We start from the raw sequence: 144179 nt of genomic DNA, 5'->3' as shown, positions 1-144179 counted from the left end.
AACCCAAAAATGGGTAACAGAAATTTCCTGACTACTGAACACAAACTGAAAATTCACGTTTAGAGGACCATTGTATCAACAATTTCATGATTCACACAAAAAATTAGTTTTATGTTTGGAGATAAAAATTAATGGGCGAGCACTAAAATACTGAACACTGAACAATATATTGCCTTTCAAAACCATTAAGAATATTCAAGAACACAAGTAGTACCATTCATTATCACCTCAATAGCCATGTTTCACGTTGAAAGTCAACGTACGGGACTCAAGCATTACTAGGACTTGCTAATACAGCACCAGAGTAAAGGAAGGAGGAAGGACTCCTTAGGACCTCAAAGCCTGGATCTGAGGAAAATGTTCCAGCAGGGTTGATGCATTTTTTTTTTTTTCTGTCTGTGTGAGGACTTCAGGTTTAACCCAATACTGGGGAGGAGAGTTTCCCAGAGAGTTTCTCTCTCATCATTGTAAAAAGAGTGCTGGTGAGGAAGGAACATATTTGTCAAAGGATTATCAGTAACTGGTTTTTCCTATATTCTTTCAGTACGAAATAGCGATACATCCCAGCAGAAATCAAATTCCTGATGCAGAACCAAATAGGAACTTGTGCACATTTGTGATTAAGCTAGTTTTTCCTCACTGATGCAGAATTTACCTTTTCCCATTGCTAACATTTTTTTCCTTCAACTGGAAATACTTCCCTGAAAACTATAATTTGCAAATTAGACCATAATATCATCATGATCATATGGAGTCTGAGAAGGTCTATTGAAAAGAATGGGGAAAGGGCTTCTCGAATGGTAGAGGAGCAGATCCTGAGGGCTTTAGTAGTTCAAAGCTGATCTTTGTTCAGCTCTAACATGTAATTCTCAAATTACATGAGATACAGGAAGCAGTCCTTTGCCCTATTCTGTCCTGGCAAGCTCCCACCTGGATACCATAGCCAGGATTGGGTGTCACCTTCATGAAGTCTGTGAAGAAATGCAGTGGAAAGCAGTGAACAACAAGAGAGATCCAGAAAGCATGACATACAAGGAAGACTTGCATGGGGTAAAATCCTCTAGCTGTATACAAAAAGCTACTGAAAAGAGAAGTAATAAGATCTTCCTCCCATCATGGATGGGAGGAAGATGTAAAGACCTTCATTTGCAGTTAGGAGAATTCAGGTTGGATGCTAGCAAAAAGCATTTTAGCAGTACAGGTAGCGATATTGGAATAAGGTGCCTGAGAGGCTGTGGACTCTCTACCATCAGAGGTCTTTAAGGACAAACTTAGTAAACATACAGGTATAATTACTCTGGCCTGAAGCAGAAGAAAAGCCTAGACAAGTTCATGAGGTTCTTCAAGCCCTATTGCTCCATGAGCCTCTGATATTAAAATTCTAGCCTAGAAAAAATGAGCTTCCTTCCAACTGCAAACACAGAATCAAATTACAAGTACAGCCTGATTTCACACACACTAGTGTAAATCAGGAGGTAGTAAGCTAAGGCTGGTGGAATTATGCTGCTGTAAAGCCCCAAAAGATGGGATTCAGGATGATTAAGCTAATTGATTTTAACATAACACAAAGCAATTTCAAGATTTTTTTGTACCCACACTAGTTTCTTTGTTCTGTTCTATTCTGCATTTTATAGCAATAATGATATTGTCACCTCATTACCCTGGCACCTGAGTAGGGTGACAAAAAATATTAGCCAGAAGAAAAATAAGCTGATCTGATGCCCCTGCACCATGTTTGAAACCCACTGATGGAAGGTTTGGAGATCAGTACATTCTTTATATAACTCCACTTAATAAACCAATTTCTCTGACTTTGTAGCTAACAGTTTCACACAACTTTCTTTTAACTGGCTAATTTTGTACATGGTAAGTATTAATTAAAAAATGGAACCAAAGGGCCTAGCTAAATCTTTGATCTTCTCTGTGCTCCACTTTCCTCTGTCTGTAACACAGAGATCATATTTTTCTCACCCCAGACATCTGCTGGATGATTAGTTCATTAAGATTTGTAGGGTGATTTGCATATTCCCAAGTTATTAAATTAGATCATAGCAGATATTCCAACAACCATTTTAGAAATTAATTTCCATTTACTGGACTTTTGATGGAATTCAGAAAATGACTGGAAGACCTGTTTTTTCTTCCAAGACACACACTGTCAGCCAGCGTGACTGCCCTTGCCGAGATCACTTAACAAGTCTTCCAGCAGGCTCATTGGGAATGGGATCAGCTCACACTGACTTTCTCACTTTGTCTCCAGGATGCCTCATTCCTACTGACACAACCAGCACCCTCCAACAGGTACCTTTACTTCTGCATCTGCATCCTGTCCCAGGGGAAATCCCTTACCCATCTGTCCTGGTTTCGGCTAAGTAGTGGTTAGACTAAGTCAAGGATTTTTCAGCTTCTAATGTCCAGCCAGCGAGAAAGCTGGAGGGGCACAAGAAGTCTGGAGGGGACACAGCCAGGACAGCTGACCCAAACTGGCCAAAGGGGTATTCCATACCATGTGCTGTCATGCCCAGTACATAAAGTGGAGGGAGTTGGCCTGGGGGGATCGCTGCTCAGGAACTAACTGGGCATCGGCTGGCGAGTGGTGAGCAACTGCATCGTGCATCACTTGTTTTGTATATTCCAATCCTTTTATTATTATTGTAATTTTTTAATTGTTATTATTATCATTATTAGTTTCTTCCTTTCTGTTCTATTAAACTGCTCTTATCTCAACCCATGAGTTTTACGTTTTTTCCGATTCTCTCCCCCACCCCACTGGGTGGGGAAGCGAGTGAGCGGCTGAGTGGTGCTTAGTTACTGGCTGAGGTTAAACCACGACACCACCACCTCCCAAAAAGCTGGGCTGCCTCTTTGCTTTCATTGCATACAAGAGCATTTAAATGTCCCTTCTATTTAGCGTGAAGGGCAAGGTAGTGAGTACAACATTGGTTTTAAGGCAATTTACTTATTAACAAGGACCAGACTAATATCATCTACTGCTGGGTAGAAATCAGGTCTGTTCGGGGGTAAAGGGGATGCACAGTCTGCCTAGCTGCACGAATGCCACAGAGCATCACATGTAGTAGTGATTATATTTAACTCTCCACTTGTGGACACTCTTATCCTAGGAGTAACAAGAGCATTTTCCTGTTTAACCCACTTCAGAAGATAAATGTTGAATGTGAGTAAACTAAGCAGGAAGACAGCACTCATATGCCAGGAGCTAATAAAGGAAAGTTTATCAGGCTCAGCATGAAGACAAAGCCAAGACAAAGTGACACACATCTGAAGCTATGGATACCAAAAGCCCAGGCTCAAGGCATGAACGCATCACCTTAAAACATTTCACCACACATGAGTAGCCTGCATACTAGGAAACTAGGTATTTGGAAGTGTGAGGCAATGGTCACTAATTCACCAAGGGTATCTGGGACATAGTTTCATCACTTTCAACTGTCAATGTCTTTGACTCAGGACATCTTGACCTATCATGGGTGAAGCTATTCACATGTCCATAGCCGAGAGGGTACCAAGCAAGGACAACTTCCACTGAACACTACAGTAATGCTCTTGCTGAAATAGTGCAATAACTTTGCTATTTCTCATATCATTTGGCAATTGTGTGCTATGTTTCTTTTCTAGAAAAGCTCCTTATTTTCCACTGTTTCTAAATATAATATAATTCTGAAATAAGCAAGCATTAACTTCAGGTTATTAACTTTGAATGCCAGATTATGGTTTCCATTGTTTATTGCCACAACAGACTATTAAAAAGGCAGCTCCGCTCAGCTAAATTTAAGATTTTGTCTTCAGGCATAATAATATCTCTGAGAGTTGCTCGACTCTAATAAGATATTTAAGCATATACTTAAATTTAAGCATGCAAGTTGTCCTGTGAGGTCAGTCAGAATTTTGTTTAAAAATAAATCTGTGGTTAACTCAGTGTACAGATTTTTTTTTCCCCAATACAATATAGCTGCTATAGCAACAATCAGTAGCATAGCACTTATGGTGAAAGGCAGTGTGTTTTGATTATTAAATGAAGATTCAAACCTTCAGAATTAAATTGTTCTACTAGCAGCTAATGTCCCTTCTGTTGGCTCAACAGTCTGCAATGAGTCTTTATTAGCTCTGATAAGCAGCACGAAGACGATTGTATAGCATGCTCTGAAAGACTGCTTAGTATTGCAGAATAAACAAGGCATTGACTCCCTCTACAACAGCCCAAAGATGACACTATAGAATAGATATTTAATCTACAAGTAAACGACCTTTGCCTTGATAAGGAAATATTTTCATTCACCTCCTCGAAAATTAACACCTAATGGATTCTATTATGCAAATGCTAATCATGATCGAAGCAGGTATAAGAAGAGATATCCAATCCATGATCATAAGTCTATAGTTTTATTGTGTGTGCACAATATGCATTCAATTTCTATCAGAACCTTATAGAGCAAAGAACAAATATAGTATCAGCTTGTCCACTGAAAGGAGAGGAAAATCCCCAACTAGGCAGAAGAAAAATAGATATGTGGGAAAGAATAAATAAAAATATCAGTGAAGACAGAATAGGAAGTGAGAAGTTACTATTTGGCCTGAAGGTCACTCACAAGTTCGTACAAATTTCTGAAACTATTTTCTGTGCTGAAAAAAGTCAGACCTAAATTGCCTGCTTTGGGGAGATGCTCCCAAGGCTGGTCCTGAACTACCTTTTGGGAATTTTAGGAGGAAAACTGAGTTCCCAACAGTGTCCCCATGACTCAGCTGAAGCACAGTTGGGCTTTTGCAGCTTCCAGCTAACCCCTCTGCCCTTTCAGTGGCCATGGCTGGTAGAAAAATGTCAGATGTCTTTCCTTAACATCACTCTAGGATATTCAAGGACCCAGCGTCTTGCTATCACCTGCCACAAAGGCATACAGGATTTATATGCAATCTGAATACAGACTGCTACAAAAGACAATGTCAACAGAAACAGTGAGGTCCCAAGGGTGTCTTGGGGATTTGGCATGCTCTGATGCTTTTCTTCAGAAGTAAAGCACAGACAACATCCTTGAAATTCAGTTCAAATACATCTCCAATAGCAAGGGGCATACACTAAGTCTCCAAGAGTATAGCCAAAAAAAAATGGTAGGTACTTTCCATAGCATATTTGTAAAGGAATCTGTATTTATGCTGACAGTTTTCATATAAAAGAACAGTCACTTGTTAATAAAAGAAAATAAATAAGTAAAAAGACTGAACAGTGTTTGTAAGTGCTACCTCACAGTGGATCCAAAAAGTCACTTTAACTCTGCTTAACTAAGCTGGCTGTGAAATGGGAACACATGGGTGTAAAGTTCTTTTGGCTCTGCTACCTGTTTTTGGACTTGTCAAAAATAGTTTCTCATAAAATCAATCATATCACCTAGATTTTTCCTGTTTTCAGCTGAAAAAACATTTATTGCTTTTCCCACATACTTCTTTCATACCGCTATGCTGCTTCACACACAGGAACCAAGCTTGCCTTACCTCAGCCAAACTGTGTTTTGTAAAGCCTGAGGTCTATGGTCCAATTCATAATGTTAGAGTCAGGTCTTATACAACTGTAAATATCATATACTCTTCCACTTAAAAGACACTAGTTTAAGTGTCAGCATTGCCAGCAGAAGCTGAAAAAAAGAACATAATAGAATTATAATCTGCCACTAGAGGTGCCTGAACATTTTGACGGGCACAGGTTTACATCAGTTTCAGGCAAATTTCCAAAGATTTGATGTTTCAAAGTATATCACATCTGGAGCTGGTCTAATACCAATCTAAAACCTTAGGGACAAGGGTCCCTCACAGGAGCAACTTTCCTGCTAGCTTTTCAATGCTTTGTCCTTTTGCTGTTAGGTATTTCAAACTTGCAGAGGCAAAGGTAAAGCAGACAGGAATAACATCATGGTAAAAAGCTGAGAACAAAGGTTTTGAATATCAGAACTAATACCTGTTTCACAAAGTTGGTGAGCTTCAGGTAACTACTTCTTTTACATTCTTATTTATGTTTTTAAAACATTTTTAAAGTCTTTCGCTGTCTTTAACACCGGACATAGACCCCTGTGATAAAGATCAGTAGGCTCTGAGGTGGAAACCAGTATCTCCTCCTTGTCCAGAGGAATGCTAGAGAATTACTTGCTGGAAAACCATCTTTGACAGGCACACAGGAAAGCCTCAGGAGAACGTTTGTTACAAACCCTGGGTCTCCTGCTCAGAACTAGGGAGGCCCTCCTCCCATACACCTTCCACACTTTTAAATGGTTATATGGGACCCAGTATGTGAACTTGATGTTCCTTTTTGTTTTGACATTAATCAGCTTTTGCAGAAGTAGCAGAACTGTTTCATCCATTCTCTTTTTAATTTATATAAACATTACATTTATAAATATGTAACCAATCATTTTGCACTTCTAAAACTTAAATGACACAAGACTGAAATATAACTTCATACAAGACTGAAAAAAAACCTTATCAAAAGAAGGGGGGAAAGAACTGAGAGAACTTTCCTCTCCTAATATAAATTATCAGTCAGATAAGTTTTCTATAGCTATCAATAGATTTGGTTCACGAAGATTTCGCTTTGCAGTTCAACTAAAACACCCCATAAACTTAGTCCTCTTTGCCATATATTGCCACAGAGGCTTATAACTATCAGAATATATGCTTGCTTTAGCAAAAATCATGCACACACAAAACACTGCAAATTATTTTATTGGTAAAATTCTTTGTGGTGCTTGAGAGAAGAGATATGAAACAGTCTTAATTCTGCAGACTAAGTCAAACTGTTCCTCAGATAAACAGCAACCAGGCAGAAATGCAAATTCATCGCTTGGCTCAGAAGTCTGTGAATGCTGAGAAGGAGAGAAGACCTCTGCGGGCAGGGGGAGTTCCTCAGCCTCCTCCCATCCCATCCAAATCAATCAGCACTACAGCTCTACACACCCTTCAGGGCTGGTTTATATTTAGAACTTAATAAAGAATAAAAAATAGCAAATCATACACCCACTCTGCTTTGGGGAAACAAATGTGCTAGTCAACGGAAGATATAAATAATCACACGATGACACAATGAAACGCCTCATCCGGTGGCTGCAGTGCAAACTGCTGTCCACCAGCCAGCAGAGCTGCTGGATGTACTCCATTAATCTCTTTTCCAAAGTGATGGATTCTTTTTTGGGGAACTAGCCCAGTTCACCGAGGAGTCATTTTTTCCCCCATCAGCTGAGATCAGTCACCAGTAACTCATCACTTTTGATCCAGCTCTGTTCTTCACTTGTAACTGAGACTTTCCAGCAACGATACTGCAGCTGGCCTGCAGGAAACACCTCCGAACTCCCTATTCATAGTCTGGGCAGGGCAGAGGAAGGAGAGAGCAGGCAATCAGATACAGTGATAGGAAAAGTGTGACCTTCCTTTCCCTCAATAATGACACCATTTTTCTCCCATCAGCTTTAACCTTTCAAAAACATTCAAGAAGCCACGTGAAAACCCACAGCCCCATGCAATCCAGGCATAGTAACTACGAATTTTTAGATGCAAAGCAAAATCCATAGTGCTGGGCATGGATAAAGAGGCCAGAGAACGTGAACGTGACTTCTCGGCTCCAGGGAAGAGCCAGTCTGGGTTCCTACTCCAACGACTGCAGGCATTTCTACTAAAAACTGCTTTTATGCTCCATTAGATAAACTGGACAGGCTGTTCTGGAAGCAAGAAAACAAGAGTTTTGTGTACCTAACTCTCCCACTCTGTCACAATTTACTTTTAGGAAATCTATGAAAAATAGAGCTTTATCAGGGACTTTCATGCTCCCTCCCACCCAGCTGCTAGTGAGGTTGGAGTGAGGTTGGCACAAGGCAGAAGTAGTGATGCTTCTAGACACACACGTGAAAGGATTGAGAAACCTGGAACATTTTGATGCTAAGTGCAGAGAGGATGGCAGGTTTAGGTGGTGGCTAAGCAGGGGCTTGGGAAATTGCAACATGAGAAGTCATTGTCTAAATAAGGCTAAAAGCCTTGCCTTGTCTGTCTAAAGTCTTTGGTGAATCTGGCTCTGTAAGTCTACTCAGCTTCACAAGTGCTCGCAGACACAAGTGACTGTGCAAGGGCATTAAAACAGACTGCGGTGTATTTTTGTCCCGGTAGAATCCTTTCTGAACTACCCCAAGGAACAGGGTCAAACTGGTAACCAGTGCAAACCAATGAAGCTCTGCCCAAATGTACCACCTGTGGATCAAACCCTTATTACCACAAAAGTGACTGCAGGTGTTACAAGGATAGAATAGTAAAAAATGCAATGGGTTTATAGGGAAGGAACTGGGGTATTTACTGCTTTCCAGCTGGCTTGCAAGAAAAGAGTGCTCGTATGGTAGGCTTGTGCTCTCAGGGAGCTCCTCAGTGGGGTGGAAAAAATTTGGGGAGTTTATTTACATGCTCAGTTGCTCTCTCTGACCTCTAATAGGCGCAAAAGCAGCATGAAATAAGGTCCAGGCTACTGTGGAGAATTGCCAGATAGTGGGATTTAAGGAAGAGTACGTGTGTTTATACACACCCCTCAGTGGTTAACCACCATGTCAAGCAAAAGATATGCTGCCACTTCAGGGGCTAAAGCAGATTCATTAACAGAAGGGAGACTACAAAGACCCTAGTGCAATCCTGTGCAGGACAGAGCGGGGGGTTGTGCGTGAGTGTGTACACACACCCGCTTCTCCTCGCAGTGACATTTGTGTTGCACTTTCCCAGATATGTCAGAGCCGGTCATAAACTGCAGGGCCTTTTGTTAGCTGGGCTGTTGGTTCAGTCCTGAATCAAATTAGTGCTGTAGCTCAAAAGCTGGTGCTGCCCAATGCTTTTTTGACGAGCAGCGCAAAATGAATGAGTTCGATCCAACCCCGGCAATAACACGGCTGCCAGCACCTTTGCTGGCAGTTTCTGTGCACACAGAGAATGAATTTCTTCTTTTCAGTCCTAGCAGGGCAGAGTCGAGGCCCTACTGCAGAAGGTAGTGCCTGATCTGCCTCCATTTGTGAAGGAGAAATTTACGTCTCTTGGGCTGTTAATTTTCTACCAGCATTTCTTCATAACTTCCTTACGGTTTCCTCAGAATTAGGGGTGGTGAAGGAAACAAGTCTGAATAACTGCAATGCAAACATTTTACAGCAGAAAGCAAGCACCACCCTAAAAATAGCACAGAGCCATCATTTTAAATTACACAGAGCAAGTGCAATGCCCCTTTGGAAACTGTAATTTGAAGGTAATGAGGGTGTTTGTTGAGGAAAGAGTGCGTGACCCTGCCCATATTTCTTCTCCACTCCAGAATAGGTGGGGATGTGTCACGAATAGTTGTTCCCAACTGGAGCCACCCCTCATTCCCGCACGGCACACTCTGCCTTGCCACCAAGGGACAAAGCGCAGCCGCCGCCGTGGCCGCTCTGCACGAGCAGCTCATAGCCCGTTTATCACTGTGAACCTGCAGCAGGGAGCCGGCGGTGCCAAGAGGCAGAAAGAGCAGCACGCCTTTTTATCACCCCAAGCAGAGCGTGTTTCATGCCGCACAATGGTGGTGCCAAAAGGTTCGTGGATAGGGTGGGGAGATTCCCCTCACCTTTTCACAGGGCTCGTCACTTAGTCTTGACATTTACAAGAAGCATAGGGAAAGGTTTCTCGCTTCCGTGTGTGGCAACGTGACCCTCACCTCTATAAAGACCACGTCCTGAACTGAAAGATTAGACTGCACGGGACACATCCTGAGGAAAGGGTGCAGTGCCGCTCTGCATCACCGCTGTCTAAGAACATGAACTGTATTAACCTTCTGGGGGGCTTGTGGAGGGAAAGTGGGGAAAATGAGACAGCTGCTGATCCGGGATATATGGTCACCTTTAAACAATACCTTAGTCACACAGTCTAATGACTGTCTCTTTACCTTTGCCCCCATCCCACTCCGGTGGAGAATTGTAGCTCTAAGTGGAAAGTTAAGAGCTGGAGCTGCAGATTTAAACTGTGCTCGGCCAAGCTTCCTATTGCGATGACCCGAAGCAAAGTGACGAGAACGGGCCGAGTCCTCCCAGCTCCGCAGGGCTGGTCTGAGCTCCACAGCCATGCTCCCCCGTCCAGAGCAGGGCTGCCACTGGTGGTAGAGAGACATCCATTTATGTTGGAAGAACAAAATGCTGCATTCAAAGTCCTCCCTAGAACCAGAGACCACTTTCCTCATTCACATTTTTCCATTAACAAAGTATGGACCAGTCTCCCCTACAGAGAAACAGAGCTACTCCCATTCCTGCTGTTTCAGATGTCAAGTGTTTTGCGTGGGGATCTGCAGGCTCAGAAATTAGACCTGTAGCTGTGCAAAGCATGGCAAATTGTTCAGGGCCACACAGAAAAAGAAAACAGGTTTCACATAAGGTTTGTGAAACCCCGGACAACTTCCAGTTTAGATAAGACAGCACAACCCTGATTTGACATGGCTAATGCTCCTGCTGCTCTGACCATGCAGGGCTTAGTCCATGCATGATCATTGCTTTGAGTGATCGCATTTCTTAAATTTAACTCAGAGAATAGCTAAGTAGTCTGCACACAGAAGGAGAAATAATGCTGTGAATTAGTCACAAAAGTCATCTGACATAGCTTCAAGGAACAGAGCTCTTTCAAGAGCTGTCAAAATCTGACAGCATCCCATGGCAGCTCCATGTAGTGCAAGTCCAGCCCTTTGCTTCCTTAAACCAAAATAAGTTAAGCTCCTGCACTACTTCATGGCAGTGAAATCCAAATGAAAATTTAGTATTGCTCGTTATATTGCTGTAGATTTGTGATTTTCCCATACCGAGCATGGATGAGAGTCAGCAGTTACTTTTTCTTTGTGTACATGATTTGAGTGCTCTCAAAGGCAAAAGCCAACACCACCTGTAAAACCTTTTTTCTTTTTTTTCTTTTCTGAGCTTCACCTGAGTCTAGTTCTCGCTTATATTCTGGCTTCTTTACATCTATGAATTCCTGTGTGGTATAAATACCATCTGATGTTACTTTAAGGTTTCTTTATGATTTAGAGGTATATAAATGGATTTACAAGTGTCACCTACAGTAAAATAAGAACTGCCCAAACAGACTGCCTGAATTAACGCAGTCTGACCTCCCATCTTTCATTCCTACTTTTCTAAGCTTTCATTCTTACTTTTTTTACCTCAGCTCTGCTCCAACTTATCCCTACCAGATACCCAGCAGCCAGACTACACACCAGCCTACACCTTCTTCCTTGAGTTCCAGCAGTGAGCGTTTTCCAGGATGCTTGGAGACCACATAAACCACATTACAACCAAAGAAAGGAAAAGCAAGAAAATTTCAGCCAGGAACCTTCTGCCTCTCCCCTCCAAAGTGACTTTATTCTCTGGCAAGGTTATTCAAGCCCTGCAGGATATGACTGCACCAGCTAAAAAACACCCTCAACTCCCTTTGAAGAAAATATCTTGCAGGTATTAGAGTATATTCTGTCCATAAATTGCCTCAGCAGCAAAATGAAAAATGCTTCACACTTTCAGATGTAAGATGTGCGAAGAGGTTTAATTAGCTAAAGTTCATATACTGCTTTGAAGATGGGAAGACCTCTGAATGAAGTGCTAAGAACAGATAACTAGAATCCATCTTTTCTGGTATATAAACATAAAAAGCAGATTGATGTTGCACAGAAAATGTATGCCAGAAAAATTGTCCAATCATAGGATTATTCATCAAAGTTTTACTTGGAGCCTCAGGGATTGTTTAGAAACTGGTATTTCCAAGCTGTATCTCAGTCGGAGATGTGATTTCACTACCTATTTTTGACAGGCAACTCAAAAGGGACATTAGAGTAAATATTTCTAGAACACTATGACATTTTCTTCAACATTCAGGGCTTACAGTTTTGATGTTTAAAATACAGGAGATTTGACAGCTTCCTCAAAAAGTGATCTTTTTTGTGTCTATCCAAGTACATAGCAGCCCAGCTAAAAATGCTGTTTCTGAAGCACATTAAATAATTCATATCACTGACTAACACTAGTGAGAAATGTTATTTAGGAGCAAAACAACGAGTAAATCTGAGTGCATGAAAGTTCATTTCCAAATATTAATGAGGAAGGAAAGAAAGATGAAGCATATTTAAAAATCAGACAGAAACGCACCCCTTGCTGAATTTTGTCCTTGGAAAGAACATTATCGTCTTCACGTCCACACTCCATAAACTGCAATAACCTAGCCAAACCTCAGGAAGAATGACTGAAGGAATGACTTTCCTCCCCCAGCAGCGAAAAGCCACATCTCTCAGGCAAAGAAGCACAAGGTGCTTTGGTAAACAATGTTCTAACCCCACTGGGGAAAAGTGGTATGGATCAGAGCCTGGGAGGAAAGGAAAAGCAAGTCCTAGGCAGGATGACAGCAAAACCAGGACCAAATCATCAGCTGATGACGAAAAGTAGATATTGGTTTGTATCAGCTGAGAAGAATGTGACCTCCCTTGGACCCTTGTTCTTAAAATAAGGGAACTTTATTATTTAGATGAGTCTATGGTGTTAAGCACTACAAATACAGAGCAGGTTGTGCTATAAAGAGCTCAGGAATCTGAAAAACTGTTTTTCTTTTAGGCTGCTCATGGAAAGAAACTGAGCAGGAAGGTAAGGTCTCAGATCAGAGTGAGATTTTCTTTGGAAGCACATGGAACAACAGCTCAGCTTGCCCTTCTTACTGGAGCACCACGCTATGGAAACTACATATCTGAATAGTTTTGCACATACACACATACATGTATTTTTTAAACACAAAGCAAAGGTTTCAAAATATATCACCAACAGAGAAAGCAGTCTGAAGCTCCTAGCAGGGGCCAACTGATCTAGAAGAATCTCACAGCACTGTAACAGCAAATTTCTCCTCAAATCTCCAACAAACTCTTGTGCACATGGCTGTTGCAGGATGCTGCTTTTCACCCCTGTCCCATATGACTCAAACCCACAAAGTCCAGAGACACATTTGATGATCAAAAAAACCCTCCACATGGTGCATTTGAAGAGGCAAAACTGACAGCTCTGAAAAAAAAAAAAATTATTAACTGTAGGAATATAATTGTAGGCTACAAAGTATCACTTCCATCCTCAAAAAGCTTAGTGCAGGTCTGGGAGCAAAACAGCACAGGAAGGAGGTAATTTCCTAATCAAACTTCTAATGTCCTCTACATGGAAAACTGGCTCCAGTGTCTTCTTGGAAAAGGGTAAATGAAATACAGCCATTAAGCGGGACTGAATTTACCTATTTTCAGCTAACAAGTACTCATGTGAAAACATGGATATTTTAGCACAAGAATCCCAAACAGAATCCCAGACATTCTATTTCCACCAACAAACACTTTGGCATTCCTCCTGAGGACAAAAGCTTGCATTTTCAGCAGGTAAACACAGTTAATTCACTCAAGCCAAGTAAGTGTAAACAAATTTTTAAAAATTAAGGCAAGATTAGGAAATGTTCCTTTTATTTCCTTTTTTTTTTTTTTAATCAACCCTTGAAAATGTTATTTTACAGCTACAGAAAATGTGACTTTTGCCTGACTTTTGTATTGGGTCAGCCAAACTTGAAGAAAAACAAGAAATCTCTCTGTAACCGAGGGTAAACCCTCACTCTAATATGCACTGTTCCCAAAGGAGGAGAAAATTCAATTGCTAAAATGGTAGCATAATCTTTTCATTATTATTTCAGGAGCTCAGAGTTAATTGGACAAGTTTAGCACCCTGTGAATGACTGTGCATCCTTACTTCTCCACAATAAATGATCTGTAATGACTTCCATTTCTCTGAAACCAGGAGATAGCTCTCATTAGCATTACTCTAAAAGAAGCCTTTTGCTCTTTTGGGGACTTAGAGAGGCCCCATCACTATCATATCTGAGCAGCCCACAACACCTCTCATACACAGGGAAATGTTCTTATTTCATCTTACACATAACTGCGCAAAGGCCCCACATGCCTACAGTGAGGTTACCCCAGTACTTATGCTCAGGCTTGACTACAGCTTAGCATCTGTCTTTCACCTACTCACATCCCAGCAGGCTCCTTGGACCAGGCATCCCTGCCCTCACCTGAGCCAAGCTGCGAGGTCCAGCACATCTTCTCGAAGCCCAGGACAAAGACTGAGTGGTCGCAACCAGGTGAGACACCTTGGCCTGATCCACCTGGCAGGTCATGACTCCGCATCTTCCCCTTTATGGAAAGGGCACGCCTTAAACCTCAGGCCATACCCCATTCACAGGACACTTGTGCTCCCTTCTGCAGGAGTATTTGCATTTTCTAGGAAATGATTAAGGACACCTGGTGCCAGAAGGAAACACCATAAGCCAGGTTGTGCCATGGTTAACTCATCACTGAACAGAGGGGACATCTGTCAGGTGTGCTCCACCACCTCCTGTGTTTTAGAAGACAAAACTTGCTCTTTGAAATACCAGCCCAGTAGTGTGCATCTGCCCCTCCGCACTCATCACCGACCCCTGTAATTGCTTCCCTGCATCTGAACACACACACACCAGTTGTCTTAGTAAAGCAGGTGTTTCTGAAGCCAAAGGATCTTGCAACACATGGTCCAAGGTCTAAGTCCCATACCAGAAGGACTTTTTTCAAAATTGGGAATAATTTTCCTCCTTCCACATCCTTTAAAAGAGATCAGAAATAGATGCACAACACCACAGTAAAACTATATACAAAGGTAAAGATTATTTGCAGTTTCAGCACACTTCTGCTTGTCTTCAGGATCACGCTGGCTCCCCTGTTAATTGCAATGATGTAGCATAGCTCATGCTGAGTTCTACTTTGTTGGGCTGGTTTGGCTGAGCTGGTATTCTCATGCTGATTGTGCTTTCCCTCACAATCCCCAAATCCTCTTCAACTGCTTCTTTTCAGAGGGCAGCACCATACACATACAGTTTCTGGATGCATAACTAGCTTTCAGCTGCATTAAAATGCATCCAGTTTACGCAGTTATAAAACTGCGGGACTTCCCACTTTTCCTCGTTATACACCACTCTTCACCTAGAATATAAGTGTTACAAATATGGATTTTTATATATTCTAGAACAACAAAGCCAGTGCGTTGAGGCCCCCTAAGTACAAGCATCACCCTCCAGGTGCAAAAACAAAAGCTCGGAAAGGAGGGGACCAGAATTCAATGAAGAAAATGGCCCAGTCACCAGGATTTCCTGCAACTGTTCTGGGTCTCCTCTATTCATTACATTTAGCTTTCTACAGCACACTTTACTAACTAGGGTGGAGAGTGGGACCCAAGTCCAGGCTAGGAAAATTTCATTCAATTTTCATTTTTCACTCTCGCACCGCACAGAAAATCCATAGGCTTAATAAGAAGCTTGAATTCAAGTACTTGGACACTTCAGATGGCATCCCTTCTAGAGCTGAGACAGGTGTTGAGCAAACATCCTTCCAGACTGAACAAAAACTTATACCTCAACCCTGAGGACAAGCCTGACAGGAAAGTCCTCACAGTTCCCTCAGGATCCCACCACCCTTTTTCTTCTTCTTCTTCTTTTGTTGTTGTTGTTGTTGTTATTGTTTGTTGTTGTAAGAGGAAGATCTTAGGGATAAGAGATCAGCCTCTACCTGTGAAGCTGAATCTTAAGGTATAGCTTTCTGAAGCTTGGAAATTCAAAGCTAAGGTTCTAAAACTAGCCTAGCTTACATTCTAGTTCTGCACATTTAAGTTAAATTCGGCATGAAACTTTTTTGACCCAAAAAGTCAAGTCTGTTTTCATCCCTGGGAGTTTTACAAATACTTCTTGTTTTGCTTAAGTTACAAACACTGTGGGAACAGGGATGTAGCTTGATTTGAATACAAACATTAGAACTGATGTGTCCCCTCTCTGAAGTATGCCCAGAATCTCCCTAAGCAAAGATGCTTTCAAGCATTATACAATAGCTGGATACAGATATAAACATGCTAAGAAAAGATCTGAAATAAAACAAAAATAACCCTATGGTAATTGAGAGCTGTAAAGTATGGCAAGTATATTACTACCTACCCATGTAAAGTAATCATCTCACACCAGTGAGATAATCTTCTGGTGTTAAACAGAACTGTACTCACTCCATCTGTAAGAATTAACAGATGGAGCAACTCTTCGGGGTTTACGTAACAGTAATTAAACAAATCCTCACAATGGCCACATGATTTCATGCACAAGCCAGGGCAGTCTACAAAAAAAAAAAAAAAGCTTTGCTGCCAGGTTGGAAAATTCCAGGTCGCGTAGGCCGGAGAGCTCCATGAAAGCCATCAGCCTGATGCCTTGGATCAGCCTGCCTCATCCTCCAGGATATCCTCTTTGCTGGGACCAAGAACAGAAAATCCAGAAACAAAGCAGCTGCAACAGACACCATCATCTGCAGGAAGAAGTTCTTGGACTACTTCATCTGTAAGATGGGAGACACCTATCCACACACCTCGCTATACTAGAAGTCAGTCTGAATAAAGAAAATATGGGAAAGTTCATAGCATTTGGGATGTAGGAGAATTCAGTGTCCCCACCGACAGCCCGTGGTACAAGCAGGTAACCTCTCTCATGTCACCCACTTCACAGCCACGAGCACCAGCAGGTCTCTTGTGGGCTAGCGAGGCTGGAGGTGGGTGTGTGAAATGCAAGAGTTACCCATTAGTACAGGCAGGAAAAGAAACCTCCCCACCAGGTAACACCCACCTAGCTACCCATGTGCATATATACATATGTGAATCTCTACTTATCTAAAAGGGCAAGAAATAGCAGAATAAGCAAGGCACTTCAACTGCACCTTAACTGTAGAAGGAAAGACTCCATTACAGGTGGGAAATGCAGAGAGGGACAATATTTTGTATCTTCACATGGGCTCTCCCTCCTGCCCAAAAGTAAGCATCACCATTAGCACCAGCGGACCTCCCTTACCTCTCTGAGGTGCCTAGACACAGGGGTGACTGAATGGGGCACCCCAGGAGTTCACCTCTGAGAAAGCCTCAGAGCCATGCTGGACATGGACCCGCCACCTCCATACCTCTCACCTGGGGGTCCTGCAGGGCTCTGTCCCCTCCCCACCTACTACTTCACCTCTCTACAAAATACTTCAGATATCTTGGACCAGAAACACACAGATGACGCACAGGCCTTTATCTCCTGTACATGAAATATATACAGAAATCTCCCATCACATCTAACAGCAAGCGAAAATCAACACCTGAAAGAAAATTCAGCTCATTGAAACTGAACCTAGACCAGATCCAGGTGGGGGAAAGAACCCATCCAAATCTACTAACTGTGTAATATCCCATCTGCTGTTGCTGAAAATGCCTGCCCCCCCGAACTAATGAAGCCTTTCACACCTTTCGGATTCTTTTGCTCTTCCAAACAGGATTTGTAAAAAAAAAAAAAAAAGAAAAAAAAAAATAGTTGGCAGAATAAAACCTGCACTGAGGTAGCTGTTCATTCCCCTCCCAGCAAAACGAGTGACTGGGGGATAAATAAAACAAGGCAGGTGTTCTGCTGCCACCACATGGTCACCAATAGACCTAGACAGTTTTAAAATAAAATGTTTGTGCTTCTTCAGAATACATCAATTCACTAAGCCTATCATTTTTATGTATTTCCTTAACTCATCTCCAGTTAGGGTTACCTGTTGCAAATCCATCAGATGACCACGTTCCCAGCCTGCCTGGTAGGTCTGCCCTGCAACCACGTTTGATCCAGAGATTTCAAGGTTCATCACACACTCAGGCCTTAGCTCTGGGGAGCAAGTTATTTTCAGTAAGTTTTCTGAAAGAGAAAATCAGCTTTGTAGCCAACTCAGGACACACGTATCAAATGTTCCTGGTTAGCGACTCACTCTGGAGTGACATCTGGAAGGGGGGGAGGTGGGATCCATCCCCCTACTCTTAAGACCTCTAGAGCAGTCCCTGGCATGACTCACGCAAGACAAGGACACCACCACCACTATTTATTCCAGTGACTCCTCTCACCAAAAAGCACTTAAAGAGAGAGAAAAGACTGCCTTTCTGCAGCCATAATTTAAAACACCCTGTTGGCATTTTTATTTTTACTAAGAAAAGTGCAAATCCCAGCATTAGCTTGGCCAAACTCTGGAAAGAAAAAATAAATCCTCTTTGGAAAATATGCTCTTGAAAGTTACACTATGCCAAAAACCTGTCTTAATCAGAAATATCAAAATAAAGGTATGGATTGGTATTCAAGGCCTAGAGACTCCTCTAGACTCTCTACACCAGTTTTACAAGATATTACAGCCCTGCATATGATAGCTGCACACCTCAAAATGTTATAAACTGTACAAAAAATAAAATTGCATTTTCTATCAACCCCAAATCTGTGTGTTTTCTTTTCAGCGTGCAGAGGAGCAATTTGCTACTCCATTCTTTCACATCTCATCAGTAATAATTTTTCCATCAGTTTTTTTGTATTTTAGAGGTGCTCTTTTCCCCCAACAGCCCTGAAAAAATATCCCAGTGACTCATTAGCTCTTCTCAGAATACAGGCATTCATGAAATTCCATGCAGCTTTGCTTACTGTGGAATTCAGCTCAAAGCTTGAAAAACAAATCATGAAGGACTGCTGTAAAAATTCAGTAGCAACATAGCCATCTCAGAGGGGAAGAAATGTGTATCCAACTTTATTTCTCTTTTTGTGGAATGTGAACAAGTTTGTGAGATACCCAATTAAAAAAAAAAAAAAAAAAAAAGCTCTGTAAATGAATGAGGGAAAGTTACCAGTGGTATAACATTTTGGTGACAAGGATTTTTGGTGACAAGGATTTCCAACAGTTAGTTCTCTTAGGAGTCACTTCCAGTCTTTATTAATGAAGAATGACACTGTCTGTGATGTAGCCAAATCTTTGTGCAGGCATGTGAAAAACACCATCACTGAGGCCTAGAAGTGACAAAAGGCTGTAATTTCAAAATAGTTAGAGAACAAGTGTTAGGATGATTCAGCTGCATACCATAAAACAGGTTATAACTAAAACATTTATTGTCTCTGTGTATCATGAGAATTTCATGACCATACGGTTTAATACCACTTAATAGACTAAAGGTACCGCTTTAGGTGTTTAGTGTGCTGTAGCACTAGTCCTTGTCTGATATCAGTGAAGTGCAATACAGATTGGTACGTGGAACGTACTGCTTGTAGTGGAAACAGGCTGATTCCCATTACAGTATCAGCCTGAAAACGTGCTTGCCACTTTGTCCCTCAAGGTAATCCACCAGCCACAGGTACAGTCATACATCATCCTTTCCACAATCTGCCTTGGAGGGACAGATTTTTGAGACGGGAATACTCAAAAAGCTTTAGGATCCATAAGATAAGCAGGTCATCTGGCTTGGGCTGGGATGGTTGTGGAGTCCACACTGATCTTCTCATTTAACATGAAAGGCTAAATTCAACATTAGCATTTGGGATGACTATTTTCAGCTGCCATTGATATTACTTGACCAAAGTTCAAGAAAAAGACGGCCACAATAGCAGCCTGTGTTCCAGGAAGCCATTTACGGTAACACAAATTACTGTCATTTATTTTACCCTAAAATACTTCTGTTGACATATGTCAGTGCTTTATTGTGATAGTTTTGACTTCAGTGAAGAACTCATAGGAATCCTTTGCTCCCTCTCTTCCTATGCCTGAGGCTTTCATCCCACCAAATGGCAAGTTCAGATCTCTAACAAGCCAGCAGTTGGTCCACACCAATCCAGCCTGTAGTCTTTGTGCCACCCGATGAACGCGTCCCACATTGCTGGACCACACGGTGGCTGCCAGGCCGTATTTCACACTGTTGGCTCTTTCGATCACTTCTTCTTCTGTATCAAATGCTACCACACATGTCACAGGACCAAAGATCTCTTCTTGCATGCAACAAGATTCGTCCTTGACTTTGGCAATAACTGTGGGCAACATGAAATAGCCTTTCTGGTTGCCAGTTGGGAGAGCCAAGGAATCCACTCCCTCTCCGCAGAGGACTCTGGCTCCTTCAGCTTGGGCTTTCTTCACGTAGCTCCTTACCTGGGGAAGCAGCAGGAAAACATCACTGCTAAAGGACACCAAAACCTGAGGGTCCACCTCTCCGGTCTGGGCACATCAACAGGAGCCCCTGAATATCTCCAACTGGATCACACTGCCTTTACTTCCCTCCCAACAACAGAGGTCATTCCCTAGCTTTTGTTGTTATGTTTCTGTAAAAGTAAGGCTGGGTATTTCTTGCTGTAAAACAATCTTTCTCTCTCTCCAGGCAACACCAGTCGCCCTTCTCACTAACTATTCTCAAAAGGGTAGGGCCCCTGGTGAAAACACAAGTGGTTCCAGAGCCTCCCTGTCTTCTTCCAGGACCTTGGGCAGTTTGCCACATATTCCATGCCACGGTTCACTCATTTACTTGAAGGGATCAGTAATATTTTCCTACCTCACAGGCAGGCTTGTTAAATGTTTACATGCCACTAGGATGACAAAGCCATGAATGCTGCAGAAAATCTCATCAATAAATAATTAAAGCTGTTTCCATGGCTGCTGCTATCGTATGCTACCTTGAACACATAGGACATGCTATAGATCTACTTCTGCTCTTCTGAAATCATTGCCTGGTTTCTCTCCCTGTAGAAACACCACAGAGATACCACCGGGCCTTCTTTCTCTTTTTCTTCTTTTAACCATCTTGGTAGGTTAGACTCGGAAGTCCTCTGTGTTGCCACAGACCTCGGACCTCGGGAAGTGGGTGTTTCTGCCGCTCTACTTCTGAACAGGCCTGGAGAAACTGCTGAGGCATCAGGGAGCATGACAAAGGTTTGGCTTTCTCTCTCACTCTGTGGTTTTCGGTTTGCTTCTTGCTTATGCTGATTGTGTCAGATAGTTTTGGGACATGAGCATCTGCTCTCCTGAACTCTGACACCACAAAAATTCATTTCATATAAGCCACTAAAGCAGACTATGTTTAACTGTGCACCATCTCAGCTTCCCTCTGCATATACCCAATTCAAATTACTGCAAGCAGTCCTAGCAAACCGGTCTTGTACTCCCCAGAATTTGCCCAAGAGTGATATAAAAATAAAACTTTTACCTTGTTAACCTTGCCTTATTAGGCCAATAAGTGATCTCAGCAAATGCAATATTAAAAATCCATGAAAATATTGCTGAACTCTAGGATTGCTTAGTATAAATTCAGGATTTAGATTTACACATTTTGAATTATTTCACTTCAAATGGGAAAAAAATATTGTTTGTCATTTGAAGTTATTTTCCCCATAGAGTTGATTTTTCTGGAGTAATCACGTGATCCCAGGCCACAGAAACCGTATCAAAAAGATACCTCATAATAATGGCTTTGAATCATCATTCCTCAGAGCTAATCTTGGAGAGGACATGGTCCTTTCCATACACTTCTGAAATCACCTTTCATAGCCCTCTAAAAGATGAGATGAGACCATGTAAACTCCACATAACATCACCTTTTCTAGATGCTCTTTACTTATTAGTGCTCCCATGTCGACTGTAGGATCTGAGGGGTTCCCAACCTTCCACTTCTTAGCTTCTGCCACAAACCTCTTCAAAAACTCACTGTATATGCCCCTCTGAACAAAGATCCTGGAGGTGCAGAGACAGATCTCACCCTACCAAAAAGAAACAAACAAGAAAAACAACAGTATTAGTTCAGATTACATTGTACTATTGATGAGTATTAATAAGAGTCACATCCCAGAACGAGGCTTGTGTCCCTGCATCCTCAGGACTGCAAACTACATTCACCAACACTACAAAGTAGGATTTTTCCCAGATTAAAAAGGAAAAAGAAGAAAAAGACAAAACAGCAATAACAGGATGGGACAGTCACTTACTAATGCAAATAAATTTGATTTTTCATTAATTGCATGTTGTCTTCTCCAACATTTTTCATAGGAAAAGTGATTTCCAATTCTGAATGATCTCTGTCTTCATTTCCTGATAAGCCCTTTCTGATACCAAGCTATTTTTCTGAACATTTGCCCTGATACACTTTCACGGCTTTGGTGATCTCTCCTAAGGGTGGTGATGAGGGAAGAGGAACATTGATAGAATTCTTGGGGGAGTCTCCTAATTTAATTCCAGAAAATCAGCAAGCTTCCCACTTATTTGCAGGGTTGGATTTAAAACCGCTGCTTTCTGGAAGGATAAGCAATATAACTATTTTGAAAGGGATAATGACACCTTGTTATTTTCTGATGGAGAGTACTAGGAAGACCCCTTTATAATTTTGTTTCCCTGCTTGTGGAATAATGAAATTTTTTTCATATTTTTCTATTTGCAGTTTGCCTACAACAGAGAATCTTGAAACAGACCTTGACAATTTAGGATTTGCATCCAAAGGTATGTGCACGTACACACACACACACTCGCAGACACATAACAGGGTTTATATGCTACAGAGGTGGGAGGCACCTGGTTGGCAAAGCTGGACCTCAGGGTCGTGGGGATGCACTGCATCAAGTCGGCATCATCGAAGATGATTGCGGGGTTTTTGCCTCCCAGTTCCAGTGAAAGCCGTTTGCAGTGCGGAGCACTTTTCTCCGTGATCCGCTGGGCTGTCAGCGTGCTTCCCGTGAAGGAGATCAGAGGCACGTCGGGATGGCAGACGAGGGCTTCTCCGGCCTTGGTGCCTGTTCCAAACACGATGTTCACCACCCCGTGGGGTACTCCTGATGGGAAGAAAGGCACGCAGTCATCGTACACTTTCCCTTGCTCTGCCAGTTTCACTTCACTGTGTTTTGTCTCAAGTTAGAAAATTACCCGTAGCTCTAGCGTGACAGAGACCAACCCTTAACTTAAGTACTAGCTGAAACGCATGAAGTTTAATAACTCTGGGTGTCATGGGTTAAGAGATAAAACCAATTCCACTGATCAGTCAAGCTTGCCTGAGACCCATCATCAGAGACTCAGTGTTCAGTCATTGAGGGAAAAAGCAGTTTTTCTTAATAGTGCACCAAATACAGCCACGACACAGCAACTGAGAGCTGATTCTCACTCTCTTATGCCCTCATGGTTCCTCTGCTGGCACCACAGACTTACATCACCTCTAAGTGGAGCGCAGGAGAGGGAAAGGAGGCACAGGAAGAATTTTCATGAGGAGATAGTGGGGAAAAAAAAAAAGGGCAATAGCTGGGGTGGGGAGACGGGATATTATGAGGACAGGGAGAGCTTTTTGTTCTCCAGTGCAACATTCAGCTACAGCAAACAGTCTTTCCCAAATTCTTTGAGCACTTTCTGATTTCTGCAACAAAAAATATGGTGCACAGGAAAGCATTCCCATCCCATTCTCCCTCCTTAGCATACTACGGGACTTACCTGCTTTCTCCAAGAGTTTGCACATCATCCAAGCTGTGACAGATGTCATCTCACTTGGCTTGGCAACCACAGTATTTCCACATGCGATAGCAGGAGCTATTTTCCAGGTCAACAAATATAGTGGCAAATTCCAGGGACTGATTAAACCAGCTACAAAGCAAAACCACAAAAGACAGGAGTTCAGTCTGCTGGGAGACAATCTCAAGCAGTTATACACCAATTCAGATTTATGAAGGGAATTTGGCTATGGCTTTTATTTCCAGACAATTGTACAATAAATTTGCAGCTAGAAACATTTCTCAGAGGCAGATGATTTTAAAAGATTTGCACAAATGATCCTAAAGGTGATCAGCTGAACTCTCTGAATAAGTTTTGCTGCTTCTTCAGGGCAGAAGCTTATATTCACAGCAGCTTTTCAGTGTTTTCTAGGAACAATGACACAAGGTTAGCCATAAAAACTATGTACATCAACTGGTCTGTGGTAACATGCTGTGTTAGTCAACAGCAAATTAATGTGTGTTAGCTCAGATCACTCTTGCTTTCTTTTGCTCTTTCCAACTTTTTTTTTCCCCAATTTTAATACAAAAAAGAGCGTGCATAACATACAGCGCATATTTTCCCAATACATTTTAGCCTAACTTATGAGTGCCAAATTTATCAGTGTAAGAACTGATGCTTCCATGAATTGCTGAAAGACCAGAATTTTTTCAGTAATTGCCTTTAGGAATACTTTCACCTTACATATTTAGAGGAAATAGTCAAAAACAATCTGTAATTGTTAGCTACGATTGCTCACAGAAGTCACAGGATTTCTCGCTGTTTGATGGAGCAGATGCAAGGAGTGCCTTTTCCTTATGAGAGTGATTTTACCAGCAATACTTATGTTCTCCACTGCTCACAAAAACTTTTAAATAGGTCCTCTAGGTTAGCAAATTTTATTTTTTAAATAATTCAAGTGTGAATGTGGAACATTCATACATACTGAGATAATAATGGAATCATCACGACTCCATTACTCCTCAAGTCAGCACAGCCACTTTATTTCTGAAGCACCAGCAGCATCTAGTGGCTGAGTTCAGCAATTCCCCAGCTAAAAGCGCTTTAGCCACCCGTGTGCATTCCAGTCACAGGCTGAAATGTCACGTTGCAAGCTACTACTGCTTCTCCAAAGGCGAGGAAGATCCAGCTCTCCCTGGAGCTGCAGGAGCAGCAGCTGCATGCTTCCAAACGCCTCCCTGACCCACAGCAGTAATACTTATTTACCCACACAGACATGCACATATGAAACACGAGAGGTTTTGAGGGTGAGAGCCACCAGGTTAAAACAGAGGCTTTTTAAGGCATATAAACATTCTTTTTACCATGAAGTAGCATAACTGATTTTACATAAAGTAACATAACCGATTTTACATAAAGTTGCTCATGCTTAAGCAGACTAGTCATGTTTAGCACGTGATCCAGAGACGACAAATGCTTTTGAAAAATCCTCTTCTTTGTTGAGCCACTACTGAGGCAGACACTCTGCCAAGCTTTTCAGCATTTCAGGAGCATCATACCAACTCCTACAGGTGCCCTCGAGGTGTAGTGCACGCAGCCCATGGTTGCCATCTCGGTGCACTCTGTTGTGTGATGAAGGATGGAAGAGGCAAAGAATCGGAAGTTGTACACGGCCCGAGGGATGTCCACTGTTCTAGCAAATGTAATAGTTTTTCCTGAAACAAAAACAAGCACACTGCTGTGTTATCTTGGGCAGAAACAGTGCTTTAAACTCTGCTCTGAAAGCTGATTTGCATGTTTTTGGGGAAATGCGTTTTGTCCTGCGCCCAGGTAATCCACGGCACAGTGCAACCATAATCGATAACAACAGCTCCCCTGTAGTATTGCATTCCAAATATCTAACAACCGAAGTCAAAGTCAGCAATTCTGAAAAGCAATAATGCCGCAGGAATCCAAAATCAGCAACTTGTGCAAAGTTCAAGCACATCAAGGTTTCAATATTCAGCAAGACACTCTATATTTGAGATGAACAGTTCCAGTTTTTACCCTGATCCTTTGACTCTGCTTGTGCAAATGCTTCCAGGTCACGTTCAATCAGGTCTGCCAATTTATTCAGGATCTGAGATCTTTCCAATGGACTTTTTGAGGACCAAATTGGGAAGGCAGCTTTGGCAGATTTGACAGCAGCTTCCACCTAAAAAAAGCAAAAAAGGGATGGTGAATATTAATGGAAGGCCTTAGAAAGAATATCAAACAATCAGCAGATTAACTCATATTTGAGAGGCTAATAATCCAGATCACATCATTGGGAAGACTTCACTTCTGAAGAGCTGTGACTATTGACAGCCTCTCCATTTTCGTGTTCTCAAGACACCATCTCATAACTCAAGGCAGTTTCTTTTCTTCATACCCTATTCCACTTTAACTCTTGCTTTTCTCTACATTCCACAACTTGTGGGCAACCCTCCAGGCCTGGAGGAAATGCCAGACCAGCCAACTGGCGCCAGCAAGTGCCACTGGCCCAACCCATGCAGAATCTTGTTTCTCATGGGGGAAAGTACAAGCAAATTTGCAGAGCACATGCAGCCTCAGTCTAAATGTCCACAGTCCTTGCAGCATGGGACTTCAGCCACACCAGGAAATGATGAAAGTAAGGGGTTGGGGAAGGAACAGACTGTATGCCCTGCTAGCCTTCGATTTCCTCTTCCCTTTCCCTCAGCTGGTTCAAGCAAGGACTAAGAATACATTTACAGAATAGACACTCAGAGAAAATTTTTAATCTTATCTGATCATGGCTAGAAACTCATTAACGCCCTCACATTAAAAAAAAAAAAAAATAGCTCCTTTCTAAGACTCGGGGGGTTTAGTCAGTTCTCTCATAAGGTACCTAACAAAGTCTACAGATATGAAAGATCATTATATGCATTTCATATAGGTGCATACCAGTCTTGCCAGTATTTTGCCTGAGATGCGCATAACTACTGCATGGTCCTTCAGCCTGACCTTTCTGAATAGTGGCAGAATACCAGCACTTTTCTGAAGCAGAGTAGGCTTCAAAGGATTAAGATTCCTCAAAACATGCTCTCTTCCATCAGTCATTTCCTCTGGGCTCTTAAATGAAAGCTACCTGCATCTATTGATTTATAAGCAGTTCCTTCTCAATGTTGTTTACCAGTCTAAAGAAGTTTACCAACATCCTTCCATATTTTAATTTTCTGCCCTATTTCCGAATTTTTGCTTCCTATGTATCACTTCTTAATTGCTTCCAATGTCTAACATACACATCAAGGTGGGCGTTTAGCCAAAGCTGTCTTAGTTTCCCATCATTTTTGCTCACAAATTTCTTCAGCTTTTGGAAATCTGCCCAAGTCAATAACTAGGAGGATGCTGATGTAAGATTAATCAGATTATTCTGACCTCTCCTAATGTTGCCACATTGCTGGTTCCCATGCAGTCACTGAAGACTCCTTCCCATCAATTCCACAAAACTGAGTTCCAGATCTGTTCCTTCAGATTGTGATGGGGTTTATAAAAACCATCACAAAATAATTTACAGGCACTCCAATGATGTTTTACTAACGAGGGCACAAAAGTTCAAGCGGGCGGAAATCCTTCCCCCTCCATGCACATCAAAATTTATAGTCTCCCTACAAATAAGGACCAGAGTTTGAGGGCGGGAATGATACTTGTACGGAGGCCAGGGTGGGAATAAACCAAGTCACACAAGGTCACATGGATCACTGGCCAAGCTCAGACTTTCGACTGTAGTGCGACAACCTACTGCTCAGGTGCCAACAGCAGCAGGCTGTCGGCCACCAAACAGCTGGAGCAGGGCCAAAGGAGGCCTGGGAAAGGGGAACTGCAGCTTCTTGAGTGAGTCAGGTGTGGATGGCATGCTGCCCTGAAAAGGCTCACCCTCTGTGAAACCATACCACCCTTACTAATTAACTTGTTCTTCCACCCTCCTGTCATTAGGTGCCATTGTGGTGCTGCTTCTCATCTGTCCTCTCCTCTGCAGTGCTTTCCACAAGGCCCATGTACTTCAAGAGAGGGAGGGCTGGTGTGAAGTTAAGGCTATCTGCATTTTTAACCCTCCAGCGGGTTTAGAGGGAGGAAGATGTTGCATTTTCACAGGCAGCAAAAGAGAAAATCAGCAAAGGAAGGAATGAAGTGGCAGTAGATTGATCTAAAAAAAAGCAAGAGGAAAAAAAGGAGAGAGATTTGTACAGAAGTAAGAGAGCGTACAAAGGTTAAACAGTTACTTAGTTTGACTAGCAATAAGCAGCAAAGAAAGCCGAGCCACAAAGAAAACACGGATAAGAATTCAACTATGAACTCCTGTGTCTGAAACACTTCTTTCTGCTTTCCTCTTCTGCACAAGACAGGCACAGAGAAAGAACACACGATCCAGATGTATCGTAAAAGGTTGGTATCAAAATACCCAAAACTGCCCTCAGGACATGATATTAACTTTCCCAGGGGATGATGCGCAGGAGCAATGTTCTTTGAAGAGAGATTTTTTTTAAGCAGGTATTTCCAGGACTTACTAGCTCTTACCAGCCTGTCTTTCGGAGATACACGGCATCTGTTCAGCTTGCTTTGGTGCTGCTACTTGGAATTTAAGACATCTAGCTGGGGGGACAAATTAACCCCTGAAAAAAACCATTCGGTGTTTTTAGCAGAAACTGGCTCAAATGGCCACTGCAGCTGACCTGATGTTAAATTCCAGGGTCAGCAACAGATTTGCTGTCTGCCTCTGTTCTGCCTTCTAACCTCTCACTAAAATTAACCAAGAAAAAATCCAGCTGGACATTGAGCCTTGCTAGAAACCAGCATCCCAAGTTCTTTGTTGGACCTGGGTCTAGATGCTTATTTTGATATGTCTAGATGAGCCCAACCTTCTTGTATAGTTGTCTGAAGGCAGAAGTAAAGCATTCGCCAACTTCACAGGTGTTTAAACTGGGTTCCCACTGCTATGCACAACCACTAACTCAGAAGCTGAACGAGAAAACCCATCGCTCTTTAGAATACTCGAACTATATCTCCAGAATGGCCAGCAGCCTACTTTTGTTAGGCTGTTCTGGCATTCTCACATCTCTCTTGTCTTAATGATTTTGCAAATGAATGAACGGGAAGATTTGCACCTGCGCATCAAAGAGAAGTCTTTCCAGGCATAATGAGGGTTGGAATGAACTTACACAGATGTATTCTAGCAAACCCAAACTGTTACTCTTTAACCCTCGGTCATCAGCATCCAGCAAATATTTACCCAGTTGAAATTACAGTGCAAAGGTTTCTGCTGAGAGAAGCAAAGAGAAAAGACATCAATGGGACTGAAATACAAGTGAAGAGCCACACACAGTAGCAGTTTCTTTTAAAAAATGTTTTGAAAATACCGTACAGTACTTGTCAATATTTGCCAAGCCCTTTGCATTATCCAAGCTTTTCCAGTCGTTTTTCTCTTCAGTAAATCTGAAACACTATGTTGGATGCACACATGTAGGTCCCTTATAAAGTAGCATCAATGAAACTGCAGCTCCCCAGATGAATGTCACATTGCCTATCCATACCTGAACATTTATAAGGTACCAGGAAACATTCATCCCACTAGAAAGAACAGGACTAGGAAACATTACATTGATGCAGAGGACAGGCTACGTTATAAGGAAGCATAAACTCATCGCAACCACTTCATCCTCTCCTCTTAACTGCTAATACCAAAACAAGGTCTGGAAGCTTTTTACCATCTTCAGGGAAGAGTAAGCAAGCCAAAAATCCTTTTAAATGACAACTGCAAATCATCAAAACACTAAGGGAGAAATTTAGTTGTATACAGTGCCTCTAAGTTTATTTACAAAAGAGATCAATAAACCCTTTTCCCTCTTACAGATTGTTTATACTTAGAGCCAGTCTGAGCATTATTGTTAACTTATGTACAAGACATCTCCCACGTGAGCTGAAGGAGCTCCACTGAAGTTACTGAAGCTTTGTTGATTTACACCAGCCTAGGATCCAGCCTGTAACTTTCTAATAGCAAAATGTAAAAAAATAACAGCATTCGCTGACACAGCAATAGATTACACAGTGCTACAATACAACAAAGAACTTATTCATTTAAGCATTGTCTTCATTGTTTTTCTGTTCTCTCACCTTCAGCCTCTCCCACTCAAAATATTAGTGTTATGTGCACTTCCCGTTTTCACTTCTTTATACATTTGGGTAGTACTCACCTCTTCTTTGCCACTGTCTGGCACCCTGCAATAGACATCTCCAGTGGATGGATTATAGGAGTCTATGTAGGAGGAACAAGGAACAAATTTGCCTCCTATAAAGTTTTCCAGCACTAAGAGAGCCTTTGAATGAGCCATTGTTAGCCGCTTGCTTCATCTGTGATTTTCTTCTACGAGGCACCAATTTAGATTAGTAGGTCTGTATGTATTTGCACAGAGAGTCTGAACTCCTCCCCCTCTCTCCCTGTCTTCCCTGCACTGCTCGCTCTCAAGTGGGAATGAACCCTGGCAACAACAGCAGAAAAGAGGAAAGGGGAGAAAAAAAATTAGTATTTCTGTGACACTTGGTTCTTTTCTAGGAACTGAAGCAGGGAGGCAGGATCAGTTGTTAGAAAACAGCTCCTCTCTGTCTATAGGAAATAAAGTACTGAGGAAGGGGAGGAAAGAATGGTTTGACAGGGAAACTTCTCCCTATACCAGTTTTTCAAGCTACAGTCTGAAGGCATTTTGCAACAACTATACAAAATAATTCAAGACCCAAACATTTAGCCAGGGACCTGCTCCTTACCATCAGCAGACACAGACACTTGGACTAGCAAGTCTGCAGCTCGCATTCACTGCTTTGTCATCATCAATGCTTTTCCTCGTAACCCCAAAAACAATGCTTCTGCGAAAGGAAAAGATTTTAAACATAATAAACTCTCTTTTTTCCACCAATATCCCCAAGCATCAAACTATACAAGCAGCTGAATGGCCCTTCAATTCAAAACAGTTGAGAAGCACAATCCTACCCAGTACACTCTGTTGCATGTGGTCAGAAATCCAGTTTTTAAAAAAGAAGCAAGACATAAGCTTTCATGCTTTCCCTTCCATAGATATTCCAGTGGAAGCCACCTTACTATAGAGAAGCCTGTTACATATAATTAGGTTTTTCTTTCACTTCCCAAGAACCCAAACTGCCTGGCAAGAGCTGTGTAAAAGACATTTTTCTCCAAGAGAGAATGCTTAGATTATCAAACTGCTCTAAGATTGCATGCCACCTCCTTGCACTCCAGAAATATTCAAAACACTACATCCATATTGGAGAGCAGTATGTTGTCACCAGGAGATTGTGAATATCTCAATCAGCAGTTTAGAAAGTTTTTGCACCCTAGACCACTGCCAAGCCATCAAATTTCTTGTGGATCAATATGCAAACGTAGTTGGATCGAATAGAAGTGGTACGTTTTTCTTGCACAACAACAGATCATTTATATATTAACCAACTGGCGCCTCTGGGCACAGTTCAAGTCAGTGCTGAAAGGTTGTGCAGTCATGTTGAAACTGGATTAGGTAATACCTCTGGCTCTCCCAAGCTACAAACTGGGAAAGCATGCAGTAGCTTTTCTGTAGTCACAGAATACCGAGTCTCAAAATTTAATGCAACCATGTGTGAGAAGGGTTATCAGAGGTTCATCCCATATCACACTTCCTTGTCCACAAACAGCAAGGAATTTACTGAAGTCTTAAAACTGAAGACACATTCTTCTGCCTGGAGCACTTCAGCTGTCCCCTGACTTAAAAGCAACCTAAACATTTTCAAGGTTTGAAGGCAAGTTCAAGGGGAACAGGTTCAATGCAGAAGCTTGGCATTATGAATCTCTGGAATCCCAACAAGTGCACTGAAACCTTCAGGTCTGGCATGTTGAAACTGGTAAGTATTTAAATGTGACTTCTGGACTATAAAAAGTCATAACAAATAGTGATAATTCATAAGCTTCAGTTTTAGCAATAACAGTTTTCAGATATTTCAGATTCGTAGGATTTTTACAAAAGTCATTTCCACACAAAGCATTGCTGGTACTTCTACAAATGCGCATGCAGTCAACAGTACAATTTATCTATGTAGTCAACTGCAGGTATCTGCTGAATTGTGGCTAAAGCATGTAAGTGCAAAAAAAGTTACCTACCAAAAAAAGCATGTGGGAAGAGTAGATATGGACCATACATGACTTTGCACTAAATAACGATCATAGGCTTTTTGTGTTCTTCACTACGCAGGGCACAGCTTTATGTCAGTTAACCCCAGTGACTGATCCTCGATGCTCTGGAGCGAGTACTGTAGTTCCTTCCCCACACTACTAACTATGGTCAGAGTTGTCTCCACCCCGCACTCACGTACAGGTCCTGAAATATGTGAGGTCCTCTCACACTTCCTATTGAAAAAACATCTTCCAAGTTGTAGTAAAGTGTGTCTCTGTCCTGAGCTTATGCTGGAGGCAGCAGAAGGACCCTCTCTTCAGCTGGGAGGTTCCACCTGCCCTATTCCTGAAAAGTGGGAAGGAGTTACAGGCTTGAGTAAGCAAAACAGTCTGGCTTTAGCATACATCCCAAGATTAAACTGCCAGCTTTTGTTCAAAAGAGCACCAAGTCTGGATGAGAGAGATGTGTATGCACAGTAGCTGCACTGAGTAACATGAGAAAAACTGAAATTATTTCCACAGAAAGACAAGTTGCACGCCAGTTTCGCATTTTAACTCATAAGTTTACTCTGAAACCTCTGAGTTACGGAAAGTAAAGAATGATTTAACACAATTTAGAAGTGTTTAAATAACAAATGGTGAAGGAGACAAAATTATGCTCAGACAAAGTTATTTTATTATTCTTACAGTTTAAAAAATAAAATTAGCCAATGTTGGCACAGCTTCCACTACACAGCAAAAGAAAACTTTTTTTTTAAATAAATTTTGGGACAGGGAAAACAATCCTGGGATAATACTACATGCCATTCTCTTGAAACCAAAGTAAATAGTTCTTTTTTTCCCTGAATATGTATTCAACTCAAACCTAAAAATATATTAGACCAATAAAGTTACTTTACTGAATTAATGTGCAGCAGAAAAGCAAATCAAAGAAAATATGTAAACAATTTATGTCTGGAAGTAAGGAGTTTGTTTCATGATGATTCATCATCTTTTTCTCTAATTCAACTTTCTAAGGTTTTTCCACCAAGCTCTCTAAGGGCTAAACTCCGCATGAGATTCTTGAGATCGAGAAGTGCAATATTAGCAGTTTCTTGTCAGTTGGCATCTTGTTCTGCAGCGGGAGAGAGTGATGAACGGCTCCCCAGATGTCTTGCATGATTTAACTTTTGTCATCATCATCTCCCCGATTAATTGCACTTGTTCCTTCAACTGAAGTAACTGGATTCTTAAACGGAAGTTTGGATACCTGACTGCATTTTGGTTGGACGGTGGAAGAATGACCACTATCATTCTTTAATCTAAAAATATAAGCAAATGGAAAAAACCCCTATGGTGAAAAATGAACTACTCAATGTAAAACAATCACAGTTTTTTTCAACGTGACATAATTAGCTGTGGATAAAATAATTCCTTTTGCTCTGAAATTCTCTGGAACAAGATCACAAGTACTGAAATAGTAATTCCCAAATAACAATCAAAGAGTTCTTTAGTCCCCAATTCTACAAACATTGGGCATCACAGATCTAAATAGGACCCCATTCACTTCAAGTTAAATTTAATGAAAAACAGGTGCAAGATTAAAGCCCTAACTCTAGATCCTATTTAAGACCAGACAGGTTGTAAAGAGCATTAAAGCTCCATAAGGCCTAGAGCCTCTTGACAGACCTAGCACATCATTCCTACGCACACAGGGAGAAGCCACAAATTCTCACGCTCTAGTTCCATGTTTTGACATTAAATGACTCAGCTTTAAGTCTCAGTACCAGAACTTGGTTAATGTGACTAAATTTCCCTCCCTCAGCCCTAGAATTAGAACTTAAATTCTAATCCACAAATCATAGCAAGATTTTTTAAAGTGACAGATAGAGGGACACTCATATTTTTTGCTCCTAATAGAAGGCAAAACATTTCTATTTAGCCCACAGCCTTTGATTCTTCTCACTTACACAGGATCAGAAAACGTCTATAGGCATCGGTAAGAATCAAATGTACAAAGGTCTTTAACGCTAACAGAAAAAGATCTGGGACCCAAACTACCCACAGTAAAAATGGCCAACACTTCTTATTTACAAACTACTTCCAGTATATTTATACAGGCAATTAGATTTCAGAAAGACTGATGTATGTTAAAATAGTGAAGGGTTATTTTTTAACTCGAGAGGGGAAAAAATGCACAATATTCAAAAATTCTGAAGAGAGTAATTTTTGCTCCTAACAAATTGAACAGAACCGTAGCACGTTTTTCTCACATCTTGCTGAAGTGCTGTCTCTTTTTCAGCAGAAAAAATTCACTTTTTAGGCCAAAGGGTGTAAAACAGGTCTTAACCATAAAAACTAAATGCTATGTGAAAGTTAACACCGTTCCTTTACAGTACAGAAAGTTCGTTACAAAAATGCCATACCTCTGTGACAACTCCTGCAGCAATAGTGGAACCACTGTAGCGTAACATAAACCTCCCAAGCTCTTTAAAATCTTTATACAACTCTAAAGCAACAGGTCTTTGAGTTTGTAGTTCTATTTCAGCATTCTGTCCCTTAGTCAAGAACCTGCAGGTAAATAAGCAGAAAACTCTATTATAAATATATGCATGCATAAGTGAAAAAGGGAATGGTGAATAAATGGAAAAAATCAACTTAAAAAGCCAAAAGTATAATGACCAAGCTTGATGTCAAGTATAACCCAAGCCACCAGACTGAAAACTCATTTGCCTGGAGCATACCTTTTAAAAAGGCATCTGAGTTTTCTTTAAAAACTTCTAGAGAAGGGCACCCACCACAACATTTAGCAAATTGTTTTGAAGTTAATTATCTCATTAATACCTGTTTTTTCATGTCTAGTAGAAATCAAGTCTTGTTTCAAACTCAACAACTAAAGAGCCAATTCATTGCTCTGTAGAAGTCATGATTTTTCTTCCCATTACCTTTCAGCAACAGTTTCAGCCTTGCCATTTCTGGAAAAGGATTATTCTGATAACGTTGTATGTATCAAATAGCATTTCTACCCAAATACAGATTTAAATAACTAGAGGGATGTTCCCACATTTTAACTTGTATGGGAAGACTCCCTAAATCTCTTTTTCTCTGACCCACTGTCTAGTTGAGTTTATTTTAGACAGTAGCCCATCTCCAGAATTATACCAAGGATCCTATGCTACTACAGGAAGAAGAGAGAGAGAGATAATGTAAAGAAAAAAAAAATCCTTTAAGTGCAGGGCTGGTGATCTAGAATTCACTCCCAATACTGCAAGTGACCTTATGCAAGTCATTTTACTTCTCAGGTGCTCCGCATTTATCAAGTGGGCAGGAGGTTTTTCACTTTGTAAAGCCCTCTGAAATCTAAACATGAAACCAACTAAAACAATGAAAGCATATTCTTACAAACACAATATTGCTTCATAATAGAACCTGCTTGATATACTGTATATTAATCAAAAGTCAGCCCATTTCTTGAGTAATTATTAACTATTCAAAACACTTACTTAGGTTTTTTCTTTGTCACTTCACCAGTGCTTTTGTGCAGGACACTCAACAGCCTTCTAATAGTAGCAGGTTCACTTACAGTTTGATAGTGTAAAAGCACCTAAAAATATTTTTTTCAGTTATTAAACATTCTACAATAATCAGAAATCCTAGGTGTTAATACTCAAAAACATCGACTTAATTTAAGACTGATTTTTTTAAACAAATGCTAACAAAACTTCTCTCACAGGAATCTCTGCCTCACATTCAGTAAACGTTCCTAGTTCCTAAACTTTGTGATCTCTACAGATATGACACAAAGGTCATGTATTAATTCATCATAAATACATTTTTTCATTTTTAAGTGTTTTGCTTTTGCCACTTCAGTGCAGTTCTGTAGCATGAACTGATATTTTATTTATTCTAAAAGGTATCTTACAACTAAGTGCATCATTATACTCCTGCAAGGCGTGAGCTTTCTAAAGGACAGCCTAGCCTGACTGTGGTGGAACTCATGTTCTCTGAAATGGCTCAGCTATGTATTAAAAGCCAGTAAGAATATGCATAAGCACCCACAATAGCCCCTTACATCCTCTTCAAATTACAGAAGAATCCGTTTCCTCTGGAGAGACAGAGCCACTTCTGGATGCTAAATGCCTCTCATGTTCGGGGGGGTCAAACATGGAGAGGAAAAGCCCTGAACAACCTGTAATGAACACAGAACTTTCACAGAGACTTACAGGAAATCCTTTAGTGATTGGAACCTCAGTATTGAAGATGAGAACCCGAGCTCTGAAACGAGTGCAAACTTTAATGGGTTCCTTGGGATCACAAAATACAGAGCCAACACTACAAGAGAGAGCAAAAGAAACTGATATATATATCTTGACATACAAATGTTAATCACTGCACTGGAAAAATATAAATATTTAAGACAAGCAAAGCAAAGACACCACCACTTTAATATAACCTGTAGGAAAAAAAAGAAATCAGGAACACTGTATTAAAGCTTGTAATGAAATTAATTCCTAGACGATGTGTACAGTATTTTGTGGGTATGCATGAAGAGGTCTGTCTAGTTCAGCGAACAACTACGTCCATTGCTAATCAGTTTCTAAAAATGTCACTGCTTCCTGTGCGTAGGTACTTTGAAGAATTAGACTTTCATTCAGAGATTAATTGTTTCAGATCAATAGCATAAAATACTGCAGGGTGTCCAAAATTACAGTGCTGCTGCCTGTAACTCAACTATTTTGTGGATAAAGGAATATCATCGTCAGGACTCTCAAAACTTCAGCTCTCAGCAGAACTCATTTCCAAAAAACCCTACATGGAGTCACAAGAAAGCTGCTGCTTTTTACAAGTCAATAAGGTAGACTAGACACAGCTTTTTCACAGTGGCTAGTTTTAGCCATCTAAAATGAAAAGAAAATTAATCCCACTCAAAAATATGACTGAAGAGAACAAACAGCATGATTAAATGTTTCTATCAGATGTAATCAAATTTCACCAATATCAAGAGGACTTCAAACTTCATACCTTTTCTTGACAAGTCTAACATATCTCCAGAAGATGAATGACATCAAGGTAACGAATTGACTCAAGCCTTCATTCAACAAGTAGAACAAGACTTTTTTATCCCCCATTTACCACAGAGAATCACACCCCATTATGAAATGGCAATACAGAAAAGCCTGTACTTTTCCCTTAAAAGCAGAGCGTAAGTTTGCAAAACTACCAGTGCAAGGAGTTTTTCAAACAGTAGCTTGAAAGTTTGCTGTCTGAAGTCCAACTGAAATGTAAAAAAGCTGAACAAATTACAGATCCAATTTTCTAGCCCAAACAACCACCGACACCTAAAAGCTTGAGGCTAATGCTTAGCATAAAACCTATAGACTGAAAGAGACACAAAGATTTGCTGTGTCTCACTGAATGTATCGGACCCCCCAAAAAAGGGTCAGCAAACATTTACCAAAACAAATGTTACAAGCAGTTAAATGTGTTGAATGAACAGTTTACATCAATTCAACTTGTCCAGATTTACTTATTGGTACGCAATGGAGTTGTTTGGATGTGTTTTGTTAGAATTCTTTATGATTCAATAAGCTCTTCAAAAATCTTTTGTTTTATTTCGCAAGGGGGATTTACTTAATTCAGCAATTAAAATATCCAAGGACAAGTCGTAAGGAAAAGGCTTTGAAGGTTACCAGTGTCAGCACTAGGGCAAAGTATGAAAACTAACAGTATTCTTCTGAGGTTGCCGTTGTACATGTAGCAGATGTTTCCAACGTTTGTACGTGCAAGCCAGGTGATATGTATCACTTTGGTTTTAAATATCCTGGTAGCCACATCATTCTTCAAGTAAACCGCTGATTGTTAAGTGTAATAGTTATAAAGCTTTTCATTAAAAACAAACCGTTACTTAGACTGAAACCCAGTTTTGCTCACTTGATTTTGATGATATCCATGCCGGTCAAAGTGAGACTAACGTGATCTCCTGCTGCAGCCCAATCAACTGGTTCATCGTGCAGTGTGATTCCTGGAAATGAGTAAAAACAGAACCTCACAGTGAAGTACCTAGGTTCCGAGCTACAAACAAACAGCTCTGTTTGGGCCATTTGTGCTTCATCAACCATTACTCATCAATTTTCAGTATGAATGGGTTGAGAGTAAAAGCTTTTTAACTGAGAAGCCTGAGGAAGCTTTTTTCCCCCCTTGGTGAGGACACACTATTCTCTCACCCCACCCTGCACAGTAACATGGCTTTATTTAAGCCAGAGGAGGGGACCTGGCACTTGTCACACAGCGCAGATGACGCAGTCCTGAAAATGCCGTAGTACTAATAACTCCGTATCTGCCCCACCCATCCTTTGAGGCACACGCACACCCTAGACCGCATCCTTCATATACTTTAATGGTACTATGTCAACTTTCATTTACCTTAAGTGGGTTTGCTGACTCTTTCATAAAAAAGCGTAACTGCTGCCTTTCGTTCATGACATCGCATCTATTAGAAAGCATCTTTAAAAGTAATTTTATTCTGATTTTGATGCATTTTAATTGCTTTAAAAGATAACCTGGCTCGTGGGTGAGGACAAAAATAATTGCTCCTGACTTAACATTCTGAGGTTTCTGGTAGACACCAATGATGAAAGAAAAAACCCTCACTTATTTATAACTACTACTCACATTTATAGGATCTAGTCCTATTTTGCTAAAGATTGTATTTATTGATTTGAAAATCTGTTCCCAAAACTACTTCTCAAAAACATGCCAGAAAGCATCATTCAACTATAAGCATGTTAAGTACTGGTTTTTAAGCAGTGTTGATAATTTTTTCACATGTACATGTCATGCTCACAGAATAAAGTGAAACTCAGCCTTTTGAAATGAAAAACTGGAATTCTAATATGCACACTACCTTTAGTAAGTATTGTATGACAAATTAAGTTATCTCTTCTTTACATTAAATATAAATAATACACGCTTAATGAACTAATACCCCCAACCTTCACCTGCTTTTCAGCCATATAAAAGGCAGTACCAAAGAAAAATCATAGAATTGTACCATTGGGGATACTCAGACAAAATACATCTTTTTCCATACTACTTCCTCCACTCCCAAAACAGAGGAGTGACTACAGTGGTCTGATAACCATACTCATCCATGTTATTGTAACATTCCTGTGCATGCGAACAATGTGCATGCAACCGTATAAACAGGCACACTGAAGAGCTTCCCAAATTAGCACTGAACAAGCTGGTTCTGGAACCAAACAGGACAGTCGAACCAGCACATTGCTGAATTCAGGCTAAATAGTTAGATACAGAAACCTCTTCATTTATTTTGAGGTCTTAGATACGGAAACCTCTTCATTTATTTTGAGGTCTTAATTTTTTATTCATTGGTCAATGTAGGAAAATCATAATTTTATCTTTCTGTTTGCATATGAAACAAAAACAACTCTGAAGTACAAAACCAGCAAGCTTAATCAGGAAACAAGTAAACATTTAATGTCTTAACTATTCCTCTTCTCAGAAATCAAATGTATTGAAATTTACACCCAATTTTCTTCTCTTTTGTAGTTGCTCAGAACAATTATTTCCTGCAAGTTTGTATATTATGAAAGGATCGGTGACAATCTCATGAACATCAAACAGCAGAGACTTAATTCTCAAGCTTTTTCACATCTAATTCAAAGGTTAATTTCTAAAGGTTGTTCAACATCCTCACACTTCCTAACAGCAGTAACAGTCCACAGCAAAGCTGAATATTAATGATTCCTGTACTGCATATTTTTATAAACATTGCTGGAACTCAGATGTTTTTACAGGTTCTTCATAAAGCAAAAGTCACGAGGCTGTAACATTTGGAATATCTGATATGGTAAAAAAAGATTAAAAAAAAAACAAGCAAGATTTCACATACTCTTCATAGACATATTTATACAGACACAGTCACATCTAAAGAAATTCGTTTTATGCTTTCATATTTTATGTTTGACAGTTAGTATCAGTTTGACAGTCTGTTACCATTTCAGTAACTGCTTCTAGCCCAGTATTGACCTGAAAGTAAACACGCTTCTGAAGACTGTACCTTTTGCAGTGCAAGTTTCATTGGGAGGCATTGCCAGAAGTCGTTCTCCAACTTGAATATAGCCTGCTTCTATTTTACCAGTCACACAAAATCCTGATCCTTGGTCTGTAATAAACACAGCAATAATTTCAAAAAACTTCATAGTAAGGTCAATTTCCCATCACAAGTTAGCCCTTCAGCAATGCATAGATAAGTTTTTAATATAATGAAGACAGGTTCCCCCCCCACCGCCCCAGTAGAGTGTTCAGTACTTGCAAGTTAGCCAGCTGTGCATCATAATGAAAATGAAACATTAAATTCAAAACCTCTAGATCTTATGTTTTTCAGAACTAAGGGAGAAATATCCTTCTTTAAGCTAATGTAGGTATATGAAGAAATATTTTTTAGTTTTTCAATATTAGATTAAGTCCCTTAATTTCTAACAATTTTCTTTAGTTCAGCACTTTCTCACTACAATTACAGATTAAAAAAAAACATACCACAGACCTCTCATAAAAATTCTCTTGCATACAGGTACAAATTCCTATGCCATGCACTGTTTAACTGAGTCATGCTCAGTCTACATGCTCTGTCTGCATATTACTTTTACTCCTGGAAAGTCAAAGATTGATTCAGTGCTATTTAATATGAGGAGCTATTGTAATTTTGGATGATGTAAGCATTTCTGAATAAAAGATCTGCAAAGTTTTTCTTCTTCAATGTCCTAATATTCGGTTCATTATTTGAATGATATGTCAGTTATTTTCAATAGATGTGCTACACGTGCACATTTATGCACATACACCTTAAAAAATGCCTCATCTCCTTAGCGTGCGTTTGCAGGTGTGTTTAAAAAGAATCCTCAGAAGTGAGTCTACAATGACATTTTCAGTAACCATACAAACAACAAATACACCTTTTGCTGAACATTCGAATTCAGTGATAAGCAAGCATCTGAGTATTTTGTGTGCCACATTAAGCTTTTAATCTAAAGCTGAATTCAAAAGAGCAAGCTGACCTCAAACCTTGAGGTCACATACTACCAACTTGCTCTTTTGTGTTCATCACCATCATTGATGAATGCTTCCATCTATCTAGCTGGAAGAATATTACCAGTATGTCTGCAAGCTAATTTTCCTCTATTCATTCCAGCAAATAAGATGAATGCAGTCAATAAACAGATGACATCAGATGTCAAAAGAACAGAAAACTGGAGAAGCAGATACTTGCTAGAAAAAGAATCCCCAAAGTCATGGCACAAATACCACCTCAATATGGTACACAAAAGAACCTGAAGCTGGCTCTGCAAGCACTTGCAGGCAACGAGAAATGTGAACTGGTTTCAGGTTCCCAACCACTCCCAAGCACAATCAAGAACCATTTCTCTTTTTTTTCACATCACCACCAGCTCTGGCTTGGTAAACCACTGTGGTGTTTGAAGCTTCACCCTCTCCCATGCCGACTGCTTCCTGCAAAATGTCAAGTTCCTTCAGCTTCCCTGGAAATCAATGCAAGTACAAAATGGATAGTGGGGGACAGAATCAGGGCATAAAAAATAGCCTGATTTCTGTGTATCATGGTACTCAGGTTCTCCCAGGACATGTTCTTTGTCCTCGGGATTTGGCTGCTGGACAAGCCTTTTCTAAAGTCAGGTCAAGTCATACCCTAGACAGCATTATAACATGGTAAGTGGTGATTGAGGCAGCCATGAAGGAATTTACAGGGACCTCTCGGATCACGAGATAGTTTGCCTGGAAAAAATATTAGGAGGGCTATGGAGGACAACAGCCAAAATCAGGCTGAGGTAGATGAATCATATGTGTAAGTAACCTTAAATAAAGAAAGGGGTTTTCCAAACTACGTAAGAGCACACTCAGCACTCTCACTTTTTACACACTTCTACGGACAGCTCCTCCTGAGCATGCAGAGGCACTGGAATAGAGCTGAGAACAACTGTTGCTTCATGTACTCATACCTGCAGCTACTTCCTCTGGTGGCATCCAAGTTAATTAAGTTTTGAGATCACAAGGTTAAGAAAAAAATAGCCTAAAAAACACCTAAAAGGCCACATTTAGTGATAAATGCTGTATATGTAAATTGAGTCCCTTCCAAAGCTATTATTTTTTTGCATACTTTAGCAAAAAATCAGACTTTTCCACAGAACAGATTTAGTCAAAATTGCTCATTTTGTGAAAGTTAGGTCAACACAAAAATGGTTATTGCAACACAAAAGTTGTAATAATATTTTGAAAGATCTCAATCAATAATCCTAAAACTCTTTCCCACAGCTCATGAAATTAAAAAAAAAAAAAAAATACAGTGACAGCCTAGATGACAAAACTAGTGGTAACATACTAGGGTAAGTTCTCATGCAAGGTTTCAATATTTAACATTATGGCTTCAGTACCTTCAGTCAGCTAACCCAGGGCATGTACAGCATCTAGTGTTTTCTCAAGGACCCACATGAAAATTGCACAAAACCGATTTTTCCAATTACAATCAGTATTTTGGTTTGTTTGTACTTCCCGTATAAACACCCTATATATGAAGTAAAATTTCTTTTAAAATATGAACTTCAATAATATTTGATTACAAATAGTTACAACATTTCAATCATGCTGTCATTTAGCTTGCAACATTTCTCAAGGGACCTACAGAACATTTCAAACGGGATAAGTGTTACAAACCTTATTTCTTCTAAATTACCTGTAAATGTAAATGCATTTAACTGATAAAAATATCAAGTTTACCATGAAAACCTTAAGGGCTCAAGGCAGTCTTTCTTCAGACAATGGAAATAAGAACTGGTTATAGTTACTTGCTATCCATATCTCTATTAGTGCTAGGGAATAGCTAGCTGCCTTTCATTAAATCCTTGGCTGGTTATAACACTCTCACCACCACCATCACCCTTTTCTTCCACCTCACCCCTCCAAATTTTTATATGAAAATGAAGGAATTTATCATTATTTTCAGCTACAACAATGAACATAAAAGGAACAAGTCAAACTTTTTTAAAATCTAGGAGTGGAAGGTAAAAGAGCCCAAAAAGTCACACTCAAAAAGTTTGAGAAACACTCATTTAGGCAACAAGAAACCAGTTTGGGAAAGAGAAACTCCCAAATTCTGTCCCACAGAACCATCAACTCATTACACAGCCAATTAGCTGGTCACACAGATTTTCTTCCTCAATTTCTTTTCCAGTGTTTCTCCTTCAGCGGTACTATCTAAAATTCAACAAAGAACAGTTCTTGAAAACTTACTATTCCTGTTCAAGACTACTGATACACATAAAGCTCCTACTTTAAGTCTTATTTTTACATCATTTTATTTAACTTATGTTAAATATCAGTTAAATAATCGTGAAAATAATATAGAAACAACCAACCTTTAAAAACATCAGCAACACACAACCTAAATGGTTTATCCACTGATCTCTGTGGTGGCTTGAAAGAATCTGCAAATAAATTGATAAGGCCTTTTAGAATTTCTGTATTCAATAACTACCTCAACAACTTCTCACTTAGGGATAAATCAACTATATTGCATTCCAAAGACTTTGTCCCACACTTCCCCCAAAATAAAAGTTTTGACATACACAGGACTAAGATATATTAGTTTTTAAATGAGGACAATTGCACTCACCAATTTGCTCTAACAAACAGTTTCCTTTATACCACTGTGTGAGGTCACTTGACTGACCCCTTGTGACCAGGTTTTCACCACCAAGGCCACTCGTTGGGATGTAAGCCACATCCGATTCCTAATTAAGAAAACAAACAGAAGTTAAGCATACATTAACAACAGGATCTTCTAGCAGAAGCAAGAGGTGCATTTTTCAACATCACACATCTAAGCTATAAAAGAACAGTTGGCACATTCATTATTTCCCCTGGAGAAGGCAGATTACCCAGTGGACCCACTTCCCTTCCGTTTACCTCTTGCCTTATCACAGTGCTCCACAAAGATTTGGAGATATTTAAACATGATGATAGCAAAATTAACAACTAGAAACTGAGTTCAGGTAACAAACTCCAATTCCATATCTGACAGGCAAAACTTCAGTTTGAATTACTGATTTATGGATAGGGATTTCAGGAAGGCCACAGCCAAATGGATAGTTGGAACTGAGGAAACGTGAGAACAGTCAAGAACGGCAAATGGAGAGTGTTCTTCTGCGTTCGTAATCCACACTGACACCTGCTGTGGTATAAAACTCTCTACTGGCATTCATGTAATCCTGAACAGTAAGACAGACGATCCTTGGTCTGTTCTGCTTTGTAGACAACAATCCCAAGAAACTACAAGTGAGGTGAGTGCCCCAAAGATTCAACAGACCTAAACAAAGATGATGACAGAAAAAGTATTGAAGAACTGACTAACCTTATCCAGGGCTCAATGTACACCCTACCAGTAGGAAAAGGAATCTGCTATACTACGTGCACACAGTAGTAGCAGGAAAGTGACACAAAATAACCTGACACTAAGAAAAGCTTATCCTACCTAAATGCCTGAACAAAGCAACAAAGACCTCAGAAATTTACATTACCTTAAAGCCAGCTTGTTTAAGAAATTGGCTGAGCTTATTTGTAATTTCCTGAAATCTTTCCTGTTGCCAATCGACCTAAAATAGAAAACAGATTATGATAATAAAACTGCAGGTTTTTAACCATGACTCGAACATACTGCCGCATGTCATCAACTCTGTAGTACCAGTAGGTGTTCTCCACACACAGCACCCAATGAATTTATAAATATGAGATTTCCATGTGGATTCATAGTTGAATACATAAGAGCATATACATTAACAATTACTGACAGCAAACAACACACCACTTAACTTGCAAGCCCCTTTAGTTTGATTTGTCCTTGAATAGCACCTTTTTTTTTTATAGTTTACACAAAATTCAGATTCAGCAAGAATATAGACAACACAGTAATAATCTGAAACACAACTAGTAATATTTAACACACTTTACAGGTTTATATAAAGCTCTTGGGGTCTTGACCTGAATGACCACCAAGATGTCCTTGCAGATGCCACTGAGTTAACTGCTTATGTGAGATTTTCACAAGTACAAGAGGGACCGCTACTCATTTTAGCACCAAAACTATCTGTGTGCTTTGAAAATACACCCATAAATAAAAAGAAAAGTATTGTAAAGTCTAAACACAAGAGACAAAGCTGAGAATCAAAGAAAGAAACAATACTTTATATTAGTTTCACAATATTGATCCTTAAACTTAGGGCCCACAATCCCAGATGGAAGCCCTTCAACTAAATGAAAAAATTAAGCATGTACCTGGTCCATTTTATTGACTGCAACAGCTAGCTGTGTCACTCCAAGAGACCGCACTAATAATCCATGTTCTCGAGTTTGTCCACCTGTCTCAAACCCTGCTTCAAACTCTCCTCTGCTAGCATCCACAACCAAAATAGCCACATCAGCCTAGATTTAAAAAAAAAAAAAACAAAACAAAAAAAACAACAAACCACAATCAAAAGTGGTTAAGAGGTGGAAATAATCTGGGTAAATAAGTCAATTAGCAACATTTCACACAAAATGTACTTTACACAGGAAGCATCCTGATGTGCTTCAAATGTAATTGAAACTGCTCAGTCCTATCTGTGTCATAGCCCACTTTGGTGAGATATTACGGCATTATGTCATTTCATGTCATAAACCACCATTTTCTGTCAAACACAAACCAACTCTTGGTTTTGGGAACCTGTCCTCTTCAAACTACCCACTATGGATGTGCTGCACAGACCTCAACTAAACAAGAGCAGCCCGTGCTCCAGAAACTTAAGAACGGTATGAACACAATGTCCAGTTCTCCCTGCCTCTCTCTCGACACCTTCATAGTGAGAAGCTGCAAAAATTACAGATAAATAACAACACTATACAACTGGGACAACCAGTCAACTGCATGTTGGATGTGAATGCTTCACAGTACACTCAACACACTGGAACATGCCAAAATCACAAGGTGGAAAAGACAAAGTAGCCTATTTTATCATCTAGGCAAACTCTCTGTCACAGCGTTAAGAGCAAATAGGTACCATGCAGTCTACAGCACTGCACAAAAGTCAGCATGTAAGCACAGGGGAAAAACACAAGAGTTTGCTGTTAGCCTTAAATGCTGCTAATATTGCTTCTATTTTTCCTGCTTTGGTAACTAACAGCCAGTTAGACCATCACCACATACCAAGCAATGGCAGCAGACGTGAACAATAAAGGTACTGCTGTGAAGAGGCACGTGTAAGACAATTTCATAGGACTGATGATTTGGACATAATGGAAAGAGAGAGGAGAAAAGGTAGTACTTTCTCCCTTTCCTTACATGCTTATGTTTCAGGATGCCAGGAGAAGGAACAGAGACAGCACGTTGTCCTAGCTCTGAATTCCCCTTGCCTTGTCCTAGGCATGAAATCCCCACAGCTCATACAGAGACAGCTCAAGTGTGAGAACGGGAAAAGGATGAGGGATGAATTTCCCCACAGCTCTCAGCCTCAGAAGTGCATTGCGGTGAACTTCTCCCTCAAAAAAAAGGACATCCTGTATTTTCTAAATTATTAATACTGTACCTCGGGACTTACGTGAATTAACCATATATATCAAAGGACAGATCCTGGCCCTGATAAGGCTGATTTGCATTTTGCATAACAGCAGCTGGGGATTCACCTCCTAACAGAATTCTCCACGATAAAAAGGTATCAGAGCTATTTCCACGTTTGCTTTCTTCCACCCATTGCTTCAGCACTGAGCCTACTCTAATAGGCAACAGAAACTTGCAAAGTTTCAATGATTCCTTAACAGGCTTCAGAAAAGACCAGTCCCTCACCATTCTGAGAGCTGAGGGAACATAGACATACCAAGTCTTATCTGGCCAGCCCCATCTTCTGCTGAACTGATAAAACTGCTGGTGGATCTGCAAGTCTGCTCTTAACACTTCTACTTGTATCACTTTTCCCCCAAAAGACAAAGTAACTTAAAGCTGTAAAGAAAATGGCATGGCTGAATCGACATTTTCCACTGTTTTGAAACTAAAGATCCATTTCTAATTTTAAAACCCCTGAACTTCTAACAACATATGCTCCACAATATAGATGACTACAAGCCCTACACCATAATTTGCAAACTTCTGACTATTCTGCAGCCTAACCCCTGGGTCACACGGTCTGAGTTTCTACACAGGCTTTGCTTCAAAGCTAGAGCAGAATCTGGGGCAAACCAGTCTTCCTACAGTATAGTTCTCTATCTGCAAATCATATTAACAGTACCCACCCTTACTAAGACCTTAAGCTAAAACTCACATCTCAGACTGTAATGACATCTGCAAAGCAAAAACCTCTACAAAGTAGCTTAGCTTCAGAAAAAAAAAATATCTTTGATTACACCTCTACTTTGGAGAATCAATTCTACTATTTTAAAAAGGGTGCCTTTAAGTGGAAGAAATTTCACACATTTTATGTCATGTAACCACATTATTCTTCCTCCCCTCTGTTTTATTATTGCCATAAATTAAATAAACCAACCTATATGAGAATGGTAAGTGCCATACTGAATTCAATGGCTAGTGCCCAATACTTTTGACTTTACCTACTGTTCCTAAAGCAAGTGGCACAGTCTCTGCCCATCCTATTGACAACACAGATGCATTCTGCATAAACTTTGTTATGTTATGTTTTCTCATCCCACATAAAACACATTGTTAAATAGAAGAACGCCTTTGACCTCTCCAAATCTTTTTTTAAGCTCAAACCACTTAAAATCTTTACCTACAAGACCACTTTCACAGAACTTCTTGCTGAGTAGACATATGCCACATCTGAATAGCTTTCAAAGCTCAACTCTGATTTTATCAAACTGCAACTTAGTATTCAAATTACTTCCCCAATAAAACTCTCCTCCAAAAAGTTAATGCCCCAAAAAAAGAAAAGCAACTGCCTTTAAAAATTAAACAAACACATTCTTTTTTTAAGTTTAGAAAACTCATGAAAACCTCAAAGTTATCTTAGCATCATTGATGATTCCATTTCATCTTAAGATTTTAAAAGAAAACCAATTTAAGAAAAAGTTATAAATAATAATGCTATTGGAAAAAGACTTTTAGACCATCTCTACCTGTGCAGCTCCTGTGATCATATTTGGAATGAAGTCTTTGTGGCCTGGAGCATCCATCAGTGTGATTATTTTAGTCTTTGTCTCGAATTTGGTCATACCCACATCCATTGTCACTCCCCTTAAACAAAGCATACATGCAACGCACGATTAAAACTACTTTGAAAGCTTCATCAATATAAAGTAAGCTATTAAAAATACAACCATAAAATTATAGACTTTGTAGCTTTCACTTGATTTAGCTTGCACAAAAAAATCTGAAAGAAACCTGCTTGCTGGAAAAGACCTCTAGAGCTGCCTTTCAGTAACTAGTCGTGAAGAAACACACACCCAGAATTTAGAGTACTAACTCCATGCACCCATAGACCATGTCCCAGCAAGCACAGTGAGAACATGAAAATTGTACTGCATATTTAAATCATCACTAATTCTACTTTTAATACTTAGCTCTTCAGAAAAAGGCATCATAGAGTAACAGAAACATGGCCAAGAATAAAAAAATAGAAGATATGAGACTATAGGAATACAGTTACACATTTGCAAAGATCCATGTGCAGAACTACTGATTATCAAGGAGGCATTGCAGCACTGTGACTCAGTTCTACATCTCACTAACAACCATGTTCTGCACAGCACATGGGATAGGATTCATCTATCAAATGCAAACACCTGTCATGCACATGTCTGTATCTCGGTTAGTCATCTGCATCTCCCTTTATAGACAATGAAGACAGGCAGGCACTTTCAAGGGACAAAACTTCTCACATTAAAACAGAGACTTAAAATACGCTACTTCCAATGACAAAAAGACAACAACAATATAACCCCCCAAAACCCCCACACATTTACAGATGGTTCCAGAAAGTTTTTCTTTAAAAATACAAAACTCAAAGTAATAAGAAAACAGAATCAATCAAAAATACCAATCCAGAAAACTTTTCCCTTAATAATTACAATTTATCTTCTGAGGAGAAGTCTTGTACCTAAATGCACAACTGTTGGACACTAAAAAAAATCACAGACCAAAGGATATCACTTTTAAGGCTCATGACAATTATTCCACAAACTTTTCTTTCTGTTAACATTTTAGTCTTCACAGGCAATAAATATTTGTCTCTATTTCCGGTTTCACATGTTAATTACATCCTATCAAGGGTTGCTTGGTTTAACTATTCTATTCCAGATCTGTGAAATGATTTGATCTTCAAAGTTTGTCCGCTTTACACCCAGCTACCTCTACAGGGATTAAGAAAAAGACCTTTCCCCCATCAGCTTTTCCTCTTCACATCCTTAGACTATAATGTCACAACAACACTACCACTACAATATCATCAGCCTTAACTGATGTAAGGCTACTTTTAAAATTTGTGTTTGGTTGCTTTGGGATTGTTCCCCCCTTCCCTGTACCTGCACCCCCCCAACACACAGACCCCCACTCAGGTTTGTATGCACACTTCGTAAACAAAAGGACTCACATAGGCAAAAGTTTAGCTATATACAGGGATGCTGCAAAAGAGTATCTGCCTTTAAAAACACCACCACAGTTACACACTCGATAGGGACTGCCTTACTCCATGTTCTTCAGCATCAGTTTACATTGTGACAGTTATCTTTCCAACCAGAAGAGTTTACATGCTATGAATCAAGGGTGACAAGTGATTGTAAAAATATAAACACATAAGAAAATGCCTTTTTTTATTATTTTGTGAGCAGAATATCATGTCTTTAGTTCCCCATATAGTGTTCTTAAAAGCTCTTACAGATTTTTTTTAAATTAGCTTCACTGCTTCCCCGTTACATACTTTTTCAATATGATAAAATTTAATTTTAAATTTTGTATTTCAAGTTAATAAAGGCAGTTCATAAAGAATACAAATATAATTTATTAGTTCAATTTATAGATTTTATATTCAATGTAATGTAAGTCACGTGATGAACTGACATTTCAGTTATTAGTTTATAATTCTGACACCCTTTCATAGAAAAATTTAACCTAGAATTTTCCCATACAATGATAACCAAACTGAGAGAAATTTAGCAGCAATAAACAAGTAAGGCAGCTTTAAATGAACTAACTCAGCTACTAGAAGCATTCCACATTGTAGTCCTACAGTGCACTTCACAGCACAGAAATATGCGAAGAAATACTCAACTTCTTGTTCACATCTCTTATAACCAAACAAGGATACTATTTTTTTCTTTTGATAACATGTACTCATATAGACAAAGAAAACTATTTGCTAATAAGTACTGAGTAAATATCTTTAGAGTATTTCTACCAAAGCATTATTAGTAGATTGATATTTCCTAACGAATGCTGTTCTTTCAGGAAAAAAAGTTAATTCCGTTAAAAGATATTTCTACCTTTCTCTTTCTTCACCAGTTTCATCCAAGACCCATGCATAGGCAAACGAAGCTTTGCCAGCCTTCTTAGATTCCTGTTCGTATTTGTGCATAGTTCTTTTGTTCACATTTCCCAAAAGGTAGAGCAGATGACCCATTAAAGTACTTTTACCTGCATCAACATGTCCTATGGAGGGAAAGAAATACGATATCAATTTTATTAATTTAGGCATTTTAAATATAGTACAAGAAGAAATATACTACAAAATAGGAAAATCACATGCGCTAATAATGCTTATGCAATCCATAGAATTTCACAATCCTGTAAGGTAAGAGCTATGGAGAGGCAGTTTATCGAAACAGTCAGTTAGCACAACAGCCATATAGCACCTCCAAATTCATACTCAAAAAGAACACACTGCAAGAATGAAACCAAACCCAAGTACATTTTACTATACTGTCAAAAACAAGCTAAGTCAACCTTACTGTCCTAGTCAAGACATCTGAATGTACTCCCTCCAAAGAATAATGGTCAAGCAGATGCAACTGAAAATAGTATGAGATTTCCTTTCCCTGAGGAGGACAGTTTTGCTTCTGTATTACTTCCAGATTCAATCAACACAGGTTTTAATCTGTCAAAAATGTAATTTAACAGTATTACCTATTACCACCAAATTAAGCAGTTGCTTTCCTCCTTGTCTCTTCTCCAACTCCGCTTTCACATCTATTTGTGGTTTTGCCTTGCTTGACTTTTTTACTGGAGTAGGCACCATATTCTGCTCTTCTGAAACCTGCCCTACTTGGGGTGAAAGAGTAGATTTTGAGACTGCCTCAAGTGTCCCAGAAGCTACACTGGCATCTTCAGTTAACAGCCCTTTCTGAGATGTGTTAGCATGGCCGTTCTCTTCAGCAATCACACTAGGGAAAAAAAGAAAACACAAAGAATGCAAATGACAAAGAAGCCATAGAAATACAGGAGAGAAATTGAATTTTCCCTTCACTATCATATAAGCCCCAGACAAAGAGTATGCGATAAGCCCATTAAGGTGGAAGCGATAAGCAGCTGGAAACAAACTGTGCAGATACCAGCTCTGAACATCTTGTCTGAAAAGCACTGTGTACAAAAGCAAGATAAGAAATAATCTTGTAAAATACATGAAACAGATAAACAAAAGCTTCCCACAGCCACTTCTTTTAACAGGGAGCGAAAGGACAGTTGTGCAGAACAACTACAGAGAGCTGGTTGTCTCTGAAGTAAGAGCCCAAATCAACTTTGAAGCATCAATCCTAAAACAGCTTCCGTATACACTACAAGTACTGCAGCTGAACGTGGCGATGTTCTATTGTGAGAACAGCAATATAGCATAAAGAGTAGATACTAAGCTTATCTGAGCTGCGATTTAAGGTGCAATGCTTATATAGAGCCATTGTTCTATGCATAAAACAAGGCATCTAGGAGTAAGGAGATTTGGATTCCCAACTCCCCTTCTCTAACACCCTGTTCTCCCACAGATCACCATACTAATCCTAATAGTAAATAATCTTAAATATATTATTCTCCTATGCTCTCTCACTCTTTTTCTCTCTGATTTGTAAATGAGGATATTTTCCTAATTTACACAAGCGTTCTGAGAATATACAATATGATTCTTCACCTGTTATGGCAAAGATGGCCACTAAAACCAAACGCTAAGTGACATCTTCGAGAGAGCAAAGCTTTCTTCCTGCTTGACAGAGCTCCATGGCGAGGCATTAACGTAAGTAGCAAAACAGGAACAGAAGCAGTTAATACAGGTGTGACTACATTACATCACAGCAAACTTCAATATACAAACTGCTGACCACTACAGTATGTTGAAAATACCTACAAAATACTGTATTTAAAACTTTATCCAAGGAGAAGAGTCGTCTTCCCCTGGAAAACTGGAAATCCTTTCCAATGCAGTACCACTGGCTGCCTTCTATGGAATGGATTCACGCAGACTCTCAGACTCAAAACTCTAAACACCCAGTATGAATTTTTCACTCCCTACTTTCTGTTTACATACCACAATTAACTTCCCAGTTTTCCTCTTTTCACCTTTTATAAACAAAAACTATTTCTTTTGGTACTTCAGAACCCTGCATCGTGACATCTTTGCTTTTATTTGACATTACTTCTCATTTTCTGTCTGTGTAGGAGTATTTGTAGTGTATTAGTCCCTTTCTATTACATATATCTCAGGAAACAATATAGTCCAAGCATGTTAGCCTACTGAACAAAGCAGGTCAAGAGTTATGATCTGAAAAATTAAACCTAGGAAATGTTCAGACTGAACACCAAAATAGCCTCTCATTACAGCACTAAGCAACGTGGGACATTTTATAGGTGTCCCTTTTTCCCCTCAGTTTCAGAGGGGAAATGTAATCAGTACTGCAGCAGACTGACTGATTTTGGCATCTTTTTCATAAGGCCCAAAGCAACAACTTTCTCTTGATTGTGAAACCCCAAAGCAGAAATATGAGCACTTGGTTTTTTTGGCTACAGTTCCACAACCCAAGGCCAGGGTCTTGCATCAAGGCTGGATAGACAAGCACGTGTTTCTCAAATCAGCTAAGCAAAGACCTGGGCTTATGCCAGCCATGCTGGTTGCAGGGGCACAGATGGTACCTGTGCTTCTGCATAATGGATAGACAATTCTATATAAAGTCTATTCACAAGAACTTCTATCAAAATACTCTAAACCACTTGAAGGAGAAGGACAAGTTTATATATCAAACTACTGCCTTAGGTCACACAATCATGACATTTTAAATTTGACACTACCAACAAGCAAATCTTGCTACCCTGGACTTCAGGAAAGCAGACTTTGGCCTCCTCAGGGATCTGCTTGGTAGGGTACCATGGGATACAGCCCTAGAGGGAAGAGGGGCCCAAGAAAGCTGGTTAATATTCAAGGATCACCTCCTACAAACCCAGGAGCAATGCACCTCAACAAAGAGGAAGTCAGGCAAAAATACCAGAAGGCTGCGTGGATGAACAAGGAGCTCCTGGACAAACTCAGAAAGGAAGCCTACAGAGGGTGGAAGCAAGGACAGGTAGCCTGGGAGGAATACAGAGAAATTGTCCAAGCAGACAGGGATCAGGTTAAGAAAGCCAAAGCCCTGACAGAATTAAATCTGGCCAGGGACATGAAGGGCAACAAGAAAAGCTTCTACAGATATGTTGGTGATAAAAGGAAAACTAGGGAAAATATGGGCCTTCTGCAGAAGGAAACGGGAGACCTGGTTACCCAGGACATGGAGAAGGCTGAGGTACTCAGTGACTGTTTTGCTTCAGTCTTCACCTGCAAGTGTTCCAGCCACACCACCCAAGTCACAGAAGGCAAAGGCAGGAACTGGGAGAATGAAGAACCACCCACCACAGAAGATCAGTTTTGAGACCATCTAAGGAACCTGAAGGTGCACAAGTCCATGGCACCTGATGAGATGCATCTGCAGGTCCTGAGGAAACTGGCAGATGAAGTGGCTAAGCCACTATCCACATCTGAGAAGTCGTGGCAGTCCAGGGAAGTTCCCACTGACTAGAAAAGGGGAAACATAACTCCCATTTTTAAAACAGGGAAAAAAGGAAGACCTGGGGAACTACAGGCCAGTCAGTCTCACCTCTGTGCCTGGCAAGATCATGGAGCAGATACTCGTGGAAACTATGCTAGGGCACATGGAAAATAAGGAGGTCATTGGTGACAGCCAACATGTCTTCACTAAGGGCAAATCATGCCTGACAAATTTCATGGCCTTTTACGATGGGGTTACAGCATTGGTGGATAAGGGAAGAGCAACGGATATCATCTACCTGGACTTGTGCAAAGCACTTGACGCTGTCCTGCACGACATCCTTGTCTCTAAATTGGAGGGACATGGATTTGACAGATGGACCACTCTGTGGATAAGGAATTGGCTGGATGGTCGCACTCAAGGAGTTGTGGTCAATGGCTCGATGTCCAAGTGGAGACCAGTGATGAGTGGCATTCCTCAGGGGCTGGTACTGGGACCGGCACTGTTTAACATCTTTGTTGGCGACATGGACAGTGGGATTGAGTGCACCCTCAGCAAGTTTGCCAACGACACCAAGCTGTGTGGTGCGGTCGACACGCTGGAGGGATGGGATGCCATCCAGAGGGACCTTGACAGGCTTGAGAGGTGGGCCCATGGAAACCTCATGAAGTTCAACAAGGCCAAGTGCAAGGTCCTGCACATGGGTCAGGGCAATCTCAAGCACAAATACAGGCTGGGCGATGAGTGTATTGAGAGCAGCCCTAAGGAGAAGGACTTGGGGGTGTTGGTTGATGAGAAGCTCAACATGACCCAGCAATGTGCGCGTGCAGCCCAGAAAGCCAGTCACGTTCTGGGCTGCATCAAAAGAAGTGTGGCCAGCAGGTCAGGGAGGTGATTCTCCCCCTCTACTCCACTCTCATGAGACCCCACCTGGAGTACTGTGTCCAGCTCTGGGCCCCCAACATAAGAAGGACATGGACCTGTTGGAGCGAGTCCAGAGGAGGGCCATGAAGATGATCAGAGGGTTGGAGCACCTCTCCTATGAAGACAGGCTGAGAGAGTTGGGGTTGTTCAGCCTGGAGAAGAGAAGGCGCTAGGGAGACCTTATAGCAGCCTTCCAGTACCTAAAGGGGGCCTACAAGAAAGCTGGGGAGGGACTTTTTACAAGGGCATGTAGTGATAGGACAAGGGGTAATGGCTTTAAACTGAAAAGGGGTAGATTTAGATTAGATGTAAGGAAGAAGTTTTTCACTATGAAGGTGGTGAGGCACTGGAACAGCTTGCCCAGAGAGGCTGTGGATGCCCCATCCATGGAAGTGTTCAAAGGCCAGGTTGGATGGGGCTTTGAGCAACCAGGTCTAGTGGTACATGTCCCTGCCCATGGCAGGGGGGTTGGAACTAGATGATCTTTAAGGTGCCTTCCAACACAAACCATCCTATGATTCTATGAAACCAGCTGTACTGTATCACCAAGTGTAGCCTTAGACAAGCTCCAGTATATAACATCGTATCTTGACAAGCTGAATACCCATTATAAGAAGATACACTTGATTCCCTAAATTCCAAAAATTAGTGGATCATCATTGCTTTAGATGTAGCTATGGAGAAACGTGATCAGACATGAACTAGTCCATAGAAAAATAGTCACTACAGTTATTTGTGGTTTCTTTTACTGGAAGAGATAAGCGCATTTCTATAAGGCTGAACAGAAGGCTCTGTTTTTCAAAATTCCTTAAATAGTATATTAAGTTCAAGCTGAAAATCTACTTTGAAGTGGCACAGCAACTATTTTCTCCAATGCCTCTTCACGGACATTTTAATTCATAAAAATTGGCTGAAAACAATCAAGTTGATAGAATGCAATTATGCAAAGAATTGCAGTGACAAAGCTTTCTACATATTTTAATAACATATTTAAAATCATCTGAATGACAAAGTACACCAGATCATTTTTGCCTGAATCATGTATTGAGAGCCTCATATATCTACAATTAATTTGCATTAGACGTCTTCATCAAGATTAAGACTCACTTTTATCTTTTTCCCTTTTTTCAGATAAACTTCAGTTCAATCTCAGCATAACATCTAGCACTTTCACACTGAAGTACTATGACTAGTGCCAATATGCAAAGGTCACACTGTAATGCAAATATGATATTTTACATTGGTATCAAGTTTTCTTCCTTGAAATTCTAATATTTGCAGTTCTGAAGAGAAGTATTTGTGTAAGAAGCCATATCAAAGCAGCCTTTGCAGTTGGCAATAGTCTTCTCCCCTTTTCAATGTCTGGATTTCTTCCCAACCCAAGTTTTCAAAAATGAAAAAAATTTAAAAGGAAGATATTTAGATGAAGCTGGAAGTAATGTGACCCAAAAACATAACTCTCTTGTTTTTCTATAGCTTTCCAAAATATATTCAAAGACTGTCACACCAAACCTATTTAAAAGACAAAAATGTATTTTGAAAGACAAGTTATTTGTAAGCTTCTAAATTCTATTTTGTTTAGCTAGGTAATGATTTCTTTTCTAATCCTAGATGCTCAGATCTTCTTGCAGGCCAAAACCTATGTCAGTAAGGATTCCAAAAAAGAGGATGGATGCTGAGCAGTAGAATTCAAACTAATTACAGCACCTGAGAGAATCACGGTTATTGCCAGATAAAATAACTACTTTCTCAATTCTAACTAGCTTTTATTGTGACTACCACTGCTTAAGGCTGCCAAATAATTTTTATTTTGGATGGTGCAAAGAAAATGCTCTAGATGCAAGTGAATTAACAAGTGAAACATGACTCCAGCCATCATAACATTAGGCCTTGCGACTTTTCCAAGGGTGCAATATTTGAACAGTCAGTACACTGCTCCATTTAGAGTTCTACAGGTTTCAGATATTACCATGTTTTGGAAACCTGAAAACAACCTGTGCCATGATAAACCAAGACTTGCCATTTCAGAGGAAAAACATCAGAATGGATAGAGTATATGATCTATCTACAAAGCATCTCTAATGAGATAACCCAACTTTTTGCTGACCAATGTTGGGGAAAGGGAGAGGGATTATATTGCTGGGTACCTAAACAGGAAGATGGGCAGATGAAACGTACAACTCTAGTCTCATGGAAGTACATGAAGAGACATGCAGCAATAAGACCCTGACAGTTAGTTATTCCTCATGGTAACCAGATGAGTAGTTTATTGAAAGCTTGATAACAGCTCAGAAGAACGCTAAGGAGCTTCATCTCTAACAGTCAATGAAAAAAAGAATGACATTTAAAATGCTTTTGAGTAAGCCTTTTCCACAGAGATTTTTCAATATCATTGAATTGAAAATTTCTGTCAGAAGACAGAGCATATAGGATAGCATACTAGTACCTAGTATGTCGCTAGTGCAGGCAGTTGAGGGTATGAACAAGTCAATTGCATTAGCAAGCATCTTCGGTAGCAAAGTTCCAACTTAGCCTGAGTTATGTTGAGCCACCATATCAAGAAAAATTTATATTTGGAGGAAGTGCACTCCTAACCAATTGCTTGTGTCTTTGTATGAGAACTTGATGGAACTACCAAGATTCTCAGTTTGCTGACATCTGTGCCTGTCTGCCACATCACTGCTAGCTGCTAACGTGGAGCCATTAAGCAACTCTTGACTTCTTTGAAAGGACAGAACCATTGCGCACCTTGTATGTGCACTGAGGTCATGTACTCAAGAAAGCTTGACCACCAGCAATTGAGGCACAAATGTCAAAAGAGCTTACCACAGCTTTTTTTTTTTTTTTTTTTTAAGGAAATCAGCAGACATACAAAAGCCTGGCAAGGACCAACATTTAGCCAAAATTAAAACTGCCATACCAGAAACTTCCTATGTTATCTTGCCAACAAGAACTACAAGAGTAAACCGAGTAAAATGTTATGGTTACATCACTGTTTTCTGGGGAAAATTAAGAAATACAACATATGTTGTTGTAAGACATGTTAGAAGACACTCAATCTCACACAACTGTTGAAAAGTTCACACTACCGTGCATTCAAAGAAGAACCTGAAAGCTTATCTGCTGAAGATGAACTCTGCATAATTCGGCTTTTAAACATTATTTTCAATCTTCTAGTCTGGACACTTAGTGAATTATTTTTATACAACCGACTCTTTCGGAGTACTTACAGTCATTACAGGAATGTCTACATTTATTTCCCCTTTCAGAATTATTAATTACACAATATCGGTCAGGCTGGTTAAAATAATCACCCTTTTTTGCTCACAACTTCTTCTGGCTTCCTTCATTACTTAACAGGAAGAAAAAGCCTGGTAAGTAAGTTTTGCTAGAGCATCAGAAAAACAGTTTGTCAAAAGTAAGCAAACTCCATTTTCTGAAGACAATCCCACTAAGAACACCCAGCAACAAAGACAATCAATGCTCAAAGCAATTAATGACTTCTAATAATCCATTCATTTTAAATAAGATTCATTTATTATTACGAGGTCATACCTCATAACAAGACTGAATCATAGAGACTGAACAGCTAATCAAAGAATGGTTATTCTTGCTAACGCTAGGCCCCTGGTTTTAAAAACATGGTCCATGAATTACCTTTAAGATCCCATAAAAGGTGACAACAAAAACTAGTTCATACATACTATACAATCACCTTCTAACGGTGTCTGCATCAAAACCATACAAATATTTGGGGGTGAGAATATGCGGCATAGTAACAGGTGGTTTAGAATCCAAACTGCTATGAATAATTTATGACACTGTGCTTTTGGTCAGTGACATAAACTATGTACTTAGAAATCCATGTTATTATAAACCCTCTGCAGTACGTGTATCAATGCAACAATAACATAAAAAGGGTCTGAAGAGAGTCAAAAGAATGACCCTTTCTTAGGTGTTAATAAACAGATTCATTCTGTTCCCTGACAACTCATCCTTATGCTGTCAATAACCCAGAAGATAACTGCAGAAGAAAAAACCCAACCTCTCATACTCATGGAGTTGAGGTAGGGGGTCACATTTTGCTTTGTTTTTCAAGTTTAGAAATGGATGCATACAAAGTCATTACAAAGTTGCAAGACAAGCTAGTGCTTCAGCTAACCACAATATATTTAGCACAGACTTTACACAGAGTCTGTGGAAAGGAGCTGGTCAAGCTCCAACTGTTAGGAAAAGAAACAGGAGAGCAAATGCCACTGTCCTACAGCAAAGAAGGAAAAATATGATGCAAATATGGTCAAGGCCTCCTCCCCCATTCTTCATGTCAAGGTCCTAGTGCCTTGGCACTGCCTCCACAGTGGCCTGTAGCACAAAAGAAGAAAGGAGGCCATCACAGACTCCTTGAAGCGGGGGTCTTTAGACGTGCAGATAACTTTACAATTTAAAATTGTGCGTTCTTCCATATTCATTGATTAGCTGTGCTCCAAATCTCATGCTCTTTTACAAATTGCTCCACTTCTTACCTAGTTCTCCCACTTAAAGCTAAGTTCCTAATGTGCATCCAATTTCTACAGCAGATGAGGCTTGTTCTCAATTAGTATTTCAGCGGTACCACTAAGTAAGTGAGGTGAATTAAAAAATGTCTTCACAATATTGAGGATTTATCTAAAGGGATTATCAGCAGGTCCTGAAGGCTTAATTTTTTCTGTCACAAAAAATTGTATGTCACTAAACTGGAAGCAAGCATGATACAAACTATTTCAGGGTCCCTGAAGAGAGGCAGAGTTGCTGAGAACCATGTTAGAGCCAACCATCTTTCCTCACAGACTGAGACATCACTAGCCTATCCAGGAATTACTCCAGTCTACAGATGAGGAAGCGTTCTTCTTATCTCCTCCTTCCCTATGGAGCAGGCATACATACACAAGGTGTGGCAGTTGCTAAGTAAGTATCAGATACAAAATTCTGTATTTGCTCATTTTTTATAAACAAACATTTTAAATAGTCATTATTACAGCTAAAAAATTCAATCACTACTATCCAGGAGTAGCTGGCAGATCTTTTTCACTCACTTAAAATTCATTCCTTTTTATAAACTTCTATCCAAATTAATTTAATCCACAAAAGCCCCCACAAAAAACTCCAACTTGTAAGAACTGTAGTAGAAACACCAGAGATGAAGGTGCCATGACGTTGATAGGAATTTTGTGATCAAGTCCAGTTGCCACACCCAGAGTCACACATTAGTAGAGCCACAGCTGGGAAGCAGAAGTTATGTTCCCTTTTATATATTGCAAATCTCAGCACAGAAATAGAATTTTGAAAGGCCCAGAAATTTTTCATTTGGCGCTTATTGCATCTAACTAGCTGAATGAAAGTGATGCCTCTTAGCAATGGCATTTAGCAGTGTAAAGGGTATAACAACATCAGCTTCACACCTTGTATTAAATGTGCTTAAGAGACTAAGTAGATGCAACTGCTTGCTTTCCACTCAGTTATCAAACATGCACAAGATACTGTAAAATAAAGACCATGCTGCCCTCTCACTCCCCAGAACACTCTCCAGATCAGAACTGCAAACACTGCAGGATGAAGTGGGGATGTTGGCACTGCTTACACTTGTGAATTTTTTTCCTGAGGATGAACCATGAATTTCTTGCCACAGATTAGGTGGCTATTGTAAGATTGGGTTCAAAAACAGAATAAGCACATTCAGGTAAGAAAAATCCATTAACCATTCTTAATAGAAACAGCCTAATTTAAAAAAAAAAAATTATGGGGAGCCACAGAATGCTAGACATAATGACATATCACAGACTGTATTCCCAACACGCATGCCCTGTCCTTATATATTTATTCACTGCTGACTACTGTTGTAGGTAGACTGATCCAGATGTCTGTTTTCATGCTCTCACAAGACAACCCCCCAACAGTTCCAAGTCAGGATAAAATTAGAACTACTGCTCAACCACTCCAATTTTGCTAAAGCATAAGGAGGACCGATTTCTTCTCTGCAACAGTTGTACCCTGGACACCTGTTAAAGTTAATAAAAGCTGCAGAGGAAGGCAAAGTTTAACCATAAGTGATTGTTTTCCCCATAAATTATTCTTAAGTATATTACTTCCTTTGAAGAACAAGCAATTACAGTTAAGATTTATTGATTTCATAATTCCACTTAGAGAACTAAATTTAAAATAAACGAACCCCAAGAAAGTTCAGTATTCTATGAAGCGGATGTTTAAATAATCTGACTAGCTGATACCTCTGTGCACTATTCATAGTGAAAGGATTTGTTAAACTCAAAACGTGAGGTACCATCTTCTGAAAGTAATTCTGAGTCAAACAAGAAGCTGAGATGGTTAGTTCTGGAGAGTGACACTAAAACTGCTGTAAAAAATAGAAAAAAAGAAGAAGAAAACTTGCTACAGGTGCATCAGTCTGAAAGAAGAGCTGCTGATGTACCTTGATGTACAAGGGCTTGGCTTACCATGGAACTTCAAATCCCATAGATTGTTTCTTTCCAGACACTGTCATTTTGGTAATATTTGGCACAATTTCAGATTCCATTCTGGCTGACTGGGAATCCCTTGTTTTTCCTAGTAATAGACAAAAAGTAAGTTTGAACTTAAGGTTGTGACTAAAAGGTGTTAAATATAAAGTTTAACAAGTTACATTACTTCAACCCAAAGGTACCAGTCTGTGATGATGCATTCTCACACTTCAGTGTCTTTCTTGCATATATTACATATTTATTCAAAATAATCTACAAACAGTTATATTTAGTGTGAAAATGTCATCTTTATCTCCAAGCATTGACATGACACCTACACCATTCAAAACCTTTACTCACAGCAGTTCTGCAGGATGCCAGCAGCATTTCATGCAATACAAGGATGAAGAAATGCTTTGCAGCTGCTCACTAGCTGATTAGGTTAATACTTATTTAGAGTTTTTCTTTTGCCTTAACATTATTGAGCCGCAAGGCTATTGTAAGGTAAAAAAAATATGTCTACCTCAGGTACTGCTAGCAGCAGCACAAGCTATGTGTGGGCTACCAGGCCTTCCCTGAAACCTAGAAACAGAGTTGTCTAGTACTGAATTACACTGAAGAAGCCAAGCAATACCCAAAAGCTAGCTAATTTAAAGGTTATTTAGAAATAATTACCAGTATTGAGTAACTTAATTACTTTCAAGGTATCCATTTTTACCATAACTTAAATGAAAACACAATTACAGTAAGGTTCATTCTTAATTTTGTGAAACTACAGTTTCACAACTAAAAGCACTACAATGCTATTAGTTTCTTGTCAAGCTGTAAAAAAAAAAAAAAAAAAAAAAAAATTTACACTGGTGAGGAGGAGTTTAAATAAAAGGAAGTAAACTAGCTCTTCTTTCCACAATTCCCTCTTTAATATGTCAGGATCCCTTCTCCCTTCAAGGAAAGAGACTTCCAGCTTTACAGCTTGAGTGACAGCAGCTGTACCTTGTGTTATGAAGGATGTTTTACACACAGAAAAGCAAAACAATAACAAGAATTCAGAATTAAGCTGCAAGTTTTAAACAATTTTCACCTACAGCTGTATCTCAAAACTAGAAAAATGACGCTACTCCTCCAGTAGCAGACCAATTCGGATAGTTAGAGTCAAGTGAAAACTTATTTTGAATAACAAGTTAATCTTTTAAGGATTTTAGATTACTACTGTAAGATGAACTGTTGGAGTCACTTGGTCCTACTCACTTAGGTTAACTCCTGCATTCTAAAGTATGACAGCTACACCTTTAAAACCACAGAATCATATTGCTTTACAGGTTATATATAAAGTTGTGGTCAATGCTGCTGAAGATTTCAGGTAAGGAAACAGAATACCACAGACGTGTCTATAATAGACAGCATACCAAAAAAGCTGTTGTGCAACTTTTTCTAAACAATCACACTACAGATTGAGACATTCTTATTTAACTGATGACTTGGTCTTCATCTCCCTCATTTGTCTTATCTGCTGATATTTTATTTATATGCCACCTGGACATCTCTGGAAGAAACAGTCTGTGTGTGTATTATTAATAGTTGCATACCAAGTACACTGTAAATAAGGCAAAACAGTAAGATAAATAAAGGCAACAGCACAAATCATGGTTTACAATAATCATAAATTATGTAACTGACAAACAGATAGTGAAGATTCAGAATATGAAATTCTCAGATCACTGGACAAGGACTACTAGTTAAGCACAAATATTTTGTTTCATCTTCAAGCTCCTACATAGATCACCTACAGCATTTTTTTAATAAGTAATCACTTCAGTTACCGTAAAAATTACATTACTTTTGTTGCCAACTTGGTATGTTTTTTCCCCGCTTCAATTCTAACAATTTTCAAGCAGCCATCACTTTCAACTGCCAGTTAAACATGAATGCTTTACATGTCATTTGAAAGCTGAATTACAGTTATTTCTCAGAAAATACCATGTTTGAAATCTGGCTGCTAGGAACTAAAAATTACAAAAAACAAATGAAATTGAAATGAGGTTAGTTGAAAGACACCAAGATAACAATTCATACCATATAACTTGAAAATAACTTGCAATCTCTTAGCAATATTTGCTACTTATGATCCAAAAGCAAGTCAAGGTTTTACAAAATACATCTTCTCTAATCAATTCAGAAATTAAGCTTCACTCTGTACAAATGCTGTTGGGATGTTTGACACTGATTCAAAGTTAAATGTGCAAGGAGACAAAATACATTCAATGAATCAACTATTTGACTCAGAAAACACAGAAATTTAAAACTAGAGATCAGGAAACACTAAAAGTTGAAAGAAGATACTGTCCTGGTTTTGGCTGGGATAGAGTTAATTTTCTTCCTAGTAGCTGGTATAGTGTTATGTTTTGGATTCAGTGCCAGAACAATGTTGATAACACACTGATGTTTTCAGTTGTTGCTAAGTAGTGGTTAGACTAAGTTAAGGATTTTTCAGCTTCTCATGCCCAGCCAGCAAGAAGGCTGGAGGGGCACAAGAAGTTGGGAGGGGACACAGCCAGGACAGCTGACCCAAACTGGCCAAAGGGGTATTCCACACTATGTGCTGTCATGCCCAGTACATAAAGTAGAGGGAGTTGGCCTGGCGGGATCACTGCTCAGGAACTAACTGGGCATCGGTTGGCAAGTGGTGAGCAATTGCATTGTACATCACTTGTTTTAGTATGTGCCAATTTTTTTATTATTATTACTACTGTCATTTTATTACCATTATTATTTTTTTCCTTTCTGTCCTAGTAAACTGTCTTTATCTCAACCCATGAGTTTTACTGGGGTTTTTTTCCCCAATTCTCTCTCCCATCCCACTGGGGCGGGGGGAAGGAAGAGAGCACACAGGTAGCTGTGTGGTGCTTAGTTGCTGGCTGGAGTTACACCACAACAGGTACAAAAATAAAATTACAAAGAGCAAGAAAAAGTAAAGTAATTGTCTATTGACAGCACTGACAGTTTGGGTGGGGGTTTTTTCTTTAATTATTTATTTTTATAAAGCTCCAATACTTCAGTATAGGCACAACAAGGAAGCAGACCAGGATCATGTAAAGACAAACCAAACCATAGAAGATAATCCTGGAATGGTGACATTCAAATAGATGTAAAGACAACACAAGATTATTAGTACCACTACTGACAGAAGTGTCAAATATAATTTTCTGACTTCAACATTCAAGCAGCGCTTTGTGCACTGCAGGCACCATTAAAGATTAATAATTATGGGCTTCATTACAAATGACACAAGGCCAGGAAAGGAGTATACTTTACTATCTAATCCATAGGGCACTGAAAAAAGCCACATGATAAATTCTTATCTGCTTTGTCAGGCAAAGCAAAAGCTATTCAGCACTTAACAGATCGTATGCAAATCCTTAAACTGCACCTTGGAACTAAAAGGAAGTCAATGCACGATGCTGATATGATTCTTAAAACACTTCTTAATCAACAAGCAGAGTATCCTATGGAAACTGAAGTGCACTACAAACCTGGAAAAGTGTAGCTGCAGTAATCCCAATCTGATTAGGACAAGAGCAGCTGTGAAGAAAATCAACCTCTTAAGGGAAAGGATATAAAGAATATATAAATTTTTGCCAAGAAAAGCTTCATAAAGTTCTTCATGCCTACTGCCATTTGGACATTCTTAAACACATACCTAAGTAATTCAATGACAATACGTTTCCTAAATGAAGAGCATACATAAAATAAAAAACAAAAGACAGACATATCTTTCAAAACTCCTGAAGAAGCCCCAATAGCTCCTTGCTACATTTCACTACTCTAGCATTGCAGAAAGTAAAAATAAGAGTGGATTACATGCAAGTAAATTCACTGACTGGCCAATGGTGTCAAATTGCAGAGCAAGAGATTTTACTGAAGAGGACACTCCACAAAAATTCTGGCAATTCGCTAACTTAACACTAGGAAAATTAAAGAAATTTTCCTTCCATGAAAACAAAGTATACATTCATCAATTATAAAAATGTAAAAGCTTGTCAGCATAATAGTTCTCACAATTCAGAGTGTTTAAAAACCAAAACTTCTAGCTTATTTTAAGCAGTTTTCAGACAGGTATTTGGTATTTAGACTGCACTGACAGAGTACCTAGACTAAAGCATACTATAGCTACAAGTCAAATGCTATTACAAAACAGAACATGCACTGATGCACCTTGTCTCAGTATTAAATTAGGATGAGCCCAATACCAAAAGGGACAGACTTGCACTGACGTTACTCCAGTACAACTATGGCAGTGTGTGACAACTTGACAATCAAAGCTCTCTTCCCTTCATTATTCTTCTCTTTGCTTTTACCCTTCCTGTGACTGCCAGTTGGTCTTCTGACTTAAAGGCCTTTTGATTTAGTCAAAAAGTATTACTAATGACACCTGCTGTAACTTCAAAATTATTAAAAGTACAACCCCAAAATCTGATGGCACAATAAAGTTATTTGCAGACTGATAAACAGGACACATATATATGCAGGAAGCAAGTAAAACATAGGGACAGTCTTTAAAAATGAAAACACTCTCTCTGGGTGTTCAAGCTGGAATAGCAAAAGTGTATGGATACAGTCAATCATCTTCCTTTACTGTAAGCAACTCCCTAGACTTTGGATTTCCTTTGTAAAAATGGTTGTAGGGAGTACCTGTAAAAGATTCAAAAAAACAAATCGAGATTATTTTGGCTTCTTTATCATACATAACAGGCTTAAGAAGTTCTTTTTTCGGTTTTAGTTCGTTTATATACTTACATTGAAAGTAACAGGAAGATAAAAATTGGTCTTTTCTCTAATTCTGTTGGAGGTATGGAAGTTATGTTTCAGTTCTTGGAAGAGCTGATTGTCAGTCTACTCTGTTCCCAGGTAGTTTAGAGGCGCATAAAAACAACAGGAGTCTGTTAAACAACCACCATCTCAAGAAAGACATGTTGATACCAAGTGAAGCAGGGATATTGGCATATTGAAGAAATGCACACTAGCACTGGGTATTTAAATCCACACTGGCTTCATTCAGATGGCCATACCTTTTCAACAATAGAAACAAAATGCCACTGTTTTTGATTCCCATACATAGTGGCTTCTCCTCCCAATTTGTCTTCCCCTCAAACTGTATAATGGCACTGAAACTTTAAGCTCAAGTACACCATTGCACAAAGAAGCCTGCTTCTGATAAGTTGAACCAGATTTTTAATATGCCTGAATTCAGCTTGAAAAACAAGAAAGGAAGAATGTCAACACGTTAGACATGTCTTGAGTCCATGCTTTTTCAGATGTCAATTTATTTATTTATTTAAATAAATCCATGTCTACACACAAAACAACTGCTAGCCCTGTACCAGCACAGGCAAAGGAATGCACCTCCAAGGGAATGATGTGTTAATTAACTGTGACCAACTGCAGTTTCTTTTTCTTTAAAACTTTAAGGCATTTACATGCTTTTGAAGTTTTTACTTGGTTTATATTGATTCTTCTATTTTCAAAAGTGGTATGAGCACTTAAAAAAGGCAGCTGCATGCTATTTCAATTTTGAATGGGGCTGGGGAGCCTAGATGCTATTGACACTTAATAACAGAATTAATTTACTTGAGCAGGTCCTCCTAGCACTGTCTAAACCAGCACTGCCATGGAAAAATATACATGTAACACCATGCCTTCTGATGTAGAAGATACAGTTTGCATCCCTTACTCTGCTGCAGACTTCCTATATAACCACAAACAAGCCACTTATACCTTTATCTACCAATTACACAGCAACAGCCACCAATTGCATAAAAGAAAAAAGAGAGTGCATTCTTTTTGTGCTGGTTTTGTGCACCATGTCATGAGCTTGTTCTAAGTATGTTTCGTGACTCACTGATTAAAAAAAGCAATGTATTTTTTGCATACATTACTGGCAGTGCAACTATTGAGTGTATTAGTAACAACAGAAGCACAGACAAGACGCAGAATCTGTCTGAAAAGAAGATTTAATAACTGAGGCCTCTATCAAGATAATACTTCCCTTCCTATATGCTGTGCTACAATTTTAAACTAATTTTAAGGCCCTACAATTGTGAAAATATTCCAAATATGGACTACACGAGACAAACAGATGCACAGATGCCAGCCTGGTTACATACAATTTCATGCTTAGAAGCATGTATCACCTGTTTGCCCACATGTATGCAGGTTTATATTAACATCTAATATATCCATCATTGTAATCAGCTATTTGAACATTTTGACTATAACAAACCCCAGCTGACAAATTTCAAACCGTATATCCTTCTATTTATGCCATAAACCTTGCGAGCTTCTAGCCTTTAATTAAAACTTTTAAGTTGCCTTAAAAACAGTACAATTGTATTTTTCTCCCTTAATTTCACAGCACGTAGGAAAAACAATAACAGGAGGGAATATAAAAATTTGTTGTCAGAGATACACTACTGAAATTATTTTTTTTAATAATTCAGCTGAATTATTTGACACTCAAATTCTACAAAATGCTGTGGGACACAGCAGCAACTTGCAGCACATTTTAGTTAAGCTTGCCACAGAGCATACTGGATCTTCAGTGGCAGTGGTACTGAGTATTAGTATTATCAACACATCACAGTGCTGGGAATATCAGAAGGCCAGGACTCTCAACCACGTCCTACCAGTACATAACAAAACTACTGAACTTAGAACATCCCAGACATCCTAAATTTATACAGTTCGCTAACCCTTAAAACATTCTGCCTGCATATAATTTGCCGTGCACTCATCCCTATAGCCCATCATTTATATTTCTTTGGATGTAACAAATCAGTGACAAAGTCTGCTGCACGTGTGAAGTTCAACATACAGAAATCCTTTCTTATGCAAATATAGAAAGCAATACAGGATAATTGGGAAAGGAAAAATTAAATTATTTAGAAAAGTCTCCCACTCTTCTATGATCCTAGAAACATCAGCAGCCCTCCAAAGAGCACCTCTCATAGCAAAGAAACACCACCTAGCTCTAATAGAAATGTCACATGTGAAAAAAATTGAAAATAAAATGTTACTTTAGTATTTAAATTACAGAGTTCAAAATATACATTTTTAGGAAAACGCATGCCATTATACTACTATGAACCACAATATACAAATGGATGCTACCGATCATCCACAGCACTTACGAAAATAACGCAACAGCCCAAAATAATAGAAAAGGCAACTTGCTAAGTCACCCTGCAGTGCTGAGACACAGCCATTCTAAAGATACTACTGAAAACAATTCTCCAAACAAGCACACTGAACTTTTTCTTTTTAAAAGAAAGGTTATTTCCTAATAGAAACCACAGTCAGGGGTTTTCCAGGTAACTTCGTCTTGTTGTTATAACTATTACCTTCTCTACAAAGTTTTAGATGGTGAATATGACCTTTTTTTTTTTTTTTTTTTTTTTCCCCATAAACTGGGAGTAGGCATTTTCACTGAAAAATGCTGGGAAAAAAGTCTACTTGCACCTGACTACAAGAATTTTTTGTTTTGTTTTTAAGGTTTGATACAGCAGGAGGGAGGAGGGATAACAGCAGGCTGTTGAGTGATATTCCAGAGTATCTCCAAGATAGGCCAGTTGTCTGTGGCCCACAACACAGAAACAGCACAACTTGCTACCCCAAGACTGAAGTTCCAGAAACAGTTTGCTTCACTACATGCAGGTGCAACAACTGGATATGCAGTAGGCACAACCAGAAGGGCTGGCAGCCTCGCCTGTTACAGTTGGATGGCACTTCTCATAGCTCAGGCTTTACTTTCAATGCTTGCCACTTTCAGCAACTTGAACTCTTTAGTCCAAAATTAATTTGTTCAAGTGAGGTACCTGCCTGGGACTGACTTTTTTTTTTTTCCTTCCAGACAGGGAGAACAAGGAAACTGGAAGATAAAAGATCAGACAAAACGGTTTATTTTCAAAGGCACCTGAAGAAAATATTACTTGCATAAATTAAATCCTTCAAATGATCTTTTCACCTTCTGAAAATCCACTCAATTAGGCCATAGAAACAATTTGCACATGCTCTTATGGCTTAAGTTTTAACAACTAAATCCCCAAAATGCACCATCAGCATTCAATATCTAGCTGCTGTGGCTATTTATGACCAGGCTGGACTTGGTTGTGTCATCTGAGAGCAAATCCTACGTCTCCTGTGGTCTCCGTAGTTTCCTACCACATCAGTAAACTGGAGGCATGAATCTGCCTCAGATAATCATAAAAAGTAAAGAAAACTGGGAGCAAGAGAAAAAACTAACAGTATAGTGAGCACTGGCAAGCCGCAATACAAGCAGGTTATCAAAAACAGACAAGGACTACAAGAATGAAAATCAATAAAGCAGAGAAGATGAAATGAGAGCTGCAGTGACCACGAAAAAATTGACATTAGTTAACAACCTAACTTGGGGAAAAATTGCGTGTAAAGGAGAGGGACAAGTTACATGCAGAGCTAAACATGAACAAAGGAAGCAGAAGAGTATCAGAACTGAAAATGAACACAAACTATGGGTGGAAAAAAATGAATGTGGAAAATAATCATGGCCAATGACTGGAGAATAGGTAGGAAACTGGGAATGGCTAGATGAGGGATTTGGAATGATCAATGGGAAAAAATGGAACTGCAGTGAAAAACTTGGAATTACATGAGGAAATGTTGTGTTTAGGACACAAACAGGAATTAAGCAAAAAAACCTGGAACACTACTAAATTAGAGAATCAGGACACAGACACTCACATTAGATCAGGTTGAAGCAGATGGGCTGGAATGTGTTCAAACAAGGCAATAACACATTTTCTTTCCTGCCCGGCACTTAGCCAAAATTTCTGGAGTCTCACCATTTCTCTTGCCACCAACACTTCCTCCCCGACTGAAGTCAAATGATACAGAATACAGCAGTCAGCTAGTGTTGTGTTCTCTTGCTCTTCTTACCAGAAACAAACACCTTCCCATGGAACTTTTCTGGCCATTAGGACTTAGTCAAGTTACGTGTATTCAAATACTCAAACAGCACAAAATTAATGGTACCTATTAAAGCTATTTTTTCTCTGTGACTCTTTATTTCAATCATTCCATTGAATGGCGTTCATTTAATTTAGAATATCTGATGTCCCACAGAAACCTAATATCTCAGAGAATGGTATAATATATATTTTTATATAAAACTTTTTACTGACCTCTATTACAACTGGAAGCATTCAGTGTTTTAGCAAATTAAACTTGTATGTCTCGATATCTGGATGCTTAATACGACATTCCAATCAGCATCTGTCTCTAAGAAGTTATGTTTAAGCAACACAGGTCAACAAAGGAATGTATAGTTCAGCTATATATGTAGACCATTGGTATGGTCTTTCCAGAAACATGGATAATTGCTCTAGTTTACATTCACAGTTAATATATTAGGGGAAAGAAAGGCACTGTCACTGGAGTAAAACTCTCAAGATTTCCAGTTTCACTAAGCGCACGCCTCCTGTGTAAAAGAACGGAGATCTGCTGTACAGAAAGGCAGACTGGGGAGGGGTGTCTGTTTTCTTCTAGAGATTACACAAACATCAGCTGCCTCCTTTTGATGTTTCTGATACGTAAACATGCAAAGGTCCAATCGGAAATCACAACAATAAAAACAGTGACTTTCTCATCTGTCAAGTTTTTGAAAAGAATGTCCCTGCGGTATTTCTCATGCCTACCACTTACAGTTAAATGGACTAAAATCCAGTCCTTCACATAACCATAACTCAGTACAACTCATCCTGTAACTACTGAAACCTTATTTGTGGGAGGTATGTTGCTTTGCACTCTAGCAATGCCAATGATGCTCCTTCTCAATCTGTAACTGAAGCTACAATCGGCTGTAAAAATAATTTATTAGACATTTGCAGTTGTTCTGTAACAGCACCTTTACTCTCCCACACATACACAACCGTAAGTCGTTGGTGGTGTTTTCTAATTCAACGAATTTTTCTTAAATGACTGTGAATTGTCTTTCACCGAGATTTAGAAAAAGCTCAGTCTGATATTTCTGAAGTGCAACTTCCTACCATAAATGGTCATGTAAAGAGCAGAGTCAGCACTATGGGCAGGATAACCCTAAAAAGATATCCTCTTTAGCCAGTCACTGAATTGAACAGAATACATAGGGTCCATGCAAATTACCAGAATTTCTGTTAAAACCTTGGCCCAAAATGAGTATGTAAAACTGAAAGTACAACATGTACATTCTATTACAATTATATTGAATTTCCAAAAATAACTAGAGAGCAATTTCGGGTTTAATTCTTAACTAATATTATAATGCCAGAGGATGGTGCTATTTGCCTGCACATCATCCAGGTAATTCAGAAACACCACCATGCCTCTTACATGTTGAAGTTACCTATGCAAGTACATTTCTGTTGATTGTATTGCAGGAGTGCAAGGAATTTTGCAAAAGAAAGCTTTCCTGATCCACAACTTCTATTTCTGCACCAAAATTACTTCAGTATGAAAAAGAAGTTTAAATATAAGAATAGTGACCAAGAAAAGCATACCAGCAAACTGGTAGTATATAAAAAAGTAAAATCATCTTACATCTGTTCAAATCTTCCACAACCATTCTGCAAACTATCTCCAAAAGCTTAATGAGGTGGCCTTTTAAAGTTGCAGAAGAAAAAAAAAAAAAAAAATGTATTTACTAGTCCTGTACAATTAAGTATGTTGAAGCTGCAAGTATTTTCAGCATTTATAAGTTCTGGAAAATTGTATTTTGCAAACTTTTAGTGCAGTGACAACTTCAAGGTAAGATAAGCTAAAACCTTACTTAATTTAGGTTCTGTGAATTCTCAACTCTCCCACTCTGCTGGTGAAATTATAACCACACTAGACCCTGACTGGGCCAGAGAGCTGACGTTATCTGTGGTAGAGTCAATGAATTTTTTTCTTAAAAGTCAGTCAAATTTGCAAGTTTTGACTTGTCCACACATTCACCTTTTTATTTCTCTGCAAAGTTAGCCCCGTATAAGAAAAATACACCTACTTGATGCCCCTCCTTGATTTCAGGGATGGCAGTGCAGATTGCAGTGTCACAGCACACGGCAGATTTCAGAGTGGAAGATTTGTGACTTCAGAGGACCAAAAGAACAACCTAATCATATATCAAGAATTTAGCAGCTGCTGAAAAAGGCAGTTTAGGAACTTACGTAAGACATGATTTCAAAGAATCAAAAGATGTTCAACAGATTGAGTATGGTTTAAAAGAAAAAAAATAAACAAACCCAAAACCAAAAAGATCCAGCAGTACAGCAATTACTGAAAACACTATGTATACACACATACACCCCCTTACTGCAAATTCAACACAAATGCATTTAATAACAAAAAAACAGGAATTGTTCATGAGTACAAGGGAGACAGACTCACTGACTGACATTAACTTTTGCATTTCGGCTTGCAAGGTTATGGTAATTAAATAGCAAATCCTCAGAAATGTCCCCTTTTAGTCTGTGGTCTCTTCCTTAAAAAGACAAAAGATAGACATACTCTACTTACATATTTTACAAAAAGTCAGCCAAAGACTCCAATTTTGAAAGCCTTACCTATAATGAAGGCGAAAGGAAATGACAGTATGCATTAGAATTTCATTAAAGGTAAAGACAGTAGGAATGGTGGCATGGGATTGCCAACAGAAAGGGGACTGAAAAGATGGAAGCACATTATGTGGAACAGTTCATATTTCAAGCATTTTTACTTTGCATCGTGACAAAACTGACTTCTTGATCATCCTCACCATGCCCACCACCTCCTAATCAATAGAGATGGAGACATATTCCCAAGCCAGTAGTTAGGGCACTTCTCAGATCTGGTAAAACTAGGCACAAAGTCCTTACTATAACCAAAAGAAACTGTAGATGAGATATATATTATCCACACCACAGTAAATGTTCAGACTGTTGACAGTTTCAGATTTGGGGGTTTTTTGCACTTTGGCGAGCTACAATCTTGAATTAAAATTTATTTCACTACAGACTACTAATCAGCTTTGGGCTTGAGCCTCAGCTGAAAAACAACCACCTTCTTTGGGGGATGTTCAGTATTTGTTCATACACGAAATTCTAAGCAGACCTATCTTGCATTTTAGGTACAAATACTTAAATGCTAGTTAAATTCTACGGTCCATAACCATAGCAGATACTTGAACTCAACAAGAACTGCTTCAGGACATTGCTCTGCTTCCATTAAGACAGAAAATTGCTATTGAAGAAAAAGATACTAAGGCACAAAGATGAACAAAGTTACAGAACTTTTTCTACATGAACCATACATATTCTTATAAAAAACAATGTACCAAAGAGTATGGCAAGTCTATATTGAAAACTACAATTAGATACAAGAACACAAACAAAAAGTTGTTGCCTACAAAAAAAAAAACCAAAACAAAACAAACTGTAATATGGTGAAAACTGTTGGGCTATTATAAATCCCAAAATAAAAACCATTAAAAGATATTATTTGGACCAGAGAAATTAGACACAGTCATTTTCCAAACTGTCACAGAACAATGTTTAGTGCTTGCGCTTCTTGACCACGAGTGATTTTAATAAATTGAGGAAACTGACAAGGAAAAAGCTGACAGTATTCACCAGAATGGAAATAATGATGCTGGAAGGCATGCTCCAATGAAGATGAAACCAGTAAAACACAAGACTGACATTTTACAAGGTTGCCTGCTGTGCAGAAACGGTCACGTTCTACACAAGGCCTCCAGCTCAGTGAATAAGCAACACCTTTTACTCTGGATGGAAAAAAGCTTCCAAAGAAACATGAACAAGCTGTGAAATGGGAGCCAGCATGTTACATGTAATAGGTGCTCTCACTTTTTAAGGCAGTCTAGCAGAACAGTTTCTGCCCGTGTGCCCCCAAGACAATGGGAATTTTTTTCAGAGCAAGTATTTGTAGCTGTGCACATGGATGCCTTTATTTAAGATAAGTAGCTAAGTATTGTAAATAAATTTTTTAAAGAAAAAAACACATTTGCTCACATGAACCAATAATACACCTGACAGAATGATGCAAAAGGTACCTCTGATAGCTGACGAGCCCAAACTACAGAACTTCCACACCTAGCAGCTGATAAGCCCCTGATTACAAAAGAGCTGTATTAAAAACATGGAGGATAGAGTAGAAGTTATGATATTTTACAGGGTTTTACAAAACAGTGTAGCTCAAAGGTACTGTAAACTGAAAATCCTACTCTTTTGCTATTCCAACCAGTCTCTTAATATCCAAAACTTCAGAAGCTACTGGAAATGTACAACCTTGTAAAAAGTTAAATTGATACATTAACTGAGTCTATTTTAAAAAGCTGTGAATCTTAAATAGTTTAATACATACATTTAGAAGCCACCTGAACAATTACTTTGAAGATAAAAATGTTAAATGTGTTCAGATTTCTATTGTTTTTAATGTATCAGAAAGAATAAATGTTAAGAAAGGACAGGTTGGAAACAAAAAGGCATTAAAAATGCATTGTGCTCCTTTGCACATGTAAATTAGGTAAAATTAAACATTTCACACAATCTGTTCAAAGGAAATTTGCTGAGTGAACATACACCTTTTATAGTACTTGTTGTACTAGGACTAAATGTAAAATAACGAAGCAAAACATATACACTTATCAAAACCAAGCAAAATAATTAATAAGGTGCTGGTTTTCCTTTGGGTTTTTTTCCTCCAAATTAGAGGCTAATATTGATCAAGTACTGGCTTTTCCCCTCCTTAACTATTCCAAGATTTCAGATTAAGGGGTGGTGTTTTATGCCATTAGATCAATTTTCTGTTATTCCGACTACAAAATATTAAGTAGCTTTTTAAAAAAATTTAACTGCAGGAACATAATTCTTAACTAAGATACCGCTTAATATCAGAACATCTTCCCATCATCACCAGAGTCTTACTCCTCTCCTTAATACAATTTTCCACTCATGCAAGAACATCAGAAGAAAAACAAAGGGAAATGAGGCTTAAAGTCTGGTCACGTTCTTATCTACCAGTTGTTGGTACTATGTCCATAATAATGGGCTATATGAAGATGTGTTACTCCATACGTGACTTCTCTCTAATGGAAGAGGCCTTGACTGGTCATAATTATTCTAGAGAACCAGCATTTTATTCTACCTTACTACTGGGATTCAAAGCTTAGCTTTTCTGCTATAGCTAAGTACGTCATGACTAGCAGCTCTTGCTGGTACACTTTCCAGATACTCTTGTGCTATAAAAGACTTCTTCTGTATGTACCTCCTAAACTTGAGCAACTCCTGCCATCTGGAAAAAAAAAAAGACTACAATCTTAGTTTTGTCCTCAGTGCTACTGTCGTGGTTTACCCCAGCCAGCAACCAAGCACCACACAGCTGCCCACCCACTCCCCCCCCACCCAGTGGGATGGGGGAGAAAAATCGGGAAAAAGAAGCAAAACCCACGGGTTGAGACAAGAATGGTTCAACAGAACAGAAAAGAAGAAACCAACAATGACAATGACAACACTAACAAAACGACAACAGCAATAACGAAAGGACTGGAATGCACAAGTAATGCGCAGTGCAACCGCTCACCACCCGCCAACCGACACCCAGCTAGTCCCCCAGCAGCGATTCCCTGCCCCCACTTCCCAGTTCCTATACTAGATGGGACATCCCATGGTATGGAATACCCCGTTGGCCAGTTTGGGTCAGCTGCCCTGGCTGTGTCCTGTGCCAACTTCTTGTGCCCCTCCAGCTTTCTCGCTGGCTGGGCATGAGAAGCTGAAAAATCCTTGACATCAGTCCAAACACTACTCAGCAACAACTGAAAACATCAGTGTTATCGACATTCTTCACATACTGAACTCAAAACATAGCACCCTACCAGCTACTAGGAAGACAGTCAACTCTATCCCAGCTGAAACCAGGACAGCTACACAGATGGAAGTTCAATAGATAATACACAAACCTACTCAACAGCAGCTGCCTTTAACAGAAGACAAATAATAGCTAAATACATCCAAAGGAGAGGATGACCACATTCTCAAAGCATGGCTTGAGATGCAAGCTGTTAGATAAAGCAGTTTGAAAGTACTAAGGCATACTTTACTGCCACATAATTTTCTTCGAGTTTGTTTCTGTCAAATTTTCTATTTGTCTTCTCTGTCATATCAACAGGCTTCAATATCTACTTTTGCTGCTTTCTTTAATTCTAATTGAAAGCACTCTGCTCGTTTCCTAAATAAACAAAATTAGTTTGCCACACTGCTATCTTGCCTTGTTCATATATAGAGTACATTTGAGGAAGGGCAAAAATGCAGAGGAAGCAATGGCTATTAAAAAATACAAAGAATACGGGGGAAAAAAAAGCTTTAGCATTCTTTGTTATTTAAACGCGTTAACGCGTTAGTGGCAACACATTTATAAAGAATCTTTGAAACCTAGGTGTGAAACTGCTAAAGATCTCTGAATCTAACTTGCAAAACAAACTCAAGCCGCATCAATGCAGTAGGCTGATCAAGTGTACTTAATTTATCTGCAGTCCAGAACTTCCACAGTATTAAGAACAACATATTAGCAGGAAAAAAAAAAAAAAGGCAAACAAGTTCACACATCTATTACTACAATTTTCGTGGACCACCACTGTACACCACACTGTTTGTTCAAACACTTAGCTATAACAGATTATGCACCAGAAAGACATCATTCCATAAGAAACACATTATGGATGCTGCCAGTAACCATGGATATCATTACAGATTTAGTTAATCTAATGTTAATTAGAGGATTAAGCTGACAGTAGGGCTTTCAGTAGCTATCTGACAGAAAATCGTAGTATTAAGCTCTAATTGTATTTATCTGGGGCACCGTTGCAAGGAGAAGTGCAGATACTGGCCAAATTGAAGTAAGCAAGGTAAAAGTAAGCTACTTGACATACATGGCAACATATATTTGAGAAGCCCAAAATACATTAAAAAAAATAATGTTATGCATTAAGATTTAGGAAAAGTTTATAAAAATTGTCCCACCTTTCAGTGTAAGAAATGTATTCACTTACATAGTTAAGTTTTCCCTTTTTAATTGCAGCATGTTTTACATTATGTGCATTACTTATCTAGACTTGCATTATTTATATATATTATTATTATGAAATTTTATTTATTCCACGTTTTCCTATTCTTAACTCCTCTGGCACCAGCCAAACATATCTGAATTCCAGAGTTATCAAAGATGAACTTGTTTAATTAAGTCTAGAAAAAATGGAGACTGAACATTGCCATAATCTGAATAAGGGAGACCTATGTTCAGAAAATAACAACCTATGTACAGATGTGATGTGAAACACAGCACTGGGGGCTCTATTCTTCATTGCCAAAATCATTCAGAGACACAAACATTTATAAAAAACAGCATATCTGAGTTTAGAAGAAAAACTGAATACAGTAAAATACAACCTGTAGTTTTAAATAAGCTTTGCAAGATTTATCAGATGCAAATGAGTGCCAGGAAATGTTTATTTGCCAGTCTGAAGCAGTGCATTTCAGCCTGTTGTAACTTTAGAGAGGAACTTGCATGGACTCAAGTTCATTGCTTGATGTTTTCCTCTTCCTTGATGCAGTGAAAGAGTAGTTAGACAGTTCACATTTACAGTAGTACCTGCAAGCACACAGATAGCATCCACAACCTTGCAATAGTTTGTTTGTATACATGTTATCAGAAAAATAGCGTTAGAAGCATACAATTCAAATCCCAGTTCTGCCTTGAAAAATGTTTACTTAAAAGCTTTAAGTGACACTTTTCCTCCTTTTTTCAACTTAAGCATAGCACTTGGTGTATACGCAGTTTCACCATCTTGCCTAGTTGACAAGCAAAGTTAGTCATTTTCCTGTTTTTGTGGGTCAGCAATAGGGAAGAGGAAAACATTAAAAATAGGAAAATGTGATTCTAAAACCACAAAAAGTAGTAATGAGGACTCAAACAAGGAGTACCCAAAACAACTTCAACTCATATTTTGGAATTAATTAGATATAAAATTTCCATTTAGGCTGAGCTTTTATATGCAGTAAAAATATGGAAGAAAAACTGAAGTAACAACCAGTCAAAGCTCCTCCATGTCTCTGCCAATTGGGCATCACAGCTTCTGCAGACACAGGTATCTTCCATATTAAAGTTATCTAGCTTTCCAAGCTGTTGGCATTTTAAGCATGAATTTCTACCAGGGGTTCTGACAGTAAACTCATGATTTTTAAGTTTAATGGCCATTTCAAGTGTCACAAGTATAACAGAAGGAAGGAACCTGGTACTTCAAGTATTTGTAACTGTCCACTCTGAAGACCAAAATGCCAGTTTTATGAAAGAATACAGAAGCTGAGATGATGAAAAACAGATAATATTTTGTCACCCAAGAACAAACCAGTTCGGGTGCAAAAAGAGGCACACAAGTAGTGGGTGGATAGCATTTCTGTTGGTATGTATATGACATAATACACTAGACTATGCAACTAATGTTTTATAACAATATTGAATGACACAGAATAAAAAACAATATGATACTGCAGAAACACATCCAGAAGACAGTACAGCGATAAAGAAGGTATTGATAACACAAATTTTACAGGGAAGGAAGAATAGTACTTGTAGTGAAAGACACCTAGCATGAACAGACATCGTAAAGTAATTCTGTGTTTTAAGCTTGGATTTTTTACACCTTCCTGGCTTTTAACTTCATTTCTGAATTCTTACATGTATTGCCTATTAGCATTCAAGCTCCTTTTCATCAGTAACTTACATATTTTAAACTGTTTCTTCTGCTCCCATAATTTGGGATTTGATAAGACTATACTTTTAATGTTTAGATGTCTTACTAGTTTCTAGAGCTTAAACACATTGGTTTACAACTGCAAAGTACTACTGTCTCAGGCTTGTCAACAGCCTTGCTTCGAGTACTCAAGTGCAAACTTCAGATAGGACTCAGTGTTTGAATTGATATACAACAGCACTACAGCAACAATCATTCATCCTTAAAACTTAACAGGATTTAAAAAAAAAAAAAAGTGACCTTCCTGCACTCCAGCAATCACATCTGAGAAGTTAGTAAATTCTTCACTTTACCTTCTAAAGACACAGAGAAAAACAACTGAAGGTTGATCTTTACCATGACCTGAAAGGACTGAGATAGAAGGCCACTGTAGGAACAAGTGGAGCTACTGTTTCCCCAGGATCTCTGGTCATCTGGTATACCAAAGTTCTAAAAAGAGCACAATCATTTTGAGTTTTATCTAAGCTCTCTTAGCTTCCAAGCAAAACACCCAACTTTCATATACAACATAGCCAACTATGAAAATGATTAACTTTGTATTGGTTTGGTTTACACTTTGTCCAAAAAAAAGTAAACCAAACTAGTGTTAAAGGACCATAAAAGAAAACTCAGAGAAAGCCTGGAGTGTCACTTTTTCCAGTGTAGGTGTACAGTATGTATGAGGAGAATCTCAAAAAGGTATCTCAAAGGATTTTAAAAAGCTTTTCATTTCTGGTGACACATTTTTCCCTGAAATAAGCCACTTCCTTTCTAAAACCCACACAGTACCTCAGTGTCAAGATTCAGTAACTTCTCGAAGTCTGTGTATATATTTTTCTTACACAAAACACGGAAGTCTTAAATTCTCATTACTTTCCATGATTTAAGATATAACTATATCATCAGTCATGTCAGATTTCAAACATTTCCATTCAGTAAAGAACACGTTCTCTTTGTCACAGACTGAATACATGCCATATCTGAGTATCATCAGGCGCAATGGGCTCTCACCACTACAGCAGGCATTTGAGAACTGTCATGTTACTGAAAAGTTAGCATAGCCAATTGAAGTTGAGGACAAAAATTTCTTCTGAGCTACCCAGGTATAAATAATGGATTTTCAAATGTGTGAAATCAAAGCATTAGAGCCTAGCATGACAAATAGAAGTAAAACCCGAGGGACCCTAAGCTAATGAAAAATATATTGTACATCACCATTAAACTTCAAAATGTTTGCTCCTCCAGGATTTCTTTGGAACTATCCCTATAAATAAAATCCAAGAGTATCAGTTTGTTTTTTCATTTAAGACTCCCAGCTTCACTTGTCCATTAACCACAAAGCAGAAGTGATAAAAGTTATCTGTTAAAGCACAATAATCTGCATTCTGACACTTTGCACTAGGAAGCAACTGCCATCACAGTGTCTATCTGTAGCATAAAAAGACAGAAGACAAATGAGTATTTGTCCATGGACTGAGAAACGCCCATCACTCTGAACCAAAACCAAACCTTGCTACATTCAACTACGTGAAAAGAAAAAGCCTATTACATTAAGTCACGTTGTGGTGATGTTCATGGGATTTTTGTTTATTTGTTACTGGTGTAAAGCAAAAGTTAAGGAAGATATTTATACAGGAGAGGCAAAAAAAGAACTCTAGAAAATTGAAAGATTAACAACATTAACAAAACGCAAGCTAAGTACCTACTAATTTTACTTCTGGCTTGTATTCTTGAAACTGCCCACACTGTCTTAATAGCTATGTCAAAAACATAAATACATGCAGTATTAATAAAAATCACAAATCAAAAATAAATGCCAGTGAGGAAATACCTACTTCTCTATTAACAGCTGCAAGCAAAGTAGTATAGTCCAACGTTTAGAAAATTAGACTTAAGCTTGAGACCTGCGCTCTATTCCTAGATTATCTGGCATATCATGAGTAAGGCTTTTCAACTTCCTGTGCCTTACTTTCAAATTTGACTCTTTACTGTGAAGCTTGTTTCTTACTAAATATTTATACATATAGCCCTATAAAGGCCCTGGTTTTGGTGCTATTCCTGAAAAATTACCATAAAACAAAATAGCTAGCACTCCCACAAAGACAGCTCAACTACAGGAATGACTTCATTAAAAATAGACTAGATTCCCTGCTACCCCAACAACAAACACGCTCAGTTCACAGTAGTTTTTATTTCCTGCAAGGACTGCACATTTACAGACATCTGACCTCCTTCTTGCTCATGCATCACTAAAATCAAAAATCTTAGTGTCATAAAGTGGTTAACAATTCCGTTAATGGTGCCTGAAATGGAATAGAATCTAGCTCACTCACCAGTATCTGTATTTGTTCTGCAATACTAACACAAGCAAAAAGAAATGTAGTTTAGCCAGCAAAAGCAAGCAGAAATGAAACAAATATGTGCAGAATGCAGATCCTTTTGACTGAGGGTATCATTTTTACATAAGTATTTTTTAGAAATTTGAACTTTAAGAGAAGTTTCTCAGAGAACCCATAAATATTGGCTAAATTTCATCAAAAATCCTTGCTTACCTTGACGATAGTGAAAGCAAACTTATTACAATAGTGCATTTCAAATTGCAATCTCTGAACATCACTAATACCCACTGCTGAGACAGAAGCAAAGGACTCCTGAGAAATGCTACATGTATCAAGAACATGTCACTGGTTAAAAAGAAATTTATATTAAGATGTCATTCTTTGACTTTATGGACAAAAACACTCAAAATAGCCAACTGAAATATTAAAATAATGTCCATCTTTTTCAGCTATTGTCTCCATGTACTGACATGATTATGAGTAAATATTTCACAAGCAACTCTTTTTATAATGAGAATATGGAAATTTTAGAGAAGAGTAAGTCAATTTTCACTTCTTAAGCCTTCATAAATCTGTAATTCTTAATAAAATGTTCATGAGTTCTCTTTCAAAATGTATCATTTTAATCTCTGCAGACTACAACCATTTTACAGGTTCTAGTCATCTTCATTTTATTACTAGAAAGTTGTAGAGAAGGGCAACGGGTTATTTTCTAAAGGAATCCTACCAACACTAAGCATCCAAAACAATTATTTGACCAACAAACCACTGACATACCTCAGAAGTCACTGACTATTGTTTTTAAGTATGCAATGTAACATGTCCACTTCCATGATGACATAGATACCAGAAACCCATGAACCATTTCATAAGAATCATTCATCTCAACAATCACCTAAAATCACAAATTGCAATTAGCTTTTACTTTTGGTAAAAATATATACTTCAACAAACAGTCTGTACAAAGGAGCAACTGATTGTATAGTACAGCAATACTAAAATAGAGACCCATTCCCACTGAACTGCATTAAGATAGCAATTTGGGAAGAACAAAAGAGCTTGCTTCAAGAAATAAATAAATAAATAAATCACCATTGACTTTGATTTTTGTTTTATCACATTGTTTTCTACTGCAGACTAAACAAACCAGTTTTACCAAAAAAGTTTCTCTTACTTCCCCACAAAAAATCCTGTAAGGTCAAAACCATTAGCACACACAGAAGTATAGATAACTTGGACTAGTGGCATTTCCTCCTCATTTAAATGGCAGTTTGGACACAGTGAATTGAACATAAAATCTACTTAAGAGTTTACCAGCTGTCTACACTTCACACAAACTAAAAAAGGATGCAAGTTATCCATAAAAATTCAACTCAATTTCCAAAGAAACAAAAAAGCAGAGAAGCACCTCCTTTCAGCACTTTAGGAAGTTTATTTTTACTGCATGAATTACAATGTGATGAAATTTTTGCTTTGTTTTTTTTTTTCTTCCAACCACAATTCATAATCAACATTTAATACAAAAACGTTTTGACAACTTCGAAAAGGTGAGCACTTTAGATTTGGAAGAGATGTGAATGATTGTGTGTATAACCCTAAACTACTGCCCTTGTATAAAGGCACTGTAATAAACTACATACATTTCATAAAGACAACATATATCCTATCTTCATACCAATCTTTTATATAGCTATTCATTTTTGCAGTAGTAGTAGTTGCTTTTTAACTTTTTGCAGAAATGTAGATTTTCAGAAATTGCTGATTACTGAAAAATGTATTTGAATGACATGATTAGAAGAAATAGGGCAAAACACAAAACTGCAAAGATTACCTCACTGTACCAGTTAGTCTCTTAGAAATAAGATTTTGAAATACTATTGTGCAACAGTTCCAGAAATTCAAACAGCTTGCTGCCTCTGAAGCTTAAGATCCTGAGAATTGTCTGAACAAGTCCATGAGAAATTACTCATATAGTTATTTCTGAACAAAAAGTAAAAAACAGGTATGTGAAGTTTTAATCCCATGGGTTTTTTTAAATTTGAAGCTTGTGCTCCTAACATTTTATACTTTTCTCAAAAGTGTTTTCTGTTGTAATTTACAACTAGCTAAATATAATTACATTAAATCACATCCCAAAGGGTACAAAACATGAATTGTTTTTGATATCCCAATGGGGGTTATTATTTTCCTACACTTCTCATACTTTGACTTTCAATTTGCCCTCATTTCCCAAAACAAGTTCAGATAGAAATCAGCTAGAAAAAGGAAACCTAAAAGAGAAAATGGAACAGGTATTTAGAGACATTTTTAAGAATGCTGATTTTAAGAAATCAACTGTGGTAGTTCTAATTTCTACTGTAACAAAGAGCTTGAGAATTAACTTTAGACAGTTGCTTTTTTCTTATTTCACTGATGTCCTTTCCTTTTTAAAATCCAAATAAGCTTTAAAAAATGCTATCAAAATGATCTAAAAAAAAAAATTTACAAATCCATTTCTAACCACAGGCAAACTGGAGCCTCAATATGGTATCTGAAGACACACTACTAGATGCCAGTTTTTGCCTTACTCTCTCCAAAGGAATCTTCCATGGAAAGAAGTATGCCCATGCAAACCGAGACAAGAACTGCAGCCTGTTTCCACAATAGATACAATCATTACAGAACATTCAATCATAACTCTATTTTTGTCAGATAAGTTTACAAGAAATTGTAATTAAGTCAGTCCTTTAAGAATATGCATTTTATTTAGGTACATAAAGCAACGTCCGGAAGTCAATTCTGTATTAAAAATATTCAGCAGCCACTTAAAAATTATGTACAAAATAAACTTAATACAAAATATCCTAGGAGTATACAGTCTGAATACCAGAAGTAGTATGTCTATGTAGTTTAATATTGTCTTTTTTATGTCCATATGCAAACACAGGCACAAGTACTTTGCAATGTTAATATGTGAATTCCAAAACAAATAACAAAATTAACCCGTATTAGACAAAGATACACACTAGATGCGAAATGGGGGAAAAAGTTATATACATACATCAATAAAATAAGCTCACTGTGTTAAGCATAAAATAGACAGATTCAGTTAACAAGAATTCTAACATTCATTAGGCAGAAACACTTCAGTGCAAAGGCCAAACACAGATTTGTTATACAAAAATGCCACATACCATAATATCATGCAGTATCCTAAGACAAACCCGTCATTATGACACAAACCCAGTTCTCAGTAAAGAAATTAAGGAATAATTAAGGAAATTATTAAAATACCCGTTTCATTTAAAAAGCAAATACAGTAATACATTACCTTTTGTTTATAAAAACAAAACTGTTAAATTTTCCAAGCATGGAAATAAATAATCTCTGCTGAAAATTAATCGGAATACAGGTTTATCCACCACTTAGGCACCTTCTGCAGTGCTCAGCCTGCAGGTCTGTACTAATTCAAGGCTCACTTCAGGATTCAGGTTTGCAAACTGAAGAAAAATCCCTCCCTTATCCCTTATACAGTGAACAGCATGTATTGCTTCTTCAAGACCACTAACAACACTGAGAAAAATGCAAATGAAAAAGTATTTATATATGAAAATCTAGCTACCTAACAAGATCCAAAGTTGTCTACTAAGGTATCAATCCCACAGCAAGATCCGCAATAAACACATAATGCTCATGCCCTTTGGCTTCAGTCACTTGTTCGAACTTTAATCTGCATGAAACCTATGGCAAAACTGAGCTCCAGGTACTACACATTGCCACCTACTACTTGTACATACTTTCCAATGGAATCCATAGCACACACATTTAGGTATATGTCCAGTTCAGGATCCAAAATTTTTAAAAATGCTAAGAAGTTTTATGCAAAGAAGAGCAGCCAGGGGAATGGGAAAACAGACCAAAACCAAAGAGAAGTTCAACAAGAATAAGAGAAAAAATTCAGAGGGAAAACCAAAGCTATTCAATGAAAATTTAAAAAAAACCCACATGTATTAGAAATCTCTACATACGTTAATTAGGGCCTCAAGAGTATTTGGAACATAAGAAAGCGAAACCACCTAAAAACACACCAGGTATGACGATGCCAAACTTTGCACTAACATTTTACTTTTAAAAGTTAGAATTTCTCTACTAGAAGAATACACACAATTCTGGAAAAACTGAACTTCACTTATAAACTCTCCAAATAGAACATTCTGCCTCAGTGGAAAAACAGACTTGGCCTTTTATGCAGTGGGAAGTTAATATTTGGACTAACTACAGAGAAACTGATCGCTGAAAAGCATTTCATATTGTCCAAAAAGCAGAATTTGCTATTAAGACTAATTAATAAAACAACCAGTATACAATCAGTACCAGCCAGACTTCTACAGGAAGTCTTCTGAGGAAATAAACCAATTATGCTCCTGCTCATGAACTTATCAGATCATAGTATGTACACTGGATTGTATTATTTACACTTCAATGCTTTAAGGCACTCAAAATAGGTAAGGATACAGACAGCTGGATTAACATGTCAACTAGAACATAAACACTGCAGCACTGTCGTTATATAAAATTTTTATTAGCAAGGGTAAGAAACATAAATTTCATTCAAAAGGTCAGAGGTCACACTGCTCATAGTCCTAAATGACAATAGCATCAACCAGACAAACAAACAAAATATACAGAACATGGAATTTGTACCTGAGAGCACTGGAAGATGTTTTATTTTTTATTTAGAAACAAAATTGTAGTGCAACCTGAAGTCAGGAATAAACCTAGTTTTTGCCTTCTTTTTGATGTAACATGCTCAATAAAAATTAGATTAAAACTAGATGAAAATTGTATCTACTGTTTCATACTAGCTGCCAAATTTAGCATGAATAAGTGTATGGCAGTATATGAACAAACATATTTTTCTAGTTGCAGCAGTACCTTTATTGCACTTCTTGCTGTTCAGCATCTAAAATACTGACATTGACACTGGAAATATATTAAAAGTAGTAATGTGTAGTAAAAGGAAAATTGAAACATACATGCAGTTACTAATCTGACTAACAGGGGCACCACAATCTAGTAATTATCAGATAAAAAAAATAAATCCAGAATGTCCTGATTCTGATCTTCCATCTAAAGATTCAAAGTAACAGCAATGGGTGCAAACAGTAGAAGAGACTATATTTCCATTACTAAAGGAAGCTTTCTTAAAAACAGACAAGAGGCAGACACAAACAGCACTTACGCTTTGCCCAAATTTTTTTTCCATTGAGCAAAGACTCTCATGCTAAAGTTGAAAGAATTGTTATTCCAATACTTTTCTGAAAGACTTGAGAATAAACCATAGAATGCTAGTGAAACTTCTCATGAAATACATGCAACAAGTATATGCTTACAAAATAGCTGTTTTAAAATTCTGAATATCATGTTTTGACAGCTGATTGAAGGGGGAGAGCACACAATTTTAATTGCTTGCTCCCCTACAAATTTGGTCCTATCAAAAACTATACATGTCCTACCACAGCTAAAACTGTCAAAACCTGAGGTTAGTGAGGCTTTTAAAAACTAAAGGTATTTCTGTTGTAATAGTATCAGTATAAAGATAGAAGAGAATAATGACATTGACTGGAAATATCAATTACAAGACTAGCAGTTTAATAACATACCTTATAAGAAAATCTAACTTTAAGAACATTTAATAAAACAGTCGTAATACAAACTAAGGTTCCCACTCCCCAAACTGTACACCATATAGCACAACTAAATTACTTTACAAAATAATAATTCAGTGTTCTTCCCAATGAACTGTATCTTCAATACCTAGAGATGTTTCAAGAAGTCTAGTGGTGTTTATAGAATTTTGTACATACAATATCTACATACTAAAGTTCAAGACTTTGCAAAAGTTAAAAATGTTAAATTGTAAGTGAAAATTAGGCAAAAATAAAGATACTCAGTGCAACAGCTTAAAAGTTCACATACAAATTTGCTACCAAACAGTGAGAACTGTAACATGTCAGTTAAAAAAATAAAAAAATTCAATTCTGTAGTATAAATAGGTCCTATATAATGAATTTTTTTTAATATACCAAACTATAAACATGATTTTTTTTTTTCTTTTTGCACTACTGTCTTGTAAAAGCCCTTTTTTGGTTAGCTTTCACAATATCATCAGGAGAAGCTGATTTGAAGTCAAATGGTGTTATGGTTATTATAGGACCAGTTTCCTTAGGTTTTAAGTCTTGTACTTGTCTACTGTATAGGAAAGCTTTATGTATACCAATTGTGCGCCGCTTATAACCTTTTGGAGGATAACGGAGACACAAGGTTAAAGCAAAAGCTGACGGTCTTGCACACAGCGCCTTCATCCATGAAAGGGACAAATCCTGCCTCTTAGGAATAAGCCCTCTTCTGGGTTTTTTATTTGTTTTGGCAAAACCAGAACATTTTCCTTGTTTTTCTTTTAAAAGTTTAGTTTCAGGGCTTAAGATATTTGACTGTCTCACCACATTTTGTTCTGCAGATACATCTGCATTTTTTACAAGGACACTTAAATCAATGTTGGTTCTTTTAGAGGGCCTCAATTCAGTTACACTGAGCATGGGGAAGTCTGTCTGTTCTTGAGTTTTATCTATTTCGATAGTCTCTGCTATTAAATCTGAGAGTGATAAATTCTCAACCTCCTTTAGTGGAGAAACTTTAGAGAGGGCTAGAGAAGACAAAGATCCCGTGAGCTCTGGCATCCCACATGAAGTTTGGGGTTGACTTACTAGTTGTGATAATGGTGAGGTTCCCAACTTCATATCAGTGAGACTTGCTATTGACTGGGTATAAAGATCAGTCAAAGAATAACAGTGGCTAGCACTGCTTTCCTGGTGCTCCTGAAGTAAGTCAGCCAATGATGTACTTCCAGACCTTAATACTGGCAAAGCAGCCATGTCTGAAGAGGGGCTTTCTTGTTTTCTACTTTGCACAAGTGAAGAAGAATTTTCAAGAAGTTCATTCTTCCTATTTACAGCATGACTGACTTCATTAGCAAGAGCCAATTTTCCTAAAGTACTTGTTAAACATGGAGGACTGTAAAAATTTGCATTACTATTACACTCAGAAGGACTTGAGGAAACAAGAGGAATGCTGTCTTCAGGACTCAGAGAATCACAAACCACATTCTGCATCAGCAAGGATTTCAAGTCCTGTGTTTCATTGGATTCCAACTTCTTAAAGGAAGAATTTCCAGATGGGTTACTTCCTATGCTAAAGTGAACATCTTCACTGTCAGGAATCGAACTTACTGCATTAGCACTTTCTGGTAGTTGATTCTCTGCCTGTTTATTCACAGGTTCACAAAACGATCCTTTACACAAATCATCACTGAAAGAAGATGACAGAACAAACGAAGGGGATTTCAATCCTTTCCTTTCAGATGAAGGTATATTGGATTTTTCAGCATTAAGGAGCATTTTGTCATTTGTAATTAAAGAGTAACAAGCTGAACCACTTTTGGCTGTCAAGTTTCCAAACCCAGGTTTGTTGGTGTTGTCAGCAACATTTTCTACTGCACAAGAGAAATTGTCTGTATCAATGCACATTTCCAGAGAACAAAGTAAGTCTCCTTACCTTACAGTAGCCAGTAATTTTCAGATGGAAGTGCAGTCACAATGAAATGTCCAATTTTTTTTAAAGTAGACAGCAGCAACAACAACAAAAAAAAAAATCAAGAAACATGAAAAGGCATTTAATTACTAAGTGTTATCCGAAGATATGCAATGTTCTACAATTAAATTACAAGTATATACTGAAATACCTAAGAAAATTGAAGAATCAGCAAAGAATGCCAGTAAAGATTATGAACATTTAAGCATAAATCAAAATAAGTTACTGTATAGACGCTCCCAAAAAAAGGGAGGTATTAGGGATGACAGATGTCAGTTCACCAAACAAATAATGGAAGTGCATAAAACTTAAAGACATTGTCCAACTTTTAGGACATGTATTCATTCAGCTAAGTCAAATATTAGAAACCAGAAATTTACTGTGAAGTGCAGATGGTTGCAGTTTGAATTTAAGCTGACACTAAGGTTTTATTTTGACTTCTAGCTCAAGAAAAGCTACTGTTTCCTTTAAATGTTTTTAGAACACAGAAATAGAAGAGTAAGTTGGTCTTTTTTTAATTTTCTAATAAATGACTAAGGCATCTTCACAGCTTGTAAAGCCAAAATTAAACTGTACATAGAAATTAATCATCTTGAATGTAAACAATTAAATAGAAGTATACCTTTTGTTGTGTTTCCTACAATCACAGCGTTCTCATTCTTGGTCTTCACATTTTTCTTACTGCCTTGTGAAAGCACAAGATCCAAAGCCTTCTGTACATCAAATTTACTATCCAGTACTGCTTGCACCATTGTTTGCTCTGGTACAGACTCTGCCAAAACTTCTCTCATTTGATCAAGGCATGAATTAAGACGGGCTAAAAGAGACATATTACTGTTACAAGCTGCACAAAAAAGTGTCTTAAGCAGCCTAACCACTAGCACCACACATCTGATTAACAAAAACAGAAGAAAAATATCACAGTAAGAGATAAAACCTTTAGAAATTAATTTCAATCTCACTTATTGCCATGATAAACTTTGCCTCCAAACCCTGCAGAATATTTGACTAATTTCAAATATTGCTATAAGGAACATATCACTGACTGCTACTTATTAGTCTATAGAAGTATTTCAATATTGAGATTTTATGTTGTAAAATTAACTGTCTTCACTGCAGAGAAGTAATACAAATAGTCACCTTAAAATTATTCAAAGTAATTTAGTAAGTCAACATGGAATCCCATTGAACTACATATTTTCAGTGTTTACAGATGCTATAATTAATACCCAAAGTAAAACAGCATTTTCGGGGGCCTTAGGCCTTAACAACGGAAAACTCTGGATCAACACACCAGGTTTGAAACTACCTGAAATCTTTAACTTTCCTAAAACTGTAATACATTTTTTGGCTGATAAAAATCAATTTTCTTTGGAGCATATTTCTGCAACTAGTATAAGCCTTGACTAAGATAAGTTTCTTAAGTCTTGACTTGCCGCACAAGAGACTGAAAATTCACCAGACTGTTACTCACTGGAAGTAGTGCGCTGATCAGACATACAAACACAAGAGAACAGAAGAAAATCTTCCTGCATATCACAGTGTCTGCCAGTTCAGGTTTTAGAAAACAGGAACTGACCAACAGGAAGACGACTACAGATTCTTTATTTGAACACCTCCTCAAAGATGGTGACATTTAAAGAACTTTGCTAAGGGAATTCAACAACACAGAATTCCAACTTCCCCAAGGTTACCTAAATCAGCACCCTCAACCCATAATCCAAATAGCAAGTCAAAGTTCCCCAGACATTTGCTCTGCAAAACAAGTACTGGTAGAGCCCTGTACATTGTGCTGGCTGGCCATTTTATTATCCAACACTCAACAAGGACAATCTTGACAAACTCTTTGCAGACAGATTGACTGCAATCAGTAATTTTGTATTAAAGGCCAACACTGCACACTATACCAAACATAACAGGTCTTGTGGGACCACTGCTGTTTTCACAGTAGAAATGGTTATTTCTAGGTTTCTTTTCCATCTTTTTTTAGTCCAGAATATTACTTTCCTTCTTGTTTCAATACCAATTCTTAACTGATTGAGTCTGTCAAAAGCATTCTGAAAAGCCAGGGCACCGTATTGTTTAGATCACCTGTAGCAACATACTGGCTGATTCTTTCAAATTGCCCTCTACAGAATTATTTCCTGCTGTAAAAACATGTATATTACACCCCAATTTATCATATTTACCCATATGTTTATGCATTAGGATAGCTTCTTCCCATTTACTTGACATGGAATCTAGACTGTTTCTATTCTATCTATTGTTTCTGAATTTTCTGCAACTTGTTTTAAATACCAAATTTCATTCATGCTTTTTATTGTCTATTCGTTCACCAACACACTTTATTCTGAGTTTATCAACACTTTAAAAATAACTCGGATTATTTCCAAATCATTAAAAACTAAGTTAACTATTAATACTTAGGAAAGAGACTTGTGAATCTTTTTCACAAAACATGTAATTAAGCTACCAGGCAGAAGGCAATCCCTTCTTCAATAGTTCTCATAGCATGCTTGTTGGAACAGTTTCCAATATTCAACAGTAAGAGACCTTGCACACTGACTCCTTTGTTTGTAAAACAAACAAACAAAAAAAACCAGACAAAAAAGAAAAAAGGCAAGTATTTTTTTCCCCAACCACTCAGCTCAGAACTCGGCTTGTAATGTGGAATTCACAGCTGCAGGACTGAATGGAAACCAAAGAATTCAAAACAGGGTAAGAAAAGATTGTGGAGGATACAGGTATCTAAAGATATTGGCTACTGTTTCAAGGAAATCCATGACTTCGAAAACCTCTCAAATACTGCTAATTGCCATAATTCAAAATGCAATACAAGCAAAAGATCATTCTACAAATGCTCTGTTTCTAATACTCTTCCCTAAGCATCCGTTTGCAGAGTCAAGCCCTTGAGCTACATGGATGCTTGGCCTGAGCCAGTACAGCTGTTCTTATGTCTGAATTTCATATCAAATCTCATTATTTCTAATAAGAAACTAGGAACATATTTCAATGTATGCAACCAAGTTACAAGTAGTATACAAAAGGTAGTTACGAACTTGAAGAATCACCACTGAAGCTATGCTCGTGAAGGGTGTTGTTCTACAAGATTATACAACTGTGAGCAGTGTCAGTCAAGTAACAAACATTAATGTAAGACTGTTTTAGTAAGTCCTTAATTCATAAAAGAGATTGTTCTGAGAATTATTTATTTTCTATAATTACCTCTATCAACTTCAGTCAACTGATGATTGGATGTAAAATAATCAGCAGTATCATCTGCACCTTCATAGCCATATTCTTCTTCTAATGGCTCAGCAAATGTTGCTGGTTTGTCTCGTCTGGAGTAGATAAATTGAGCTGCTGCATTAGGTAAAAAACAAAGTATTAAAAAAAAAAAGTCAAACCTTTTTTTCCTCCTTTAAAAACAAAACATATCTAAAGGGGAAAAAAAAGTTAGGATGCTGACCTGTTGCAGTGGTTTGGTGGGGGGCAGGGTGCAGAATGGGATACTACTGTACAATGACTACTAGCTGAAGACTGTACAGAGCATATATCACTTCATGTTAGAATATAAATAAGTCATCATCACAGTGAAACCACAGGCTACGCAATATCCTTGTATCCATGTAATGCAATAATTCTGCAAAGTTCAGTACTCAAACAAAAGAATATACTACAGGTTTGAAAAATAGTATTTTCTATACCAAATTACCATCTATGGCCTAATGTCTTCAGAACTTTACTCCACAATTATTTTTTTTTCACCTCAGTTACAAGTTAAAAAAAAAAATAGCATGAAAATATTTTGCTTTTACAGTATGGCACTGTCAAACTACTGATAACAATTTAATGGAGTTAAACACATTCTTCTCTTCTTGGAATTTCATTAGAAATCCAGCCCATAAGTTAAAATGTATATTCACACAAAACTTTAAACAAATGCCTAATTCCACTCTGATTTAGCCACACATTAAGGCATATATAGATAAAACTTCTTGCTGAACATGAGCCCCAGTCATTACATACTCTCAGAAACGTACAAAATGTAAACAAATTTCCTTATGTTATGTAATATTCTCCCCAGCTCTGAAATACATACTGAAAGCATATGTATACCAAGAAGTTAAGGAGTATAGCCTTAGCAACTATTTCCCAAATGCATACCATTTCATATTCAATCACCATAACTGAAGCAATATTGGAAGACCGCTATACAATCTACATCGCATTATTTTATAAATGAAGCTTATGTAAAAAGAATTGTTTGGAAAACTACTGTGCACAAGCAAGAATTAGTTTTGCAATGTAGCAGTTTATACTTGATTAAAAAGTAAACACATTGCACATTTTCATCACAAAATACAAGCCTATCTTAATTCTTAGAAAAGGACTGAAAAATTCTAGCAATTAAACTTAGAAATTGAATGCAAGACAATCTGAATTTAAATCAGGGCATGTGACTACATATAATAAAAACATACACCTAAATTTGCTTATGTAAAATCAACAAGATGACAGAGGAACAGATTTTTAAAGACCTAATTAACTCAAGTACCTGTGGCTAGAGGTCACAAACTACATCACAGTTGCGGTGGATTTAGGTCCAGCCTAGTCACCTGCAGCACAGCTTCACATCAACATCAGCCATACTATGTCCAGGGCCTACTCAGGTCTAGAAACACTGCCACCAAATCTGGGGAAACCCTGAACTGATAATCTTGCTAGAGATTTGACTGGAGAACACAACCTAATGGTTCTACAGTTGGGTTGAATTCAGCTGGGCTAGGCCCCTCCAATTACGTCTTACCTGAGCACACAGCATCACTATTTTTACACCTACTTTGCAACATTACAAATGCCAGAAGACTTATTAGCTCCATATGATCTTGCATGAGAACAGAAGCCAGCGAGGACCAGTGCTGCATCCAACAATAAGACTCCCTTCCCCACATTTACTTAAAGTTGTGTAAAAGACATCAACTACCAGGTACAGAATCACAACTCTTAAGCCCTGCTAGATCCTACTAACAATTTTAAAAGATACCAAATGTTTCAAGACTACCAACACATTCCCATAAACCAGATTTTTACATTATCGAGTACATTCTGACCATCCAAGATAATACACTTGTACAACTGAAGATATGCCCAGTTGTCTAATGTGACTTCCAAAAGTACAACAATGCTTATTAACACTACCTAACTGACTTTAACAGGATTACGGCTGCTAGGCACTTTTGAAAAGTTTCACTAGCTTTTAAATATTGTTTTATTCTAGAAATAAATATCAGAGTAGGAATCAATGGACAATGCTTATATGCAATCATTTGAACTAACCTGTTGAAGGAGAAATGCAATAATCATCTTCTACTGATTGGCCATACACATCATCATCTTCAAAGTCTATGAAGCAGAAACAGTAAGATTAGGCTGCACAGTTTCTAAATACTTCAATATTATAATTGAAAGGGTAGTTTTTACACAAGGTTTTAAGAAGTTATGCATCTCTAGTATTCCAAAAGTGCATTTAAGTACTGTTTATTTACCTAGGTAAGAAATTCTAAGTTACAATAATATCATTTTAACATTTAATACTCTATGCATTAGGAAAGCTGAAAATTTTCAAGAGCTGCCATGCTTCACACCTCCTCCTTCAGCATCTCCTTTGAAAGGCTGCCCTCACAGTCCAAACCCAATTTTCTACAGTTGCACAAATCTTTACCCATGGCACTTCATACTTCTGCTTGACCTCTCAATAGTCTTAACCACAGACAGTTCAATTACAATCTCTACTCCAGCAACTCAGGATCAGCGTTGCTACTCCATACCTACCTACTTCTCAGCTTGCTTCTCTGGTCTATCCTCAGTGCCATCTACCTTTCAACTCAAGTTCAGCAAGCAAAAACACAGTTCACAATTACCTTTGAATAGCAACATTGTTTCAGCCAAGAAGCAAGAATCTTATACAGTTACTTAAACATAACCATACACTGTCTCCATTAAAAAAAAAAAGTATCAGGAATCAGTTATCAGGAAACAAAAAGAGAAAGTAAATTAGCCCCCCCCCCCAATCCTAGTATTATGTGAATCTTGAAAAAAAATTTCTAATTTTCACTGCGTATTAACAAAATACATGAAAAAAGTAATGAAACAATTTTACAGATATTACTGCATACACTTGCCAGTTTCACAAATAACATGTACTGTTTGTTGTTCTAAAAGAGCGAGAGAAAAAAGTAGCTAACATAAAAAAAAAATCTGCACTTTGATACCAACTTACAAACATTGTATCCATCTATAAAAGGCTCAGAATTTGGGGCATGAAAGGTTCATTTATCTCTCAGCAAGGACCAAGAAAATCAAAGTAAACTTAATTCTATAATCCACTGTAATTTTCAAAAAAAGTGACAACCAAAAGCAGTGGCTAAAAGGGCTGGCATAAGTCTGTGAAAAGTTTAGTGAAAGACCCAGGAAGCTACTTTGGAAATTAAGTACCACAGGATAAAGGAAACATATTAAAGGCTTGTTTTGGTTGTTTGTCTTTAATAAAGGAGCATATTGTTATCTACTTTTTGACCATGTTGAAAAGAATACACCGTCTCCTGCTTCCATGCTAGGACCAATTAACCTATAAAAAGTCTAGAGAAGAGCTGTACGTTTTTTTCAAGGTAAGAACACTTTTTGTAGTTTGGCCAATACTTGGAGAGTGTCAAGGAGAACTCCAAGATGATTTCTGTGAATGGTTAAGATTCACAGTTAACAGTAAGTGAAATCAAGGTAAGTCTTGGCAGTGTGCATTACTTCAATCACTTGTATATCCCATAATGGTTTAACTTCTAGCCTAAGAAAAAGATATCTCAGTGAAAATGGCTCAGCTTGCATTGACCATTAAAATAATTATTTAAAACAACAGAAATTACAGAGAATAGAGTACAAGCCACAGAAGCATTCCACAGTATCAGCAGCTGTATCACCAATGTACTCTCAGCTGGAATATCACATTCTGATCACAATACCTCAAAAAGGAGAGAGTGGAAATAGAGTATGGTCAAATAAAGGCCACAAGATCTAAGGCCTCAGAAGCCTTCCAGGAAAGGAGGCTAAAAAATACTGCAAATATTTACTTAAGAAACAAATAATTGTGCCAGACAAACCATTGCAGAATCCTAAGTGGCATAAAAAGTACATATCACATTATATTACATAAAAAAAGAAGACACAAAAGTGTACTTCATTTGGGACAGAAATCATTGTATGTGACTACAAGAGTAGTATATGGTGTAAGTATAGAGATCACACATATACACACTTCTAATTAAACCTGATGTGTAATGCAACAGTAAAGTTTCAAATAGCAATAGCAACTTAAGCCTCACATGGCTACAGTGAATTACTATGTACCTCAGCAACCTCATTAAAAGAGATTGTAATGAGTGTACAAACACCAAAATGAATTCTGCAGATTGGGCACCCAACTTCACAGATGACAGAGATTCAGTTGAAATCAACACTTCAACTAATCTGCGATGAAGAAAATCTCCAGAGGATGAAAGAACGAAACAGTAAAATCCCCAATCCAGTCTAAGATTTTGCCTCTATTAGGTAAATTTGCACTAGTAAAACCTGCAAGGTAGGCCACACAGATGTCATGGCTCACACGGATTTACATGACTTCCCCAACAATTCCAAGATCACAGTGCAAAACCCAGTCTGTGCTACTATAATACGCACACACGTTGCACCTGTCCACTCAACAGCAAAAGACCAGAGGCAGACAGAAGTATTTCTTGCAATTTTTGTATATAATCTGACAAAGCAAGGCAATAAAAATAGCTGCTGCCGTACCAAAGGGTTTTTTAACATACCAAAATCAACTGGAAGTCTGCTCTGTCCATTTTTCCACAGCTCAAGCCAATACAGACAAAACCACTGAGAAAAAAGGGTGCAATTCACAGTTTGCCTAAGTAAATGGGAAAGGGCACAAAGAAAGCTGGAGCACTGCAGGTCCGAGCAAAGTTCTTATACGAGAGCCCACTCGTTCCATGCAAGCTCAAGTAAAATATGACAGAAAGGTGTCTGAAAAACAGGTTTTTCCTTAGATGCTCAACTCCATCTTTAACAACTACGTTTCTTCTACCAGGAACAGCTGTTGCCTCTTATCTATTATTACGGGCGAACATCAGCAAGGACTTGCTACAGTTAGACTGGGAACACAACCTTCTAAGCTTTACATGACTAAAGAAGGGCGGGTTTGATGCTATCGAGGCCAGTTTTCAAGTCACTCCCGCCCGCCTGGAAAGCCGTCAACTTCGGCAGCTTAAGGCAACGCAGGTAAACCCTGCCACGGCTCGGCCTGCGTGCCAGGCCCGCGCTTTCCCCGGGCGGAAGCTCCCGGGAGCCCCCGGCAGCAGGACGCGACCCTGAAGGACGGCGGCGGCGCGGCCACGTGCACCCGACCCGCCGCTCGGGCGGGAAACGGCGGGGGGGGGGGGGGGGGGGCGGGGCGAGGCCTCGCACGGAGCCTGGTCCAACCCCCGCGGAGGGGAGGGGAGGGGAGGGGGCTGCTTCTCCCCTCCCACCGCCCTTGACAGCCCCCCGCGCCCTCCCCTCCACCCTCCCGCGGACACCCGCCGCGCACCGCCGCGGGGCGGAAAGGCCCGCCGGGGAAAGGGGTGCGGGCCGGGGGAAAGGGGGAAGGGGGGGGGGCGCGAAGGGACCGGCGGTTGGGGCGGCGTCCGGGGCGGCCCCTGCAGCTCTACCGCCGGCTCCTGCTCGCCACTACCTTCGTCGTAGTTATAGCCTCGGACGTTCCTGTGCCGGGACATGATGGCGGCGGCCGCCTCGGTCGCCCGCGGTGGCGCTGGCGCGGCGGACCTAGGGCGCCATGTTAATGTCCGGCGGGCCCGTCGGAATCCCCCTGCGCAGGCGCGCCGGGCACCCTTCCGCCTTCATTGCGCTGTCGCGCATGCGCGGCTTCTCCCGCCTCGCCCGGCCGCTTCCTGGTCGGCCGGCCGAGCGCCCTAAGGCGCTGTCGCTCCGCCCCTGCGCCCGGCCGGTACCACGTCAGCGGCGGGACCGGCCGAGGGGCTGGGGCGACCGCTGGGCGCCAGGCCTGGGCCGAGCGCCGCGCCCTGCGCCCCCGGCCTGCTCGGAGGCTGTGAGGGAACAGCCGCTGCGCACCGCGCTCTGGGAGGTCTCTGCGCGAAGCCTCCGGTGGCTTCGTGCTCGGCCTGGCCCGGCCCGGCCCGGGGTAACGCCAGTAGGCCTCGCCTGCCCCCCCACAGGGAAACATCCCCGTCTAAACAAGTGCTGCAGCCGACACTGAGAGTGCCGGCATCCAACCACCCCGCTACGAGCGCTGCCATTGAGTGTGATCCTACAGTCGGGTGCAGTCTTGGGGGCATTGGCGTGCAACCCTCATTGCCGTATCGTTATTCACACCTTACACTTAAAACGTGATAAACTGCTGCAAGCATATCTGTGCATGTGTAAGCAAGAGTATTTAAGATTATTCAAAACAGTTACATTATTGATGACAACATAGCATTCTGGGTTGGCCTAAGTTGACTGAAGGGTATGCTCATTTAAACAGGCTCTCAAAATACCGTTTCTGTATTTGTGTACCACCACAGGAGCAGAGTTTGAAAGGCTTTGAAATTAACTACAAGTTTTTTTCAGTTCTGGATCTGAAACGGCTCAAATTGACCTGGCTTGTTGGTGACCAGTAGCCATTACAATCCAGTGACTGATGAGTTGCCAGGATTAGATGAGCTGGCTGTAGGTAAACGCAAACTGTATTAATTAGCATTGCTATTGGCAGTGCTAAGCAGCAAAATGTCAAAGCATTAGGTTCCATGGAGGTCTTGATTTGACTTCATTGGCACATTACTGTAGGCAGCATCTAAAACTGGGTTTCAGCCTACAAGTGCTGTTGCAGTGCCAAGGGATTGGGTTGTCAAGAAATGTCCTTACAGCTACTCCGCTGATTGGGTCAGAGAGGGAAGGGCAAGCAGAGAAGACCGTAAGCTTTGGTGGCAGAGGGAGACAGGAGAGACATCCCAGTTCACAAGCCCTACCTACCAGTGCTCCCTGCCGAGCTCCAGCACTGACAGACTCAGCTGCTCCTACATCCCCCAGCCCAGTTGCTCCCCAGATACCTGCATTCATCTACATGCTCAGGGGCTGCGAGGTAGACAATCCCATTAATATTTCTCAAGTCAGATGTCTCCATCTTCAAGACCTTTAATACTTTATTTACCATCTTTTTCTCTGGTCTCGACACCACCAGAAATCCAGCCACCTGCATGCCCCAGGTGTCCTCCGATATCCCACTGCCTAGCCACACATCCCTACAAACACACATACCCTGGTTTTGTAACTGCCACCTAACTATTGTCTCATCCTGACTCACATGCCAAAACTGTCACTATCTGCAACTCCACATCCTTCCTGGTCACCACTGGAGGCAGGGCGTGTTAAACATAAGCCAAAGTTTGTGTTCCTAACAAAATGTATGCAAATGAGCAGATTGTTTCCTTATGTTATTTGCATATTTCTAACTAATTTGTACAGAACAGCACATGCAGCTGTGCAAACTTAAGATCTATATAATATCTTTCATACAGTGCTAAGATTAAAATAGAATTGGAAACAAAGATTTCTAATTAATGCTGGTGTCCTGTTGACCTTTAGTGACCCAAATGTTCTCTACAGCAGAGGTTTGACAGAGGTTGTGTTGATCCTTATCTGTCCCAATCTCTTGATATGGGTCAAAGATACAAAAGTGAAGAATTGCTATCATACATTATGATTTAATATTACACGGCTGGGGTGACACACTTATAAATTCAAAACCTGAATCCAGCATGTAATATCTGAGCCTTTAGTGAAGTAACTTAAGACACTGTGGCACTACAACCCTCACAGCATCCTGCCAGTCTGCCTCCCACAACTTTACTTTGGAAATGGCGCTCTTTCCAGCCTCCAGAACTGCTTAGATCCCATGTTTCAGATGTTAAAAACTCCAGTAAATTTTAATTATGTAATTTTAGCATTTTTTTCTTTCCAGTAGTGACATTGCTCATTTCACACCTGACCACCTGGTTGCAAAAATGTTTTTTATCCTTCCTATTCGTGCTTTTTACATAAATCACCAGCTGCTTATCAAATAATAATTTTTTCACATTTGAAATTTATGTTCATATTTATTATGTTATCGCTCTTGATCTTCAGTGACTGTGGCCTCCACAGATATGACCCACATTTCATTTGCTTGATAGTCAAATGTAACATTGTTTTCAAGATTTCAAAATTAGTATTTAAAAGAAGAAAATAAATAATAGTTATAAAAATGTAAAGATGATCTAAGCCCCGTGTAGGAGATGATAGACTATGTAGGCTTTCTGTGGCATTAACAGTGAACTTGGAAGGCTGCTATTTTTCTTCATTTAAAGTACAGGAGGTTATATCGCATGAAGACCTGAGGAAGAAAAAAACAAGAACAATTTCATACAGAAGCACAATTACTTCATATTACAGCAGTATCTTCAAAGAGCCATAAATACACTGTGATCATTCCTTGCCTTTCCTTAACTGACACCTATGTAAATATTTTAGGGAAAGGTGTTCAAGAAATAATAAACTTTAGTCCTCAAGCCCTAGTTATACCTCACTTAGTGCTGTTTGTAGGTGAATGCAAGGTTCATGAAAGGTATTCATCTGATAGTGAAGCAGTCTATAACTAAACATTATTCCTTCAGCAGCAATTAAAGCACCATCAGAGAACCTTGTCAGTCTGGCTCCAGCAGCTCTGACTGAGGAATGACTAACCAGGTCACTTCTGGTAAACACTACGAGCATTAATTTCCTGCCTGCCCGCTGAGATTATATATTACTTTAAGACACATGCATTAAGAAGTGAACTAAGACCACCAGTCTCAATCTAGGTGGCAGCATTAATGGTAATCCTGTTTTTTTCAGCAGTCTCCTGGGCACTCCCAGCACTACTAATTTTTTTTGTAACAGTAAGAGTCAATTAATAAAATATTTCATAATTTCTTTTAGCTAAGCAGAAAGTCTTTTGAATTATGTTATTTCTTCTCAAAGTGAAGTTACCCAGCTTTTTAGTAGTTTTGAAGTTCTTAGTTAAAAAACGTTGTCTACTTCAATATTGTTTCCTTTTAAACTGAAGTTAAGCAAGACCTAGTCTGGGAAAAAAACAGCATAATTCCAGATGTTATACCACACTATGAGGTGTGGTTGTTAAGTTTTAAAATACAGATATTATCAATGTCACTAAGCACTTTTCCAGCTGATAAATGATCTGACTAGATCAAAAGAACTGCAGCCAATAAATACGTGTCTGGTTTTGTTGAAAATGACACCATCTAGATCAGAAGCTGATTTAGGAGTCAGAAAGCAAAGAGTATTAATAAATGACCATTTTGTACATGTGGTAAATAGCAAGTGTCTCCAATTTTCCACAGTATGAATGAGCTTGTTAAATGTATTTAGTATTTCTTTGGGAATGGATTAGTCTGCAGAACAAGTTTCACATGTGAGTTAGTGATTTATGTTAGTCAAGCCCTTATACAATTTCAACAGGATCTAGCTAAGTTAGATGGCAACTGATGGCAACTGGTAATGTAATGGCAATTTGATCTGGAAAAAAGTTGCCTGTTTGGGTGGTTTAACATAGAATCATAGAATCAGGTTGGAAAAGACCTTTAAGACTATTGAGTCCAACCATAAACCTAATGCTGCCAAGTCCACCACATTTGTGTTCCTCACAAGTATGTAAACTTACTGTTATGATAAGGAATAAAATACTTCAGTGACTTTAGCTAGGTCTATACTTCCCAAAACACTTTGGGATCAATCCCAAATTCCCGTCACCCTGCTGCCTCCCTGCTGGCTCTCAGAATGCTTCTCATCTGCAGTGACCCAAACATCAGCCCAGAAAGGGAATTCCAGTCGCTGCAAGGAGGGGAACCACCTTGAACCACACAACTGCGAGAGCAGGAGATCAAATCAAGCACAGTTGCCAAGAGCATGGTAGCTATAGCCACTGTGAAGCACTCACTGAAAATCCCTGATCAATTGTTTTTACCACTGAATGCAAATAAAAAAATAAGATATGATTACAGCAGAGAGTGGCACTCACTTCTAGTTGGTCTATGAAGTATATTCTTGATACAGAGTGAGATAAGTGATAAGAATCATCAGGGGCATGGGAAATTTCTTACATGAAGAAAGATTAAAAGGATTAAGAGCTTGTCTTATGGAGACGCATAAAATGGGACATGACCAAAGTATATACTAGGGAATGGCTCAGAAATAGCCATTGTTTTTTCCCCTCATAGTAAAAGAAAAAATTCCTTGAGATTGAAAGAAGGCAAATTTTAAATGGATAAAAGTAAACAATTTTCATTCAACAGAGAATTAGACTGTAAAATTCACTGCCAGAAGAAATGATCACAGCCAATAACTTAGCAGGATTCAAACAGTTTAGATACTTGCGTAGATGACAAGAAAACTTAAACATTATCACAGTCAATATTTAAAATCTATATAAAAGTTCTGCAAGGTATGAAAATCTTCATGTTAGTGATTCAATCTACTTTCAACTGTTGCAGGTGACTGACAGGATAAATTAATGGGAGCTACAGACAAGGAAGAGACAAAACAGAAGGCTGTCATTATGACTCGGTTGAATATGATGCATGTGTCTGCATTAAAGCATATTATAATGACTCACATATATATGTAGTGGCAGCATTCTGTCACATGTGATTGTACACATGAATTTAGCAAGCACTTTAAAAAGTTTGTCATGGATCTTACTACCATAAACTGTCTTCACCAATACGTCTGTGGTGAGGTATATTTATAGAACATAGGGATGCAGTCAAGCTTCCAGTAACACCAGCAGGATCTTTTTCTATTGCCTCAGTAGAAAAAAAGAACTTAGATTCTGGAAAATATCTTTTAAGAAACATTACACAAGCATCCACAGGTGCAAATCAAAGCAGGGCAAATACAGTTTGAAAAATCCCTCACTTTTCTGCATAAAGTAATTTGTGACACAAATCTGACCAGGATATTCCACTACTGATCTCTTCATACAGACCTTAAATTAAAAACAAATGCTGGCACATGTATGCTTGTGGGAGGCATAATTGTAGGTGGTTTGTTGGGAAGGCAGCACTGTCTTAAAATTACTCTGATTTGTTTTCTGTGTTCTGCACTTTTAAATTTTTGGGACCTGTCTTTGGCAAACCCAACTATATATGCTGGGCAGAATAAACTGAATATGTTGTCAAGAAATCTCCATATGCTAGTCTCTCAGAGACTTATTTTTTGCCTTTTCTGGTTACTGAGCTAAGAAAAAAGCTGTCCTGGGCTGGGCCCTGGGGGCGGGGGGTGGTGCAGGGGGAAGGAATTGCCTAACACGTAGAAAACACAAGAAAGACTTCCAGCAGAAGAATAAATTCAGATTTCCGGAAGACATCCAGAAGAATTACCATTTGATATTCATATATTAATTGAGGCTGTGGCAAACTCAGTGAATATGTATCCATTTTATTTGAAGTGCAGGCTCACACATGGGGTCTGGGCAAGTCGTGGGGTATCCTGAAAAAGAAGTCTTAGCTATGCAGTGTTCATCAGGCTCATTTCGAGTACAGCCTGACTGGTGGTGTGCACAGTCTGCTGCCCTCCATACCAGGGAGCATGGAGCATTGCCGTGCATCCACGTTGCAAGGCTGTGCAGCCATCTGCACTCTGTAGGCAGCCTGAGATGCATTTACCTTTATGGGATGCAGAAGGGGCAAACTACAGGCATCCTAATGGCAGGGATGGCATGGCCACTGAGTCAGGGAAACCATCTATACTCACCTCTCTTGGAAATCTGCTACCTGCAGAGGTTTCCTGAATCATATTCCTTTGCACGAGACTCAGAACTGAATCTGTAAAATTGGGATACGTCAGCCTGAAAAGAGATGTATGGTATTATTAAGTGTGACAGGGAGCATCATTATGTGAATAAGAAATGTGGCTTCATTCCAACTATACTATACTTTGACTAAAGTCTTTGTTTTCTTCCCCCAATTTTTTTTCACTTTAAAGGGGTAATTCTTCATGAAATTATCAAGTCCCTCTTTATCTCTCAATCAATTCTCATGTACTGTAGACTAAAGAATCCCACAGCAGATATTGCTAATTCATCCCGCAATCACAGGAAATAATGCATTTCAGCTGTTCTTTTGTTTTGCTTTTCTTGCTTTGTCATCTGGTTCTAGTTTGTGTATCCTAGAGTCAAATGTTGACCTGGAGCACAAAGCAGTGACACTAGCAGGGAATGGAAACTTGGCTTAATCTTGCACAATAATATCCTTTTAGTTCAGTTTTGTTTACTTTATCTGATAACTAGGAACTACTTAACAAGATGCTCATTTACTATCTAGTTTGCTTCCCATGTTTAAAGTATAAAATTCTATCACTCACTACTAGAACAAATGTCCTATCTTCCATGAGCTAATCTTGTATGGCAGATGCACTGTCTTAAATGTATAAATCTACTTGAAAACCAATCTGATAAAATTTTATGCCTGCAAAATGATGATTCACTTATATCAATGTACTTGTCACTCAGACCTTTAAAAAATACATATAATACCACAGAGTTGGGTGGGTGCTGAAAATATGCAAGACCTTGATAATAGGAAAACATTAGCCACAAAGTGTAAAGGAGAAACACCAATTAAAAAAACCAGTACCAGTCCAAAGTTCCGTAGTCTATATACCGTATATTATGAAAATGAACATTGGTCTCAGGGTGCTGCAGCAGCTACCTCGTGGGTGACAGCAGGTTTTCAGTTTAACTGGAGATATCTTACTCATCTCCCCAGTTTTCATACCCACACTGTTTATAAAAACAAACATGGCTTAGGCCTTATGAATCAATATTTTAATACTGGGCTCAAAAGCTTAACTGATGTAGCTGTTCTATTTAAACATTATGCTACCTCCAAAGTATCCCCTTCTGAAAAGATTGTTGTCTCACTTTCTAAGCTTTCTCTGAGGATAGGTTAACTACATAAAATTTTGATTAATATGCTTAAAATTATAATTGCTTTATGTGATTTTGTTGCTGATTGGAGGAGTGGTGAACTTTCATCTTTGCACTGAAGTCCATGTATTTTTTAACTTTGTATCCATGCAGTGAATTCCCTGAAAGACACAAAAAAGTTGCAGTGTAAGCCAAATTCAGTTAGCATTAAAGTTGTTTTTCCCAAATCGTGCATGGACACAATGGCAAGAAATGTTTTTTTCTGTCCATCTGCTATGGATAAAATAATTTCCTACAAGACTTCATACTGAATCAGGTGTACCTTGCACCTATCTTTCCTGCAGACAACCTCTGAAGAGGCTGACACAGCTGACTTACAATAACATCTACATAATTTTCGAATGGAATGGATCCCTGCAGCAATGAAGTCTCTCTTTGCTCTACACTCATAGAAATCAAGAATTAAGTTCATTTTTCTTCTACATCAGTAATCTGGGTGGGGTTTTTCACAAAGTTCTACAGAAGCAAGGCTTATGGAAAAACAGGTTTCATACATTCCTTCAATATTCGTAAAATTCAGTGGTAAGATACAAGAGAGGGACTCAAATTAGTGCTCCCTCAGAGGGAAAAACATCTGAAATAGAACTGTTACATGTTCTGCATGTATAGAGAGTTTCACATTAGCCATAGTATGGCCCGATGATGGTGTCAGAGACATATAGAGTCAGCTCTGGTTACTGCTGTGAAGGGTATTTGGGAGGCAACAGATACAGTGCAGAAGAATCTGGGTTTCATCCCTCCACTGTTTGTGGAACAGCTTTTTTTATTTGGCAGAAACTATTCCTGGAGCCTGAAGTATTTAATAGACATAGTCACAGTCTATCCACATTACTTAAGTTGATGTAGGATATTCAGGAGTTAATAAAATTACTCCTATTCAGTGTTTAATAATTGATACTCAGCAGTATTAAGAGTGGATGAATTAAGTCAGTATAATTTATTTGGCAAGGCACATAGAAGTTACTTCAATGGAATTTAATCAGGAATTAATTTAACCCCATAGCAATAAATTTTAGTATCTACTTGCCATTCAGAAACCTTACTCTGGCTGATGCATCAGTGCTTTGCTGGATTTCATAAATCTGAGATCATAATTTACAGCTATGATGCAATGCCAACACTCTGTACTGGTCGCTTGACTTTGTTAAAAGAAAGTTTAGAATGATTAGAAATGTTACAAGAAGGACCAGTAAGAGCATTATTTGCAATAGAAACAAAAAATATTCCTACTTCAATTCAGCTGTGCTCATGTGGAAATCCACATTTCATTCTCAATAAATGCTACAGCAGAATTCTACTAATAGTCTCCAACTAAAAGATTCTAGTAATCTTTTTACAGAAATTCATTTGGGGCCTGGTCCAAATCTCATGAAAGTCAATAGAGATAATTGTATTTGCTTTCATGAATCAATTTGACACTAACTAGACCAACAAAACAACATAAAAAGGAGAGGATTTTGGTATGACAAAACTGCAAAATTGTATATCGAGTTACAGTGGAGTAAACTGTTTTAGAGAGACACCCTACTACTGCTAGAGGAACCATGAGCTGAGCAGCAAAAGATAATAATAGGTATAGAAAATTTCTTATCTGTGTTCTCAGGCAGTGAGCAAATGTCAATGGATGTTATCTGTGAAAACACAAGATTGAGTAAAAAAAAAAAAAGAAGTGAAACATAGCAAAGAGGAGGCAAATAACCAAGGCTGCCCCTTTGAGCCTGAGAAGGTGGGAGAAGAGCACTGGAACCAGCCGGTCCTGAGCCATTTGACCAAAAGGGAAGGCACCAAGTGAGTCCTGCGAAGGACCAAGAAACTCAGCTGGATCCGTGGACTCCTGGTTGTAGGGGCCCTTGGGGGTAGCTTTAGTCAGGGGAAATAACGTCGTGTGGTGCTGCTTGGTAAAGTTTGCATTTCAGATAATAAACTGTGCCTGAGGGAAGGGCCTTAAAGAGGCTTGGGTGTGGTACCGGATTTTTTTCCCTTGCTGGTGAGGAAGCCTGCCAGTTTACAAAAATATAGGGGCTTAGCAAATACTGTGTGCTTGTATGAGACTTCCTTCACTTTGGAATAAAGACATGATGCTTTCCAGTATTTTAAAGCAGACTTGACACATTATCTTTGAGTGCATATCAAGAAAAATGATCACCTCTCAAAAAGAAGAGGAAAAAGAGATTGTTTGTGATCCATTGATTTGAATTTTGTAAGAAAACTTCTTGTATGTTGAAAGATAACTATTCGTCAGCCAGAAAAAAATGCTTGTCTCAGGTTATAAGCTCTTTGGAAAAAGGATCATCTTTATTTTTTCTGTATTTTTACCCTACTGAGTACATCATGGTTCTTCTCCAGGACTGGCACACAACAGTAATAGCAGTAAAACATTGGTATCTCAAAGATGGATATAAACACATATATGTTTATGACCAACCAAAAGACTGTAGATGTACTGAAAGTCCAATTGTAATCTTACAGTAGTTTTGCATTTGTACGAGTTACATGGTTTCTGAAGGCTTCTGAATTAAATTAATGTTCAAATGAGAGTAATTTCTTGTGGCTGCACATTAAATTTGCAGGATTTAAACCTTCCACTTCATAACCTGGATGCAACTACCATATCTTTTTAAAGAAAATTCTGTTCAGGTATAGAACCAGGGGAACTGATTTTCCTGTCTTTTACATCATGCACTCATTCTGAGAAGAATCCCAAGCTATGTGTGAAATAGTAGAAAACTGTATTACTTACCAACGTAAGTAAAAGAAGCCTGAATTAGTCACACTGGTTCTGAGCTTCCAAGGCACAAAATGAGCTCTTGAAATCTTTTGGGGATGTTTTTCTATTAAAAATAAGCAGGGGAAAATCAAACAAGTGAGAATGGAGCGCAAAAATGTAGCCATGAGAAAGATGTATACATGCAGAAAGCAACATAATAATTGAGGGAAGTCAAAACGGTTGCATATATTTCCTTGAGTAAGGGCAAAATCTGTAAAACTAGGTTTACATTCAGTTTTACCCAAACAGATTGCTAGTCTTTATGCTATCCTGTCCCTGATTTGGAGCTAAAGTTGTCTCTTGTAGTGCTTTACATCAGCAGCAAAAAGTAAAACACAGACAGACTTTCAATGTAGTTTAAATGTGATCTCTTTGCATCAGCGGTGTTGAGGAGAAAGTTACACTGTTTTAGCTGGTGAATGGATGAACGCGTTGCTTTGATGTAACAAGTTCTATTCCATGAGAATGCTCAAACACACAATATGTTCAAGTTACAAGCAAAGTGATTATTTATAGTCTGAGTGTAATACAGACCTAACACACTTAACTGTGTGAACAGTAAATACTTTGTGAGGGTAAGAAAGTGAAAAAAGTGCTGTTTGCAAGCACTGCCACACGGCGTATGGCATTTGCTGAGAATGATAATGCAACATCTCCTCCAGATCCCCACAGGATGTGTATTCTTGTTATTTCAGGGTCTCTTCCAAATTTATTTGACATTGTTGTAAGATTCACATAAAATTCAATGGATTTTGGTCCTTAGTTTGTCATGTAAAATACTGGCTCAATACAGCGCTTATATTTGGAGAGGTGAAATAAAAACTTCCTATTCCCACAGCTTGAATAAGCACTTTCGCCCTGTTTAAGATCATTCCAAAAATAACAGGAAGCAGGCAGGTAATAGGTACTATCTGGCCTAACATTATAATTGCAGCCCCAGGGAAGGAGGGAATAATAGATTCTTCTATACCCATTTTCCCCATAACTGAATCTTCAAGGAAAAGGGACATTTGTAATAATAAAGATTCCAAATCTTTAAATAATCGCCTTTTAAAAGCCAACTGATTAAATGATTACTTAAAAATCAATAATTTCTACCAGTTCTATGCAGCACATACATAGTTGTTTACTCTGTTTCCCTTCTTAACTTGAGGGATAAATGTCTAATGAAAAACAAAGTATGGAGAGACTTGTATAACCACAGCTCAGCAGATGAGTGGAGAAAAATAAGCGTGTGCTTCAAGATGTAGATCTAAATCGTCAGAGTGTGCAAATATTAGCTTATAATTACTCTTTATTAGGCTTTCTGCTGGTAGGAGTTAGGCATCCTCTGCAGGGGCTGGGAAGGCGCGAGTGGCAAGGGAAGCTGGACTGCCATGCAGTCCTGGGGAATGTGTTGTACATCCATCCATCCATCCTCTGTGAGTCTAACCAGCTACAGGTACATTCCCCAGTGTTGCAGAGCTCTCATATTAACGGAGTTTGTGCCTTCAGCTGGTGATTTCCTGCTGTTTGTCAGTGACCCGGGCTTCAACCTTAACGACTGTGGTGAGCCCCAGCTCTATGTTACCCGTTCATAGTTCAGCAGCCTCTCGTGAACTAAACTTAGACCTGAAAACCAGGAGGTGAAGCCAGAACCCAGCCTTTCAAGCGGTGAGGTTGTTGGAGGTAGAACAACAAGGTTGCCATGACTCACTGACAGGAGAGTCAGACAGGATCGCGGGAAGAAGCAAGGGTCAGATGCTGGCCTTCAGGTGTCTGTCTGTCTGTGAGGGGGGGACAGGCGTGGGTGATCTGCAGGCAGCTGTGTAAGGCCATCGTCTTAATGGTGCTGTCATGACTTATGACAGTACCTCCTGATAAAGGATTATAGCTAAGGCACTGTCAATCAAAAAAAAAATTAGCTATATGCAGGAAACTTTTTTCCATTATTTGATTCATGGACGTGAGAATTCACGTAACGATATTTCTCAAAGACTGTCCCCATTCATTAGTGTAAATTTGTTCTACTGAGCACCGAGTGGTTGGTTATGCAATTTTAGTGTGACAATTCCTGGGAGATTTGTACACCATCAACAATAAGGGCTCTATGCTCATCAAATACATGGCCTGCAGATGATCAGAGAATATGTTTCAGCCCTCACCTCACACTATCTTGCTAAACTTGTCTGGGCTGAGGAAACTTGTTTTTGTTCTTCCCTGTGGGCCTCCCACTAAGAAACAAAAATGAGATGATTTCAGTATTTCCATCTCTGCTCTCACAACCCACCTGATTCTGAAAAATCAAAACGTCTCCCCTCAAAAAATTGCAAAATGAAACAGTGATCTCCACAAAAGCAAGAAAACATTTACAAAAAGATGAATGAAACCTCTGGTCTGTGTGCAAAAGACAAAGAGTAATGTATCAAGAGTAATAAGTGTGATTTGTTTAACTAGAAATATTGTACTTCATTACGCTTCATTCAACAGGCGGTGAAGACTGTGAGGTTTTTCCTGGTAACACCAGTGAGAGCTGGAAAACAATACTTTATGTTCATTTATGACCACACACAGGTTCCTGCTGATTTTCTACTTAGCTCCCACATTCAGTAATAATGGAAATACCTTTAACCTTGAGGCAGCTATCATCTTCATACGAATTAAACTTAGCCATACATAGCTTCTCTGCAAGTTTATTGTTCCTTTCTGACAAACTTTCTTTTCTGTCTTGTCCAGGAATACCGATCATTTTACAGATTATAAATCAAGAACTAATGTTATTACACATTCTGGCTTTCTACATAAACTATCTGAATCAGTTCTTATTTGAATTGGTGCATCATTTTTAGATGTATTGTTTTATCCTAATCTCATGAGTAAATGCTTCAAAGCCAGAAAAAAAAGGTCAAGGCCTCCATCCAAAAACCCCTGACAACTCTGTTCTGCCTCCCTTTCTACGACAGGTTTTTTGGGCTACATTTATACTTCCAAGTAAAACAGACTGGAAACAGTGCTTTGGCTGAGAAGACACATGACATAGCTTGAATCTAGGTGTGAAAATCCCCACCACCCCATTCCAAACAGATTCATTTTATCCAGACCTCCTAATAGAAAAGGTTCATGTAACATGCTGTCCACTTAGCAACACCCACACATTTTCCAGGGTAGTAGTGCTAGTTGACAAGGGCCAAAGTTATGCTTGGAAGTGTGTAAAACTGTAAAAGTATCAGCAACTGCAGAAGGGTGCATGAGTATGACCTCTGACCCTGTTTTATTTGCAAGCATAAGAAAAGCTCAGTGACCTTTATCTAAGCTTGCAGTCATTCTCTTAGGTTTCTCCATCTGCAATTTACTTCTCTGTCATTTATGCAACACTCCCTGTGTACATAGTCCCTTCAGTCTTCCCTTCTATTTGTCTTGACTACTGTGTATCTAATAAACTTATCTAGTACACCCTACCGCAGTCTGGGGGTCTCAGGATCTCCGAGACGTGTGCTCTTACAGTTTCAACCTGCATCCCAGTTCTTGCGTGTTTTGTTTCCTGTTTGGTTGCCCATGTAAATATGTGATGTGGTAGCTATCCTTAAAAGCAGGCTAACAGCTAGCTGACTGTACGTGCTGAGGAAATGGGCAGGTGTTGTCCATCCTGACTGATGGTAGGTTGGTTTTACTCCAGATGAAAACAACGTGTGAGTATGCTTTGGTGCATACGATTGTGAGATTATGGTAACTGTAATAACATGACAAAGTAGCATTTTAAGAATTGAAAATCCTGAGCATTTACGGGAAGATGAATGATTCTGAAGGAGGCAAACTGGTCACAGCTCTATACAGTTGTCTTCTGAATCCGTCTTAAAATCAACCTTATTTCCAGATCACGATGGGGGGAAATCAAGATTTACTATGTAGATGACCTTTCAGTATGAACTTGAGTATAGTGTTAATTTTTATGGCATTGAATTTTCTTCACAGGTTCAGGTGGGCAGAGGGGACCATCAATTGTTCCCATTCATGGTGGGGGGGATAATAGAAAATATTTGATATTTGTATTTAGTCATCCAAGCACCTTTTGGGTTTTGTCAGTATTTCTCATGTTTTGGGGGTCCTTTTGGCAGTAGCTTTCATATCCTCTAGTAAAAAGTGATGTTGTGAGAAAACCCAACCCTTTAAGCTGAGGTAGTTGAACACTGAGAGACGCCTGATACCATCCTAGTTTCATCTGGCTGTTTGGGGAGGAAGGAGGGAATTCTTGACTGTTGCTGCCCAATCATAATTCTGTCATGATGGTGGTGAGTTTTCTTCTCAGGTAGGCAGGAGATGTCACTTCCTTCTTCACTCAGTATATCTGAAGGCAGGGAATGAGGTCTTAGGAAAGAAGATGTTCACAGTACTTGAATGAGGGGCAGCTCCAAGCAAAAAGACCTTCTGTGGATACAGCTGCTACTGCGATCCCAAGGTAGGATAGGAACGTGGTACAGAGTTTGGGGCTGTAGTTTTTGGGAAAGAGCTAAGGAGTAAGGGTCATGGCATGTGAGGGTATGGCTAGGGCCTCAAATTACCTTATGGGAGGTAATTGACTTTAGTGCTTAAAATGTGCTCATTTTTGCTAGCTAATAACTAACTTCTTTAAAGCCAGCTAATTTTCTTTTCAAGGTCATGCACTGGACCTCTGGCACTCATACAAAGTCAGACATGATTCACGTTACTTTTGAGACTACTTCAAACATAGATGCAGGTGGCATCACGATAGTGTTGGATGTCACCCTTTGCAAGATGTGCCTTTCTCAAAACCACAGTCTGCCTTTGTGGTTGTTGTTTTAGAAAAAGCTCTTCAGCTGGTGTTATCACATGATGACACAAAGTGTGGGAAATGAGACAGTCAACAGGTGCTAAGAGACCTTGAATACTAGAAGCAAGAAAAAAAAAAGAAAGAAAAGAAAGACTAAAGTCAGGCCAAGGAGATACAAAAGCACCAAAAGTTTTGAAAAATTATTTTCAAGGCAAAAGCAACCCAAGCCAAGAGACTTATAGGTCATTCTGGCTAGACCAGAGGAAACACTATGCGAGAACAATGTATTTATAGCCCATATCTTCATGTGGTTATAAGATTTCCCTACACTATTACATCAGACTTTCTCTAGGACTAAGTAGAAAAAAAATTGTATTTACTGCTCTTCATTTGGAAGGTTTTTCTTGCAACAGTAAAGCCATGCAACACTTTGTCATTGTTGTTTTAGTTGTTGCTTTTTCAGCGAAAGCTTACTTTCAGGACATGGGTTCCAAGGCAACCATAGGGTGTGGGGCAAACTCAGTCCTGGAGTTGTTGAAAAGTTAGGGTAGATACTGTAAGTCAAATGTCATAAATTTTCTCTTTATTTTTTAGCTTGATTTCCTAAGGAAATGATGATTTGATTGTGCTATCTGTCCAAAGGTCTGCCTAGCTCTTCCTTTGTATGTCTCCTGCCCCACACCTTCTGATTTCACAGGCCAGTTTCTAGAGATTTCAAAGTGTGGCAAGTATCTCAATGATAATTATGATCCTAAGTGTTTCTTGGAATTCAACTCCTAGGTGGAATACCATCCCACATTAATACTGCAGTAGAGCAAAAGGAAGGAGAACTCAGCAGTTACAAAAAATATTTGCCTCGTTGGCCAATGAACCTGCACATAGTGGCTGGCCATCGAGCACATCAATATCTCCAGGTCAGCCACAGTATCAACATCTCCTTCACACTGGAAGTGTTGAAGAAATTATTGTTGAGCAGGGGCTATTGTGGTGGAAATGGTTGAGGGACAAAGGATTCAAATCTGTAGGAAGCCAGCAATACCTTTGCTTATGGAACCACCTGTAAATTACTCATAAAAAACCTCTCTGCAATCAGAAATATTCAGCATGCAGTAGGCTATTCAATAAGCATATGCATGAAGAAGTACTCCAAATACATCTTTAAATGCAATTAAATATGTGTACAAAATAGCTAAGGAATATGTTGATATGTATATGCATCAATTCTAAACATTAAAATACTTACTTGCATATACAAATACAATGTACAATTACAGCACTTGTAATATAGGCACCCAGAAAATTTGATTTTCATTTCAGTTTGATTAGCATTATCAACTTTTTCCAGACTACTGACAGAAATCTCAAGTCCAGTTAAAAAAGAATAACTGTCCCAGAAGTATTTTAATATATTGTATATGTATATATTTACCAAAGTAAGACTTTCAAAATTAGTACAAGACCAAAACTGAACATAATTAATTGTAAGAATATATGTTTCAAAGCAAAGACTGATAATGAAAGGTATCTTCTGATACAAAGGCTGAAACAAACTTTCCGTCCAAGACATTATTTTTTCACTGCTATCACCAGCGGGGCACATGGTCCATCGTGTCTTCTCTGCCAACTCTTTTTTTTTATGAGTCAGCAGGGGATCAAAAGTCTGTCAAACAACAGAAAAGAGATAACACATCCATAGACCACACTGTTTCATACATGCCTCCACAGCTTTATTCAAATATGCCAGAAGAGGAGAGTCCAAATGACTGCTTCCTCAAGTCCAGCCACGTGCCACTCTGTGCAAGCCTTGTTTGGTGGGACAAAAGGGCAAAACTGTCTGTAAATGAGATTAGCATTAACAAGGGCAATGGGGACTCAGCTTGGTCACTACTGCAGATTAGCCTGTGTTCCCGGTTGCTCTATCCAGCAGAGATGCTGTGGTGCCCCAGGACCTGTTCCCCAAGACGTGCTTATTCCACCTACGGCAAACCTTTGGATTTCACTCCAAGAATGCCAGGAGGGAGAAGTGTGGGGGCAACTACTGGCAAAACTGCATTATAGCTTTAGTCTTACTGATTTTAAATCGAACCTGCATAAAGGATCGGGCCCTTTATGTAAAAGACTGTATTGTACTGGTGAAGAATATTTCTACCCAGATCAACAAACCAGCAATGAATTACTCTAAAATGAAGTCATTACCTTAAAATTAACCCATAATGAATTTCTTTAAAAATATCTACAGCAACTTTAAAAAATGGGGGTTTTTAAAAATATTTTAATTTCTAAAGAAATGTTCAGAGAAACTCTTTGGCCCTTTTAGTATATATGTTTACATCTACCAGATGTGACTGCAGGTATAAGGAATAACATTGATAGATTACATTTATTTGGTACAATTCTGCCCCAATAGTTAAAATAATGAAAAATTCCAAAGATAAGCATGTCACGTACAGTACAGAAAAGAAGATTAAAAACCAAGCCAAATGGAAAATCATCTTTAAAATCAGCAGCAAGACTCTTCCCCAGAGACTGAGTACAGTCAAAATAAAAAATTGTAGTGAATAATTAACAGGTGTTATTGAAAATGGGGTGGAGTGGTTTTAGGCTTATAACCTGAAGGAAGTAGCATGGTACCACACCAAATCATGCATTACAGGAAAATGAAATCCCACCCACCTAGCTGCTCTTGAACCTCTAAGAACTGCCATTGCACAGGTGGTTAATAAGGCAGGAGCTAAGAAGGAAGTTTGGAAAACAACTGCATCCTTCTACTTAAAAAGTTTTAGCATTTCTCCAGCAGAGAGCTAAAGTCATCCTGGCGATGTCATAGGTGGTAATGTCAACGAACAATATTGCTGCTACACTCTACATGAGAATCTAGATCTAAAGCTCAGTGAAGTCAAATGCAAGTGGGCTTCAGTGGGCGTTGGATTAGGTCCAGGTTGCATGAGTCAGAGAAGCTGCACTCAGGGCCTGGGAAGGGAAGAAGCCGACACAGCCCATCCTATAGCAATCAGCAAGAGAGTGCTTCTTAGGTACCTACACAGAGATTTCTCTCTCAAAACACTGTAGTCCAAAGGTGAGTCCAGCTCTCTTTGTTTTGACCATTCAAAGCTTGTAATAGCTGAACTGAAGGGGGTACAGAACATAGTGTTGCACTATTAGCTATTCTGACAGACTGAACTGTATGTGCTCATAGTATGGACTGCTGTAGAAGACTAAATACAAATAGTACCCTGAATAACTGAAAATAAAAAAAGAAACACCAGAAGGTATTCTTTGAGAAAAATACCTGCTTGACATATGAAAACTCTGACCACAGTATGAGTCACTCCAAGTGACTTCTGATGATTCACTGCCATCTTTTAAAACTCTGATAACAATCCGTAGCTGTTTCCAAAACTTTTTTTTTTTTTTTTTTTTTTCCCCAAAAAAATGGCTTGGGCAGCTTTTCATATCAAAAGCCTGCAATTTAGTTTTCTTCTTCTTAAGCCTCTCAACAGCTGTATTAGTGGGCTGTAGTAGGTTAAGATTGATTACATTTCTTGCTCCTCATGTCTTGGAAGGCCATTTCTAGTGCAGAGCATCAAGATCTTGACTGGTCCATCTCAGGCTGTAAATTACTTGTAATTCCAGTGGTGGCAGTCATCTCCCAGGAACTGGACCAAGGGAACAGAGCTCATACTAGTAGACCACTGGAATGCCACCACATTACGTCTCTTGGTTACTAACATGGCCTCAGTAGTGACTTGTGCCTTACTTACGCAGGAATGTTTAGTCACTTGCTTACACCAGTATCATTGCTCAGGTAAAAATAGCTCAGTGGTTGTTCTGTCAGGTATGAGAACGTTCCTCCCAGTCAAGCATGAATCCCTTTCCAAATGACATAATATAAACTGAAAATAAAAAAAAGTTTTTCCATATCAGAAAGAGACGGTTGTGTGTTGTTTGAATCTAGCTAAATCAAAGTAATTTGACACATTCAGCAGTGCCCATGTGGACAGAGTTTAGCAGTGAAATACTCAGCTCTATAATTACTAGTCCTCTTGACAGTTCCCACAGTTTTCTGCCCTAAACCTTCTCTGTCCTCACTTGATCTGAATTTAAGCATGATAAAAAAATTTCCCAGCAGTCTCAAGGTATCCAGGCAAATTTTGCAGACAACACTTTTGAAATGACATACGGTCTTGGAATAGCTTTGAATAGTTTTCGAAAGTCATTCAAGTTTAATCTGCTTTGCAGATAAATTATTTGAATAACATATATGATAGACTTCCTAGTTTAGACCACAGGAAGAATTTCTTCAGTCTGTTCATTCTGCATCTTATTACACTTAGGTAGTAGGAAAATTTTGGATGGGAAACACCAAAAGTCAGATAATTCTTCCAGTAATTCTGCTCTGAGTTTTTTATTCTACTCCAAGGCATACATCAGTGATTGCAGCCACAGGGGAAAAAAAAATCGTCTTGGTTATTTGTTGCTTGTATCATTGCTGACCGTGTGAACACTCCTAGTCCATTTCTGTGCAATATCGAAGAGACTAACTACTAACTAAACCACTCTGAGCCTGGTTCGAGCTAATCTGTTTGACTTCATAAAGGAATGCTTATGTATTTAGTTACCGAGTCTCAGCTGGGAATTGGAGCTAAGAGTAAATTTTTCCTAAGTTGTTTGTTAGAAAAATATGGCAGAAATACAATCAGGTCACAGGAATGCAAGAGTAGGTTGTAAAAATATTCATTCTGGGTCAGACCTAAGACTGATCTAGCTCAGTATGCAACATCTGCATTGACCACTAGCAAAAATGCTAAGGGGAGGATATAAGGAACAAGGCCAAGTACTGAGTGATGCCGGTATGTATCAGCAGTCAATAAAGAGCATTTTACAGGTCTCTCAGTCTGAAACCTCCTGATGGACCCATCCTATGCTGATTTGACTGATCTCTTTTTATAAATCTATATTTTGGCATGCTTGCGATCCTATGGCACTGGTTTTGCCACAATACGCTTGGGCATCCCATGAAAAAAATATTATCCTTCTCTTAAGCCTGCTATCTGGTCATTTTACGGAGTGGCTCAAGTCCTTATGTTGTAAGAAACAGAAGCAGAAGACAAGAAAAGCTTTTACGAAATGTGAAACCAATTCATTGTGTCATATTTAATGTATTAGGCATTATTGTTTACTTGTAAATCAATATAATTGTGCAAGTCCTTACTCAATTTTCCATTTGTTTTTAATGCATGTAGACCTGGCAGTTTATGCTATTTCAGTTGCAGTACGGAGATCAACGCTTTTCTGATTCCTATGGGGACATCTGTTCATTAGCACGCAGGGTGGCCAATATCGCTTTAGGTAAAGATCAGCTAGTTCCTCTGTTCTACACACTTGGGAAGAATAGCGTTGCTTATAAAATGTAACAAATGTTTCCTGGACTCTAGCCAATATATTTTTGATCCTTTCTTGATCTTCATTTTCACTAATCCTTTTCTTTTTGTATTCTTGCCTTTTGTTGACATGCCAAAATTCTGTCAGTCTTGTTTCCTCTTTCAAAAAACGTATTTTTGTTAAGTTGAATTAAGCATTCTATCCTGTTGCCAAGAGCAAATTAAGTTCCCCCCACATTGAAATCAAATTTCGTAAAGTGTCCGGGCAATTAGCTCTAATATGGGGTTGCTGTAACTCTTAATTTTCCCCTTTTAAGGGTTTTCTTTTTTCTCTGTCTTTGTTTCTGAACAGAAGACGTGAGATTCCTTCTCTTCCCTCTGGTTGTGGCCTTTCAGTTCCCCACGATCCAGCAACCAACCACTGATACTTAGCCAAACCTCACTTTTAATCTGTAACCCAAAGGTATTTGAAAGTAACAAATTGTTCATTCTTCAACCAGAAAGCTGAGTTGGTGGACCAGTCTGCTGGAGCTGGAACAAAACTTGAAGAACCGACTTCTGAAGAGCTCTCCCAAGCACCACATTTAAGCACATCATATGCACACCAAGAGATTTCCCATGATGACTGAAAACTGTCACAGCTCACCCACATAACTCAACAACAGAAGTCTTTTACATCAGAAGTTATCTTCTATGCATTTGTTGTCAGAGGTTTGATTCCAACAGATTAAAGGAGGACAAAATACGAGCACATAATTATGCCAAGTAGATGGGAAAGGAAAGGCCCCATTTCAGAAAGATCGCGACAAAATCCTGCCTGGTGTTGTATGGTGGAATGGCCCAGCTCTAGCTTAGCCTTCTAGCAATGCTTTAACATTCTCACATCTACATCAGCCTACTATAGGCTTTCCTCTCTGGGCTGCTTTCAGCGAAGAGGTTTTCCTTATCCCCTTCCCCAAACCCTTTGTATTGATGTACAGGCAGGATGCATAAGACAAGGAATAAGACTTCTCTCTGCTAGCCATATCAAGCACTCTGTGGTGAGGAAGGATGTAATCAGAGCCAAGGAAGCAGTTGTTTCAGTTCCAATAAAAAGTCATCTTATTAAAAAAAAAAAAATCCTGGATGGTTTCCCAATGTCAACTAGATTAGGATCAGCTAATTTGTTCATAAGGAATTTGACAGTTTGAACATTACTCAGTCAGCCACCGTCCCTCTCTTTCCTTTACATCCCCATTTATTTTGGCAGACTTAAGTAGTGCACATGATAAAGCTGTGTTATAGTAATAGCCATCCTGCTATTTTAAACATAGCACTAGAAGTCAGAGAAAAGCTGCTTGGACTCCAAAGGATATCTATACATATCTACAGATTGACCAGCCACACTGCAAACACTCTGATGAAGAAACAACTGATTTTAACACATGAAACCTGCAATTACATGAAATATCCTTTTGTTTCAAAAAATTACTTCTACCCACAGATGCATGCAGAAGTGTTTTCTTGTGTCCCGTACTTCCCATTGCTGATTGCCAATCCCTGTCAATGTACTACTCCTTTAAGCCCAAGATGTGGGTAAGTTTTGCTGTTCCTGTCCTCCCCCTTTTTATTGCTACTCACTCCTGCAACGCTCCTTAGTCTACCTCTTCCCTAATTTAATTTTCTGTCAACCAGTAAGTGATTCAGAAGGGAGGCGCAGCTGAGAGTCAGGTGCCTAGCCCTCATTGACGTTCACTGTGGACTAGGCACTAACTGCCCTTCAGTGTTTTGAAAATTCCCTTATGAATAGTAACATGCTAATAACTTAGTCTCTATTTCAAGTTAATGTGACCACAACAGCATCCAGAAATTCATAGCTAGTCTTCAACCTGGCTTGTATGATACCCATCTGTTGCAGCCAATTCTCCTGCTCCTTCAGGCCACTTAAAATAATCTGCATGTGACCAAGGGCAAGAAGCTCAGTACGTATCTCCAGAGACCAGGCAGAGGGGTCCTGGGGGAGGATGTGGTGACGGGTGGGAGGTGACGCATCTTTTCCTTCAGCTGTTCCACCACTACCCCGTGGAATGGGTGGGAAAGGGCTTGGAGCTAGGTCATGAGGCAGCCCGTGTCTGAACCTCCCCTCCTTTTTACACTAGGCATCCTGGAGCACTCAGCGATTCAAACACCAGCACAGACTCATATCGCGTGATCTCACCATAGCAGCCACATGTGACCTGCTCCCAATTTCATGCAGTACAGTAATGATGTTAACCACCTTTCTCTATCGTAATCCATAGAAGAACTGCAGTGCCTATACTTATAGACCTGCTAAGAAAAGGCTAGGATGTTTGAAGGCAAGTGTGATCGCTTGTGAATTCCCACAAAGCCTGAAGTTTCACAGTAACACTCTGCTCCCCAATTTCATCCTCCTCCTCTATTTCATGCACCACCCCCTACTCCTCTCTCTTCATCTTTTCATTTTCCATCTGGCAGACCTGATTCATGCTCTATTCTATCCCACTTGCTTCAGCTTCTTAATCCTCCTTGATCCTCACCCCTGATAAGACCGACTTCTTTATTATTAATGTTATCAAAAGGATGAATTAAAATTAATGCAAGACTTGTAATTCAGGTGTATTGTTGAAGTGAGAAGTCAAGCCAGTCAAAACAGTAAATGAAACATGCTCAAAGGCATATCACTGCAGCTTTTAAAAGAAAACACCGTCCCTTTAGAAAAGCCTGCACTTCTAAACAGAAGAAAGGTGTGTGATCATACAAGGGACAATAAGTATTCACAGAAGCTATTTGTGAAGTACATATGATACTTTTCAAACATTTTAGGTCACTTAAATGATCAGCACAACCCATCTCATGATACAGCTATGGTATTTCTATGTCAAACCTACAATATAATCTTCTATAGAAAAAAAAATTTATATGGTAATCTTAACACTATTTTCCTAAGTATTTTATCCAATAGCTTTGAGTTAGTTCATAATGCCATATAACATACAGCTACTGGTTTTCAGCTTTGAGTGTGATGAAGAGGTCACTTTCTTTTTGAACAATGATTGCAGTCTGTTTCTCATTGGCTTTAATTCTCATTTTGCAAGTTAAGTAGTACTTAAGCTTGTATTTCCTGGCCTTTAGGTTAGGATTTCCACTGCTACAGCAAGCACTCTTGAAAGGCACATTATTTTATAAGCATTATTTCCAAGCATGATCAAGTGGGGAAAAGTCAGAAAGCTTCAGATGGAAAACAGATTTAAATTATCATGAGGCATAGAAGGCAAGGAAAAAACCTAGCTAGGAATGTATTAGAAAGAAGAGGAAAACAATGTATACATCCACTGCATAGTGTAGGAAGAAAGCAAGCACGGCTTCACACACAGACAAACATGAAAGATAAATTGCAATCAGCCACTTGGAAGAAAATACATTTTAACAAGGACAGAAGAGTACCAGAAAGAGCACAGACAAAGCAAGTTAAAGAACATATTTAGGTAAGTGAGTTATGTTCTAGCCAGCAGAGCTAGATGAAAATTACTCTAGACTAAACTAGCAAAACTTGGAAGTAGCCAAAGTAGCTGAATTGGAACTAACCAAGATACTTTCCCAAATATTAGTGATCACCTGTGGGAACCTGGGGAGGACAAAGGAGGCTCCAGAAAATGAGAAAGGGCAGAAGCCTTTTGAAGAGAGAGAAAGGAAGATGTGAAGATGCCGATCATCATAAACTAATCAGTCTATAAAAATTCTGGAACAAATTACTGAACAATCCATGTCAAGTGCCTTAAAGATAATAAAGTGATAAAAACAGGCAACAAGGGTGTGTCGAGAACAGCTCACTTCAAACCAAACTGATTTATTTCTTTGATAGGTAATAGACGTAGGACAGAAAGCAGAAGCAGAAGATAGGCTATATTTCAGCTGCAGTAAAGGTTTGTCATTGTCCACATGGCATTTTCAGAGGGAAGCAGAATCTTGATATAGTCACCATCAGGTAGATAAGGTTGGCTGAAAAAATTGTTTTCAAATCTGCTTATCAGTGATTCCCAACCAAACAAAGATAGTATCTCAAGTGGACGCAATTCTGCCATGGGTATTCTGAATCCAGTTATATTTAATGTTTCCGTAATGACTTGCACAGTACAATAGAAATCATACTTTAAAAACTTGTGGGCAGCCACAAATACTTTGGTGAAAAGGATCACAGTTCACCCTAATCTTTTTAAATGGGAAGAATGGTCAAAATTTAGTGGGCTGAAAATCAAAGAAGAAACCTGCACGGTGCTGCACAGGAGCAGAACACCACAAACACAAAAGGAGGAACGATTTGGGCAGTGCAGCAGACCAACAACTGGAGTGCCTCACAGACTGGATGAGCGACAACAATATCACATAGCTAGGAAAAAAAAGGAAATATTGGTTTATTCTGTGCTGGGGAGATTTCTGATGGTGCCCTCCCTATCTGTGCTGATACTATGGTCCCCCAAAAGTATCCTAATCACATCCATATTGCATACTAGATGTACTCTGCTTCTCAACCCTCTTGCAAACCTTGGGAGCCATCCTCTTTCTCCTGTTAAATAAGAGGTTGAATGATATTGCTTGGGCTGGGGAGTTTTGAAGAGGCTGATTGTATTGTGAAGTTGATAAATGCATCTATGGATCTGACCCAAAGACCACACTTCTTTAGTTTTACAGCAGTCTTTTAGAAAAGCAATATATATATATATACATTTCTGATTTATATGGCATCTTTTATTGAAAAAAAAATCTATTTTTCAATGGAGTTGGGTTTGCTTTTGTTTTACCAAATATTGGTACGTATCGCATACTTAGGCCTTTATATGATCAGCCAACAACCACTGAAGTCAAGCTTAGGGGCAGGATTTCCTTTAGTCACTGAATCATACCTGTACTTCTTGTTAACTTCAGAGTCAAATCACCTTTAGTTCTCCATGTCTTTATTTTACTATCACAGACTGCACAGAGGAAAGACTAGGCTTATTCACAGGCATCAATCATAGCAAACTAAAATGGTAAGCACAAAGATTCCGTATCAAAGACTCAAAAGCCTGCTCAGGCAAAACACCACCCCTACCTCTTAGCTGAGTACAGATCAGATGAATCTTAAAAATTAGTCTCATGCTATTTGGCCCAAAGCCTGGACAACTGAACAAGATAAGGGAACCTAGATTAACTTCCAGGTTAGCTGGCTGAGCGTTGTGGGGACTCTGCCTCTGTGGATATCACTTCAGAAAATGTCACTTATTTTTCATAGCAACCACAGCCTGTAGGTGCAAGAACAGGATAAAAGGGAGGAAAAAGAAAGCAATATTTACGGTTGATCTTTTTTTCACTTAGCTCTCACACACAGAAGTGATTCATTTTTACCAATAGGGAAACTAAGGGCATCCCTTTCATGAGTCATTCTTTTTTTCTTGTGGATTTCTCTGTTTTCAATATTTTGTTTCTTGATTTTGCTTTTAATTCCCAGTGACAGAGATAAGCTTAGCAGTAAAAAGGTGGCTCCCAAATGTGCTTTCTTCTCATCATATCTTCCTTAGTCATTTTGAACTAAGTTGCAATTCAAGACTTCTTGTTGCTAATAACAGTCTGAAAGGAGCAGTTCAGGTCAGTCTTAAACTTGAAGTGCCTGAAGTTATGGAAGCTAACAAATACGCATCTTTTTCATCTTTTGTCAAGAGATACAAAACCTCATCAAAGCCAGCCGTATTTCATAGACAGAGAGACAATTAGATTGAGGACTTACCTTTAGTCCTTACAATTTGAAGATCTTGATCATCTTTTCTGAAAAAAAAAAAAAAAAACCTCAACAAATTTTATACATACAAACTTAAATTTCACAATTTAGCACTAATGTAACTCATCTGGGCCTCCCAAATCACACCAGAAATTAATCAGCCATACAGAGGTAAGGCTGAAAGGGCTCAAAAGTATTCACTGACTTTGCATGCCTCTGTTTACGGTTGTCTGGTTTAAACACTTACCAGCAGGTGTCTAAATTAGGCTATCTAAAAAAAGAAGAACCCAAAAAGTGGGGGACTTTTTAGAAAAGATTTCCCCAAGTGACTTGTTCAAGGATTTTGAGTGAGCCAGTGCTCAAGTCAGAAAGGGCAACCAAGGGCCTGATCCAAAATTGACTGAAGGACACAGTCGGCTTGTATGACTCTCATGTCTCTGGAAGTGGCAATCACAACGTACGCCAGATTGTGTAGTATAATGCATATGTTACAGAGTTCTGAGGCAGAGAGGCGGTCATTTTCATATTGAAACTGTATATTGCTTTTCTATGCACCTGGCTAGATACTCGGTATACAGACCTTGTCTTCTCTAAAAAGAAGGGAAAAAAAAGTAAGTGAAGGCTGGTTTTAATGCAGTTCATTCATGATCTATGCTACAGTCCTGAAACCAAGGAAAAAACAATCTTTAATCTTTTTCAGCTAGTCAAGGAGTGCCCAGGGAACCCACTATAATAATTTTAACTGGTATTTAGAAAGTATACCTAGTTTTCTGAGTTTTCTTGGACTTTCTGGAGCTAAAAACAAATCTGGAAAATCAGTGTCACTTGGATACCAGCCATTCAAGTATTCTGATGCCAGACTTCTACCTCAGTTTTCATCTCCCTCAAGGACTTATTGCATAAGGTTAAAAACTCAAAACATCTTAACCTTTTTTTATATTTACAGCTCTGTTAAAATCCTTAGCTCCCCCTCACTGGCTAACAGGGCTTAAAACTCCAGTTGTCTTGTCTTCCTCAAGATTTTATCAAAGATTAATTAACATGGCTTGAAATGCATCCATTTTCTTAATAAAAAAAAGGCTGGGGTTTTTTGGTTTTTGGTTTTTTTTTTTTTTTTAAGTTACCACCAGGAGAGTCAGGATATGAAAATAAAAGACTTGAACAATATAGACAGAAAGACAGTTTTGGAGAAGTTAGACTAACTACCTGACAGCGACAGAGTGCCAGCAGAGGTGAGGAAGGAGGTCAAATGTACATCAGTTAAATACACCTGTGAGAAAGAAAGAATGGAGAAGAGTTCACTTAAGAAAAAACAGGGAAATGTGAAAGTCCATAAGACACTGAAAACAGATAGTTGAGCTCCCATCCTTCCCCAGCCATCTTGTTGGAAAAAACAGGACAGTATTTGCCTGCCTTTTTAGTAAAGGAAATCAGGGCAGATTAACAGGTTTTCTAACTCTTTTTACAAAGGTTTAAGTAGAGGAAGAAAAGTCCAAGGTCTTGGTTATTACAAGTATTTAAGCGCAGAATTTGGCCTAACATTTATCTTTGTAAGAGAGAATTTTTGTTTTCTTTTCATGAAATCCTTACTCAAGCGAGATAATACCTGGCTTAGAACCACAGGGTGAAATCTGGTAACTACTCATAGGATGGGTAGAAGACCACTGACATCCCCATTCCTGCGTGGGGACCTGAGCCACAGAGCCATTGAAGGTTACGTACAAAAGGGACACAGCTGAGCACCTCTGTACTTAATTCCCACTCTGTCTACATTAGCAAGTAGAGCAGCTCAACAGGCATGGGTTTGCTGCACGGCATGGTTGATGTTGAGGACCCCATGTCCACCCGCTCAGCGTTTCAGGAGGCTTTAATTGCAAGTAGCTGTACTCTGGCACCAGGTACTGAAATCCGATTAGCACAGGAGTGCTCCTGCCGTGCACTCCCAGGTTACTTCCACCTGGGAGAACACCCAGCCCGTGCGCTCCCCGGCTGCTCTGCAACGCAGACCGGAGTGGGGCAAGTGGGGCAGGACGAGCGGGGCATTCGCTTCGAAGGTGCGACCACGATCTACAGTGAGGACACCGGCTGTCCCCTCACCTGGGACCCAGCCAGGTGGGCTGGCAGCAGGTGAGCCTGCCAGACAGGCCCCGTCCCCGGCGGGAGGGAGGTGGAGGAGTGCCAAGGCTCCTTGGCCAGGCGAGCTCGGGCACGAGCCAGGCACTGAGCTGTTCAGTCATGTCCACGCTGAAGCATTTCTTACACAGGCAGAGAGACACAAAAGCTTAGGGGCCTGATGAAGCTCAGGCCACAACCAGCAGTGGTTTCAGGACAACGACTTTTAAAGCATTATTTTGCTGCCTAAGTAACATTTTAGGGACCTGTATAGCACTTTAACTAATTTGTCTGAAGCCGCCACAGCCATTTGTGGCAGAATAGGGAAATAGACCTTCATCCCCAGAGGCTCTGGCTAACACCATAACCACACCGGCGCCCTTCCTCTTTTCTCCTTCCTCCTGGCTGGTCAGAATCAGCTTAAATTCACATAACAGGAACATATTTTGATCACAGAGAGTTAGGGCCTTGAGAAGCATTGCAATAAGACAGTTCTTCCTGAACAGGAGACAGTTCGATCACAAGACAAAAGTCCACGTGGCACGTAACAAGCTGCACAGAGCCCGCAGTGGCCTGGCAAGTATGAAATGGTTGCAGCAGTATGAAATGAGAGGTGGTTGTGGAGATTTAAGAGGAAAGGAGGTGATGAGGTAAAAGGAAAAGCTAAGAAAGATATGTATTTATTCAAAAGAAAATAAAGTTCCTAGCTCTCATCCTCTTTCACTCACTGGCAGCATTTCCACTGACTTCGACAAGACGACTGGCTGACAAGCCACGCGCATGACTAAAGAAAGCGGGCCACCAATGTGCAACTTAGAATGGTCACTCCCTGTGAGACTCAGAGATGCCAACATTTTGTTTCATCCCAAATCAGCAGGAAAATTTAAATATTAGGGGTTTTTTTCCAAATTGAAATATGCTGAGAGTATTTGTTTTGATTAAGTCACAACATTTATTTTAGGCCTTGAGGTTTTGGCTAATGCCACAATAGAAAAAGCTACAAAAGTAAGTATAGAACGACCTGCATATTTAGTACATCAATATATAGAATATAAAAATTGAAATGATAGACCATTTTGGTAATTTCTTGCAAAAGTATTACAAAAAAAGTACATTCACGTGAAATTTTTTTTTTATTTAATTGAACAAGTACTTCAAGATTTCCACCCAACTTTCTCTTCATTACTTTTTACAGGCTGTACTTGCATGAACAGGAATTTTAATCTCAAAACATAAAGCTTGAATTTTCAAAACTCAGGCAAGTTACCATGCTCAAAATCTTGCTCCTCCTGAAGGAGGAGCCTTGCCAATTAGTTCTAATGAAACTGTGATAGCACCTCTTACCTTTCACAAGCTTTGGATCAGGCCTTTGGTGAAAAATCTTTAATTACATCTTTCATCACACTAAAAACCTAAAGATATGGAAATTAATAAAAAACAATTAATAGATTTTTTCAAGCTTTTTCTAGCTTGTTTAAGTCTTCACTTAAGTCAAATATTTCATTTGTAATACTTTATTGGGCGTAAAAAACAGTGAAAAGTAATAATAATTAAAAATAAATTAAAATAAATGGAATATTTCTCTCTGTATTTATAATAAGCTCTTCAACAATTCATATTTTCTAATTACAGTGCCAGAGGTATATGCTGTATGTTTTCACTGCATATGCAGAAGTAGCAATGTATATGTGAATTGCCAGCAAATACTCTGATGTATACATTTTCTTGTGGTATGTTTGCAAAATTAATACAAGATCTCATTGAATTATTCATCTCCCATTCTGTTCTTTATACTAATAAATCATGAAAAAAAAAAAAAAGACAATGTCTCACAAAAATGATATGGAATAAGATGTAGCCCTGTTTTTTTCCCAACTATCTAAGTTTTTTTATCAGGCTCCTAGAGTCTGAGCTCCTACAGGAGGGGAAAAATGTCTCAGCTGTAGTCCCAGGCAGTTGGGTGAGTGCACAGGGAAGAGGACTAGTGTTGGTTTTATGGCTCTACCATTAGGATGGGAATGAGCACGGTAAGAGGAATGAAAACAAGAGGCAAGAAGAATGTCTGATCTCATATGTACCCCATGAAAACTGAGAAGACAATGGTGCTGATTATCAGCTTAATGCCAGGTAAGAAGAAATTGCATTTCCAAATTTGGGGTAAAGATCTCAAAATCTTGAGATTTGCTTTATAAAATAAATTCCAAAAGGTTTCTGAGGAAACATCAAAACAACTGTATTGAAACACTAAATATTGGAATGGTTCTGCTACATGATGTCAGCTTAGCAATACAAAGTGTTATTATTCTTTCTAATGTTAAACAGAATACAGACATCATATTAGCACTAATGTAAAGGTTTTAAAAAAATAAAAATATGAATCCAATAAAAAATGAAATAGCACAAGGAAACTGAAATATCATATAGAAGCTGATATTGCCAGTAAGAGACAAACTATTTTAAATTAAACAATATTTTGTAAAATATTTGTATTTTGACACCAGAGTAGCATTTCCTGATAATTTTCCAATATTTTGAAAGAATCTGACAATGAAGATCATAAGGAAATGATACATTTGGGTCGTGCTTGTCCTTTCTTTTTTTTTTTTTTTTTTTTGTCATTCTGGTTTTTGGACAATACAATGTGCAAATCTAGTTCTTTGTGTCTAATGGAGACAGGATATGATAGGATATGGTTTTAGAGGTCTTTTTCCCTGTGAATTAGTTTTATTCTAAAATAATATAAAACAAATGCCCATCCCACTTACAGTCAGCACTTCCCTACTGAAACGCAACACCATGTAACATGGTCTATTTTAAGAGTAAAGCAAGCTTTCTGGAGAAGTGTGGGAGAAAGTATTCGGAGGAAGACCAAGCCACAGAGAACAGTTTAAGCTGGACCCTGCTCTGCTAGATGTTTCCTTACACAGGACTGCCAACATCCCTGCAGAACTCCACTGCCAGTGATGCTGTGCAAGCTGATACAGTTTCATCCATGTGCCATAACCTGCAGGGTCTTAATTCCTGCTGCCTCGCTGTGGCTTGAAAAGCAGAAGCAAAGGACACCGGGTAGGAAGTTGCTTGCAATCATTCTACTACATTTTGTGAGATTAAATGAGGGGATTTCCCATCAAGGTGAAGGAGAAAGCACACCTGTAAAGACTGAATATCAGCAATAATTTGGCATAGCTTCCTTCCTGCTCTGAAACCTGCTGGAATGTTTTTCACTTTTTTCAAACTCTCTTTTGTGTTACAGCTGAAAAACAATATACAATTTTAAAGCTACAGAGCTGTACTTTCCCACCTGCTCACGTCCTAACATGACTGGACTATTTTTGGTTTAGAGAAACTGAAGAAATGCTTTTATACCTCTCTATGTCTTTACCTTCCAGTCTTGCTTTATGATTTATTTTCCCTCACTCTGTCTTTCTCTCTCGTGTCATTGTGTTGAGGCTCTTTAAAAACTGCCACACCCTCTGTACTTCACCATTGGGACAGCCTGGGCTCTTCTCATGTTTGGATCACTCACTTGGATGTCACTCTGCTGATAGAAGCCTGGAGTGCAGAAGGGAGATAAAACCCATTTCTCCTATATGAAATAACGGTTGGACAAGAGTTGACCAAAATGTGTTCTGAAAGGGCCTGATCTAATATCCCCTGCAATCAATGGAAGGCCTTTAACTGACTTCAGCAGGTCTCAGATAAGGACCCACATTAATATTATTACCATTATCATTTGTAACGGAGGCTCTGAGCATTGCTGTACAGTATGTTTGGTAAGAATAAGAAACAAATATGGGATGGTATGCTTCTCTCTGCTGTTCTAAAAGAACATTAATTTCATGCAAATTTGTGCGTGCTTTGTCTTCATTGCTGCTTTTATATATCAGATGTTCCCTTGTTAGAGGTCCTCCATGTGCTTTGAGATCTCCCAAGCCTCAACAGAAAGATAAGAATATTAAAAATCAACAAGGAAGTTTTTCTCACAAATAGTTTAGGCTTTTGTGGTGATTAAGTTTTAAAGAAAAAAGACTTAGGAACAATTCAAATGAAAGAAGTCCCACCTTATTTAATGGGGTCTTACTTGTATGGGTGACACTGATACCTTTATCCTTCATGTTGCATTGTGTTCCAGGAAGAAACAGACCTAAATATCTGATATAAAAACCCAAGCTGAACTTTCTTAGGCCAGAGATGTTGAAGGCTTAAAAAAAGGCATAAATACTGCTCCCCTTTTAGAAAATTGCCTAAATACCCTGTAATAAAAATCTGTAGACATCAGAAAAATTAACAGGGCTGTCTCTGCCCCTGTTTGCCATCGTGCGGAAAGAAGGAAGTGGAGCAGGAGAAACTGTTCTAAAAGAAAGATATCTCTCAGAGAGTTTTTTCCTTCAGTAAATTTCCACTTGATTTATATCACAATCATTTCAGTCACTCTCATGAACTTTAATGGATTAACTTTTGCAATGTCCTCTAAGAAATGGAAATGTTATTACCCCTTGAAACAGTCCTTAAGCTGGACCTGCTGAAGCTAGATGATATGCTTTGGATCATGCAACAGATCAATGGCAGCATTCAGTCCTCTTCTCTTAAGCTCTTAGTCTGACAAGTGAGCTCAGCAACTCCAAGATCACACTTGAGCACTTGAGGAAGTTGTACCTGTGTGATTTTCTGCTGGCGGTTGCTCTTGAAGTCATTGCATCTAAGACTGAGCTTCATGTGTCATGTTCTGGGCTTTGTCTTACTCTCATTTAGATTATTAGAAAAGTCCTTTTGACTGTGGTATAAACAGAAGCAGGCATACAACATCATGCAAGGAGCCTGTTCAAGAGCTAACAACTAACTTCAGGGTTGCATCTGAGTCTGAATTTTGTCTAAACTGATGTATATACTTACATATACACGTACGTACACGTCTTTTTCTATCAGTATCTAGCAACCTGTTTCTTACACCACTTTACACTTCCACCTCCTCTCCCTGATTTGTTACATACTCTCATCCACCATCTCTGCCACTCTGAAGTCTAAGAGAGTTTTTAAAATTGTAGTTTGTATGCCCAAACCTCAGTACAGGAATGAAGCAACTAATCAATAAACACTTAAGTCAGCCACTGCTTCTGTCTAAGAATTATCTAGTAACTTCTCCAAGTACTTTGGCTTGTAGGTTTTACTAACTCAGTACATTGAGAAGTGTATGTAACTAGGGAGTTTAAATGAATGTAATTAGTATTATTTATATATCACCAGTGAGGTTTGTCTGTATTAAAAGTCATATAGTTTTAAAATTAGATTTTCAGTTAAAGTGATGCAGTAAAATTAATTCAAATGTGTGATTCATATAAATCTTATCCCAAATGGTTAGTTAAAGCTAAATTAATATGAGTCAGGCCAAACAAAAGGAGTATAATTTATACCATGTTTTGCACTGTTTTCACTAACTTGCTTTCCAGTGTGATTTCAAGCTAAACAACTTAAACTTTGGTAAAGATGAAAACCTAAGTCTGGCCTCAGTACTCTGAAACACTAAAATGCTGAAAAAGTTACAGAATAGCCAGAATAAAAGGAATTCTCACAGGTAGCTATGAAGTTTTAGCGCAAGGACAGTTAAAGGTAGGGGAGAGATCCCTCAGTTTGCAATAGGGTAGGAAGGGGACAACATTGGTTTGCCAATCACAGCTTTCCTAATCAAGGAGGGGAAAAAAACAACAAAAAAAAGAGGAAGGCCTTGAAAGCCTCAGGAAACTTAACTATAACTTTATGCCCAAATAAAGCTTTATGAGATGGTAATACAGCCAAAGGGACTGCGAAGTATTTGCCAAGATGTAACTCTATGAGAAAAATTAAATTTCAGACAACCTGGTAATTGTTATGTCTGAAAAGGATTGATGGATGGCTTTCTACTCATATACCACTCGCACTCTAAAGAACGCCACTGAGATGACCCTAAGAAATAAGAAGTCGGCCATTTAACAGAGTATTTGAGACAGATATTATGGACGTATTTCCAACTAATGAAAGGACACAGAAAAGCATAGCAAGCATATGTGATCAAAGCAGTAGGCAGTACTTAAGGACTGATCTTGATCACAGACGTGCTAGAAATGCAAAATGTAGGAAATGCCAGAGGAAGGCTCATTTTTCAGTCATGTGCTGAACAAAAGGCACCCAGGAGGAGCATGCGGAGCCATTCTTCTCAGGCTCTATTACTTATGTCACTAAGTCTGATGAACTCTGGAAAGTGGATTTCCTACTTCATGGTAAGCATACGAGCTTGAAAACAGGCCTGGTGTTTCTATTGTCAGAGCTAGTATACAACAATCTTCATTACCAATCCAAACTAAAATAAACCAGTGTTGCCCTCAGTAGCTCAGCGGGAGAACTGGACTTGAAAGGGCAGTTTACAGAGCAGACAGCACACAGTGGCAGTTTGCTGAGACCCAGTGTATCGGAAGGGTACAGGTTAGCAGTCTGTTCAGCTGTAGTGTCACACCAATGCAGTTGATACAGAAGATCATCCGAAGAATGTATGTCTCTTGAAATGTGAGGAGAGAGGGATGAAAAGCTGCAGAGGCAATTTACTTGTAGCAGTGATGCAGAGCATCAAATCTCATATCTCGACAAGGACTGGAAGATCTAGCTAAAAGATCCAAGTGCCACAGCAACAGATCCTGCAGGATGAAACACAGCATATGTCTAGACCAAAACCAAACTGAGAAAATCCTGGTAGGACAGCAATGTGTTCAGGTAACCTCTCTCCCAAAACCATCAGGCAGGCAGGTATGTTTCCCCAAGATATGGTATTTCACATAGAGTGGGGCAGAGCTTCCTTCTTGCAAATAGTGCTTATTTTCAGATTTCTCCATTTGACCAATGCTTTTAATTTTGAAATTAATCTTTTGGTACTGGCAATATTTCCCCCCTTCATTTGCTAATTGAGGAAGGCCTGAGCCTTTCGTACTTCTGTACTCAGTACATGTGCTTAGTCAAAAGGAGGTCAAGAAGGTTTGAGTGTTTCCTTAAGGTTCATAAGTGCACAAGTGTTTCCCTGAATCAGGGCCTACATCACCATTACTAATTCAGAGAGCACAGGAGATAACTGCAAGTGGAGAGCATCTTCCTCATGCAAAGGGAAGTAGCTGGTGTGTTTTGTACCATTCTCCTGTGAAATGAGACCAGTGGAAGACACTTATTCTACAAATGAATCTTTTGTGAGTTTCATTGTTGCCTACAGTAACCCTGAGGTCATTCTCCGTGGTCAGCTCATCTGTATCAGAAAGGAAAGGAATACAGAATGATGGGGCCTTTCCGACACCCATTAAAAAAAAAATTGTGTAGTGTACCAAATTGCCTGAAAATGTTTCTTGTAAAACAAAGAATATTCTTGGTATTGCTACTTTCCACGTAAGAGTAAAACAGTCCTCTTTCTTTTTTCTCTTATACGAAACCATGTGAAGCTTTTATGACTCGTTCCTTACACAAGATTTCTGCTAATAGAGTATTGGGGTAAATTACTCCAAAGCCAGGCATGACCTTGTCCTATGGAAAGTTCTGATAACAATGGATATCTGAACCTGTCATCCAGTTACAGAAACAAAAATCTCAATGTATTTATCCTGTGGAAAAAAGCACAGACACCACAGGGCCAGGGAAATCTACGGGCCATTGCTCTTTGGGAAAGTAAAACCCAACAAAATTACATTTGCCTGACCAGAACCTTACAGTAGAGTAAATAGTCACAAAATACCCCCTGTCTTTTCAAACAGTAGTGAATCACTAGCTACAAGCAAAAAAAAAAAAAAAAAAGCATATTCTTTTGTAGATTTAGGGTAATCCCTAAAACCTGGAGAGGAAACTGAAAATAGAAGACAGGATGGCCCTGAGGCTTTTAGAAACTGCTGAAAAAAACACTATTTCTAGAGTAGCCTACAGCATGTAAAAAAGTCAGAGAACTTCCAAATCCTGACACTTTAGTAACACAGTAAAAAAAAAGGGTGATTTTCTGATAATACCAGCTTTGTCTGAGGAAGACCATAAGAGTGGATATCAATCTTTGTGCACTAGAGGGAGAGAAATAGCCAGCTGGGCTAGAATATTAGCCAAAATACTTATGAACTGTGTGGTTGCCAAGTAGAACTAAAATGTCACTAGGAAGGTTAAGAGTATGTTTTCTCACTGGGGAATTCCAGAGGAAGTATTATGAAAAAAAAAAAAAAAAAAAAATGGACCATGGTTTACAGGGCAAGGTTTCAAAGGTTTTTTGGCAAGATATAATTTCTATCACATTATCACCAGCCTTCAATATCCTCAAGCAAAGGCAGAGACTGGAAGAAATGTGCAGACAAGATGATCCTTCCTTGGCACAGTTACCTACAGATCAGCTCCTGTTATGTCAGCTAAATAAAACAGACTTCACAGAGGAGAAGCACTTGCCATCTCAGTGACTGACACTAGAAGCAGCCCTGTCTGTCTGTCTGTCTATCTATCTACCTACCTACCTACCTATTTACAGAAGATAGAGGTTGTACAGACTATATTATGACAATGTCCAGTTGTCTCTGAAACATTTAGTTTTAGATGGGAATTTAGGTGAGGAGCAAAGGTGAACACTGTCTGCAAAATCACAAGAAAGTTTATCTCAGCAAAATCATGTGAGTACGTTTCTACAAAAGATTCTGAAGTATTATCAGGAGTACCTAAAACTGTGCATTTAAACAGAAACAGCAACGTTGCCTCTATTGCTTGCGAAGCCAAGAGGTATCTGAGGTTAAAAAATCACATGATTTGCCACAGAAGCAACCTCTGGTAGTGTGAAAATGGGTTTAATACATATCTACTTCAGTTGAATGTTTTTATCCCCTGCAGTTACATAGTCAAAGGAACTTGTGCAGTATGAACTGGTACGGGATTTATGCCCGTGTTTAAAGCAGCTTGAAGAAGCAGCTCTTGTAATCAGTTCATGACATTCATTTGGCTAAGTCTGAAGGCTAGAGATGGACCTTTTAGACATTGTCAGTGACTGCTTCATCATTTATATTAGAAACATTACAAATGTTTCTCAGTTCTGTCCAAACTCCTCCAGAATTACATTTCTTCTAACCCAGAGTAAATGCCTTCAGCTTCATTCCTGACCTCTAGAAGGCACTGGCACCTCAGAAGAGAGAATTTGTGCATGTCTGTGTTACCACTGAGATTTAGGGCATCTGAGGTTAATTTTAATGCCCTTTCCTGTGTAATCAGATAGCTCCTACATGTCTGTCAGGAATTCATTTGTCACAGCTCCATGATGGCACTTAGCTGGTGTGTTGCCACTGTTGACTTCTAGTATCTCACCCTAAGAGTTGAGTCTTGCTCTCCAGTTACATTTGGGCAGAGAGTGAGAATATAAGTAGATATTGGCCTCCTCATCAAATTAAAACAACATCTGACAAGTGATAGATCAGTAAGGATGGATGCTTTACTTATTCATATGCACCCCCCAGCAATTTAGCTGGTTCCCTAATTGTCTTGTTTAAGAAAAGTGAGTTGCCTCTACTTGTCTTATATTTCTACCCACAAAGCACTAAGGATCCACCTTATTTTATCATTCCCAGAGCTACTAAAGGCACTTTTACCTACTTTCTTTTTCCTTTTCTTTTGCACAGCAATCACACCCAGTGCAAGACTGCCTCTCCATTAGTGACCAGTTTAAACAGTCAGGTACTCAAGAAGATGGAATTGTTCTGTAATTTTGCTCACGTAAAGCATTTACAAAAATCACTCCCCAGAGGAACTACGATCATACCTATATTTCTAATTGAGAAAAGGGAATACCCCTGAAAATTGCAATTTACCTAAAACTGGAATAAAAAAATTTAAAGTTCCATGTGAAAACATAAAGAGAGGCAAGGCACCAAGAAATCGTATATGATTGCAAGTGAACAAAAAATGAACTGAGCATAATAAAATGGTTATACTCATGCTTTATTCTTAATGAACCAAGTAGTAAATATTTTATTACAGACTAAAGACTAATAGGTGACTAAGTAAAGGAAATTTTTTCCAATAATAATGTTGCATGACAAGTCCCTCAGCCAGTTTTCATGGGAAGGAAAGGAAGAAATATCCAACTTTGACCTAAAAGTACAGACCAGAAAAGCTGTCTTTGGCTGCATCTGATTCTAATCTAGCAATAGTATCCCCATCAAACTGAAGCAAGCAATTGCGCCCACAGCAAGTTCACCTCTGACAAGAAGTTAAGCACTCTTGATGCTCAGTTTCTGTAGCATCTCCAAAAATAACTGAGGAATCAGAACCCAACTGCTGACCTGGTGGTACAACAGGCAGATGATGGGCCAGCTCCCTTTTCACGGCTCTTTGTGTTTTACAGTGCTGACAACACTAGAGCTTGTTTTCATCAGTATACTATCCAGATATGACTCAGAAGACATATGGAGAATAGATATGTGTACTACCAAGATTCAATTTTTAAAGTCACTTTTCTGTTCATAACCACACTGCAAAAAAAAAAACCCAAAGAAACAAAAAACAAACCAACAACCACCATACAACAAAAATGTGCTAAACTGACAATAACTGTCACTGATAGTTGTCTAAATCATTAGGTGGTCATCTCCTGCCATCTAACTTCAGTGAGGATAGGAAATGGGAAAGGTGCTTGATGTATAACTATGAAAAACATCCATTTGGGGAAAACTCTTAGATTAATAAACCTGAACACTGAACACTATCGATTTTACAAAATGAAAAACTTTAAGTTTATGGCAGCTGAACACATGACCCAAATATATTAGTTACTATTCAAAGAAGGAAAAAAAGAAATAAGATTTCAGTTTGCTATGGAGACTTTTGCATCACAATACGCCTGCAAAATAAGAAGTGCCTGTAAACAAGAGAATAGGCACTTGTGAAGTCCACCTTTGAAGCTATAATGCATAATATGGCTATTTGCTGGGCGATCTGTAATCCATACTAGAAAGCAACAGTAGGTGGCCTACTTTCACAAAAAGGGAGAGCTAGAGAAAACCACATTGTGCCATAGGGAGGGGAAGCACAGGCATAGCCTTCATTATTAATTGGCATACACAGAAAGAGCAAGCAGAAACACGACTAGTAAAAGAAAGAAGGGAATTCTCCCCGGAAACATATGGGAAGCACAAAACAGAAGTAATAAAACATTAAAGAATATGGATACAAACACCAGAGTGTCCAGAAAGTGCAATCATTAGTAATGAACATAATGAAAGCACTGGAAGGGTGAATGCAAAAGTTAATGGTTTCTTTTACATGTGTGAGAGAGTGCACGGCAGAAGACCAGGGTATCTAAATAAGAAAAGTATGAAAGAGTCTTCCAACTATCATTTTCTATATAACTCACCAGCCTTCACTAAAGGGAGAAGTAAAGGAAAGCACAGAAAATTCCACTTTGACACCTGTCTTTTAAAGCTGTTTTCATTTTCACAATTTATCTTTGTAGTTCCTGCACAGCAGAGCTCCCAAAGCCAAGCACTATCAGCAAGTCACTCTGGCTGCAGACCTGCTTTGCTACTCACTTATGTCACCGGTCCACTGGACCAACTCCTTTTTATAATTAGCCACCAAGGCTAATTTTCGGGCTAACCTTGCCAGCTAAACCCAATACAGACTCAAATCCCTAAAGAAAACTAACTACCCAGCCACTGTTGAGGTGCCCTCTGCTCAGGAAGTTGAGCACAAGCCTTTTCAATACTTTTGACTATCCTTTTCCTATCTGGTTGAGCTCTCAAACCACAAGTTTCCGAATGTTGTCAATTGACATTTTACAAGGTAACTCAGGAAATATTTTTGCAGGTCCCTGAAGCATTTCCAACCCTGGAAAACCAGTGCATGTATATGAATGTAGATGCAATGTTACACACAATTTGAAGTGTTATTGGTAAAAAACATTTGGTGAAGGTGTTTTCAAACAGGATACACAAAGTTTCTTGGATGCAAATACTCAGTAATAACATAGTGATTGCTTCAGAATTGTCTAAGCGATAGCAATCACCTATTTAACCACTTAGTCTTGCTTCTAGTTAGGATCCAGCAAACTTCTTTCAAAACTAATGGTGCGATGTAGGAACAGCTTAATTGAATTAAATGGCAGCACTTATGGGCACAAGGAAGAGGGGAAGGAGCGCAGCCTTATTTGTATACACAGTGTTACTGCAAACATAATTTGACTAGCTCTTGAACAGCAGTGGGTAACAAGGGTTGCAAGGTATAAAAATGGAGGTGATTAATTCTGTCTTGGCCTGAAAAAATTGCTTTTCTTGCCAATCTTTTGGCACCTCCTACTGACTAATACAGAAAGGAGTGACATAGGGCCTGAGGATGTAAAACAAATATAGTGAGAAATGAAAAGCTTTACCATCTAGCCTACATTAGGCTACCACAACGATAGGGTAAGTATGAAGGAAAATGAAAAAAGAAGGGAGGGATTGCTTCCACTTCACAATATTCAGTTAGTCCAACGCTGGAAGAAGGTTTGAGAGGGGGAAAGCTATAAGCATAGAAATTATTGGATTTTAATGAGATGATAATGGACTACGTGGGAAACAGGGTTCTGTGCATGAAGTGTCAGTGTTCACAACAACTTTACAAGATGGGTTTAATAATGGGTCAACCTATAAAGGGAAACGTAAGAAAAGACTGCAACCAGTGAGTTAAGACCACAGAAGGAGACACATCTCCTTTACATATCTGCCAGTACAAGGAGAAATTAATGAATTTTACAGGCAATGGGCTTGACAAGACGAGAGTCTGCCCACCCTTTTATTTAAACCAGCATAAATCAAATGTATTTCCTTCCACTGTACCAAGTCAACAGAACAAGAGGGGAGAAAGACTGCTGGAAGGGGAAACCAGGCCTCCCCAGTGGCGTGACAGTGAAAAAAGGGTAAATGTAAGCAGTTGGTGTCTCTGGGACGTTGCTATGTTCTGCATCGCACAAGTGGCTAAACTCATTTACACGTGTTTACTCTCAGCTATTATGGTTTATAGATTAAGTTCTGCTTTCAGGTACAGCCAGGTATATCTATAGTAACTCAAGAAACATCACTGGAGTCGCTTTGCATTTACAAGAGCAAAAATGGGAGAGAAGCAGCAGGCTGAATTCTCTGTTAAACCGGTGCAAAGGTGCACCTTCCTCAGAGGACACTTTCAAAAGCAGCTACAGAACAAAAGCCTCTCGGCTTGCCAGCCAGGCATACATTATAGTCACCACACCCTTCTAGGTAAACATGTACATAGAGCAAATCACTTCTTTTGTGAACAGGGTTTACTTTATCATTTTGAAAGGCATATTGCTATTTCTTGACATATTAGTATGCTTAAATGAATCACTTAAGAAAATAAACTTATTTGCCTATGTTTACATTTATATGTCCTCTCCTCTGTTATTAATAAAATTTGTCTAATATTTTTATCACATTGTGTTTTAAATAAATAAATAAACAGCACGATTGCCTTTGAAATACTAGTTGCTAGCAATAAAATAAAGGCAAGAAATCACATAGTGTCCCATGTGATGAAAGTAGGTGGAAAGGATGTATTGCTGCAGGTATGTTGATAACATACAATGTCAATACCCCACCATATTGCTAATTTTCTCTTGCTTTGAATGTCAGTGCCCTGCTACAGGTTAAAAAGATGGAGCTGCATATGCAACAAATGCTTCTTATTGTTAGTACTATGCTTTAAAAAGGAAAAAAGAAATTAAATCATTCTGTGTGTTGATGTAGGTTTTTACGTGGAAAGGGGCTAGTTTTTACAGGAGGCACTGCACTTGGAATACCACCGAGCCCACCGCGCTTGGGCAGCTGACTCGACGTGCAGTTCTGCTGATGTCCAAGGAACTGGTGCCACTTGCCCCAAGCCTCACTTTGCACCTACTATATTGTGCCATTTCAGAACAAATGAAATAACAGCTTTTGTACAACATATGTTCAGTTCCTATAGTACGCTATTTTTGCAGTTGGAAGGCCTCAGGCATTGCTCTCCTTCCAAGCCATACACAAACAAAGAGGGTTTACCACAAAAAAGAGCCTCTGCTGAAGAGTGGAAGGTTTACCTTTGCTCCCTCACTCAAGATTCTAATTTCATCAACTTATGTCCCTTCCTTTCATTCTGTGTTATATAGCTATAACCTGAAGCTTTCTCCCAGCAGCAGCACAGGTCCCTCTTGATTTTCCCTTACCTTTTAAACTGACAGGATCATCCAAGACTTTGCCGTCAGGAAAATCTAGATGTTATACCAGAAAGAAAATAGAGCTCTTATTCTTTTAGTAATCCCTTTCAAATAAAATTTTGGTTGATTCAGTTTAATTGTGTCACTGAATTCTTATTGCTACCTGACCTGGGCTAAGGCCAGCTATACTTTAAAAATAAATAAACAAAAAGAAATAATGCAGTCAACGGGTAAGTCTGAATGGTTTTTGTCTTATTCCAGTTCTACATCAGAACATGTTGCGGATTTTCAGTATAGATGCTCTGGTATATTCACAGGCTAACACTGATCTAGTGGGCTCTAAAAGTGCGTGAGCTGAAACCAGATGTGCAAACCTGAAGATCTAGGCTATGCCATCTACACAGCTGGAGTAGGAGCCAGCAGAGCACCTCCTGCTTTCTCTAAGCACATGGATGCATAGCCTAACGGGGATCTTGTTTCCAGCCACTGAAACAGTTTCCTCTCAGCTCACTACCCTTTCTCTGGCTTTTCAGCCTGGCCGCAAGAAAACATGGGTATGGTGGTGTGGAGGTAGCCACATCTCCTGCTGGCCCACAGTTTGCCATCTGGTTTGGCCCTATCCAGGTCCACACAATGTCTGTTTTCTGTAGGGCAGGAGGCTGCCACTCACACCTACAAGTTTGCTGCTCTCGAGGTCTCGGCGCAGATGCCAATCGGGGTGGTGGCACATCCAGCTACGGCTGAGGCAGGTATGTACCCACGTACCCCTCAGGAAGCCAGCAGTGCAGCCACCGGGCTGGCCTTCACACCCTGCACAGCGTACTGGAACAAAAATGTTAATGTACATTGTTGGATGTAATTTAGATCCACAGGTAGGGGAATCTGGCTAAATATGTGTCTCTAAGTGACTTGGTATGTGGTACAAGCGGCATTAAATCCCAGTCCTCTGCCTCCCTCTCCAGAGTTTTTAACCAACCTTTTTATCTTCTTTTATGAGGAACTTAGGTTAGGAAGTCTACATTCAAGAAAAACATATGTTTTTATTTTGCTTCAAATTGTTAACAATACTTATTGAAAATATTTCTGGCCAATATATATATAAAAAAATTATTTTCAATGATAAAAATACCATGACTGCATTTGAAACTTTACAGTAACTACAGTCTAAAAGTGAAACTAAAAAAGTGAAAGTTGCTTGTTGTTTTTCACTACACAAGCTGAGAGAAATGCAGAAAGTAAACAAAAAAGCACATATTAACATGCATTCATAAAAATGCTTCTTGCATTCTAAGATGCCTTCAAACCGGAGGGAAAGAAAGGTGGGTATTTATAACACTTGTGATTGATAGAAAAAAAAACCGCGTGTGTGTGATCACGTAAGTGTTTAGACACTGATTTCACAGTATTCCTTGCAGATCTGTGACAAACTCAGAAATAGTAGGAACAACACATAGGCAGAGATTGCTGCTGGGATTTTCCAAAGTCTAAAAAGACTTTATGCAACTACCTCCTATCCATTTGGAAAATCCCAGTGTTCAGGCTTGCTGTTCTTCTTCTCCCAGCTAAATTTCCTTCACTATTCCTTTTCTGTCGGTTATGCCTAGTTAACTAACGTTGGCAATACTCAGTCCAGGTCACGCCAGCTAAACAGCAGATCGCAACAGGAAAACATTAAGGATGAAGACAACATGTCTTGGGTTTGAAGTTTAACTAGGATTCTTGAAACTTTCTTCACAGGCATTTAACTCCATTTTGAGGTTTGTGTTTGTAGTGGAGCTGCAGGAAATCAAGTAATTCAATGTGTATTTACCATTTATATAATTACTTCTATTAAATTACCTATATAATTTGTGTAAGTGAAAGATCACCAGAACATGCAGTTACACTGTTTACAATTACTCTGTCAGTTGATGCAATTACTATAAATAGGCTCAGAGACATCACTAATTAATGAAGTTGGAAGGGTAATATAAGAAGAAGTCTGCTACTGCACATCTAGGGCATATGTTCTCTAAGTTCAGATGTAGAAGGGTGATTTCTTTTTCTTTAGGGCTTTGTCAAGGATATACGACAAAGAACCCTCACACCCCAAACTGCCTCAGGCTACAGATGCTCAGGAAAGAAAATAAAACTGTAGAGTCATGGCTTATTTTTAGCTAAATTTTAAGCACTAAGAATGAAGTAACACCAGTGCAGTGCATGCACACACCTTACTGATTTTAGTGGGGTTTATATACGCAGAGTTGGGGAAGACTGATCTTTAAACCTGGAGCGGAGGTGTCATTGCCCTCTTTATTTTGAACAGAGTAAAAAGATGTTTTATTTGCAATTTTAAGTACTCTTAGAAACCAAATGTGGGTTGGTTTGTTTTTTTTTTTCAATCTGGGAAGAAAAAAGGTATTTATTCAGAGTCACTAGAGAAGAAATGTAGTCTTACACAAAGCCTTTGGAAGAAAATTGTGCATATTAACAGTTCTCTTGAGAGCAATAATAGACATTCTTTGCATTTATTCAGCAAATTTACATCCAAATTGGGAAGATGTTTGATTTGTCTCAGTTAACACTGAAATATTTGCAAAAATCAACAAGGGAGAATGTTTTCCACAGAAGCAGGAAGAGAGAACCTTGCACAGTTTTGTTTGTACCTTTGTGGGAAGCCATAGGCAACACGACCACACTGTTTCAGTGAAATGTACATTTTCAGTCACAGAGTAGGTAGTACCTACCTACCCTTAACAGCAGATCCAGTGAATCCCGTCATAGCCTTACAGCTGCATTGACTGCAGGCCCAGCTTCAGGCCTCCTACGCGTATAAGCAATAGTCACCGGCAGAGCTGCACTCGGAAATCTCTTACTTTTAAATAACTTTCTGTAAAGGATTCAGGATTAGATTCTGACAGAGCTATGTAAGTATCATTCCCATTATAAGTAATGAAAGCAACATTTTACACACAAAAGAAATTTTACTCTTGTGGATTACTATCAGCTTTGATTCTGCAACAGTAACAGCCCCAACACCCAGCAACAGTGGCTAGCTACAGCGTGGACACAGGGATGTCTTTCTATACTTTCTGTGGCCTTCTTATTTCCTTCATTCCCCAAATACAGCTTTACCAGAAAAAAAAACTCTCAAAAATCTGATGGATCTGAGTAGCCTTGTTCTCTGCTGATGCCAGTACACACTTTATATAAAGTTCACCAGGTGTAGAACAGAGCTGAATTAGTCTTTGGTTTTCTGGTTCTCCCACTGCCATCAGCATTAAAGCCCCCCCCCTTCCTAGCAGAGAAACGCTTTGCAAAGCTGCGAAGGTGTCACTGTCCGAAGTGCCTGCACCCCGCGCTAATGCTGGTCTCCCAGTGCAGCAGGCCCATTTTACAGGTAGGCAAACGGAGGCCCAGAGGGACGGCAGCTCCTCTCGGAGGCGTGGGCAAGGCAAAGCGGGAATGCTGTGAACCCTCCGGTTAATTTGGGACAAGGTGTGATCCCAAGAGGCGATGCATCCGCAGAGCTCGGGGACACAGCCCCGGCTGCCTGTCCGTCGCCGCGCTGCCTGCGCCGGTGAATCCCGTTACACGGGAGTCTACGGGAACCTAAGAGACCCGACGGGGCGGTGGCGGGGGGGTTGCTCCGGGGCGGGGGGGCTGCTCCGTGCCCCACGCACGGCCCCCAGCCCCGCGGGACGCTCCGCCGCGGGGAGGCAGCGGCCCCCCCCAGCCCGCCCGGCCCCGCGGGAGCGGCGCCGCGGCCCCGCCCCGGCCCGGCCCGCCCCGTCGGCGGCTCATTGATGAGCCGCGGGCCTTTGAGGAAAGGGCGAGTGCGCCGAAACCGCTGCAAAGCCCCGATTTTTCAAGCAGCAGCGCAGCCTGGGAACTTTGCATGTTTCGCCATTTTTCACGTCCTGACTCATTTCTGTATCAGAAAACGTGTTCTCTGGAGCTCATCGGACACCCACCGCCTCTCCCGCCGCGGCGGCGGCGGCGGCCGGCACCATCCACCGCCTGGCAGCAGCAAGGGGAACTATAGCAAAAATCCCCCGCGGCGCGGCAACCGCAGTCAGGCACCGGGCAGCTCCCGGCCCCGGCCCCCCCGGAGTCCCTTTCACTTTATATTTCCAGCGGGGTGTGTGTGTGTGTGTGTGTGTGTGTGTGTGTGTGTGTTGCTGGCCCCCCGAGGGCTGCTGCTGCTGCAGCCCGCACGCCACCCGGGCAGCGGAGCAGGTGCACCCGCGAAGGGCCACCCCCCCCCCGCGCCGTCGGCGG

General features: G+C 39.1%; 2 protein-coding genes across 7 annotated transcripts; both read right to left on the bottom strand.

The window, feature by feature from the left end:
* Window positions 1–18645: 18645 nt before the first annotated feature.
* On the bottom strand, window positions 18646–30254 carry ALDH8A1 (aldehyde dehydrogenase 8 family member A1). Of its 2 annotated transcripts, XM_030021197.2 has the most exons (8): window positions 30158–30245; window positions 29590–29874; window positions 25406–25553; window positions 24919–25074; window positions 23363–23512; window positions 22460–22716; window positions 21493–21654; window positions 18646–20056 (listed from the first exon to the last, which is right to left on the bottom strand). In XM_030021197.2, exons 2-8 carry the CDS (start codon window positions 29725–29727, stop codon window positions 19604–19606), a joined length of 1464 nt encoding a protein of 487 aa, XP_029877057.1. In that variant the 5' UTR covers window positions 29728–29874; window positions 30158–30245; the 3' UTR covers window positions 18646–19603. The 2 variants fall into 2 exon arrangements, with proteins under 2 accessions (XP_029877057.1, XP_040981413.1); XM_041125479.1 differs by lacking the exon at window positions 29590–29874 and having other exon boundaries at window positions 30158–30254.
* Window positions 30255–32203: 1949 nt separating this feature from the next.
* Window positions 32204–97753, bottom strand: HBS1L (HBS1 like translational GTPase). Of its 5 annotated transcripts, XM_041125104.1 has the most exons (19): window positions 97590–97685; window positions 96673–96736; window positions 94145–94210; window positions 92030–92167; window positions 89427–89621; window positions 61007–61115; window positions 50719–50975; window positions 50079–50244; window positions 47718–47835; window positions 44892–45038; window positions 44138–44212; window positions 43234–43351; window positions 42977–43045; window positions 39610–39714; window positions 37461–37551; window positions 35753–35861; window positions 35033–35133; window positions 33956–34100; window positions 32204–32851 (listed from the first exon to the last, which is right to left on the bottom strand). In XM_041125104.1, the coding sequence occupies exons 5-19, from the start codon at window positions 89593–89595 to the stop codon at window positions 32840–32842; spliced, it is 1791 nt and encodes a 596-aa protein (XP_040981038.1). In that variant the 5' UTR covers window positions 89596–89621; window positions 92030–92167; window positions 94145–94210; window positions 96673–96736; window positions 97590–97685; the 3' UTR covers window positions 32204–32839. The 5 variants fall into 5 exon arrangements, with proteins under 5 accessions (XP_040981038.1, XP_029877056.1, XP_040981039.1 ...); XM_030021196.2 differs by lacking the exon at window positions 96673–96736 and having other exon boundaries at window positions 97590–97742; XM_041125105.1 differs by lacking the exons at window positions 89427–89621; window positions 92030–92167; window positions 94145–94210; window positions 96673–96736; window positions 97590–97685 and adding an exon at window positions 88769–88787.
* Window positions 97754–144179: the final 46426 nt, after the last annotated feature.

The sequence above is a fragment of the Aquila chrysaetos genome, chromosome 8 (assembly GCF_900496995.4).
Source record: "Aquila chrysaetos chrysaetos chromosome 8, bAquChr1.4, whole genome shotgun sequence".
Taxonomy (NCBI): Eukaryota; Metazoa; Chordata; class Aves; order Accipitriformes; family Accipitridae; genus Aquila; species Aquila chrysaetos.
This window is presented reverse-complemented; position numbering and strand designations above follow the sequence as displayed.

Coding starts and splice junctions, on each gene's coding strand:
- ALDH8A1 (XM_030021197.2), bottom strand. CDS start 29,727: ATGGCTCATTCAAAGGCTCTCTTAGTGCTGGAAAACTTTATAGGAGGC. Junction 25,554..29,589: donor CAGACAGTGGCAAAGAAGAG/GTGAGTACTACC, acceptor TGCTTTTTTTAG/GTGGAAGCTGCTGTCAAATC. Junction 21,655..22,459: donor GGTCCAGCTTTGCCAACCAG/GTGCCTCCCACC, acceptor TCTTTTTGGTAG/GGTGAGATCTGTCTCTGCAC.
- HBS1L (XM_030021196.2), bottom strand. CDS start 97,632: ATGTCCCGGCACAGGAACGTCCGAGGCTATAACTACGACGAAG. Junction 35,134..35,752: donor CAATCACTAAAGGATTTCCT/GTAAGTCTCTGT, acceptor AAATATTTTTAG/GTGCTTTTACACTATCAAAC. Junction 34,101..35,032: donor GTGACAAAGAAAAAACCTAA/GTAAGTGTTTTG, acceptor ATTTACCTGCAG/GTTCTTGACTAAGGGACAGA.